Below are 132,178 nucleotides of genomic sequence, written 5' to 3' on the forward strand. Positions count from 1 at the left end.
ACATCTAAATCCTGGATCATTCAACTGCCAGTGTTATCCCTCTTGTAACTAAGTCTCTGCAATAGGCACAATATCATAGTTATATGTACTAATCCAAGCTCTAAATTCACCTGCCTCACCTGTCATACCTTTTAAGTTAAAACAAATACATTTCAGACCACTAGTTGTGCCATGTTCAGTAACTTCTCCATGTTTGTACTTCCTCTTGGCTTTACTAGCTTAGGGTTTAACTCAACCTTGGTCATTTCACTGCTGACCTACTACTCTGATTTCCATACCTCTGCCACACTAATTTAAACACTCCTGAGTGACACTAGCATACTTCCCTGCCAGGATATTGATAGTCCTACAGTTTAGGTGCAACCAGTCATTCTTTACAGGTGCCACCTGCCCCAGAAAACATTCCAGAGATCCACATATCGGAAGCCTTCCCTCCTTTATCAGCTGTTTAGCCGCATATTTAACTATACTATACTCCTATCCCTAGGAGAAAGTGAGGACTGCAGATGCTGGAGATCAGAGCTTAAAACCGTGTTGCTGGAAAAGCGCAGCAGGTTAGGCAGAATCAAAGGAGCAGGAGAATCGACATTTCGGGCATAAGCCCTTCTTCATTCTCCTGCTCCTTTGATGCTGCCTAACCTGCTGCGTTTTTCCAGCAATATATTTTTAAACTATACTCCTATCCCTGCCTCACTGGCATGACATAAGTAGTCATAGGGTCACATAGCATTGAAACAGACCTGATGAAGGACTCCTCCCCGATATGTCGATTTTCCTGCTTCTCGGTTGCTGCCTCACCTGCTGTGCTTTTCCAGCACCACTCTAATCTTGACTCGAATTTCCAGCGTCTGCAGGCCTCACTTTCAACATGTTGAGTAATCCCTTGATTACAATTCTAGAAGTCCTGCTTTTCAAATTACTTCCTAACTCCCTAAACTCAATTTTCAAGATGTCATCATGCTTCCATATTTACTATAGACTAGTGTGGGAGAAATGGGTTTGAATTCATGAACCATTGGCATCATAACTGAGGAAGAAAGGAGATGTTCCAATGGGATGAGCTCCACCTGAATTGTATTGGACCCAGAGTTCTCGGGATTGGGGAGGTGATGTTCAGTTGCATAGAAATTATCAAAAGAGTTAAAGGGGGCAGAGACTCAGCAGAGTCATAGAGATGTACAGCATGGAAACAGACCCTTCGGTCTAACTCGTCCGTGCCGAACAGATATCCCAACCCAATCTAGTCCCACCTGCCAGCACCTGCCCCATATCCCTCCAAACCCTTCCTATTCATATACCCATCCAAATGCCTTTTAAATGTTGCAATCGTACCAACCTCCGCCACTTCCTTCGACAGCTCATTCCATACACGTATACCCTTTGCGTGAAAAAGTTGCCCCTTAGGTCCCTTTTATATCTTTCACCCTAAACCTATGTCCTCTAGTTCTGGACTCCCCAACCTCAGGAAAAAGACTTTGTCTATTTACCCTATCCATGCCCCTCATAATTTTGTAAACCTCTATAAGGTCACCCCTCAGCCTCCGACGCTCCAGGAAATACAACCCCAGCCTGTTGATTCTCTTCCCAGAGCTCAAATCCTCCAACCTTGGCAACATCCTTGTAAATCTTTTCTGAACCCTTTCAAGTTTCACAACATCTCTCCGATAGGAGGGAGACCAGAATTGCACACAATATTCCAAATGTGGCCTAACGAATGCCCTGTACAGCCACAACATGACCTCCCAACTCCTGCACTCAATACACTGAGCAATTAAAAAAAGCATACCAAACGCCTTCTTCACTATCCTATCTACTTGCAACTCCACTTTCAAGGAGCTATGAACCTGCACTCCAAGGTCTCTTTGTTCAGCAACACTCTCTAGGATCTTACCATTAATTGTATAAGTCCTGCTAAAATTTGCTTTCCCAAAATGCAGCACTTCGCATTTATCTGAATTAAAGTCCATCTGCCACTTCTCAGACCATTGGCCCATCTGATCAAGATCCTGTTGTAATCTGAGGTAATCTTCTTCACTGTCCACTACACCTCCAATTTTGATGTCATCTGCAAATGTACTAACTGTACCTCTTATGCTCGCATCCAAATCATTTATATAAATGACAAAAAGTAGAGGACCCAGCGCCGATTCTTGTGGGACTCCACTGGCCACAGGCCTCCAGTCTGAAAAACAACCCTCCACCATCACCCTCTGTCTTCTACCTTTGAGCCAGTTCTGTATCCAAATGGCTAGTTATCCCTTTATTTCGTGGGATCTAACCTTGCTAACCAGTCTCCCATGGGGGACCTTGTCGATCACCTTACTGAAGTTCATATTGACTACATCTACCAGTCTGCCATCATCAATCCTCTTTATTACTTCAAGTTTTCAGAACATGTAAAATGAGAATATGAAAAGGTCCAGAATCTAGCTTCAGGCACAGTAGATAAAGGGACATCTATGATAAAAGAGGCAGTCAACACAGGACTGTGATTCTTGTACTTAAATGCATATAGTAGACAGAACAACTTCTATTATCTGAACTTCAATTACATGAATTTCGGATTATCCGAACAAGATCTCAAGGTCCCGTAAATGCTTCCTTTGTTTACGATCAAATCAATTATCCAAACAATCAGCTATCCGCTAGTTTGTATGTGGCCTTATTCTAACCTGATTTACTGCATCCGTTGTTCCTATATGGTCTCCTCCACATCAGAGAGACTGAGTACAAAGTTGGGGACCAGTTCAGGGAACGTTTATTGTCTGCAAGCTCAGTAAAAACCCACCTCCTGGTTGCCAGCCATTTTAACTCCCCCTCCCACTCCACCAAACACATGTCCATCCTGAGCCTCCTCCACCATCAAAATAAGGTTTTTTCCTAAGGTGGAGGGGTCAATTATTAGAGGACACAGGTTCAAGGTGCAAAGGGGTAAGTTTAAAAGAAATGAGCAAAGCAGGCTTTTCACACAAAGGATAGTAATGAGAAATGTATAAGGTATAAGCAGGTAGGTAAAGAGTTGAGTTTTGTGAAACGAGAGGTTCAGCTGAGCATGACTCAGATCAAATAAGAACTTGCAGTTAACAATGGGTGCTGGAGGCAAGGGTAATGGGTTAACAAGGTAGAAAAACATTCCTTATGTAGAGCCATTTAACAGTATTGGAAGCATTCAGTATGTGAGGTCAGTTTGACAAAGTAAAAAGTATTCATTATGTGAAGCGAATTAAGGTTAAGAACATTCATTGTGTAACAGTAGATGGCTTAATCTTTACTATTGACACTTGCTGAATGTAACGGTCACCAAATCAATATGTATGTTGCCTCATCTGAATGCTCCTCCCTGTAAAATGACTCCTCCCTGTAAAATTAAAAAAACTGCTATTCCAGAGAAGATTGAGAACTCATGCCTGTGTGCACATGGGCGATCACTCTGTCTCCCTCCAGGTACCGGAACAAAGATGAAGGAGATAAAACTATACTGTGTCTCTGAGCATTTTGGTTCGACTGAGGGGAGAAATAGGATGACAATATTGACTTAGTTGGCAGGATCCAAATGAATCGTTATGATCAGAAGGTGTCAGCAATTGCCCAAAACGGGCGAGCCCACAAGATAAGATTTTAAACCTTGGTCGCTTTCGATATTCCTGTGTGCCAGAGATGGTCCCCTCGCTTGTTCACTCTCTATTCTACAGATTCCTCAAACAGAAATTAGTTCAGTCGAGAGACATGTTTTTGCAAGCACACTGGCAGGCAGAGGTTTGAGTTCCTCTGTGCTGCATTGGGGGGGGAGGGGGTGTAACTGAGGTTTGAGTCCTCTGCACAGTACTGAGGTTTGAGTTCCCTGGGGTCAGTTCGGTTGAGGTTCAAGTCCTCTGTGCGGTATTGGGATTCGAGTCTACTGGAGGTTCGAGTCCTCCATGCTGTGCTGGGATTTGAGTTCTCTGTTTTGAAGTGTGATTTGAGTTTTATGTGTTTAATTGGGATTCGAGTTGTCTGTTATCACAAAGCTAGTCCTTTTTTTTAAAAAGTTATTCTTTGACTCAAGGATACACTGTCCTTGATTTTTTTCCAGAGCGTTAATAAACCGGGCCGGGCTCCAAGTAGACTGCTTTGGTACAGAAATTAAAGGGTATTGAGAGGCCTTTTTGTTTATATGCAAACAGATGAGACTTCAGGCCAAAGTGGCCATGCTTTAGAAGTGATCTGTACAGTGGAAGGGGAGTGGTCAGATCTCTAGCTGAGCAATATAGTTCAGTCCAGAGCTCGTTGGTAGTTCAAAAGTGAGCTGTGTGAAAAACAGGCTCTCGCTGTCTTCTTCAGCCCTTCTAACTTTAACCTGTCAGCATCTATTCCATTTATACTGCTCTTCAAGAGGGCTTGCTGATGAGGATTATTGTGTAGATAAGGAATAGCATAATTAAGTCTAGTTTGAATAGACTGAGTTCTGTAGGAGTTCTTTATTCTGTTCTTTGTATTTCATTGTGTAATTTTGTGAATAAATTTCTGTCTGTTTTAAAATCTAGAAGTCAACCTAGCTAGCTTACTCCATCACTGTACACTTATCGAAACAAATTGCAAAGTCATGACCTGGGCAGCCTGCTTAAGAATGTTTTGAGTGTCTGGCCTAGTCCATTACACTGTGTTTAAGTGGGATTTGAGTTTTCTGTGCTTAAGTGGGATTTGAGTTTTCTATGTTTAAGTGGGATTTGAGCCTCCATGAGGAGTAAAGTGAGAAAGGGGTTAAAATCCCCTAACGGCAAAATTTGAGTCTCTGCAAGTCTTTGTTCTGGGGGAAGAGAGTGGCTTGGGTTGTGGCTCCATGTGGTCTGCTGCGAGGGCTTTCTCTTTTTATAAGTGTAATTTCAGAGAGAGAATAAAAAAAACGAGAAATGCTGAAATTAAAGTTGTACTAATACTTGGGTTGAAAAAGAAAAGTTTCAATGCAAATTTTGCCACGCTGAAAATGTTTGATATTTAAATATTTTGTTTTGTTAAAATATTGGTTCAGAAAATACTTTTAAGTATCTGTTTTGCCTTGTTCAAATCAGGATCTCAATTCAACATGTTTTGTGGACTGTGTAATGGGGCAGATTTTGTTTTTACATTGAAATTGTACAACATTGTACAACCTGTAAGCTTAAAACAAATTGATTGATTGCTTTGAACCCCTGATTTGTTTGAAATTCTACAATGTCTGTTTAAAAAAAAAGTTGGGTCAGTAGTCATCTGTCTTTAGCCAGATGAGAATATTGTAATAAAATATCTTTGCTGCTGTGTTTTATTGCAGTGTTCACAAAGAAGAGAGTAAGTTGAGTTTGATGTTTTATTAAGATTTCAGAGAATATTAGAGCTTGAGGCTGAGCTGTTTCAGTTCTGTTAATTATTAAGACTTCATTGCCCCCCTTCATATTGCAAATTCAAAGAATGTTGATCTCTACCAAAGTTGCCACTGTACTTCCGACTGTTTTATTTCAAAAGTTTCATATGGAGAACCGATTTTAAAATATTCAGCATTTGTTTCCCAAGAATATCTGAGATTTCAATCTGAACTGAAACTGCCTTTTCAATCGCTAAAGCACATTTTGTTGTTTTCTTGCAGTTCTAGATTTTTGAAATACTTCTCCTGACAACTTTCACATTAGCCAAGTATCATTTTGTTAAAGGAAAGTAATTTTTGAATAACCTGAATGAGGTACCCGAAGGTTTGATTTTAGGACCATTGATTGTTGTTTATAAATGACTGAATTGTTTAGGCAGTACAATTTAGAAATTTTTGAACTGTATTAAACTTGACAATGTCATAAATAATGAACAGAGTAACAGACTTAAAGGATTCAAAGAATGTTGAAATAGGCAGACACAATTAATGCAGTTAAATGTGTGACTGTCTTCATCCTGATAACCACCTTGGCAAGGAAGGAATGAGAGAGGAAATGCAAAGATTTTTTCAGGAGCTAACATCATCTCCAGAGTTTCTTCATTCACAGGTAAAGCACGCCTTTGGACCATTGCCAACTCCTCCGCAACCTGATCCAAAAGATTCAATCAGCTCCCCAGCCATGAGCATGAAACGTGAAGAAACTAACAACAGTGAAGACTGTACACGTTTTGTCAGTGGATTTCCTATGGACATCAACCATGTGAGTTTTATCTTGTCTTTCAATCATTTAAGGGATGTGAATGTTCACTGATCAAGCAAACATCAAAACAGCCAATTGGCCTTGTTACATTGAACAGCAGAGCGGGAGGAGAAGCAGCAAAGAATGATGCATTCACCTAGCCTGCTGCTGCAGCTGCTGCACTGCACGCTCAGATGCTCTGGTATCCTTCATAGAGTCATAGAGATGTACAGCATGGAAACAGACTCTTTGGTCCAACCCATCCATGCCGACCAGATATCCCAACCCAATCTGGTCCCACCTGCCAGCACCCAGCCCATACCCCTCCAAATCCTTCCTTTTCAAATACCCATCCAAGTATGGCAGTACGGTGGCTCAGTGGTTAGCACTGCTGCCTCACAGTGCCAGGGACCCAGGTTCGATTCCAGCCTTGGGCGACTATCTGTGTGGAATTTGCACATTCTCCCGGTGTCTGTGTGGGTTTCCTCCGGGTGCTCCAGGTTCCTCCCACAGTCCAAAGATGTGCAGGTTAGGTGAATGGGCCATTCTAAATTGCCCATAGTGTTAGGCGCATTAGTCAGAGGGAAGTGGGTCTGGGTGGGTTGCTCTTCGGAGGGTCGTTGTGGATTAATTGGGCTGAAGGGCCTGTTTCCACACTGTAGGGAATCTAATCTAAGTACCTCCTAAATGTTGCAGTTGTACCAGCCTCCACCACTTTCTCTTGCAGCTCATTCCATACATGTACTACCCTCTGTATGAAAAAGTTGCCCCTTAGGTCTCTTTTATATCTTTGCCCTCTCACCCTAAACTTATGCCCTCTAGTTCCCCGACCTCAGGGAAAAGACGTTGCCTATTTACCCTATCCATGCCCTTCATAATTTTGTAAACCTCAGCCTCCAACGCTCAAGGGAAAACAGCCCCAGCCTGTTCAGCCTCTCCCTATTGCTCAAATCCTGCAACCCTGGCAACATTCTTGTAAATCTTTTCTGAACCCTTTCAGATTTCACAACATCTTTCTGATAGATAGGAGACCAGAATTGCACGCAATATTCCAACAGTGGCCTAACCAATGTCCTGTACAGCTGCAACATGACCTCCCAACTCCTGTACTCAATACTCTGACCAATAAAAGAAAGCATACCAAATGCCTTCTTGACTATTCTTTCTACCTGCGACTCCACTTTCAAGGAGCAATGAACCTGCACTCCAAGGTCTCTTTATTCAGTAACACTCCCCAGGACCTTACCATTAAGTGTATAAGTCCTGCTAAGATTTGCTTTCCCAAAATGCAGCACCTTGCATTTATCTGAATTAAACTCCATCTGCCACCTCTTAGGCCATTGGCCCATCTGGTCAAGATATTCTTGTAATCTGAGGTAACCCTCTTCGCTGTCCACTACATCTCCAATTTTGGTATCATCCGCAAACTTACTAATTGTACCTCTTACGCTTGCATCCAAATCATTTATGTAAATGACAAAAAGTAGAGGACCCAGCACCGATCCTTGAGGCACTCCACTGGTCACAGGCCTCCAGTCTGAAAAACACCCTCTGTCTTCTACCTTTGAGCCAGTTCTGTATCCAAATGGCTAGTTCTCCCTGTATTTCATGAGATCTAACCTTGCTAATCAGTCTCTCATGGGGAACCTTGTCGAACGCCTTGTCGAAAGTCCATATAAATCACATCTACCGCTCTGTCCTCATTGATCTTCTTTGTTATTTCCTCAGAAAATTCAATTAAGTTTGTGAGACATGATTTCCCACGCACAAAGTCGTGTTTACTATCCCTAATCAGTCCTTGCCTTTCCAAATACATGTACATCTTGTCCCTCAGGATTCCCTTCAGCTTGCCCACCACCGAGGTCAGGCTCACCAGTCTATAGTTCCCTGGCTCGTCCTTACCACCTTTCTTAAACTGTGGCATTACATTTGCCAATCTCCAGTCTTCTGGCGCCTCACCTGTGACTATCAATGATGCAAATATCTCAGCAAGAGGCCCAGCAATCACTTCTCTAGCTTCTCACAGAGTTCTCGGGTACACCTGATCAGGTCCTGGGGATTTATCCACCTTTACATGTTTCAAGACATCCAGCACTTCCTCCTCTGTAATATGGACATTTTGCAAGGTGTCACCATCTATTTCCCTACAATCCGTATCTTTCATATCCTTTTCCACAGTAAATACTGATGCAAAATACTCATTTAGTATCTCCCCCATTTTCTGTGGCTCCACACAAAGGCCGCCTTGTTGATCTTTGAGGGGTCGTATTCTCTCCCTAGTTACTCTTTTGTCCTTAATGTATTTGTAAAAACTCTTTGGATTCTCCTTAATTCTATTTGCCAAAGCTATCTCATGTCCCCGTTTTGCCCTCCTGATTTCCCTCTTAAGTATACTCCTACTTCTTTTATACTCTAAGGATTCGGTCTATCTATCCTGTCTATACCTAACATATACTTCCTTCTTTTTCTTAACCAAACCTTCAATTTCTTTAGTCATCCAGCATTCCCTATACCTATCTGCCTTTCTTTAGAATGGAAGTCTCATCAGTTTTGTTAAGTAGTTACCTACCCTTATCCAAGAATTCAGATTTCTCCATGAAGTGATGCACAAGGCCAGACTGGATTTTGTTTACAGGTTGGACTTTACTGAAGGAGATTTTGGAGAACTGGCTTGTTTCGATTTGGAGGGGATGGAGTGGTCACTAAAGACAGTGGATTTAAGAACATTACTGGTGAATTTTTTTTCACATGGGAGGATTCTTCAAATTCTATTTACTGTAATGGACTAGTAGTTTTTTTTGTTGTAGTCATTGAACCAACATTGTTTCATTGTAAGTGTAATTATGTCAGTGTATTACATAAGAATTCAGCTTTTTGGCTTTCCACATATAATGACTTGCATGCAACTAATCTTTTCCTCTTTCTTTGGAAGGTAACAGTAGGATAGATAAAGGGGAAGCAGTGAATGTAATGTATTTGGATTTTCAGAAGGCGTTTGATAAGTTATGACACATTACACTATTTAATAAGATATTATTGTATCACGGGAAGGCAGGGTGGCTGAGAGGTTAGCACTGCTGTTTCACAGCTCCAGGACCTAAATTTGATTCCTCAGATTGCACATTCTCCCTGTGTCAGCTTGGGTTTCCTCCAGGTGCTCAGGTATCCTCCCACAGTCCAAAGCTATACAGGTTTATTGGATTAGCCATGGGAAATGCAGGGTTACAAGGATAGGGTAGGGGTTGAGTCTGGTTGGGATGCTCTTCACAGTGTTGGTATGAACTCGATAAGCCAAATGGCCTGCTTCCATACTTGGGATTCTATGAAATTATATTCTATGAAAAGAGCCCATGGTGCTGAAGGATGGATAGAGGATTGCCTAACAATTAGAAAACAGTTGGGATAAGGGTGGAAACCTGTAACTAGTGGTATGCCATAGGGATCAGTGTGTGGCTGCAATTATATGCGATATATATTAATGACTTGGATGAAGAAAGTGAACATACTGCAGCCAAGTTTGTGGATGACACAAAATAGATGGGAAGGGAAGTGGTAAGGACAACAGTGTCTGCAGAAGGATGTAGATGGGCTAAGTGAGTGGGAAAAACACTTGGCGGATGTGGAAATGTGAGGGAGAACACAGGAGCTGAATATTATTTATTTGGAGAAAGACTGCAGAAAGCTGTGGAACAAGAGACTTGGGAGTCCTCATTCATGAATCTCAAAAAGCTAGCATCAGCTGGTAAAAGGAAAGGTAAATAGAATGTGATTATGCCAATCCAAATAAATATCCAAATTCTATGTTGCAGAAAATCCAGGAAATAACAAAGGGAAATACATAGAATGGCTACTTTTCATACTTTCAGAACAACCTAGAATGAGGTGCACATGCAGCATACAGTTGTGCTCCAGGCCCAGTAATAATTTGAAGAATTGTTACAGTACTTGAATGATGCCCATCTTCAGAAGAGTACACATTCAATTTAAAGGTTTTATTAAAAAGAAAACATAATGCAAGTAAGAAATATCTTAATTAACTATCTGAAATTCCAATATAGACATGTAATTTGTCAATTTTACCTTTTAACAATTAAAAAGATCAAGCCTCAAAAACTTAAACATTTTGTTGACATGACTTTGATATTTTTACCAAAACGTAAAGATTATTTTATTTACATTTTGTGCATGTTTATAAACTTACCACTAATTTTCCTATTGCTTAAATGCCAAAACCATACTCACCATTCAGCAGCAATCTGCTTTCACTCTTCTAGTGAACCTATGCTTGTCTTTCCTGAATGACACACAAAACAAAATGCTAGAATTTTGACCGTTGCTGAAAGGGCAGAATTTCCCATCCTTGAGAAGGTGGCTATGAGCCAACTTCTTGAACTGCTTCAGTCCATGTGGTGAAATCACTCCCACAGTTTTAAGATTTTGACTTGACGGCAATTAGTGGTGTTGGTATTCCCAAGTACTTGCTGCCTTTTGGTTTTCTAGAAGTTGTAGGCATGACAGGAGTTGTCAAACAAGTCTTGATGAGTTCCCATGATGCATCTTGTACATGGAACATACTATCGACATGGTACACTGGTTCTGGAGGGATTGAATGTTCTAGTTGGCAGATAGGCTGTTCTGTTCTGGATATTGGGTTTCTTTCATGTGAGAGCTGCATTCATCCAATCAAATGTAGATTATTTCATGGGAAGTCTGTGGTTAGGTTGTTTACCACAGAACTCTTCAGCCTCTGACTTGTTCTTGTAGTTATAATATTTATATGGCTGGTACAGTTAGGTTCTAGTTGTTTGCAAGCTCTAGGATGCTGAAAGATCCCAGGGTGCAGATTCATTTGTGTTAGAGCTGGTCACAGACTGGTACTTGTATGCCATGGGTGACGTTTGCCACTTATTATCTCAAGCCTGAATATTATCTGTAGCTCTCAGGAGCCCAGTGCTCCAAGGTTGAAGCCACTGTTCCTGGGTTGGATAAAGTTTGCCTCCTTGGGTCAGGAGTGATGCTTGGGCTAGTGGCCGGAGGTCTGGCCCGGTGAGGTAACACTGGTGTCTGTGCTATCTAACTACAATATAATCAGATTAGAAAATACATAACACACATCACTGAATTACATCCATAAGTTATGATTATTTACATCTGCATATATTATTGAGTTTTTATATTCTGATATAATTCATTTGAGGATTTCTCTTCTATGACCTTGTTCGCTGATTGATGTTTCTTCTGCTGTACATTCAAAGCATTTTTGTAGATGTTAGCTAGAAATCAAAAATGCAAAAATAATATTATTTTATTTCCAACAAATGTAGATCAGTAATACTAATATACAGGCTATCAATGAGAACATAATTTTCAAATTCGTCTGCCATCTTTAGCTACTTCAATTGGTTTTCCTAAAGTTTCTCGTCAATACAGAGGGTGAGGAAAGGGAGAAAAATTAATATTATAGATATCACAATCGATAGTTAAATACCACTGAATAACAGATACACATTATCATTATAGTTAATAGTGAAAATTTTAGAGGAATTGTACCAGAGATTCCCTGGGTCAAGGGAACGGGAAGATCACCTTTCACTCCCCAGAAAATTGCCAGCTTCAAGAAACATAACCAGATGTGACAAAAAAAAAGCCAATACATATTTATGCATATCATCTGATTGTCTACTGATTAAATAAGAATTTTATCCAGTTTAAAGATAAATGATACAACTTGGCATTTCAATACCGAGGTATGCAAGCAAGGACATGGATTAAATTAATCTAATTGGAGGTCAGTACAATAAAGCACAATAAAGCATAAATTAATCAAGTACCCTGATCTCTGTGGGCAGCACGGTGGCACAGTGGTTAGCACTGCTGCCTCACAGCACCAGGATCCCAGGGTTCGATTCCAGCCTCAGATTACTGTGGAGTTTGCACATTCTCATCGTGTTTGTATGGGTTTCCTCTGGGTGCTCCATTTTCCTCGTGCAGGTCAGCTGAATTGGCCATGCTAAATTTCCCATTGTGCTAGGTGCATCATTCAGAGGGAAATGGGTCTGGGTGGGTTAGTCTTCCGAGGGTCGGTGTGAACTGGTTGGGCCGAAGAGCCTGTTTCCACTCTGTAGAGAATCTAATTTAATCAAACCTCTTAATAGCTTGCACTGCACTCTCTCATCATATGAAATGTTTTGCTAGAAATCCAATATTTTGCAGATACCCAAGCTTTGTGGAAGACACTAACTATATGTTTTGAGTGAACACATATGTTCTTACCTGATTTAGCCTCCATTTTCTGACAAGCCTGGCTTAGTTCTATGTTGTTTACATATAATTGGGAACTGCAACAGACGTTTTACAACAGAGGTTAAATACATTGATTCATTGGTGCTATTTGACAACATACACAAAAATATTCAAACAGCTATTTGTTGACACTGAATTTGTCTGATATTCATGTCCGCTGCTTTTCAATGATATTACATCAACAACCTTGAAGAATAACCATAAATTCTCTTAATGAATATAGAGAAAGTAGGAAGGAGCTTGGAGAGCGAATAGGGGCAATGAAATGTTTCATTTATCCAGCAGGGATAAGGAGAATCACAAGGCATTTTGTGCATATTAGGAGCAAGTGGATAGCTAGGGAATGAGTAGGCCCACCAAAGGATAAAGGATGAAGGCTATATTTGGAACCAGAGGAAATGAATGAGATCCTTCGTGAGTACTTTATATTGGTATTCACCAAAGAGAGGCACAAGAGGGAAACTTACTGGAAAGGTAAATTACCCTCTAAAAAGAGCTAACTCAAGCATCAGTGGCCTTCACTTTCAGCAGCAGCAGGAGCAGTGAAAGCAAGGAGTTGAGTGGAGCAGTCAAATTGCACTCTGGGAAGATGAGTGAACTGATATATTTGGGCAGCAACTGAATCCAAGACACTACACATGTGGTACCTCCCATCCGCCCTTGCCCTCTAACTAAAAAAAAGACACTGTGGTGTGTTGATAAGGTAGAGTTTTTCTATTTCTTTTTTATCTTTTTTTTTCCTTTCTTACTTATCTGTTATTTTATATTACAGTTGGACTAGGTTAAGTTTAAGACTGAAAATGACAGGAGATCTCAGACCCATGTTATGCTTCTCTTGCTCAATGTGGGAGCTCATGGATGCAGCTGATGTCCCTGACTCCTTCATGTGCAGCTGCAGCCCTTGCATAATGGCTCTGAAGCTGCGGATGGACTCACTTCGGAGAATTCACAATGCTGAGGAGGTCGTGGATAGTACGTTTAGTGAGTTGGTCACACTGCAGATTAGGATTGCTGAGGGAGAAAGGGAATGGGATACCAAAAGACAGAGAAAGAGCAGGAAGGCATTGCCGGTGTCCCCTGTGGTCATCTCTCTCCAAAACAAGTATACCATTTTGGATACTGTTGGGAGAGATGGCACATCAGGGGAAGGCAGCAGTAGCCAGGTTGATGGCACCATGGCTGGCTCTACTGTACAGAATAGCGTGAAAAAGATTGGAAGGGCTATAGTCATCAAGGATTCAATTGTAAGGGGAGTAGATAGTGGTTCTCTGGTTGAAAACGAGACTTCCAAATGGTATGTTGCCTCCCAGGTGCACAGGAGGGGACGTCTCAAATCGGCTGCAGAACATTCTGAAGGGAGAGGATGATCAACCAGTTGTCATAGTGCATAAAGGCATTAATAATGTAGGTAAAAAATGGGATGAGGTGCAACAAGCAGAATTTAGGGAGTTAGGAACTAAATTAGAAAGTATGACACCAAGGTAGTAATCTCAGGATTGCTACCAGTGCCATGTGCTATTCAGAGTATAAATGAAAGAATAGGCAGGATGAATGTATGACTTGAGAGATGGTGCAGGAGGGAGGGCTTCAGATTTTTGTGACATTGGGACTGGTTCTGGGAGAATGGGACTATTACAAATTGGATGGTTGACACCTGTACCGGACTGGAACCAATGTCCTTGAGGGTGCTTTTGCGGTTTGAGAGAGTTTAAACTAATGTAGCAGAGGGGTGGGAACCAAATGATGAGGTTAGTGGATAGTAAGGAGGTAGTTACTCAAGCCTGTAAGGAACTAGATCATGAAGTCAGCGTGAATAAGAGTAGGCAGGGAGCAGATGATGAACACAAAGGGACTGGTGGTCTGAGGTGCATTTGTTTTAATGCAAGAAGTGTAGTAGGTGTGACAGATGAACTTAGGGCTTAGATTAGTACCTGGGAGTATGATGTTATTGCTATTACTGAGACTTGGTTGAGGGAAAGGTGTGATTGGCAACTAAATATCCCAGGATATTGATGCTTCAGGCAGGATAGCGACAGAAGTAAAAGGGTTGGAGGAGTTGCATTTCTGGTGAGAGAGGGTATCACAGCTGTGCTGAAGAAGAGCATTACGGAGGTTTTGAGCAGTGAGTCAATATGGGCAGAGCTCAGAAATAGGAAGGGTGTGGTAACAATATTGGGGCTGGACTATAGGCCTCCCAGCAGCAAGCGTGGGATAGGGGTACAAATATGTAAACAGCTTGTGGAAAGATGTAGAACCAACAGGGTGGTGATAAGAGATTTTAATTTTCCCAACTTTGACTAGAACTCAAATACTGTTAGAGGTCTAGATGGAGCAGAATTTGTAAGGAGCATCCATGAGGGATTTCTGGGGCAGGATTAAATAGTCCAACTCTGGAAGGGGCCATATTGGAGCTGGTGTTGGGGCGTGAGCCCGGTTGAAGTTTCAATAGGGGATTACTTTGGGAATAGTGATCACAATTCTGTAAATTTTTAGAATACTCCTGGACAAAAATGCGAGTGGTTCTAAAAGAAGAGTGCCAAATTGGGGGAGGCCAACTATACCAAAATTTGGCAAGAGCTCTGGAATATTTGAAGCTGTTTGAAGGTAAATCCACATTTGATATGTGGGAGGCTTTTAAAGAGATGTTGATTAGAATGCAGGACAGACATGTCTCAGTGAAAATGGGGGATAGAAATGGCAAGATTAGAGAACTATGGTTGACAGGTGAAATTATGAGACTAGTTAAGAGGAAAAAGGAAGCATACATAAGGTCTAGGTGACTGAAGACAGATGAAGCTTTGGAAGAATATCGGGAATGTAGATACAATCTGAAATGAGGAATAAGAAGGCTAAAAGGGGTCATGAAATATCTTTAGCAAACAGGGTTAAGGAAAATCCCAAAGCCTTTTATTCATATGTAAGGAACAAGAGGGTAACTAGAGATAGGGTTGGCCCACTCAAGGACAAAGGAGGAAAGTTATGCGTGGAGTCAGAGAAAATGGGTGAGATTCTTATCGGTTACTTTGCGTCAGTAGTCACCAAGGAGAGGGACGTGACAGATGTTGAGTTTAGGGATAGATGTTTGATTACTCTAGGTCGAGTCAGCATAAGGAGAGAGGAAATGTTGTGTATTCTAAAAGGCATTAAGGTGGTCAAGTCCCCAGGTCTGGATGGGATCTAGCCCAGATTACTGATGGAAGTGAGAGAGAAAATAGCTAGAGCATTAACAGATACCTTTGCAGCATCCTTGAACATGAGTGAGGTGTCAGAGGACTGGAGAATTGCTAATGTTGTCCCTTTCTTTAAGATGTGTAGCCCTAATAATCCAGGTAATTATAGACCAGTGAGCCTGACGTCAATGGTAGGGAAGCTGCTGGAGAAGATAAGACCTATTCCTATTTGGAAGAAAATGGGCTTAATGATAGGGAACTTGTTTTTTTACAGGGAAGATCATGTCTTACCAACTTCACAGAATTCTTTGAAGAAGTGACAAAGTTGATTGAGGAAGGGGCTGTAGATGTCATATACATGGACTTCAGTAAGGCGTTTGATAAAGTTCCCCATCGTAGGCTGATGGAGAAAGTGAAGTCACATAGGGTCCAGGGTGTACTGGCTAGATGGATAAAGAACTGGCTAAGCAACTGGATGCAGAGAGTAGTAGTGGAAGGGAGTTTCTCAAAATGGATAACTGCGACCAGTGATGTTCCACAAGGATCCGTGCTGGGACCACAGTTGTCTATGATATAAATAAATGATCTGGAGGAAGGTATAAGTGATCTGATTAGCAAATTTGTAGATGATACTAAGATTGATGGAGTAGCAGATAGTGAAGGGGACTGTCAGAGAACATAGCAGAATATACATAGATTGGAGAGTTGGGTGGTGAAATAGCAGATGGAGTTCAATCTGGGCAAATGCGAGGTGATGCATTTCGAAGATCCAATTCAAGAGCGAACTATATGGTAAATGGAAAAGCCCTGGGGAAAATTGATGTACAGAGAGATCTGGGTGTTCAGGTCCTAAAGGTGGCAACACAGGTCGACAGATTTGTCAAGAGGCATTTGGCATGCTTTCCTTCATCGGATGGCGTATTGAGTTGGCAGGTCATGTTACAGTTGTTATTGGACTTTGGTTTGGCCAATTTGGAATACTGCATACAGTTCTGGTCGCCACATTACCAAAAGGATGTGAATGCTTTGAAGAGGGTGCAGAATGTTGCCTGGTGTGGAGGGTGCGAGCTATGAAGAGAGGTTGAGTAGATTAGGATTATTTTTATTAGAAAAACAGAGGTTGAGGGGAGACCTGACTGAGGTCTACTACAGCATGAGAGGTTTAAACAGGGTGGCTAGCAAGAAGTTTTTTCCCAGAGTGGGGGACTCAATTACTAGGGATCACGAGTTCAAGGTGAGAGGGGAAAAGTTTAAGGTAGATATGCAAGGAAAGTTCTTTATGCAGAGGGTGGTGGGTGTCTGGAACGCATTGCCAGCAGAGGTGATAGAAGTGGGCATGATAATGTCATATAAGATGTATCTAGACAGATACATGAATGGCAGGGAGCAGAGGGACATAGACCCTTAGAAAATAGGCGACAGGTTTAGATAGAAGATCTGGATCGGCGCAGGGTTAAAGGACCTGTTCCTGTGCTGAAATTATCTTGGTTCTTTGGATGTTGAGGTTAGGGAAAGGTGTAGGTTAACATAATGTAGGTAGTATTGGGTCTTGAAATCCATTAAAGTGGACAAGTCCCTAGGGCCAGATGCAATCTATCCAAGGATACTATGGGAGGCAAGAAGGAAATAACTGAGGTGAGGTTCCAGAGGACTGGGGAATAGTCTATGTTGTTTCCTTGTTGAAGAAGGGAAACAGAGAAAGTCCAAAAAATTACAAGCCATGAGTCTTATCTCACTGGTGAGGAAGCCGTTGGATAAGATACTCAGAGACAGGATTTATTCACATTTGGATGTAAATGGACTTGTTCCTGTGATAGGCAGTATGAATTGTGCAGGGAAGGTCATGTCTCACCAATGGCAATGGATGTTATCTACATGAACTTTAGTAAGGTTTTTGTTAAGGTAACTCATGACAGGCTGGTACAGAAGGTAAAGTCCAGTATCCAGGATAAACTGGTTAGATGGATACAAAACTGGCTTGGTTATAGAAGGCTGAGAGCAATGGTGGAAGGGTGCTTTTCAGAATAGAGATCAGTAATTATTGGTGTTCTGCAGGGATCAGACCTTTGTTTGTAATGTATATAAATGATCTGGAGGAAAATGTAGGTGGCCTGATTACTAAGTGTACAATGACACCAAAATTGGCAGAGGTGCAGACAGTGAGGAGGATTGTCAAAAAATAAAGCGGGACATAGATAGATTGCAGATTTGGTTGGAGAAATGGCAGATGGAGTTTAATCCAGACAAATGCAAGATGATGCATTTTGGAAGATCAAATTCAGATGTAAATTATACAATAAATGGCAGAACCCTTTGGACCATTGACATACAGAAGGATCTGGGCATACATGTCCATAGATCTCTAGAAGTGGCAACATAGTTGGATAAGGTGGTCCAGAAGGCATACAGCACACTTGTTTTCTGACTGGAGCATCGAGCATAAAAGTTGGCTATTCAATACTATAGTTCAGCCATATTTGGAATGTTGATTGCAGTTCTGGTTGCCCACACCACCAAAAGGACATTGGTGCTTTGGACAGGGTGCAGAGAAGGGTTGCCAGGATGTTGCAAAAAAAAATCTGGAGAGTTTTTTTTTCTGAGGAGAGGTTGGATAAACTCAGTATGTTTTCATTGGAAAGATGGGGGCTGAGGGGCAACCTACATAGAACATAACACAAGCCCTTGATTTTGTGACAACCTTTTATCCTAGTCTAAGATCAAACCAACCTACATACCCTTCATTTACTGTAATCCATGTGCCTAACTGAGTTGCTAAAATGTCTTTAATGTATCTGATTCTCCTCCCACACATGGCAGTGCATTCCACGCACCCACCACTCTCTATGTAAAGAACTGACCTCAGACATCTCCCCGAAAGTTTCCTCCAATCACCTTAACATTATGCTCACTTGGAATAGCCATTTCTGCCCTGGGAAAAAATCTCTGACTATTCACTCTGCTCACCCCTTTCATCATCTGGTACATTTCTATCAAGTTGCCTCTCGCCCTTCTTCGCTCCAATGAGAAAAGCCTTGGCTCCCTCAACCTAGGACATGCCCTCCAGCCCAGCATCCTAGTAAGTCTACTCTGCAACCTCTCTAAAGTTTCCACATCCTTCCTATAATGAGACGACAAGAACTGAACACAATATTCTAAGTGTGGTCTAACCAGGGTTCTATAGAGCCGAAGCATAACCTTGCAGCTCTTAAACTCAATCCCCCTGCTAATTAAAGCCAACACTCTGTACGCCATCTTAACCCCATCAACTTGGGTGGCAACTTTGAGGGATCTATGGACGTGGACCCCAAGATCCCTCTGTTCCTTCACACTGCCAAGAATCCTGCCTTTAACCCTGTAACCTGCATTCACGTTCGACCTTCCAAAATGTATCACTGCACACTTTTCCAGGTTGCACTCTGTCTGCCACTTATCAGCCCAATTCTGCATACTGTCAATGGCCTGTTGCAACCTACAACAGCCTTCCACACTGCAGACAAAGGTCAGCTAACAGTCATCCCGAACAGAAGGGACTACATAGAGAAAGCCAATGCACTACTCGCAGACACCAACACCTACCAAAAGGTGGCGCTAGACCCAACCCCACAACTAGGAAACAAAATTACATATCTCCTAAGAAAATTACACAATTCCGGACAATTTAACAAGACGGAATTCCAGAAAATGAAACCCGATGGAACCAACACCCCACGATTCTACGGACTACCAAAAATCCATAAACCAGGAGCCCCCCTCAAACCTATAGTCTCACTACCTGGAACACCAACTTACAGACTGGCCAAAGAACTACACGCAAGACTGAAGTACATAGTAGAACAGTCACAGCACTCCACCCAGGAATTCCTAAAAATCATCAAAAACACCAAAATAGAGGAAGACGAAGCAATGATCTCATTCGATGTAACAGCACTGTTCACCTCCATCAACATCGACCTAGCAAAGGAAACACTCACCACACTTTTAGAACAGACCATCACACACACACCAACCACCATCAATCACATTACCAACGAAAACATCATGAAGCTAGTGGACCTGTGCCTCACCACTTCACCTTCGACAACATAGTCTACAAACAAACCAACAGCACACCCATGGGATCTCCACTATCAGGATTCATATGAGAAGCGGTAATGCAAAGGCTAGAACAAACAGCCCTACCAATCATCAAACCAAAAATCTGGGTTCGCTACATAGATGACACCTTTGTCATCACAAAACGAAACAAGATAGAAGAGACATTTAACATAATCAACAACACTCTCACAGGCATAAAGTTCACCAAGGAGGAAGAAACTGACAACAAACTCACATTTCTGATCGTCACAGTAGAAAGAAAGGACAAGGGAGAATTACAAACCTGCATATACAGAAGACCGACAAACACTGACCAAATACTCAACTACATCAGCAACCATCCCAACACACACAAACGAAGCTGTTTCAGAACACTATTCCAACGAGCCACCACACAATGCAGCACAGACGAACTTCGAAAAACAGAGGAGAATCACCTATATGATATATTCAAGAAGAATGGATACTCAAAAAACACAGTGCGCAGATTCCTTAAGAACAAACCACGACAAGCAGACAACACACAGCCAGAAACCCTAACCACCTTACCATATATCAAAGAAGTTTAGAAATGACAGCCAGACTACTGAGACCCCTCGGAATCCTAGTAGCACACAAACCCACCAACACTCTCAAACAAAAACTAACAAACTTAAAAGACCCAGTACAACCCATGGACAAAACCAACATCATCTATAAAATTCCATGCAAGGACTGCCACAAACATTACGTAGGACAAACAGGAAGAAAGTTAGCCACCAGAATACATGAACACCAGTTAGCCACAAAAAGACACGACCCCCTCTCCCTCATAGCCCTACACACAGATGAGAAAAAACCACCATTCCAACTGGGACAACATATCTATCCTGGGACAGGCTAAGCAAAGACATGCCAGAGAATTCCTAGAGGCCTGGCACTCCAACCACAACGCCTTAAACAAGCACATAGATCTAGATGCCATCTATCAACCCCTCAGAAAACGAAGAGGAAATGACATCACCACAAACCCCAGGAACCCCATCCAGGAGAAAGATATAAATAGAAAACAGGAGACAACAGCTTGTCTTCACTTGGAGGTCGCCACTGATGATGTTACCTAGCCAGGTAATGAAACGTCTGGATATCAAACCTACAGCTCAGTGAGCAAACCTACACCCTAAGCCTTCCACACTATCCACAACTCCACAAACCTTCGTGTCATCAGCAAACTTATGAACCCACCCTTCCACTTCCTCATCCAAGTCATGTATGAAAATCACAGAGCACTGGACACCAAGCTCCAGGCTGAATACTTTCTGACTACCACCCTCTGACTTCAGTGGACCAGCTAAATTTCCCTGAATCCCGTGTCTCCCTACTTTTTGAATGAGCCTATCATGGGGAACCTTATCAACTGCCTTGCTAAAATCCATGTACATCATATCCACTGCTCCACCTTCATCAAAGTGTTTTATCACATTCTCAAAGAATTCAATAAGGCTTGTGAGGCATGACCTGCCCCTCACAAAGCCATGCAATCTCTAACCAAACTATGCTGTCCCAAGTAATCATAAATCCTGTCTCTCAGAATTCTCTCCAATAATTTACACACCACAGATGTTAGGCTGACTGGTCTGTAATTCACAGGATTATCCCAATTCCCTTTTTTGAACAAGGAACAACATTTGCCACCCTTCAATCATCAGGCATTACTCCAGTGGACAGTGAGGACGCAAAGATCATCGCCCAAGACGCAGCAATCTCCCCTCACTTCCTGTAATAACCTTGGGTATATTAGGAAGGCAAATGGAATTTTGTCCTTCACTGCTGAAGGGGTTGAGTTTAAAAGCAGAGAGATAATGTTACAGCTGTACAAGGTGCTGGTGAGGCCACACCTAGTGTACTTTATGCAAATTAGGTCTCCTTACTGAAGAAAGGATATACTGGCACTGGAGGAGGTTCACTAGGTTGATTCCAGAGTTGAGGGGGTTGTCTTATGAGGAGAGAGGCTGAGTAGATTGGGATTATATAGATTAGATTCCCTACAGTGTGGAAACAGGCCCTTCAGCCCAATAAGTCCATACCGACCCTCCGAAAAGTAACCCACCCAGACCCATTTCACTCTGACTAATGCAGCTAGCACTATGGGCAATTTAGCATGGCCAATTCACCTGACCTGCACATCTTTGGTCTGTGGTAGGAAACTGGAGCACCCGGAGGAAACCCACACAGACATGGGGAGAATGTGCAAACTCCACACAGACAAGCTGCCTGAAGCTAGAATCGAACCTGATGCTGTGAGGCAGCAGTGCTAACCACTGAGCCACCATATTCATTGGAGTTCAGAAGAATGAGGGAGATCTTATAGAAACATATCAAATTATGAGGATAATCAATAATATAGAAGTAGATAGAATGTTTGAATTGGTAGGTGAGACTAGGACAAGAGGGCATGGCCTCAAGATTAGAGGAAGCAGTTTAGAACTGAACTGAGAAGGAACTTCTTCACCCAGAGGGTTGTTATTCTATGGAATTCCTTGCCCAGGGAGTTGATGCTACTTCAGTACTCGCTTTTAAAGCTAAAGTAGATACATTTTTGAAAAATGAAGGAATTAAGGGATATGATGAAAACGCAAATAAGTGGAGCTAAGTCCACGAAAAGGTTAGCCATGATCTTATTGAATGGAGGAGCAGGCTCGAAGGGCCGTGCAGCTACTCCTGCTCCTAGTTCTTAGGTTGTAAAAGTCCAACTACAAGAGGGTACAGGTTCAAGGTGAGAGGGGGAAAGTTCTGCGGAGAAGAGCAGGGAAAAGTTTTCACACAGAGTGGGGTGGGTGCCTGTATTGTATAAAATCAGAAAGCAGCCTGTTCTTACCGAAATCTGCTCTGTCATAGATGCAATTTAATCCTTTCAGTTTGCTAAGAGAAAATCCTCATGATATTACTTATCTCTGCAAAGTAAAGCAAGCAACATTCCAAAATTGAGCAATTTTATGGAACACATGTTTTTGGGAATTTGTATCACGATAACGATGACTGAGTATTGCAGGACCTGATATATGTCTTATGTCCCAGCTAATTATGACCGCATAACTTTGGCTATTACTTACCTCACTGTAAAATAGGAACAAAGGTTAGATGGGACACTTAAAGCATTCATCAGAATCTGCAACATTAATTCACCATGGTAGTGACATTATTTGCCAAAAGGTTGCTCCATAACATTACTCAAGGTAGCCCTTAAAAACTGTAACATTGTTCAATTAATTTATCGTTGACCTGAATATCTCTACCTTTGTTCCATCACCTTTCGATACCTTTGGGAAAAGCTTAATTAAAAAAAATTAGCAATTAATTAAATCATTAGCAGAAGTGCAGTCCAAACTTCTACCATATTTTTGACATTCCTAACTTCATGGCACTTTGTCACAGTGGTTAGCACTGCTGCCTCACAGCACCAGGGACCTTGGTTCAATTCCACCATTGAGTGACTGTGTGGAGTTTGCACATTCTCTCTGTGTCTGCGTGGATTTTCTCTAGGTGGTCTGGTTTCCTCCCACAATCCAAAAATGTGCCGATTAGGTGGATTGGAAATGCTAAATTGCCCAACGTGTCTGGGGATGCGCAGGCTACTTTCAGACTGTAGGGATTCTATGAATCTGAACAGGTCAAGCTCTAACTTTTACACAATGCTCTTAATCCTGGGCTCCCAAAACAGCAGAAACAGTTCTGCCAATTTATCTGTAAAACCATAAGACACAAGAGCAAAAGTAGGCTATTCAGTCGTCAGGCTGCTCTGCCATTTAACAATATCATGGCTGATCTGATAATCTTCAATTCCACTTACCTGCCTTTTCCCCATAACTTTTGATTCTCTTACTGATTAAAAATCTGCCAATCTCAACCTTGAATATACTTAGCAATCCAGCCATGTGCTACCCTCTGAGACAAGAAATTCATCCTCATTTGTCTTAATTGGTCACCCCTTACCTTTCGATTATGCCCTCTAGACTCTTCCACAAGAGAACCAACTTTCCTGCATCTACCCATAAAACCTCCTAAGAATCTTGTATGCTTCAGTAAGGTCTCCTCTTATTCCTCTCAACTCCAAAAAGTACAGGCCCAACTCACAACCTCATCTCACAAGGCAGTCCCTCCATTCATAGATCAACCTGCAAACTCTCTCTGGATTGCCTTGAATACCTATATATCTTACTTTTGTTCAGGAGACCAAAACTGCTCACACTATTTCAGGTGTGGTCTAACTAGAGCCTTGTATAGTTTTAGCAGGACATTGCTTTTTGCATATACCATTTCCTTGAAATAAAGATCAACATTCGAATTGCCGCCTCCATTACCTGCTGAACTTGTAAAGCCATGGAGTCATAGAATTATATGGCACAGAAACAGACCCTTGAGTCCAACTCATCCATGCTGACTAGATGTCCATGCTTTCAATATGATCATGCTGATCCAACTCAGTCCCCTGTTCCCGTTTTCTCCACATACCCTTTGATCCCTTTATCCTTAAGAACTATATCTCACTTTTTCTTGAAAGCATTCAATGACTTGGCCTTGAGAGTGTGGTGTTAGATAACACCAGGTCAGGCAGTATCCTGAGGAGCAGGGCCTGCTGTGCTTTTCCAGCACCACGCTCTCAACTTATACAAGTATGTAAGTGAGCTCACTGAGCTAGAAGGTTTGTTTTTAGTCATTTCATCACCATACTAGGTAACATCATCAATGAGAGTCTCTGGTGAAGTGCTGGTGGAATGTCCCGCTTCTCTATTTATAGGTCTTGGTTTCTTAAGGTGGGTGATGTCATTTCTAATTTTTTTTCAACTCTGATCTCCAGCATCTGTAGTCCTCACTTTCTCCAAATGTCTTGGCCTCAACCACTTTCTGTGACAGAGAATTCCACAGGCTTGCCACTCTCTGGCTGAAGAAATTCCTCCTCAGCTGAGTCATAAATGGCTTACTCCATAACTTTAAACTGTGATCCCTGGTCCTTGACTCCCTTGTGATTGGGAACATCCTTCCTGTATTTACCCTGTCTGGTCCTGGTAGAATTTTATCAGTGTCTATGAGAACTCCCCTCATTCTTCTAAACTAGAGCCTAGGTTCTTCTGTATACTGTTGTATCATCCTTACCACTTGTCTTCCCACCTATTGTTATGGGGCCTATAAACCACTCACACAAGTGTTATCTTCTTGTTATTTCTTACTCTACCATACAGATTCTACATCTGCTAATCCACGATCATTTCTTGCCATTGTACATATTCTATTCAGTACTGACAAAGCTATCTTGCTAACGTACTTATTCCATCCAAAACTAACAAAGCTACCCAATCATCTTTTCCTTCTGCCTATCTTTTTAAAAAGTCACATACTCCCTGAATATTTAGTTTTCAGATCTGATCTGTAACAATGGCTTAGTAGTAGCTATAAGATAATATGTATCAACCTGTATTTGTACCATTAATTCATTTATTTTGTTCCAAATATTCAAGTAAAGAGCCATAAATTTTGCATTTTTATATTTCCTCCTTTTGACCCTATTTGCTGCTATTTTTCTAAGATTTTACACTTGGTCTCTTCCTGATCCATTCCAGATATCGTTATCCAAACAGCTGTCCTGAAATGCTGCCATATCCCTTTGCTTCGTGGGCCTACCTTTTCCCAAACCCTGCTTATTCTTATTCGTTTAAAGCCATCTCATAAACCTAGTTATTCAATTCCCTAGAAAATTGATCTCTGCATAGTTCATAGTCCCACTGGAACAACTTGCAACCATCCAGTATTGGTGCCAGTGCCTCATGAACTGAAACCCAATCCACCCATACCAATGTTTGAATCAGACATTTAACTCCTTAACTTTATTTACCCAATGCCAATTTTCCCATGCCTCAAGCATTAATCCTGAGATTATTATCTTGGATGTTCTGTTTTATAATTTAGCTCCTAACTGTTCAGATTCTTTCTAGCAGTTCAAATTCTTCCGTTTCTCTCTGTCCCATCCTCCCAACATCTTGAAAGTTTCAATAAAATTGTGCCTTGACTTTATAAATTCAAGACAATACAAATCTAGTTTGTACTTTAACCGTTGGTATCCAGCTAACTTACTAGTAAATCTATGCCAAACTCTCTCCAAGGCCAATACATCCTACTGCCCAGAACTACTTGCAGTACTGCCGATTTGCTGCTTTTTGCTTCCCTCACTGAAACAATTGCATAGTTAATTACTGCAAATTACCACTTCACACACCAGCTCTCCTCACCTCCAATCTAATAACATTTCTCAGATTATTATAATATGTTGTTAAAGGAAGTTGGGTAATACTTGAAGCACAATGAGGTTGCCGATTGGGGCTGACTGTTTTGTGCATTGGTATTTGAAGCAAAATTCAGCATTCCTCTTAAAATTCTCAGCTGTCTTCTTAAGGTGCTCAGGCACCACCTATAGACTTATAAAATATGAAAGCTACAGGAAAACTATTTTTATGCGAGTAAGTATTTAATGTTTCTTCTCGGTGCCAGGATTAAATAAATAATCAAATAAACTTTGTTGAACTCCATTCAGAAATCAATCATCTAAATTATTTTTTGGTTAATCATTGACCATACTGCTTTACTCAGTCATTGCATTCTGACAATTTCTCCAGCAAAATCTAGTGGAATTGTCTATGAGGACTATAGTGCTCCTAACTTCTATGGAATTTGTTGTCAACACAGCAAATTCAAGTACCCGTATCAACTAAATCAAACTTAATCTCCACAGAATTCATGTTAATCTGTACAGGGGCTGAGTTTGTAAAGGCATAAAAACATAAGGCCTAGGAGCAGGCATTGGGAATTCAAATTCTTGAGCCTGCTCCACCACTTATGACCATGGCTGATCTCAGCTAGGCCTCAACTCTATTTTTCTGTCCACTGGAGGATGCTGCAAGAATGATATTGAGCAAAGAGGTCCCAGTCTTGCATCTCATGTGATTTGCCCTGACTAGAGGTAGAAAACAGCAAGTTTAGCTAATCCTCATTGCCCTCTGACCCATTTTGAAAATAATGCATGAGGCAAGACAGGATCAGCTGCAATGCTGTCTGCCAGCATTCAATGTCTAGGTTCAAAATGACAAGTGAGTCTCAGAGAAATGTTATTACTGGAAATATAGTAAAGTCAACACAAACTACTGAAGCAAGAAAATAGATGACAACGTTGATTTTTTCCTTATGTTAATGGCACTGAGACACTTAGCAGGGACATTATGTAACAAAGTATAATGCTAAGCTATATAAAGAAATATTAGGTCATATAAGGAAGGTTTTAAGGAGTGTCTGAAAGTAAGGAGGTGAGGTAGAGAAACAATCCCAGTGCTTGTACTCCATGCAACTAGAGGCACAATGTAAATACTGGAGGAATTAAAACTAAGAATTGAAAGAAGAACAAGAATAGATGCTACAGGATACTTGAGATTAGGATGGGAGTGCAGGAAAAGAAGCCAGTTGAAATTAATATCTGACTATGATAGATAAAATTGGAACCAGTGGACAGATATTGGAGGAAAATGGTGTGCTCTACCATGTCAAAAATAGAAAAGATCAAAAGAGAAAGATTACCTTTGTCACAATTAAGAAAAGGCAGTGGATTCAGACAGAGTGGAGGCAATTTAGTCAGAGCATTAGTTGTAAAATCAGCTATCGGTGTATAGCAAAGAATTATTCACCTTTTCTCTATCTTCTGCTTAAGAGCTTCTTTCTTTATTATAGAATACCTTTCATTCACAGAACTGGCTGCACAGGAAATATCAAATGATACTAGTATCAATAAACATTAGGCCATGTCATTTGATAAGCTCTTGTAACGTTTACATTCAAATGAAATAGCACAAGAATTGGTGCCTCAAACATATTCCATTAGTGATACTTCAGAAAGTCTTTGATCTGCATTCCTACATGCAGATCTATCTGAAGATTGTGACAAATGGACTTGTACATGAAAAGATTGGCCAAACTATCCTCTGTCCCTGAAGTTTGAATTGGGTCAAGCACAAAAGAATAAAACAAAAATTTTACTTCATTTGGGTTCACAAAGTAAACTTCATTTACTTCACAAAATGCTATGGTATCTTTGACTGGGAGTACCAAATATGACAAAGTTTTGTGCTGCTAATTTAGATAAATCTGGAATTGGATCAATCAACAAATTATATGTGTATTCTTTCCATTACTGGCCTAAACAAATATTGAGAATCATTTAAGTTCCAATCTCACCCTAGTATTTTGAAAACTTGAATCCAGTGCAATGCATTTGTGAATAAAATGTTAATATTAAAAAAAAACAAGCTTTCACAAATCTTTTCATTAAACAGGGATTATGAGGAACTCAAATCCTGTATGGAATTCGAATCTTAAATGTCCTCTGAAGTGGCCTTGTTTTACTTAGTCATATAAATTAGTTAGAGCAAATGGCCAAAAAAGCAATCACCACTTTCTTATTGCATCTATAGTTGAAAATAAATGAGAGCTGTGCCAAAAATACTGACCTCTTTTGAATAAATTAAAGGAAAATGCATTTTTATAGCATTATGAAAATGGGCTTCCGCCTTGTCTTGATTTTATCTGGTTCCAGGGATGAAAGGTTGATATACTAACACTTAGCTATGTATAGTACTATTTCTAAATGGAGGTATAATGGTACCTGTACATTTGTGTTGAGTTGTTGCTTCTTTCATTTGCACAGTACATGTAAGTGTTTCCTGGTTTATGCCTATTTCTACTGGATAATCTGGCTCAAATGAATATTGGAAAGATTGCTCTACATCAGCACTCCAAATTTATGTTATTTGATGTGCTCATGGCAATCCAGACAGGTTAGGTTCAGGCCCAGGAAAATGGTCTTATATGTTCACAGTACTTCAATGTTAGAAAATTATGAATGATCTGATGATAGGCCACATACTTGAAACAATAAAGCTGTGCTTTTCTGTCCCCGGATGCTTCCAGACCTGCAGAATATTTTCAGATATTTTCTATTTTTATCCATAATTTTGCAGTTTTATATTTCAAAAATGTTTTGTCAGTGATGACAGTAGGGTAACCCATACTCAATCGTTAGTGCTGACAGGTCAACATGTCTCAATGCTTGTCCCCACCCCAGATTGATGGCCAGGGTTAGTAACAGGAAGGGAGTGATTTATTCTGATATACAACAAAACAAGAAAAATTAGTTATGGACATCAGGTCAGAAATCATGGACAGAAATGATGCTGGAATGTTACTAAATGATGAAATGAAAGACAAGGTGCTGGCAGCAACAAAATCATTAAAAGAAGCTAGAAATTGTGGACAAAATATGGAACATAGTAATTGTTTTGCATAACAGATTGAGGACCAGTGGAGAAAGAACTATTCTGAGAGCAGATGGTAGTGCCAGGCTAGTGTGAAGAATAGGTGAAAAAAACATTGTTGCAGAGAAGAAAAATTTGGTGAGATCAGTGATGGAGTTGAAGTTGCCTGGAAGAAGGAGAAGAGAGAGGCCCAAGACCGGATGGAAAGATGTAGTAGAAAGAGGCTTTAACGGACTGAAAGAGGCATAGTTGATGGACAGGAGGAGATAACAAGGGTATTTAATGACCACTGTCATGACCCGAAGTAAAATGCAAGTAACCAAAAAAAAATGAGAACAGTCTGGTGACCCACGGCTAATTTTCCAAACACTTCATTGTTTAGAATGAGAAATTAGTTCACTTCTGCCCTGGAAAAAACTGCGGAATGTTCTCAAATTTCATTTCATTTGAAGTGTCCAGTGATCTATGTATGCTGTCTAACACACAATGAATTACTAACTTATATAAAATTGTATAACAGATACATAGAGTAAGTTCTTTGGTAGTTTGAAGTGGTAAATAAATCACCAGCTAGATTTGCATCTTTCACTCATGAAAGATGTACATGATCACCTGTTTTCAATAATCACACAAAATCTAGAGCTATCCAAATTGTGTTATTGCCTTAGTGCCTTCAGTTCTGATGTTACCCCTTGTATTATGGCGAGCTCCATAAAATGTATTGGTGACCTAAAGGTATAGCTGCCTGAGGAAGGAGTGGGGATTCCGAAAGCTTGCTGTTTCAAATAAACCTGTTGGATTGAAACCAGGTGTGCAGCCTGAAGGAAGAAGAAAGTGCTGTTGGGATGCTGTAGGTTCACTGCAGCGGATGTGTACTGCCTGCAGGCACTTGATCTTCTTGTCGGGATGGGTGTCGAGTTGCGAGTCATCAGAGCTAGTGGAGACCATCGCTGGATCGTGATCGGACGTTGGAGGATCGTTTGGTTGTGCTGACCTGCTCTTGGTGGATCTTCATGCTGGCTTTGGCCTAACGGCAATTCAGGTACCAGCCAACCTCAAGAGCTATGGCCTCAGCAGCCGCTCACAGCCCTGGACAGGGGGTTCGAAACACAGTCAGGGTGACTGTGAAGAAGGTAGAGGATCGTACACCAGTCGATTGCATCCTGTTTATTAAGAAAGTGCTGTTGGGATGCTGTGGGTTCACTGCAGTGGACGTGTACTGCCTGCAGGATTTCCCTGCGGCAGGCTACTTCGATGTGACCTTCAGAAGTGTGAAGCAGTGCGAGCAGCTCCTGAAGGTTTTCAAGGAGAAGGAAGGGGAGCCGCTATTCTCCATATTGTTGGCGATCCCATTGTGTGCATCCTGCACAGAGGAGTCGGGTTGTTACAATCCATATGTACAACCCCTATGTTCCAGCAGCTGATGTCCTGACCTTCCAGGGAAGGTACGTCCAAGTTGAGGGAGAAGCCACTGATGTGATCGACCCCTTTGGGATCTGGACCAGTAAGCGGCAGGTCAGGGTAACTCTGAGGGTTGATGAAAATGGGAAAATTCTCCACCCACCCTCGAGCTTCGCAATTGGAGGGAGCAGAGGCTACCTGACATATGCTGGGCAGCCGAAAGTGTGCCGAACCTGCGGGAAGGCAGGACACGTGGTGGCGGATTGTAAGGTGACCATGTGCAGGAATTGCAAACAGGAGGGTCACCTGACTAAGGACTGTCAGGAAGCAAAGAGCTGCAACCTGTGTGGAGAGGCGGGCCACATGTACAAGACCTGCCCAAGACCGGGGGGGGGGGGGGCCACTTACGCACAGATGGCTGGAGGTGGCAATGTGAGCCGTGGATCCCCAAAGACCAGCAAGGTCCACCCAGACAGCAGGGAAACGGAGACTGGTGGCACCCAGAAAGCAGAACAGGCTGGAGTGGAGGAGGCATCAGCTGGCGGAGAGACACAGCAGCTGATCCTAGCTCTAGCTGGTTAGATGGAAGCAATGGAGGAGGAGGTAATCGAGAAGGCAGAGGAGTGGATACCTGTTAAAAACAGGAAGAGAAAATCCTGCCAGGCCCCCAAAACCTCCCAGCAAAGGGGGAAAAGACAGCTGCACGAGGGAGAGACGGCCAGCTCTTTGGATGGGGAAGACAGGCGCAAAGAAGGTCATCACCACGAGAAGAAGAGACAAAGCACCGTAGATAAAGAGGAGGGCATTTCCTCCCAACCAGGAAACAAAGGACCCCCCAAAGTCCACTCTCCAACCAGTGAGAACCAGGGGGTACCCACTGCCCCCCAACTACAGGTAACTGAAAGCTGTGATCCTCTGACAGTTCCATTGTCAGACACAGAACTGGACAGTGCGGACCCTTGCCTTGGCTCAATGACACCAGAGCAGGTAAATGACCCCAGTGAGGAGCTGGATAACTACCTCAGTCCAGTGAAGGTCCAGCAGTTTGTGCTCCCCATGGGGATGCAGACAGCTACCCCAGACACAGGACAGTCAAATGGACAATGGTAACCCCATAAACTAGGGGTTAAAGAAGGTTCCTTTGCTATCGTATAACAGGGCACCCGCTCAGTAGGTGGGTTTCGCTGAAGCCACAGCTAAATAATAAGAGACTGGATGGTTAATAAAGGGAACTGTAAATAGGATAACTGTAAATTCGATTAATTAAATCTGTTCTTTGTAATGTTAAGACATGCAATGTATATATCTATGAACGACATGACAAATTGTACAGGTACCAAAGATTTATTGCAACGTATATATCTATGAACGACATGACAAATTGTACAGGTACCAAAGATTTATTTCTATGAATAAAGTATATTTTGAAATAAAAAAAAGCCTGAAGGAAGAAGATGGCTCAATAACGTCATCTCAGGCTGACATCATGAGGATCAGCAAATCCTTCTATGCCAGTATTTACGACTTGAAGGCAACCGACAGCATGGCTTCCCAGTCGTTCCTGTCCTCTATCATGGAGGTATAGAACATAGAACAATACAGCACAGAACAGGCCCTTCGGCCCACGATGTTGTGCCGAACATTTGTCCTAGCTTAAGCACCTATCCAATTACCGCTTAAAGGCCACCAATGATTCTGACTCTGCCACTCTCCCAGGCAGCGCATTCCATGCCCCCACCACTCTCTGGGTAAAGAACCTACCCCTGACATCCCCCTATACCTTCCACCCTTCACCTTAAATTTATGTCCCCTTGTAACACTCTGTTGTACCTGGGGAAAAAGTGTCTGACTGTCTACTCTATCTATTCCCCTGATCATCTTATACACCTCTATCAAGTCACCCCTTATACTCTCAACCTATCCTCATACGACCTATTCTCCATTCCAGGCAACATCCTGGTAAATCTCCTCTGCACCCTCTCCAAAGCTTCCACATCTTTCCTAAAGTGAGGCGACCAGAACTGCACACAGTACTCCAAATGTGGCCTTACCAAGGTCCTGTACAGCTGCAACATCACCTCACGACTCTTGAATTCAATCCGTCTGCTAATGAATGCTAATACACCAAAGGCCTTCTTACAAGCTCTATCCACCTGAGTGGCAACTTTCAAAGATCTATGAACATAGACCCCAAGATCCCTCTGCTCCTCCACTTTACTAAGAATCCTACCATTAACCCTGTATTCCGCATTCTTATTTGTCCTTCCAAAATGGACAACCTCACACTTGAAGTCTTAGATGACAGAACACAGGAGAGGCTGAACCAGCCGCTATGTCTGGACGAGCTGATCAAGGCCCTCGAGTCCTTCAAAAAGAATAAAACTCCAGAAGTGATGGCTTACCGGTCGAGCTCTATTCTGCTCTGTGGGACTTGATTGGCCAGGATATGCTGGAGGTGTATGTCAGTATGCTTCGGGCAGGTACCATGAATGAATCCATGAGGAAAGGCATCATCACCCTCATCTACAAGCGGAAGGGGGAGGGGGAGGAAATCAGAAATTGGAGACCAATCTCACTATTGAATGCCGATTACAAAACCTTGTCAAAGGTCATCGCCAACTGGGTCAGGTCTGCTCTGGGATCGGTGATCCATCCTGACCAAACCTGTGCTGTACCGGGCAGGAAGATCGCTGAGAGTCTTGCACTCCTGAGGGATACGATCGCCTATGTGTAGGACAGGGGGTTGAACACCTGCCTCATCAGCCTGGACAAGGAGAAAGCCTTTGACAGGATATCACACACGTATATGAGAGCTATTGTCTCCAAAATGGGCTTTGGGGAGGGAATCTGTAATTGGATCAGACTGCCCTACACCAATATTGTCAGTACAGTCTCAATCAATGGGTGGGAATCAGATAGCTTCCCAGTCAGATCTGGAGTCAGGCAGGGCTGCCCTCTCTCTCCTGTCTTGTTTGTGTGCTGCATAGAGCCATTTGCCGAGTCCATCAGGAAGGATGCGAGCCTGAGAGGGGTGACTATTCCTTGCAACGAGGGCCTGCAGGTTAAGGCCTCCCTGTACATGGATGATGTCGCCGTTTTCTGCTCGGATCTGCTGTCCATGCACAGACTCATGTGCATATCTGACCAGTTTGAACAGGCCTCAGGAGGCCAAGGTAAACTGAGGCAAGAGTGAGGCCATGCTCTTCGGGAACTGGGCTGACCAATCCTTCATCCCCTTCTCCGTCAGGACTGACCACCTGAAGGTGCTGGGTATTTGGTTCAGAGGGGCTGGGGCGTGCGCCAAGTCTTGGGAGGAGTGTATCAGCAAAGTGAGGCAGAAACTGGACAGATGGAAGCTACGGTCGCTCTCCACCGCGGGAAAAAACATGGTCATCAGATGTGAGGCACTGTCAGTGTCGTTATATGTGGCACAGGTCTGGCCTATTCCCAGTACCTGTGCCGCTGCAGTCACCAGGCCATCTTCCATTTTATATGGAGATCAAAGATGGACTGGGTCGGAAGGGACTCGATGTATACAGATCTGGGCAACAGGGAAAAAACACACCCAATGCCACCCTCACCCTGATGGCCACCTTTGTGTGTGGCTGCATCAAGCTGTGCCTGGATCCCCGGTACGCAAACACCAAGTGTCACTACGTACTGAGGTTCTACCTGTCCCCGGTGTTGCGAAGGATGGTCCTGGCCTCGCTGCTGCGGAACGCTCCACGTAGTTGGACAGTTCCGTATCACCTGTCCTTCGTGGAGAAGTTTATGAAGAAAAGCACCTTTGACCACAAGTCCACCAGGAAGTGGTCAGGACATAGTGTCCTTGAGACCCTTCGGGAAAAGGAGAGGGCAGATCCTGTCAAGCGATTCCCTGGGCAGACTGTCAAAGTCATTTGGCAGAATACCTCATCACCAGATCTTTCCAACAAGCATCAAGACATGGCTTGGCTGGTGGTGAGAAGGGTTCTGCCTGTGAGATCCTTTATGCATGCCCGGACTCTCTGCCCCACTGCATTCTGCCCTCGAAGCGGCTGTGGGGGGGGATCGAGACTGTTACACAACCACCTTCTGGAATGTGCCTACGCAAAGGAAGTCTGGAGATGAATGCAGTGGTATTTGTTGAGGTTCATCCTGAGCAGCTCTGTGACGCGGGACTCCATGCTCTATGGTCTGTTCCCTGGGATGCACACCGAGATGAACATCAACTGTGCCTGGAGGATCATCAACTCAATGAAGGACGCTTTCTAGTGTGTCCAAAGCCTGTTGATCTTGCAGCTGAAGGAGTTGACTCTGACTGAGTGGTGCAGACTGGCTCATTCCAAGGTCCAGGACTACGTGTTGAGGGACGCGCTGAAGCTTGGGACAGCTGCTGCCAAGGCGCGTGTAAGGTCTGCCTGCCTAAGAAGAACAGGGGGCCCACTCAGTAAGTGGGCTCCACTGACGCCTCAGCAAAAGAGCTGGATGATCAATGTACAGACTTGTACATACGAATGATTAATTCTGATCTCTGTATGTAAAGAAATGGAATGTATACGTATGTATGGCATGACCAATTAAGATATTAAAATAATTTTATGAATAAAGTATATTTTTGAAATTAAACAAAATATTTAACTTAACACCCAGTATTAACAATGGCAGCCTCCACATATAAAAAGTAAGAAGGCAATTGAGGTACAATTCTAGTTCACAAATGGGCAACATGTTCTCTGTAAATAATGCACTTAATCATACCACAAATGTTATTTATCCTTCATACCTTTCCTTCATAGATTCATACGGCATGGAATGAGACCCTTCGGTCCTACTCATCCACCTTTCTCAAACTAAACTAGTCCCATTTGGCTGTGTTCGATCCAAATCTCTCTAAATCTTCCCTATTCATGTATCTGTCCAAATGTCTTTTAAATGTTGTAACTGTACCTGCATATTCACTTCATCTGATAGTTTATTCCACATGTGAACCACCCTTTGTGTAAAAAGATTGTCCCTCAGGTCCTTTTAAATCTTTCTCTTCTGACTTTAATGCTCCCTAGTTTTGAACTTGCCCCCCGCCCAGGAAAAAGGGCTTTGATGACCTTCATGGTTTTATAAACCTCTAGAATGTCACTCCTCAACTTCCTTCGCTCCAGTGAGAAAGGTCCCAGCCTATCCAGCCTCTGCTTATAACGCACCCTCCAGTCCTCTCAACATCCTGGTAAATGTTTTCTGTACCCTCTCCAATTTAATAAAATTCTTTCTTTCCATTTTTGATTTAAATCTACAAATTTATCAGCTCAACTACATTGCTATTTTCTGTGCAGTTCCAATGATATCACATGACAGAAGCAAAAACAAAATCTAAAGCTTTACTTCATTCTGAATGTTGTCATCCAATAATTGTTTTGGATTCCTGCTTCTTTAGTTGTTGGTTTATCATCTTCATATTGACTTTTAATATTCTTTCATGGGATGTGGGTATTACTGGCAAGGCCAGCATTTATTACCCATTCCTTATTGCCCATCAAAGTTGGTAGTGAGCTGACAGATTGCTACCAACTTTGCATGGGCAATAAGGAATGGGTAATAAATGCTGGCCTTACCAGTAACGCCCACATCCCATGAAAGAATATTAAAATTCAATATCAAGATGTTGAACCAACAACTAAAGAAGCATGAATCCAAAGCAATTATTAAATGACAACATTCAGAATTGTTAAAAATGGAGTTTGAGGATATTTATCCAGAGCCAGGGAAGGGATGGTAGTATTTTCCAAGTCAAGATTATGTGTGGTTTGGAGAGGAATTTCAGATGGTCATATTTCCAAGTATCTGCTGCTCTTTTAGTTCAAACTGGTAGAGGTTGCTGATTTGGAATATGTTGTTGAAAGAGCCTCAGTGAATTGTTACAGTGTATTTTGTAAGTGGAACATATTGCTAGCACTGTGCATCAATGGTGGAAGTAGCAAATGTTGAAGATAGTGGATTCAGCCAACAAAGAAAAAACTGCTTTGTCCAGAATGATGTTGAGTTTCTTAAGTGTTGTTCCAAGCAAGTGAGGAGTGCTTCATTATATTCCTGACTTGTACCTTGTCTTAAGTAGTGGACAGGCTTTGGGGAGTCAGGTGGTGAGCTACTCACCGCAGAATTTCTAGACTCTGACCTGCTCTTGTAGCCACAGTATTTATATGGCTAGTCCACTCAGTTTCTTGTGAACAATAAGTTCCTGGATGTTGATGTTGGGAATCCAGTATAAGCAAGTTGATATACATTCTTTTGTGAGACCAGCAGGCATGGTCTTTCAGATCACGCCGCTTCCGTGTCCTGAATTCCCCTAACCACCCATCAGCATTCTGTCCAGAATCCCCTTCCTGACACAGTCACTGGCACAGCTACCCTGAAGCATTTAAGGTTTCCCTGAGTATGATATGCTGCTTGTCCACCATACCCATTCCATTTATTACTCCATTTGGACATTAAGTAGAATAAAACTAATAGCTTCCCACTGGAAACCCTGTAGCTTTTCGTCCTCAACTCCAGCCATTCTAATGGCATGAAGAAAACAGCTTAGGGTATGTTAGCTCATCAACACTTCAACATTAGCAAACCAATTGTCATTGGAGCATGTCCTTCAGATCAAGAGTTTGTAGCCATTTTAGATTCATAAAATTCACGAATATGACCATGAGACATTGTAGCTGAAGTAGCCCATCCAGCCCATATTATCAGTCATGTATAATCTGATAATCCTCAATTCCACTTTCCTGCTTTTTACCCATAACTCTTGAGTTTGTTACTGATTAAAAATCTGTCTGTCTCAGCCTTGAATATATTGAATGATCAAGGCTTGACAGTACTCTGCAATAAAGGATTCCACAAATTGACTATTATCTGAGGGAAAAAAATCCTTCTTATCTCTGTCTTAAATGGATGAGCCCTTACTCTGAAATTATTCCCTCTGGTCCTAGATTCTCACACAAGGGGAAACATCTACTTGCATCTTCCTTGTTAAGTCTTCTAAGAATCTTATGTGTTTAAATAAGGTCTTCTCTCATTCTTCTAAACTCCAATGAATACAAGACCAAACTACTCAAACTCTGATCATAAGAAAATTCCTCCATGTCCAGAATTAAACTCGTGAATGTTCTCTGGACTTCTTTCAATGCCAGTATACCTTAGATAAGGGACCAGTGTTCTAGGTGTGGCCTGACTATTACTTCGTATGGTTTTAGCAAGATATCCCTAGTTTTATGTTTCATTACCTTTGAAATAGAGAGCAACGATCCATTTGTTTTTCCTATTACCCACTGAACTTGGATGCTAGCTTTTTGTGATTCATGCACAAAGTGTCACAATTTATATAATACTCAGTTTCTCTATTCTTCCTGCCAAAGTGCATAACCTCATATTTCTCACATTTTATTTCATATCCAATTTTTGGCCTGCTCACTTCACCTGTTTATATCCCTCTGCACACTATTTATGTGATCCTCACCATGTCTCTTCCCACCTATTAGACCATAAGTCAGTATGGTTTCATCAAGGGGAGGTCATGCTTAACAAATCTGTTAGTATTTTTTGAGGAGGTAACGAGTAGGTTAGACCAAGGAGAACCAATGGATGTTATCTATCTGGACTTCCAGAAGGTCTTTGATAAGGTGCCATACAGGAGGTTGGTGAGTAAGACAAGGGCCCATGGTGTTAGAGACAAGGTACAGGCATGGATGAAAGATTGACTGTTTGGCAGAAGGCAGAGAGTGGGGATAAAAGGGTCTTTCTCAGTATGGAAGCCGGTGACTAATGGTGTTCCACGAAGGTCAGTGTTGAGACCACAACTTTTCACTTTATACATTAACAATCTGGACGAATGAACTGAGGGCATTCTGGCTACGTTTGCAGATGATACAAAGATGGATGAAATCCAAATATATTACATTTAATTGTTTTTCTGCATCGATCCTGTTTGCTACTTCATCAAAGAATTACAATAAATTTATCAGGCATGATTTATCCTTCCTGAAACCATGCTGACTCTGTTTGACTATATTACATATTTTTAAATGCTCCATTTTACATCCTTTGTAATAGAGTTTCCAAATGACAAATGTTAAGCTAACTGCCCAATAGTCTCACTTCCTTTTTGGATTTGGAGATGCCGGTGTTGGACTGGGATGTACAAAGTTAAATGTCACACAACACCAGATTATAGTCCAACAGATTTATTAACAGGTTAAACCTGTTGGACTATAACCTGGTGTTGTGTGATTTTCCCTTTTTGGAATAAGAGTATAACAGTTTTCTAATCCTCTGGCATTTTTCCAGAATTTAAGCATTTTTAGAAGAATACCAATAGGGAATTCACTGTCCCTGTAACTGCTTCCTTTAATATCCTAGTATGCAATCCATCAGGTCCTCAGGACTTGTAAGTTTTTAGCCCATTAATTTCCCTAGTACTTTTTCTCTATTAATAGTAATTGTATGTTTTCTCTCCCCCATTCACTTCCTCTTTAGCCCCTTGATAAGTTAATAGTTTTGAAATGTTATTAATGTATCCTACAGTGAAGACTGATGCAAAGTAATTAGGAGTTGGTTAGCTTAGTTGGCTGGATGGCTGGTTTTCAAAGCAGTATAATGCCAACAATGTGGGTTAAATTTTTGCACTGACTGAAGTTACCATAAAGGACTCTTCTTTTCAACTTGATATGGTGATCTTCAAGTTAAACTGTCTCCCTCTAAGGAGAAAGTAACCTTATGTTCATAGAGTCAGTCTGGTAGACCTATGGTGACTTTACCTTTTTAATCATTCAACTCTTTTGCCATTTCCTGGTTTCCTATGATCATTTCACAAGTGTCAGTCTCTAAGAGGCCTATGTTCACTTTAGCTTCTTTTTTTTTCTTATATATTTAAAGAAGTGTGTAATGTCCATTTTTGTATGACTTGTAATTTACGCTCATAGTTTATTTTTTATTCTTTTGAACTTTACTTTCTAACTCTTTTAATTGGCCATCTATGCTTGCTTTTAGAACTAATGAGAAAAGCTCATAGGAAGTGAATGGAGTCCATCTTAACTTTGGATTCACACAGCTTTCAAGTCTAGACAAACAACAACAGGGCAAAATTCTTGTAGTTGTCACAGGCAATTGTCAAAAAATCTAACTTTTAATGAAGGTCTATATGTCCCATTTATGCTTTGCCACAAGGCAATCTTTTAAGTTATGAATACAGGTTTTCAACAAAAGTAACCAAAGTGATTTATTTGATGGCAAGCCCAATGCTAAGGTTCCATTCACAAGTGGGGCAGCACTGTGGCTCAGTGGTTAGCACTGCTGCCTCGCAGCACTAAGGTCCTGGATTCAATTCCAGCCTTGGGTGACTGTCTGTGTGGAGTTTGTACATTCTCCCCGTGTCTGCATGAGTTTCCTCCGGGTGCTCCGATTTCCTCCCGCAGGTGAATTGGCCTGGCTAAATTGCTCATAGTGTTAAGTGAAGGGGTAAATGTAGGGGAATGGGTCTGGGTGGGTTACTCTTCGGAGAGTTGGTGTGGACTTGTTGGGCCGAAGGGCCCGTTTCCACACTAGGGAATCTAATCTAATCTAATGTCTGGATCATCAACTGAATGTGAAAAATACAATCCATAAAATATTAGCCGCAGTAAATATTCTACTTTTCTTGCCTCCCCTTCTTGCTCGCTTCTTGATTGGTTAGAATTGTTGGAATGCTATTACAATCTTCTACTGTGAAGACATATGCAAAGTAATTAGGTGTCAATTAACTCAATTAGCTGGATGGCTGGTTTTCAGTGCAGCATATTGCCAACAATGTGGGTTAAACTAGCTTCTGGACATTGTTTTAATAGGGAATTAATTGCCTGAGATGAAGCCTGTCAAGTAAGGAAATAAACTTTGAACTGGATCCCCTCAGCTGGAGGCTAGGCCGCAGTTTGATGAGTGGCTGCACTTATTTTTTGCACCACTTTTTATTTGTTTTATTTACAACAATGATATTATCATAAATAAAACATAGAACGTTACAATGCAGTGCAGGCCCTTCGGCCCTCGATGTTGCACCGACCTGTGGCATGAATCTGAAGCCTATCAATCCTACACTATTCCATTTCCTTCTATATGTTTATCCAATGACCATTTAAATGCCTTGAAGGCTAGCAAGCCTACTACTGTTGCAGGCAGGGAATTCCACGCCCCTAATGAATAAAGGAACTACCTCTGACATCTGTCCTATATTCATCACCCCTCAAATTAAAACTTTGTCCCCTTGTGTAAGCCATCACCATTCCAGGAAAAAATATCTCTTTGTCCGCCCTTTCTAACCCTTTGATTATCTTATATGTCTCAATTAATTCATCTCTCAACCTTCTTCACTTTAACAAAAGCAGCCTTAAGTCCCTCTGTTTTTCCTCATAAGATCTTCCCTCCATACCAGGCAGCTTCCAGATAAATTCTTCTGAACCTTTCCCAAAGCTTCCACATCCTTCCTATAATGCGGTGATCAGAACTGTATGCAATACTCCAAATGCGGCCATACCAGAGTTTTGCACAGCTGCAAAATGACCTCATGTCTCCGAAACTCAATCCCTCTGCTAATAAAAGCTAACATAATGTATGTCTTCTTAACAACCCGATCAACTTTGGTATGTACTTGGACACAGAGATATCTCTGCTCATCTACATTACCAAGAGTCTTACCATTAGCCCAATTATTCCTGTTGCTCCTTCCAAAGTGAATGACCTCACACTTTTCCACATTAAACTCCATTTGCCACTCTCAGTCCAGCTCTGCAGCTTATCTGTGTCCCTTCTGTAACTTGCAACATCCTTCAGCATTATCCACAACTCCATCGACCTTAGTGTCATCCACAAATGTACTAACCCATCCTTCTACCCCCTCATCCAGGTCATTTATAAAAATGACAAACAACAGTGGACCCAAAACAGATTCTTGCGGTACACCACTAGTAAGTGAACTCCAGGATGAACATTTCCCACCAACCATACCCTCTGTCTTCTTTCAGCTAGCCAATTTCTGATCCAAACTGCTAAATCACCCTCAATCCCATGTCTCTGTATTGTGTGCAATAGCCTACCATGGGAAACCTTAGCAAATACCTTTCTGAAATCCATATACACCACATTAACCACTTTACCCTCAGCCACCTGTTTGGTTACCTTCTCAAAGAACTTAATAAGGTTTGTGAGACACAAGCTACCCTTCACAAAACCATGTTGACTAACCCTAATCAACTTATTCCTTTCTAAGTGATTATAAAATCCTATCTCTTATCACCTTACCAAAACTTGAACTGCAACTGAAGTAAGGCTCAGTGGTCTATAATTACCAGGGTTGTCTCTACTCCCCTTCTTGAACAAGAGGACAACGTTAGCTATCCTCCAGTCTTCTGGCACTAATCCTGTAGATAATGATGACATAAAGATCAAAGCCAAAGGCTCTGCAATCTCCTCCCTGTCTTCCCAGAGAATCCTGGGATAAATCCCATCCGTCCTAGTGGACTTATCTATTTTCACACTTTCCATAATTGATAACACCTCCTCCTTGTGAACCACAATCCCATCTAGTCTAGTAGTCTGTATTTCAGTATTGTCCTTGACAACATTGTCTTTTTCCACTGTGAATACTGACGAAAAATATTCATTTAGCACTTCTCCTGTCTCCTCGGATTCCATGCACAACTCCCCACTACTATCTTTGATTGGCCCTAATCTTACTCTAGTCATTCTTTTGTTCCTGATATCACCTATAGAAACCTTTAGGGTTTTCCTTGATCCTATCTACCGACAACTTCTCATGTCCCCTCCTGGCACTTCATAGTTCTGTCTTTAGGTCTTTCCTGGCTAACTTGCAACTCTCAAGCACCCTAACTGAGCCTTCATGACTCATCCAAACATAAGCCTTCTTTTTCCTCTTGATAAGAGATTCAACTTCTTTAGTAAACCACAGTTCCCTCACTCGACCATTTCCTCCCTGCCTGACAGGTGCATACTTATCAAGGACACGCAGATGTTTTTAGATTAGATTACTTACAGTGTGGAAACAGGTCCTTCAGACCAACAAGTCCACACCGGCCCGCCAAAGCCACCCAGACCCATTCCCCTGCATTTACCCCTAACACTACGGGTAATTTAGCATGGCAAATTCGCCTAACCTGCACATTTTTGGATTGTGGGAGGAAACCAGAGCACCCGAAGGAAACCCACGCAGACGCAGCCTGAGGCAGGAATTGAACCCAGGTCTCTGTTGCTGTGAGGCAGCAGTGCTAACTACTGTGCCACCATGCCGCCCACAAGTGTTCCTTGAATAAGCTTCACATTTCAATTGTGCCCATCCCCTGCAGTTTCCTTCCCCATCCTATGCATCCTAAATCTTGCCTAATCACATCATAATTGCCTTTCCACCAGCAATGTGCAGATTAGGTGAATTGGCCATGCTAAATTGCCTGTAGTGTTAGGTGAAGGGGTAAATGTAGGGGAATGGGTTTGGGTGGGTTGCTCTTCGGAGGGTCGGTGTGGACTTGTTGGGCCGAAGGGCTGTTTCCACACTGTAAGTAATCTAATCTAATCTAATCTAACCTAATCTATAACTTTCCCTGCAGTATACACCTATCCCTTTCCATTGCTAAAGTGAACATAGCCGAATTGTGGTCACTATCTCCAAAGTGCTCACCTATCTCCAAATCTAACACCCGGTGAAGTTCACTAACCAAGACCAAATCCAATGTGACCTTGCCCCTTTGTTGGCCTGTCTCATACTCTATCAGGAAATCCTCCTGCATACATTGGACAAAAACTGACTCATCTAAAGTACTCGAATGATAGTTTTTCCAGTCAATATTTGGAAAGTTAAAGTCCCCTATAACAACTGCCCTGTTACTCTTGCTCCTATCCAGAGTCATCTCTGCTATCCTTTCTGCAACATCTCTGGAACAATTCAGAGGCTGATAGCAAACTTCCCTGTTTCTAACCTCAGCCCATACTACCTCAGTAGATGGGTCCTCAAACATACTTTTTGCCACCATAATACTGTCCTTGACTAACAATGCCATACCTCCCCCTCGTTTTCCATCTTCTTTGTTCTTACTGAAACATCTAAATCCCGTAACCTGCAATAACCATTTCTGTCCCTATCTCCAAAATGGCCACAACATTGAAGTACCAGGTACCAACCCATGTTGTAAGTTCTCACACCTTATTAGGATGCTCCTGGCATTGAAATAGACACACTTTAAACCACCTTCCTGCTTGCCGGTGCATTCTTGCGACCTTGAAACAATATTTCTGACCTCACTACTCTCAACCTCTTGGACACTGGAACTACAATTTAGGTTCCCATCCTCTTGCTGAATTAATTTAAACCCACTTGAAGAGTATTAGCAAATATCCACCCCAGGATATTGGTACCCTTTTGGTCCAGGTGCAGACCATCCTGCTTGTAGAGGTTCCGTCTACCTCAGAATAAGTCCCAATTATCCAGATATCCGAAACCCTCCCTCCTGCACCATTCCAGTAGCCACGTGTTCAACTCCTCTAGAACATAGAACAATACAGCACAGATCAGGCCCTTTGGCCCACGATGTTGTGCCGAACATTTGTCCTAGCCTAAGCTATCCATGTACCTATCCAATTGCCGCTTAAAAGTCACCAATGATTCTGACTCTGCCACTCTCACAGGCTGCGCATTCCATGTCCCCACCACTCTTTGGGTAAAGAACCTACCCCTGACATCTCCCCTTTACCTTCCACCCTTCACCTTAAATTTATTTCCCCTTGTAACACTCTGTTGTACCCGGGGAAAAAGTGTCTGACTGTCTACTCTATCTATTCCCCTGATCATCTTATAAACCTCTATCAAGTCACCCCTCATCCTTCGCCGTTCCAATGAGAAAAGGCCTAGCACTCTAACCTATCCTCGTACAACCTATTCTCCATTCCAGGCAACATCCTGGTAAATCTCACCTGCACCCTCTCCAAAGTTTCCACATCTTTCCTAAAATGAGGCGACCAGAACTGCACACAGTACTCCAAATGTGGCCTTAACAAGGTCCTGTACAGCTGCAACATCACCTCATGACTCTTGAATTCAATCCCTCTGCTAATGAACGCTAATATACCATAGGCCTTCTTATAAGCTCTATCCACCTGAGTGGCAACTTTCAAAGATCTATGAATATAGACTTTGAAGGGCTCTGGCCCGAAACGTCAAATTTCCTGTTCCTAGGATGCTGCCTAACCTGCTGTGCTTTAACCAGCAACACATTTTCAGCTATGAATATAGACCCCAAGATCCCTCTGCTCCTCCACCTTACTAAGAACCCTACCGTTAACCCTGTATTCTCCATTCTCATTTGTCCTTCCAAAATGGACAACCTCACACTTGACAGGGTTGAACTCCATCTGCCACTCCTCAGCCCCGCTCTGCATCATATCTAAGTCCCTTTGCAGCCGACAACAGCCCTCCTCACTATCCACAACTCCACCAATCTTCGTATCGTCTGCAAATTTACTGACCCACCCTTCGACTCCCTCTTCCAAGTCATTAATAAAAATTACAAACAACAGAGGGCCCAGAACTGAGCCCTGTGGAACTCCACTTGTAACTGGTCTCCAGGCTGAATATTTACCATTTACCATCACTCTCTGACTTTGACCGGTTAGCCAGTTCTCTATCCAACTGGCCAAACCTCCCACTATCCCATGTCTCCTGACTTTCCGCATAAGCCTACCATGGGGAACCTTATCAAATGCCTTACTAAAATCCATGTACACTACATCCACTGCTCTACCCTTATCCACATGCTTGGTCACCTCCTCAAAAAATTCAATAAGACTTGTAAGGCAAGACCTACCCCTCACAAATCCGTGCTGGCTGTCCCTAATCAAGCAGTGTCTTTCCAGATACTCATAAATCCTATCCCTCAGTACCCTTTCCATTACTTTGCCTACCACCGAAGTAAGACTAACTGGCCTGTAATTCCTGGGGTTATCCCTATTCCTTTTTTTGAATGGGGCACAACATTCGCCACTCTCCAGTCCCCTGGCACCACCCCCATTGACAGTGAAGACAAAAAGATCATTGTTAACGGTTCTGCAATTTCCTCTCTTGCTTCCCACATAATCCTAGGATTTATCCCGTCAGGCCCAGGGGACTTGTCTATCCTCAAGTTTTTCAAAATGCCCAACACATCTTCCTTCCTCACAAGTATCTCCTCTAGCTTACCATTCCGTTTCATACTCTCCTCTTCAACAAACGGTCCCTCTCATTTGTAAATACAGAAGAAAAGTACTCATTCAAGACCTCTTCTATCTCTTCCGACTCAATACACAGTCTCCCACTACTGTCCTTGATCGGACCTACCCTCGTTCTCGTCATTCTCATGTTTCTCACATACACGTAAAAGGCCTTGGGTTATCCTTGATCCTATCCGCCAAAGATTTTTCATGCCCTTTCTTAGCTCTCCTAATCCCTTTCTTCAGCTCCCTCCTGGCTATCCTGCATCCCTCCAATGCTCTGTCTGAACCTTGTTTCCTCAACCTTATGTAAGCCGCCTTCTTCCTCCTTACAAGACATTCAACCTCCCTCGTCAACCAAGGTTCCCTCACACGACCACCTCTTTCCTGCCTGACAGGTACATACATATCAAGGACACGTCGTATCTGTTCCTTGAAAAAGTTCAACATTTCAACGACATCCTTCCCTGACAGCCTGTGTTCCCAATTTATGCTCCTCAGATCCTGTCTTGCAGCATCGTATTTACCCTTCTCCCAATTGTAAAACCTGCCCTGTTGCACGCAACTATCTCTCTCCATAACCAAGGTGAAAGTCACAGGATTGTGGTCACCATCACCAAAATGCTCACCCAATAACAAGCCCATCAATTGTCCCGGTTCGTTACCAAGTACCAAATCCAATATGGCCTCCCCTCTGGTCAGACAATCTACATACTGAGTTAGAAAAGCTTCCTGGACACACTGCACAAACACCGCCCCATCCAATCTATTTGATCTAAAGAGCTTCCTATCAATATTTGGGAAGTTGAAATCGCCCATGACTACTACCCTGTGGCTTCTGCACCTTTCCAAAATTTGTTTCCCAATCTGTTTCTCCACATCTCTGCTGCTATTGGGGGGCCTATAGTAAATACCCAACAAGGTGACTGCTCCTTTCCTATTTCTGACTTCAGCCCATACTACCTCCAAAGGCAGATCCCCCTCGAACTGCCTTTCTGCAGCCGTTATACCATTTCTAATTAGCAACGCCACCCCCCCCTCCTTTTTTTACCACCCCCCCAATCTTACTGAAACATCTGTAACCAGGAACCTCTAACAACCATTCCTGTCCCTCTTCTATCCATGTTTCCGTGATGGCCACAACATTGTAGTCCCAAGTACCGATTCACGCCTTAAGTTCACCCACCTTATTTCTGATACTCCTTGCGTTGAAGTGTACACACTTGAGCCCATCTCTGTGTCTGCAAGTATTCCCTGTCAGTGCTACCTTCTCCACAGCCTCCCTACATTCTTGGACATCCTCTCTCTCCTTCTTCTTTGTCTTGCTAGCACTTGGCACCGTTAACAAACCAGAGATAATACCTCTATTTGTTCTATGCTTCCACCCCAGCTCTCTGAATTTCTGCCTTAAATCCCCATCCCTTTTCTTACCTATGTCATTTGTGCCTTTGTGGACCATAACTTGAGGCTGCTCCCCCTTCCCCTCAAGGATCCTGAAAACACGATCTGAGACATCACAAACTCTGGCACTTGGGAGGCAACACACCAACCGTCTCTTGGTTCCCACAGAACCTCCTATCTGTCCCCCTAACTATGGAGTCCCCAGTGACTAATGCTCTGCTCCTCTTCCCCCTTCCCTTCTGAGCAACAGGGACAGACTCCATGCCAGAGCCCTGTACCCCACTGCTTTCCCCAGGTAAGTGGACCCCCTAACAGTTCTAAAACAGTATACTTGTTATTAAGGGGAACGGCCACAGGAGATCCCTGCACTGTCTGCCGGTTCCCTTTCTGTCCCCTGACTGTAACCCATCTGCCTTTTTCTTGTACCTGAGATGTGACTCCCTCCCTGTAACTCCTCTCTCCCAAATTATCCGAAGTTCATCCAGTTCCCTAATGCGGTTTTTGAGAAGCTGGAGTTGGGTACACTTCCCACAGATGAACTCAGCAGTGGCACTACCTCCCACATTCTGCATTTACTTTCCCAGCAGCCCCTTGGTCATCGTTCCTGCTGCGAAATGAAAAGGCCTGACTCTCAAGTTAAGTCCCTTTCAAGTGGGAAACACCTCCTGGCAGTCCCCGCTCCTCTCTCCCTCTCTCCTTGCTATTCCCAAAAAATAGATTGTATGGAAATTGATTCATACTTACCTCCTCCTTAAATTAGATAGGTTTCCTAAATTAACAATAAAAAAATGTTAGTACATTTTTTGATATGTCTTCTTCTGGGAAAGGAAAGAGTGTGAATTTTGCAAACCTTACCATTCTGTCTTCTGTTCTTCACCTTTCTGAAGCAGCAGCATGCAACTACAATCACTATCAGCATTATGGGACTGATTGATGCCAGAAGCCAAATAATCAGATAGTTCTTAACTTGGGATGCTACATTAAAAACAATACACATATTGTTAGGGAACTTTATTCATTCTTGGGAAATGAGCTTCACCAACAACACTGTCTGTTAAAAGTCATTGGTTCCTTTTGATAATATGGTGGTGGCCCTTCTTCTTGAACAAGAACAAAGTTGTATCTACTTTCTCATAAGGTCATAACGTTAAAAACTAAATTATTACACAGAGATATACAAGGAGATACGGTCCAGGTCTTCAGATTGTCAGAAATCAGACATACCCCACAAGACACACATCAGAACCACTTGGAAGTCCCTCCTATGACTGCATAGGAATTACCTAAGAAGTTTTCATTTCTGATGGAAAATTACCCTTCACCAAAAATCTCTGAAAAATTCTTCAGCTCTGCGTTAGAGTCATAGACTTCAGAGGGTTCCTGGATAGTTAGCTGGAAATATTAGACAGATTAAAAAACAAATAGTTGTACCTCCTGGGCAGACTGACACACGTGACACCCTGCCTGACCTCAGATTCCTCTCAACACCTGAGCTCCCAACTCAACCCACAACCCTCTGACTCTCTCCCCTCCCTCCCCAACAATCTCCTTGACCCCCAATTATTCTTTGGACTCAACCTGACTAACTCCCTAGTAACCTGACTCTTGAATAAAACCCATCACTTGACTACCCCCGACTCTCTTTTTACACCTCCACCACTTGACTACCTCACAAACTCAACCAAATAAAGCCTCTAGATCCTCAACTATATCCCTGGCCTGAAATTCACCACTTACCTACTCTGGCCTAATCAACCTTCTAACCCTTCAATATAACATGCTGTAGCGCACAATCACTTCAACTAAATCTAACCCAGTCTCCTGCATCACCTGACCTGACTACCTCGTTGTCATCTGACTATCCTCCCTATTCCAACCTGAGTGAGCCCTGCAACACATCCTACCCACTTTTTCTTACAAACCAGCCACCCTACCTCCTCACTAACCCACCTGTCTTTCTCCCTTACCTGCTTGTCACCCTACCCTTTCACCCACTTACCTTTCGCACTTATCTTCTCTTCATAGCTTGTCAAAGAGGCTGTGGAACATTTAAAGTGTTTGGTTTCTGGAATTGAGCAATTTATGCTGTAAAAGGTGGGTGCAACAGAGATTCTCAGCAAGGATTTCTGAATTCTGCAGAATTTCCCATTAGTAAATGGCCTCAAAAAATCCCTGGTAAGTAACCATGCAATTTTGGGTGGGGGGGGGCGTCAAAAATAGAGATTCTGATGAATATTAGAAGATTTGGACCATCTGGACTGAAATGTAGTCAATGAGGTACATTTAAGATGTGTCTTTAAAGAGGAAAGTGAGGGGGGGGGGGGGGGGGTAGTGGTGAGGAAGGCAAGTATCCCAGAGAATTGAGAATATATTCCAGAGCTTGCAACCAAGGCATAAAAACACAGCCACCAATGATGGAGCAGTTATCACTGGGCTTAAATGAGCACAAATGTCTTGAAGGGTTGTGGGAGTACATTACAGAAAAAGGGAGGGGTAAGGCCATGATAAGTTTTGAAAAAAAAGTTGAGAATTTTAAAATCAAGATTTTGCTTAACCAGGGGGCAATGTAGGTCAGTGAGCACTGGTATGACAGGTAAATGGGATTTGCTGCAAGTTTTGACATGGGCAGCAGAGTTTTACAGAATATGGGAGACTAGCTAGGAGTTCATTAGAATAGTCAATTCTCAAAGCAACTGAGGCATCAGTTAGTGAGAAGTTTAGTAATAGATTAGCTGAGACTGGGCAAAGTCATACAATGTAATCAATGTGGGAATAGTAGGTTTTAGTAACTAAAATAGAAATTGCTGGAAAAGCCCAGTAGAACTGGCAGCATCTGTGGAGAGAAAGTAGAGTTAATATTTTGGTCAAGTGACTCTTCCTCATAACTTGCTCCAGAACACAACTAGCCTTCTGAGGAAGGGTAACATCACCGCTGCAGATGTTAGATCAGTCTTCCTGGGAGTCAACTCAAGGAAGGTAACAGGCCTGGACAGAATCCCTGGCCATGAACTTGGATTCTGGGTGGACCATCTGGCAGAGGTATTCACTGACATCTTCAACCTCTCCCTCCTACTACACAAAGTCTCCGTTTCAAGAAGACCATTATCATCCCAGTACCTAAGAAAGCATATGCAATGTGCCTTAATGACTAATGCCAGTGGGTTTGTCCTCCATAATTATGAAGTACTTCAAGAAGTGGTCATGGTCCACTTCAACTCTAGTCTCCCAGCTTGCCTCAATCCCTTGTAATTTGCCTACTGTCATAATAGGTCCACAGCGGATGCCATTTCCCTAGTCCTGCACTCATGGTTGGAACATCTGGACAACAAGGACACCTCCATCAGACTTTTGCTCATCAACTACAGCTCTGCCTTCCACACCATTAGCCCCTCCAGACTGATCTCTAAACTCCGAACTTAGGCCTGGCTCCATCCTCAGCAACTGGATCCTCAGCTTCCGGACCCATAGACCACAATCAGTGAAGACAGGCAAATGCACCTCCTCCACGAGAACACTCAACACTAAAGCCCTCCAGAAACTTGTCTCCGCCCCCTACACCCATGACTGTGCAGCTAAATTCCAAACAAAAGCTATCTATAAGTTTACTGATGACACTAGCTTGGTAGGATGGATATCAAACAACAATGAGTCAGAGTGCAGAAAGGAGATAGAGGGCTTGGTGTCGCAGTGCAACCTCTCTCTCAATGTCAGCAAAACCAAAGAACTGATCATTGACTTCAGAAAGAAAGGAGGAGAACATGCCCCCATCTGCATCAATGGAGTAGAGGTTGACAGGGTTGAGAGCCTCAAATTCTGAGCAGTGATGAAGACCAGCAATCTGTCCTGGACTTCTCATGTAGATGTGGCAATCAAGAAGGCACAACAATACCTCTTCTTCCTCAGACGGCTCAGGAAATTTGGCATGTTGGCAAGGACCTTCAGCAATTTTTACCATAGAAATTTTCACCTTCACCATTGAAAGCATACTGTCTGCCCAGGACTGTAAGAAACTACAGAAGGTCGGGTGCAAACTCCAGATCATCATGGAAGCCAACCACCCATCTATGGACTCTTGTTGCTGTGGAAAGGCTACTAACACTATCTTTAACCTCCACGATTATGCTCTCCCACAACCTTTCAGTCAGGCAGAAGACACAAATGCTTGAATGCATGCACTAGCAGGATCAAGAACAGCTTCTTCCTTGCCATTATTAGACTAATGAATGGATACTCCAACTTCAAATTATGTTGATCCTGATAATATTGTTCTTGCCTTATGCATCTCCTGTGCGGTGTAAACTGTATGCCACAATCCGTCCAAGTTTTTTTCACCCTATAATCTATATGTCCGTGCTTACTATTATCTGCCTGTCCTACTCCAAGCAAGGCTTTTCATTGTACTGTCATGTGGCCGCATAACACTGTAACTTTTGCTATAAATTCTGTGTCTTATGGTCCTGCTCCACAACCACCTGATGAAGAAGCAATACTTTGAAAGCTACTACCTCCAAATAAACCTGTTGCACCATAACCTGGTGTGTGATTTTTAACCTTACCTAGTGGAATAACAATGGAGTATGCAGTAGGTGAATGATGTGTTAATCTGTGTCAAGGATTGCAGACAGATCGGGAAGAGATGGCTTATCTTTGTCACAGTCACGTAAGACATCATTTCTGATTTTTATGAGAGCTGTTTTGGTACTAATCAGGGACAGAAACCTGAGTGAAGAGATCATTTGTGATTTGTGTTTGTGATGGAGTCTCTACCACATTCATGTTAGATAGGGAGTTCCAGAGCTTTGAGTTTACAGTGATGAAAGAACAGTGACAGACTTCCAAGTCAGGATAGCATGAAAACCAGAGGTGACGGCATTTCTATGCATCTAAAGTTTTTGTCCTACCAGCTCATAGCTTTGGGAGATTGTGATGCAAGTTGCTGCAGTACATTCTGTAGATCGGGCAAGCTGTTGATGGTGGTAGAATGAATAGGTATTTAAGAATATTCTACTATTTGTAGTAAGACATGCATTAATGAAAGTTGATGGTTCATTATCTAGCCTTCAGAATCAGTATCTTTCCAACTGAATTCAGAAATCTTGCACTTTAATTTTACTAAAATGTGGGTGGTACAATGGAAGCTGAATTCACTTCCAGATGGTTACATTTATTAAATCTACATGAAAGAAAACCATCTGAAAATATTCAAGTAGATATAAAGCAAACGATCAAAGAAAACTATCCACCCTCCAAGTAGCAATTTGTCCTTATGATTTTTGTCAATGAGGATTAACTGGCTAAGTAAACGTGGACGTCACCATAGTCAGAATCTGTGTTAAACCAAAGTTCAGCAGCAGAGGGCGCTAGATAGCAACCATCCATGGAACAGGAATGTTCAAAAGGGTAGGCAGTGAATTGAAACTTTCTGAAGCTGGGTAGCTGCATCCTGATAAGATCAGGGCTGCCAGCACACCACAGTTTTATTTGACACAATAAAAAGTGAAAATATCAATAAAAAACTTTCAGCACCAATTAAATTTGATTAATCTATCTTGTACCCAAGTTTTACATTTGCCCAAGGCATTTTTGAAAAGGAAAATCTTCTAATTTTTCTGAAGTCACATATGGGTGGCAGCCACGGTAACGTCCAAACCAAAGGAGTAGCCATGGGCACCCGCATGGGCCCCAGCTATGTCTGCCTCTTCGTCGGATATGTGGAACAGTCCATCTTCCGCAGCTACACTGGCACCTTTTCTTACATCGATGACTGTATCGGCGCTACCTCGTGCTCCCATGAGGAGGTTGAACAGTTCATCCACTTTACTAACACCTTCCACCCCGACCTCAAATTTACCTGGACCATCTCAGACTCTCCCTCCCTTTCCTAGACCTCTCCATTTCTATCTCGGGCGACTGACTCAACACGGACATTTACTATAAACAGACCGACTCCCACAGCTACCTAGACTACACCTCTTCCCACCCTGCCCCCTGTAAAAACGCCATCCCATATTCCCAATTCCTTCGCCTCCGCCGCATCTGCTCCCAGGAGGACCAATTCCAATACCGAACATCCCAGATGGCCTCCTTCTTCAAGTCTGCAATTTCCCCTCAGATGTGGTTGACGATGCTCTCCACTTCATCGCCTCCCCTTCTCGCTTCTCTGCCCTTGAACCCCACCCTTCCAATCGCCACCAGGACAGAACCCCACTGGTCCTCACCTACCACCCCACCAACCTCCAGATACATCGGATCATCCTTTGTCATTTCCGCCACCTTCAAACAGACCCCACCACCAAGGATATATTTCCCTCCCCTCCCCTATCAGCGTTCCAGAAAGACCACTCCCTCCGCGACTCCCTCGTCAAGTCCACACCCCAAACCAACCCAACCTCCACTCCCGGCACGTTCCCCTGCAACCGCAAGAAATGCAAATCTTGTGCCCACACCTCCCCCCTCACCTCCCTACAAGGTCCCAAGGGATCCTTCCAAAACCGTCACAAATTCACCTGCACCTCCACACACATCATTTACTGCATCCGCTGCACCCGATGTGGCCTCCTCTACATTGGGGAGACAGGCCACCTACTTGCGGAACATCTCAGGGAACATCTCTGGGACACCCGCACCAACCAACCCAACCACCCTGTGGCTGAACACTTTAACTCCCCCTCCCACTCCACGAAGGACATGCAGGTCCTTGGCCTCTTCCATCACCAGACCATGGCAACGCGATGCCTGGAGGAAGAGTGCCTCATCTTCCTCTTAGGAACCCTCCAACCACAAGGGATGAATGCAGATTTCTCCAGCTTCCTCATTTCCCCTCCCCCCACCTTATCTCAGTCCCAACCCTCGGACTCAGCACCACCTTCTTGACCTGCAATCTTCTTCCTGACCTCTCCGCCCCCACTTCCTCTCCGGCCTATCACCCTCACCTTAACCTCCTTCCACCTATTGCATTCCCAACGCCCCTCCCCCAAGTCCCTCCTCCCTACCTTTTATCTTAGCCGGCTTGGCACACCTCTCTCATTCCTGAAGAAGGGCTTATGCCCTAAACATCGATTCTCCTGCTCCTTGGATGCTGCCTGACCTGCTGCGCTTTTCCAGCAACACATGGCTGTCAATGCAGGCCAGATTGTGGCTGACCTCCCAATTGTTGCAACAATCAACAATGGTTACATAGTTACCATTCAATTCAGATTTTTGCTGAATTCAAATTCACCAGCTGTCAATGTGATTTGAATCCATGTCTCTAGAACAGTAGCCTGGGATTCTAGATGACTAGTTCAGAGAACAATTTTTGAACATAGGTCAAAACAACCAAGGGATAAATAAGATATTAAAACCAAGGCAGATTTCTAAAAAAAAGGCTTAATTAATAATATGTATCTCCAGTCCAGCACATTCTGACTTTACTAGATCACAATCTTCAACTAACTGGAATCAGCTTTGCATTGGAATTGAGGATGGCAATCAAGACTTACTTGTTGGGAGATATGCAGGTAGAACCCTTGCCTCATTCTGTTTAAATGTAAGATATATATGATATTGGAATGGACCTGAAGGTGTTATGAATCTAACTTACCAAACACTATTAGTAATGTTCCTTCTCCACTAGCTCGACGGATTGGTGCTGGTATCTCCACGAACACTTTGCAGTGGTACAATCCTGAGTCATTTAGAACAGCTTTAGAAATGATCAGCATTGAGAAGTTTTCTTCGATAATGTACTCCCTTCTGTCAAATTTATATTGTCCTTTGGCAGGTTTCGTGAAAATAGTGTCACTGTTCTGTAGCCAATCCACTCTAACACTCTCACTCTGGTTAATAGTCCATGAGCACTTCAGTGTGGCAGTATCTCCCTCTGAAATATTGATTGCTTTGGGTATCTGTCTAATAGTTAGATTTTCCACTCCATCTGTGAAGATAAAAGAGACAATATGCGGAATTTAATCCTAACAATAAGGGTTGTGCCTGCTGGCTGGTTCGGCTTTCAGGCTTTCCCCTGCCCACTACTGCTTGAATGCCAGTTCTGGTAGGATAAGAACCTGAAGTGAGATTTAATTGTCCTTGTCCACAAAGCTTTATGTCCTGGAGTTAAATTGAAGGAAGCAAGAAAGTGATCCCTACCTGCACTCTCCTGATTAAATACATCCTCCCACCTCTGCTTCAAAACTGTTGCCGATATTTGCATTCACCGAGTGACCTGATAAGGAACTGATCAGTGTTATCTCTCTCGAAAACATTAGAGAATGTATGTATTCAAAAATAGAACACTTGTTTAACTATAGTATTTTCACCTCATATATAATACTCTACACTGCATTATACACACTATGGAAAAAATGCCAATGAAACTGATATTCTCCTTTGGTTTAAAGAAAGACCTCATGATGTTATTTTGAAAAGACTGAGGATGACTTGATCCCTCCACAACATCATGAAAGAAGATTATCTGGTCATTACTGTCATTTTCACACAACAAGATCCTACAACTAAAAAGATGGCTGTTGCATTTTCTATCTTACAACAATGACCATCTTTTAAAAAACACTGCATTGGTATATTTAGAATTAGAATCCCTACAGTGTGAAAACAAGCCCTTTGGCCCAACTGACCCTCCGAAGAGTAACCCACCCAAACCCATTTCCCCTAACTAATGCACTTAGCCTACACATTCCCTGAACATTATGGACAAGTTAGCAAGGCCAATTCACCTAACCTCACATCTTTATGATTGTGGAAGGAAACCAGAGCACCCAGAAGAACCCACGCAGAAACGGGGAGAATATGCAAACTCCACACAGACAATTGCCTGAGGCTGGAATCGAACCTAAGCCCCTGGTGCTGTGAGGCAGTTAGCCACCATGCCGCCCCTAGTGTATAGCTCTACACTTTAAGTCCTACTTTCATTGGGCAATGTTCTGTCTAAGAAACCACTATTTGGAAAGCGAGTGAGGACACTTCTGCATAATTGAGAAGCCAGCAAAAGTGCACGAAATGGCAAGTGTGGCAATCAGTCAGGGGAACTTAGCCAGCAGAGATGGAGTTCCTGCAGATAATGTAGAATCATAGAATCCCTACAGTGAAAAAGCAGGCCATTCGGCCCATTGAGTCCCTGACCCTCCAAACAGCATCCCACCCAGATCCACCCTATCCTGCATTTACCATGATTAATTCACCTAATCTACACGTTTGGACTGTGAGAGGAAACCAGAGCACCCAGAGGAAATTGACACAGACACAGGAGAACATGCAGAGTATACAGACAGTTCCCCGAGGATAGAAACAAACCTGGATCCCAGGCTCTGTGAGGCAGCAGTGCTAACTACTGAGCAATCAGGCCATGGTTGGTCTTGTTCTCACTACCTGAAGAATGAAAAATGCAGCAAGATGGTCAGAAAGATATTCACTATTGGTTGGGAGGCAATCCAAAGTGTGTGAGGAAGGAGGACAATAGAAAGATTATGGTCAGAGAGGATTCAACGATGAGTAACATCTTGGTGGACAACTCACTCTGAGCCCGAACTAATGAACCAGAGACATAAGTTTGAATCTCACAAAGGGCAGCTGAAAATTTGAATTTGGTTTATTATTTGTCAAAATTAGGAAAAATGGCTATTATCAATAACAATTATCAGGTAACTGTTATATTTTTGTAAAAATGCAGTTGTTTCATTAATGTCCTTTAAGAGAAGGAAGTGTATTGTCCTTAGCAAGTCTGCCAATAGACCCAAAGCAATCTGATTATCTCTTACCTGTTTTCCGAAATAGCAAGCCATTCAGTTGTCGAGAAGGAGCTTACACGAGCTTCTAATATTTTAAAATGAACAAAGGAAACAAATTTTCATAGACAGCCCCTGAGAGCCAATGTAATGAAAATATTAAAGGAAATTTACTTTAAACATAAACATCATTTTGTGGGTTTCAACGTAACTCAACCTCCACAGTGCCTAACTATTGCAGAAGGCCTGAACTGTACCAGTTAATACTGTATGCTTCCTCCTTAATGACAACAATGAGCAGATGTAACCATGGAAGATGCCATTAATTTCTCAAAGGCAATTATGAATGCATCTCAAATATTGTCTTTACCACCAATGGATGCCCCATGAATAAGTGGAGAAGAATGTGCTCCTTGCCAGTTGCAAGAATGTATCATGAGGAGACCTTTTCTGATCTGTAGCTTTAAATGGCTGAGATGTAGAACTTGCCACATGATTTTTTTAATTTGCAGATGGTAAAGTACAATGATTAGTACAAATGAAGAATACTGTGAAGTTTTCAGCAGAAAATGTTATGCTTATGAATAAACAATTTAAACATGAAATGTAATATTCAAGCGGTCTAAGGAAAAACAGAATGGAGAAAATGATAGGAAAAGAAAAGACGACAGAAGAAAATGAGCAAAATGTGATGAGGAGAACTGCAAGAGGGGAGTCGTGATTTGGAGATGCCGGTGTTGGAAGGAGCAGTGCTCTGAAAGCTAGTGCTTCCGAATAAACCTGTTGGATGATAACATGGTGTTGTGTGATTTTTAACTTGGCAAGAGAGGAGGGAGTGTAGAAGAATACTGTCCCCAGTGATGTCTGCTCAGCAGTTCAGGGGTTGATTAAGTAACTGGAGTGTGCTAGACAGAGAAAAATACAGTGACTGGAACCTGCATTTAACCACAGAAGTTGCAAATTACTTGAGCCATACTTGTCAGGCTACATGTGTCCAGACAAACCACAGCTCAGCCACAGTAAAGGGTGCTTTAGTATAAGCAGATAACTGCCAAAAAGTATAGCTAGAAGCATATTAACACAAATTACAAAAGCTTCACTGATGCAGAGCCACAGTACATGATCAGATTAATATTTTCTGCTTAATGCTTCAGTGCCATTGTAATCATTAGTCCTTACTTTTGCTCAAAATAAATACCAACAGTTGTGATCTAATACTGTCAGGATTAGACATAAACCTTACTGTATTATATTTGCAAGTGCCCGAATTTCCGGCACATAATATTGGTATGACTGAGAAGCCTTACTGCCACCAATCCTTCTTGCGGATATTGTCCTAACTGCTGATACCATTTGACGAAAGATGCTCACACAAAGAGGTCAGTAAACAGTAAAGGTTTATTGCATAAAACTAGCAAAGGAACCAGGAGAGAGAGAGACAGACAGAGAAAATTCAGCCATGTTACAATTCAAAGGAGTAAGGTGAGACTTTAATTAGTATTGACATCTGGATTTGTGATACTGTTGCCATCACAGAGGCATAGTTGAGGGAGAGGCAGGACTCGCAACTCAATATTCCATGGTATGGATCTTTAGGCAAGACGGGGAGGGTGGAAAAGAGGAAGTGGCGTTGTAATATTATTAACGTGTCAGTTACAGCAGGAAGAAGGGACTTCAAATGAAGTTTTGCAGGTAGAGCTCAGGAATAAAAAGGGGGTAGTCACCACTGTTGGGAGTGTATTATAGGCTTCGGAACAGTCAGCGGCAAGAGAGGAGCAAATATGCACTCAATGAACCGAGGAGTGTAATAATAAACTATATTATGGGATTTCAACTTCTGAAACATTTGGAATAGTCATTTGTAATTGAGCGTCAAATTTCTTGAAAATAATTTGGAAAGCTTTTTATGTCAACATGAAGAAGGTCCAACAAGGGGACAGTATAAGCTGGACATAATTCTGGGGAATTAAACTAGATAGATGGTCAACGTGGCAATGGGGGAGCATTTTAATGATAATGACCACAACACAGAATGACTGATGTTTGTTATGGAAAAAGGAAGGGTGGTCTGCAAGAAAGAGTTCTGGATTGAGGAAAACAGCTTTTATTAAAATAAGGCAGGATCTGACCAAGGTCAACTGAGGACAGCTCCCTCTGTATAAATCTACTGGGGGCATTCATACAGCACAGAGATGTACAACATGAAAAAACACCCTTCAATCCAACTCATCCATGCTGACCAGATATCCTAAATTAATCTAATCCCATTTGCCAGCACTTGGCCCAAATCCCAGTAACTCCTTCCTATTCATATACTCATCCAGATGCCTTTTAAATGGTGTAATTGTACCAGCTTCCACCACTTCCTCTGGCAGCTCATTCCATATATGCACCACTCTCTACATGAACGTCCCTTTTAAATCTTTCCTCTCACACCCTAAACCTACACTCTCTAGTTCTGGACTCCCTACCCCAGGGAAAGATCTTGCCTATTGACCTTACCCATGTCTGTCATGATTTTATAAACCTCTGTAAGCTCACTCCTCAGCCTCCAACACTCCAGGGAAAACAGCCCCAGCCTATTCAGCCTCTTCCTATAGGTCACACTCTCTAACTCTGGCAACACCTTTGTAAATCTTTTCTGAACCCTTTCAAGTAAAAGAAATGGGACAAGCACAGACCCAACATGCTTAGGGTGACATGTAAGACCAACAAGTCTGAGAACCATGGATATCGAGAAGTATTCAGAACTGGAAAGGAAGGAGAAGATTGATTTTTAGCAGGTGCAAAGAGAGCGACTCAATGGAGGCCCTAGTGAGTATGGAAAATGTTAGAGGGAACTTAAAAAGAAATCAGCAGAGCTAAGTGGGGAGTGGGGGGCATTGAAAAACCACTGACAGGTAAAATTATATATCTTATAAGTGTATTGGGAGAAGAGGATAACCATGGAAAGAATAGGGCCCATTAGAGACAATCTGTGTGTGGAGCCAGAAGACATTGGTAGGGTGTTAAATGAATGCTTCAGTTCTGTCTTCACGCAGAAGAAAATGGATAAAGGGAAAGAATTTGGGAAGTGGAACAGTGAGATTCTTGAACAGATTGGCTCTGGGAAATAGGAAGTATTAAAGAGTTTGGCAGGCCGAAAATTGAACAAATCCTCAAGTCTGGATGAGTTGTATCTCAGGCTGCTGTGGGAGGTGAAGGAGGAAATTACAAGAGCTATGCCTTAAATGATGCATTCCATTTGGCCATGGGGAGAAACCAGGGAATTGGAAGACAGCTAATGTTGTTCAATTTTTCAAGAAGGATGGGAGGGACACATGAGGAAATCGCAATCTCATATCAGTGCTAGGGAAATTATTGGAAAAGTTCTGAAGGAGTGAATTAATCCCCACTTGGAGAGGCATGGTTTGATCAGAGTCAGTCAGCATGGCTTTGTCAGAAGGAGGTCATGGCACAAAAGAATTTGATTAAATTTTTTGAGAAGGTGATCCAACATGTAGATGAGGGTAGTTTATTTGGATTTCAGCAAAGCTTTTGACAAGACCCCACTTGGGAGATTGATAAAGAAAGTGAAAGCACATCAGATTTAGGTAAATTTGACAAGATGATTAAAAAAACTGGCTTGGTGTTAGGAGAGAGAGGTGGTGACAGAAGACTAGTTTTTTGAGTGGAGGCTGGCATTCAGTAGTGTACTACAGTGATCAGTGTTGGGTCCCTTCCTGTTCGTTATATCAATGATGTGTGAAAATGTGGTGTGGATGATAAATTTTAAGTTAAGTCTTAAAGAAAATAAGAGGAAGAAATATATACAAACACAGAAATTAGAAGCAGGAAGAGGTAACATGCCCCAATTTGACTAATCCAATTGTGAACCTCAAATTGATTACCCTATCTATCCCCAGTACCCTTTGATTGCCCTTGTCAATGAAAAATCAATCTACATCTCTTCTTAAAATATTTTGGGGAAGGTATTATTACCTTTCTGCTTATTAGTTCAGTTACTAGTTGTTATCCTAATAGTACATGCATCTGTGACATAATTTGTCAAGAATGGTTTATTAAGAAAGGCATCCTGTGCTAGCACTGTCTTAGTGTGCCAAAGGGCCTGTTCCTGTGCTGGACCATTCTTTATTCTAAGTCCCAATTGTAGCAATTATGTGGCTGAATAGGTTGGTTTAAAATACCATAGCTGCAAGGAAGACACAATGAAACTTTATAAAACACTAATTCACATCCAGAGTGTTGCATTCTCTTTTGGGCTTCGCCTTTCAGAAAAACGTGACAGGTTTATGTAAGAAAGATACACTAGAGATGAGGGATTATCTGGACACATTGAAGAGGTTGGTGTTGTTCTCGTTGAGAGGAGATGTGATAGGAAAGTTTAAGCTCACATAGAATCTAGACAGAATGGAGAAAAAGAAATAGTCTGAAAAATTCATAAACTCTGATTTAAGGTAAATGGCAAAACAACCAAAGCTGATATGTTTTTACACGTTCTTACACAGTGAATCACAGAATTGTTAGGGTGTAGAAGGAAAGCCATACAGCATATCATGTCAGGGCTGGCTTCCTGAGCATTAACTTAGTGCCAATCCCCTGCCTTTTTCCTCTAACCCTTGCACATCGTTTCTATTTAAATAACCATCAATGTCCTCTTGAATGCTTTAATTAAAGCCACACTTGCAGGCAGTGCATTCCAGACCCTAACTATTCACTGTATGAAAAGTTATTTTTCACATCACGTTTGGTTACTTTCCAAAATACTTTAAAATTATGATGTGTCTCACTTTTTTTATAAATGGAAACAATTTCTCCCCAGCCTTTTCCTCTCCAACTTATCCAATATTTCCATCCTTGAAGTATCATATTCCTGAAACTATACTTGCAAATATTTACCAAATTCTCTCGAATGCATTCATTCACGCCCTTCTATCATGTAGCTCTCAGAATTGTACACTATACCCCAAAAGGAAAAACAATGTAAGAACTTGTGAATGTAGGGAGGCAGGTTCAACTGAGAGAAGGGAGGGAAGGTGGAAGTAAGCAAAGGGGTTGTTTTCAGAAGCCAAGCACTCACCTGGGTCCAGCTTCTCAGTCCTGCACAAATGAGTGCAGGTTAACGAGAACACAAACTGGTTTACTGTTGGGGTAGAAACACCTTTTCTCAACTTGTCTGGCGCTGAAGTAACTGCATCCCAGGCAGGATGAGGTCCTTAAGTGGTTCTTAATTGGCCTTACTGCCCAGCATTAATTTCTGAGGCTGCAGGAAGGAGACAGGGATCTTCCCAGTGCCTCACTGGTACATTCCCTGCTGCTTTTCAGAGGGGAAAATTCTGCCCTAAAGTCTGGATGCACTTATATTCAGCTTTGGTGCAACTATATATAGAGTACTTCATAAAGTTTTGAGTTAAAAAAGGAATGAGCAGAATGGGAGTGTATTCTCTGGAGTTTAGGAGAATGTAAGGTATCTCCTTGAGACATTTTAAGATTTTTAAAGAGCTTAGCGAAGCCTGCTTCCTGTCGTCAGAAAGTGTCGAGTTAGAAGTCATAGTTTTAGAAAAGGGCTTGGCCAAGATGAGATCTTCACTCACAGGTTTATGACTGTTTAGAATTATGTCTCAAGGGAGACATTCAATCAATGAATACATTCAAGACTAAGATCAATACTTTTTTAAACCTCAAGAGGCTTGAAGCAAAAATTATTTGATTTTGTTTCATGTTTCTGTGAAATATATTGTCGATATGATATCGGGGCATTCGGGGCAATTTTTCTAATTTTAGCATGGACAATTATTTCATTTTTATGTACAAGTTATTTTAATAAATGCAAATGTGAAATATTGCATGTTATATTACACTACTATCTACCTTGTCTTTTGTATGTCTAAAATATGAAGGAAAGTGATCACATTTTAACCAATCTATGCATCTCTCTTTGTTCAACTTTTATGTTATTTCTTTTTCACAATTAGTATAAAAATAAAGACAAAAATGAAGGCTATTTGGACTGTCATGCATTTTACCACAGAAAGCTAGTATGGCAAACTTTGTTTTAACTGGCACCTTATCAACTTGATTAAACATTATTCTTGAGAAATTGGCAAAAATTATATACTTCAAATACCACGATCTACCGCGATATGTGAGTGTGCATGCTGTTAGTGGAGTATAACAGTGATGTGTACACCCCTTGCATTGCGTTTCTATTACTTTCTTATGTTTTTACATTGATTTTAAGACGTGTGTTGATGTTTGCACATAGAGTTTTTGAGGGATGTTGATGTCTCAAAGCTTCACTTGGCCAGGATTTACTGCGGTTATATGTACCTCCTGATTATCCAGAATATTTGATCAATCGGCACACTCAAGGTTCCACAGATACCAGTTAATAAAATGCTTGTTGTATTCCAGTCTCAGTTCATAACTATCTCTTGATTATTTCCAGAGTTTTTGCTTTTTCCTATTTTTTTTACTACATCTAAAATGGTAAGCGAACCTGAAATTATGTTCAATAAAAATGTATAATGAGAATATCTTAATTCAATTTATTGTGAGAATTTTCAGGAAAAGGTGGGGCAGACAAAGTCAGAGCTTCTTGAAGACAGAGGAGGAATAAATTGTAAAACAGAAGAAGTGTGCTTATGAAAGATGTCAGATAGAAAATAAATTTGAGACCTAGCTGAATGTAGACAGTTCAAAGGAGAAGTGAAAATACAAATAGGAGAAGGAAAAATGGCATATGAAAAGAGACTGGCAGCCAGACTTGTCAAGATTTAATTGCTTCTGTGCTTTGTGTTTCGGGAATAGGTATGCCTTTTTAACGGCATGTTCAACCTGTCCTGCTCCTTTCAATATGGTGAATCATTAGATCTCGTTTAGGCAGCAAACACGAAAAGGGAATTCCAAAATCCTGTATAGACATAGAAATACTAAGTGGATTAAAAATAAATATAGGGCCAATTAGGGACCAATAGGTGTGTGCAAACAGACACTTTGGTCCAACTAGTTAACATCTTGTCGCCCCACCTGCTTGCGCTTGACCCACATCTCTCCAAATTTTTCCTATTCATGTACTTATCCAAATGTCCTTTAAATGTTGTAACTGTACCTGCATCCACCACTTCCTCTGGCAGTTCATTCCACACACTAACCACCCTCTGTGTCAAAAGTTGCCCCTCAAGTCCTTTTTAAATCCTTCTCCTCTCAACTAAAAAATATGTCTCCTAATTTTGAACTCCCTCACCTTAGGGAATAGACCTTTGCTCTTCACCTTATCTATGTCCCTCATAATTTTATATGTGGACTTCCAAAGGTATTTGATATAGTTTCAAGAAGTGTGGTGCTGGAAAAGCACTGCCAGTCAGGCAGCATCTGAGGAGCAGGAGAGTCGATGTTTTGAGCATAAGCTCCTCATCAGGAATGATCATCTAGAGCCATGCAACAGACTTGTGAGCAAAGTTATAGCTCATGGAATAAAAGGGACACGAATAAAATTGGCTGAGTGAGAGAAAACAGAGAGCAGTGGATGCCTTTTGTACTGACAAAAAGGAGTGAAAGCAGAAATAGGTCTTTTTGCTGGTTGGTAAGCTATAACAAGTAGGCCACAAAGATCAGTATGAGTCTCAACCTTTTACAACTTATATAAATGATTGGATGAAGGGACTGCATATATTGTTTCTCGATCTGCTGTTAGACAAAAATTTAGGTAGAAAAGTAAGTTGTGAAGAGGAAATAAGGAAGCTACAAAGGGATGAGTGAACAAATTTAGGAAAGGTTAAATTGTTTATTTTGGAACAAATCATAGAAATAATGTATATTAATAAACTGGTGAGATATTGCAGAGCTCTAAGGTGCAGAGGGTCTAGTATGTGAATCACAAAAGGCTAAACAACTAATGAGAGAACCTAATAGAAAATGATCATTTATTAGGAACTGAATACAAAAGTATGAGGCTATGTTATTGTTATGCTGAAAATATGTTGCTGGAAAAGCGCAGCAGGTCAGGCAGCATCCAAGGAGCAAGAGAATCGACGTTTCGGGCATGAACCCTTCCTCTTCTTCAGCTCTTCTTCCTGAAGAAGACTCATGCCTGAAATGTCGATTCTCCTGGTCCTTGGATGCTGCCTGACCTGCTGCACTTTTCCAGCAACACATTTTCAGCTTTGATCTCCAGCATCTGCAGTCCTCAATTTCTCCTATGTTATTGTTGTACAGAGCACTGAGGAGATCATTTCTCAAATACTTTGTACAATATTGGTCTCCTTCTTTAAGGAAGGATATAATGTTTTGGAAGCCGTTTAGAGAAGGTTTACTAGACTAATATCCAGAATGGACTGCTTGTGTTATGAGGAGAGATTACACGTGTCAGGCTTGAAGAATAAGACATGACAACTGAAACAAATAAAATCGGTGAGAGAATTACCAATTACCAATGAACTTCAGCGGCACAATCTAGAATTATGGATCACATACTTATTACAAAGATAGCAAAAAGAAATTCTTTCAGAGGCAAGTGATTCTTTCCTGAAAATGTTGTGACAGCAGAGTCTTCAAATACTTTTGACAGCAGAAGTGAGTGGATTCTTGGTAAGCAAAGGGTGAAATGCTGTAGGGATAGGTGAGAATGTGAAGATTCTAATCAGATTACATTATTAAATGGGAGGGCAGGCTTGAGATGCAAAATGACTTACTCCTGCTCCTAACTCATTTCTATGTTTTAGTGGCCCACAGGCTTGGACTCTTGTTTTTCTTAAAATATGTAAACAAGTTGGATATTGATCTCTAGAATACAATTCAAAAGTTTGGGGATGACACAAAACTTAGAAAGACAGTGAACTGTCAGGAGAATAGAATTTCAAAAGGGCATATACAAGTTGGTGGATTGGGCAGACAAGTGGCAGATGAAGTTCAACATGGAAAAAAAAATTGAAGTTGGTAGGAAACATGGAACAAAAATAGAAAATTAAGGTTACAATTTTGAAAAAGGTGTAGAGGACTATTTGGGACTTGGGTGTATATATGCACAAGTCATTAAAAGTGGAAGGACATGTTAATTGCACAGTTAATAAAATATACAGCATCCTCAGCTTTATTCGGGGCATAAACTACAAGACCCAGGATGTTATGTTGAACTTCTATGTTTGGCCTCAGCTGCAATATTGAATCCTATTCTGGTCATAATGCTTTTGAAAGATTTTGAAGGTGTTGGAGAAATTGCAACTATGATTTGCAAGAATAGTTTCAGGATTGAGGAACTTAAGTTTTGGAGATAGAATGGAGACAGTAGGATTGTTTTTCTTGGAGAAAAGAAGGCTGAGAAAAGATATAACAGAGGTATTTAAAATCACGCAGTATCTGGACAGGGTGGGTAGGGAAAAATCGGTCCTGCTCACAAAAGGATTGAGAATGACAGAGCACAAATTTAAAGTAATTGGTAAAAGAGGCAAAAGTGATGAGATAAAAATCTTTTTCACACAATGACTGTTAAAGTCTGGTGTGCACTGCTTGAGAGTATTGTGGAGACAAAGGAAAGGAGTCAAAGCATTTAAAAGATTAAAACTTCACACAACACCAGGTTATAGTCCATCTGGTTTATTTGGAAGCACTAGCTTTTGGAGCGCTGCTCCTTCATCAGGTGAGTGTGGAACATGACCATATGACACAGAATTTATAGCAAAAGGGTTATAGTGTCATGGAGTTGTAATGATATATTAAACAACTTTAGTTAAAAATCACAATGCCAGGATCTTAATAAATTTAGATTAAGTCTTTCATCTTTTAGAATGGGATAGTGGTTTAGATTTTTTAATATATAAATCCCAGAATTACATTCTCAAGGTAGGGTCAGCTGATCTAATAATAGGTGTCATCTCAGCTCAGACAATGCATTAAATGTGTGAAGGTAAAGTCTGCACCAATGTTGAGTAAATACTATTTCTAAAGTGGAGCTTACAGAATCTTACATTAATTTATGCAGTTTTTGAGCAAAATAAAATGTAATTCTGCAAATAAAATTCACCTCATAAACTTATGTGTGTGGCGTGCAGGAGAAGCAGAGTCAGGGTGTGTATGTGAGTGTGGCCGTGTGGGTGTAAGTGCATGTGAAAGAGTGTGCGTATGTGTATGTAAGCTTGGTTAAGTATGTGTATGGGTGTTGCCAGGATGTACACCTGTGAGGATGTGTGTGCATGGCAGTGAATGCGGTGGGTGAATGCGGTGGGTGCATGTGTGTGCGTATGAGAGAGTTTGTTGATGAGAGAGGGTCTGCATGTGTGTGTCTGTGTGTGTGTGTGTGTGTGTGCAGTGGGGTCGCCCAGACTGTGACATGAACTGTAAAAAAGATACAGAGAGTACAGGGTTATGGGGAGAAGGCAAGAGAATGACAGAAAGTGAATTGCTTGTTCTTAGAGTATGGCAAACACAATGGGCTGAATAACCTCTTACTGTATTGTAGCAATTCTAAGGTTCTGTGATCTAGCATTTTAAGATTCAGTTAATAACTTATCCTCTGAAAGGTCTTGTTTCATTATCACCCTTTTAAGGATGAAGAGTACAGGTTTTCCCTCATAGCTTAGCATTCTAACACTAAAGATTAGCCTCTTATCCCTTTCCTGCCCTATTTAACGGGACCAGATTAACCCTCTAAGGCATTGGCTTAAGGTGAGAGGGGAAAGATTTAAAAGGGACCTAAAGGGCAACTTTTTCACACGGCGGGTGGTGCATATATGGACTGAGCTGCCAGAGAAGTGCTGGAGGCTGGTACAATGAGAGGGACATGGACCAATTGCTGGCAAATGGGACTAGATTAATTTAGGATATTTGGTCAACATGGACGAGTTGGACCAAAGAATCTGTTTCCGTGCTGTACATGTCTAACATTCTATGACTATGAACAGTCAAATAAAAGCAAAATACTGTATGTGCTGGAAATCTGAACCAACTGCAGAAAGTACTGGAGAAACTTGCAGATTTGGCAGAATATGTGGAGAGAGAAACAGAGTTAATGTTTTCAGGCTGACATGACTCTTCTTCAGAACTGTTTCGAGGACAATCCATTGTACACACCTCCTGGACATATCCAACTCAAAATGTTAACTCTGTTTCATTCTCTGCAGATGTTGCCAGACCTATTGGGTTTCTTCAGCATTTTCTGTGTTTTAATTGTACCATTACTGTCTCAAATTCACACTCTAATTAAAGCTATAATCTAGCTCAGTATTTTATTTGCATTGTTGGATTTTGCTCCACAATGGCTGAATATTGTAAGTATCGATTCTACTATGGCTCTTAGATTTCCTCCATCTTCCTTCATCTGTCCAGTGACATCAAAGATGCTTTCCCATTTTATCCATAAACTTGTAATGAGTTTAGTTCTCCCTCCTCACTTACAAATTTTATCAAGATTCTCAGTTTCCTTGTTGCTTCATCTGATTAAATTATTTTTCTATATGTATAATTTGCTTATATTTAAATGGAAATCAGAAAGAGCAGCTTTTTTTTATTCATTCATGGGATGTATGTGTGTCTGGCTAGGCCAACAGTTAAGAGTCAATCACATTGCTGTGGGTCTGGAGTCATATGTAGCCAGCCTGGGTAAGGATGGCAGATTTCCTTCTCTGAAGGACATAGTGAACCACATGGTATTTTCTGACAATAGTTTTCATGGTTTATTCAAAGTTTGTGAGAAGATTTGTACTTCGGGTGCTTGTTGTTGTGGTTCTGTTCACCAAGCTGGGAATTTGTGTTTCAGATGTTTCATCCCCTGTCTAGGTAACATCCTCAGTGCTTGGGAGCTTTCTGTGAAGCGCTTCTGTGATCCTTCCTCCGGCATTTATAGTGGTTTGAATCTGCCACTACCGGTTGTCAGTTCCAGCTGTCCGCTGCAGTGGCCGGTATATTGGGTCCAGGTCAATGTGCTTATTGATTGAATCTGTGGATGAGTGCCATGCCTCTAGGAATTCCCTGGCTGTTCTCTGTTTGGCTTGGCCTATAATAGTAGTGTTGTCCCAGTCGAATTCATGTTGCTTGTCATCTGCGTGCGTGGCTACTAAAGATAGCTGGTCGTGTTGTTTCGTGGCTAGTTGGTGTTCATGGATGCGGACCGTTAGCTATCTTCCTGTTTGTCCTATGTAGTGTTTTGTGCAGTCCTTGCATAGGATTTTGCACACTACGTTGGTTTTGCTCATGCTGGGTATCGGGTCCTTCGTCCTGGTGAGTTGTTGTCTGAGAGTGGCTGTTGGTTTGTGCGTTGTTATGAGTCCTAGTGATCGCAGTAGTCTGGCTGTCAGTTGGGAAGTGCTCTTGATGTATGGTAGTGTGGCTAGTCCTTTGGGTTGCGGCATGTCCTCGTTCCATTGTCTTTCCCTAAGGCATCTGTTGATGAAATTGCACGGGTATCTGTTTTTGGCGAATACATTGTATAGGTGTTCTTCTTCCCCTTTTTGCAGTTCTGGTGTACTGCAGAGTGTTGTGGCCCTTTTGAATAGTGTCTTGATGCAACTTATTTTGTGTGTGTTGGAGTGGTTGCTTTTGTAGTTCAGGACTTGGTCTGTGTGTGGCTTTCCTGTATACCTTTGTGGTGAATTCTCTGTTCGGTGTTCTCTGTACCATCACATCTAGGAATGGGAGTTGGTTATCCTTTTCTTCCTCTCTCGTGAATCAGATTCCTGTGAGTGTGGCATTGATGATCCGGTGTGTGTTCTCTATTTCTGTGTTTTTAATGATTACAAAGGTGTCATCCACACATTTGACCCAGAGTTTGGGTTGTATTTGCGGTAAGACTGTTTGTTCTAATCTTTGCATTATCGCTTCTGCTATGAGTCCAGAGATGGGTGAGCCCATGGATGTGCCGTTGATTTGTTCATATATTTGGTTGTTGAATGTGAAGTGTGTTGTGAGGCACAGGTCCAGTAGTTTGAGTATGCCGTCTTTGTTGATAAGTTCAGCGTCCTGTTGTCTGTTCTGTATGTCCAGCAGGTTGGCTATTGTTTCTCTGGTGATTTGTCGATAGAGGTGAACAGTGCCGTTACATCGAATGAGACCATGCCCAAAACGTCGATTTCGCTGCACTTTAGATGCTGCCTGAACTGCTGTGCTCTTCCAGCACCACTAATCCAGAATCTGGTTTCCAGCATCTGCAGTCATTGTTTTTACCTCATGGTTTCTTCCTTGTCTATGTGTATATTTCTGATGATGCCCAAGAATACCTGTGTCGATTGTTTAGAGTATCTGGATCCGCTGATCAGGTGTTTCAGTTTCTGCTGTAGTTCTTTAGCCAGTTTGTGTGATGGTGTCCCTGGTAGTGATACTATGGGTCTGAGTGGGATGTCTGGTTTGTGCACTTTAGGTAGTCCATAGAATCTGGGGGTGTTGTTGCTTTCAGGCTTCATTCTTTGTAGGTCAGACCTGGTTATCTGTCCGTTTTTTTGCAGATTCCTCAGTGTGTTGTTTTTCCTATTGGTGAGCTGTGGGGTGGGGTCAAACTCTCTCTTTTGGTAGGTGTTGGTATCTGCAAGTAGTTGTTGCGCTTTTTGGATGTACTCTGCTTTGTCGAGGATCACCATTATTCTGCCTTTGTCTGCTGGTAGTATGATTATGTTCTTATCGTTTCTTAGTGATTTTAGTGCTTCCCTCTCCTTGGTGTTGAGGTTGTGTTGTCTTTTCCTTGTTATCAGAGGTACGATACTTTGTTTCACTGTTTGTTGTGTCTCTTCTGTCAGTCCATTGTTCCTAGTGCTGCTAGGAAGTCTGCTGTGTTGGCGTCCCTGTGGTTGTAGTTGAATCCTTTGGCCAGTATTGTTCTTTCCATGTCTGTGAACTGTCTGTGGGAGAGGTTTCTAACCCAGGTTTCTATTTTTCTATTTTTCTATTAGGGTCGTTTTTTTGCGGTGCGTGGTCCTGTTCTGTCCTATGGTGACGGCCTGTTCTATGGTCCGGGTCCATTCCTGATTGGTGGTTTATCATTAAACTCTTATTTCCAAATTATTTTTGAAATCAAATTCCACCACTTGTTATATCATAATATAAGGTAGGCCATCACCAATAGGGCAATCTTTTATACACATTTCTTCAGCCTCTACAATACTAACCCAACTGCCACCTGTTGTATTTGTCCTTCAGCCAGTTGTACATCAACCTCCAGATTTAACTAGGATATCCAGACACATTATATCAGTTGGGTTGAACTCAGAGCCATTGGCAAGGCAAAACACACCCCTACTAACTGATGTCAATTCTTTAAAGTATCATTTTCTTTTCTTAATGAGAAAAGACATATATGTTTTAAAACTTTTAAAAGATCAAAACCTTCTTACCTGCAGTAGTTAAAAGAGGCAAAAGGAGAATATGTTGAATAATGAACAAGAGTCTTTTGCAAAGACTGGCACTGGTTACGTCCATATCTGGCAGGTTTAGAAACTTATATGCTCACTGAAAAATGTTGCTCCTTCTGTTTCAAGCTGTAGCTTCAATTTCTCTGAACAGCATCCTGTTTGACTAATGACTTTAATATAGTCAGATAGAAAGACACAGGTTGTCCCAGCCACAAGCTTCCTGCTTACAATTCAGACAAAAGCTTTGATAGTCTGCAAGTAAATGGGTTTGATAGTAAATGGAAAAAAAAAAGCTGGGCTCTGGCAAGTACCAAGAGCATATATGTTGCATCAAAATAACACAGCAATACGGAAAGATGAGCAATAAAAAAAATCTTGTATTTTAAACTCTCTTGTGTACAGACACTAAGATCTAACCAAATAACATTGTTTTAAAAATCAAATACCATTCTGATCCAACCAGCACTGTCCATTTACTGTGAAACAAATGAGAATCCCCTGGTTAATTATATTGGTTTGATTTTGCTGGATTTGGTGTCAGCCTCAATGGTGGCAGTTTTGTTACAAAGTCATGATGTCATGGGTTCAAGTATGGGTGAGATTTGGAGATGAGATTTAGGATAATAAATAAGGCAAATACTGTTTTCTTTCTGCCATCTCATTCTGACCCTTCACTCTCAACTGCTGTACAGTTCCAGATCACTACTGTCTCACTCCTACCTCTCTGAACGTATTCAGAACATTTTTAACAATGTCCTGTCTTCTTGCTAAGTCCACAAAAGATCTAACTACCCTTCATCATCCAAGTAATATTCCTGAATATCATAAACAGCAAGCAACTGCTTCCACATAAATGCTGATGAAGCCCAATTGTATGTCATCATTAATTCTCTCGAATCTATAATTTGACCAATATTAACTCATGATCTGCCAGCTAAATAACCAATGCCTCCTCTATAGACCAAGTTAAATTTGACATGATCTTAATAGTCTTTGTTAAACTATACCTATTTTAAAATATGGCTTCATAAGTGGATACAGTATGGTGAATCTAAATTGATGTGTACACTGTATCTTCATAGTCCCAGCTGAGTCCGTTTTTATACATTTGAGCTCCAAATAGGTGCAGCCTTCTTCTGGTGAATCAGATTAAATCTAAAACAGGGCAAAAGTGAGGTGCAAATGCTGGAGATTAGAGTTAAAATTAGAGTGGTGCTGTAAAATCACAGCAAGTCAGGCAGCATCGTGGAGCAGGAAAATTAATGTTTCGGGCAGGAGCCCTTCATCAAGAATGAGGCTGGAAGCCTTTTGGGTGTAGAGATAAATGGGAGGGAGTGGGGCTGGGGAGAAGGAAGTTGAGAGTGCATTAGGTGGTTGGAGGAAGGGGTAAAGGTGATAGGTTGGAAAGAAGAGTGGAGCGCATAGGTGGGAAGGAAGATTGACAGGTGGGACAGGTCATGAGGATAGTGCTGAGTTGAAAGTTTGGAATGAGGAAACTGGTGAAGTCCACATTGATGCCCTGGGTTGAAGGGTTTCGAGGTGGAAGATGAGGCGTTCTTCCTCCAGGCATCGGGTGGTGAGGAATAGCAGTGGAGGAGGCCCAGGACCTGCTAAATCTAAAACACTTCTGCACTTCAACATTAAATAGTGTATACTAAAAGGGATTTTCTCTAGGGTTTTATGGCAACTTGTCACACAGTACAAATTCAGTCAAGTAAAATAAGTCAATGAATAAAAATTGTTTCAAATTATCCTTTTAAATATGTTACATAAAACAATCCTGGACACCTTTCCTTTATCTGAGTTCAATTAAAAATCAGTGACTAAAATGGTCAAGAACATCTATTGAACAAGATAAGTTGCCAAGGTCAGGTAGACAGAGAACTGGCAATGTTTCTAGTCAGTACAATTTTTCTTCAAAACACACTTAATGGAGCTGGACTAATCAGTATGATGCTTGACTTTCTAGCTGATGTTGTTTTGCACCATTGAAACTCATTCCAGTTTTGCCTTTTCTTGAATGTCGATGTTGCAGTTATGAGGAGAAGTGGTGCTAGGTTGGGAATCTAGATCTAGTGGTTCCCGTAAAAATCAAAGGTTCCTGTAAAACAGAGAATAAGTTTTTTTTCCTCTCTCAGAAAAACTTACATCCTGAAAATGCAGTGGAAGCCGAGACTTTGAATATTTTTAAGGGAGTTACATAGTTTATTGTTAGGCAAGGTGGTGAAAAGTTAAAATGTGCAGTTGGAAATATGGATTTGAGGTTATAGTCAGATAGGCCATGATCTTATTGAATTGCAGAGCAGGCTCAAGGAAATCTTTTGTTAAATCTACTTTTCTGTGACTCATGCATTCGAACACTGAGATACATCTGCACTTCTGGGGAAGTTTACTCCTCAGTTCTGAGGAAGGGTCACTCGACTCGAAATGTTAACACTGATTTCTCTCCACAGATGCCGCCAGACCTGCTCAGCATTTCCAGCAATTTCTTGTTTTTTGCCTCCATACCTGGTATCTGGGTAGATGCTGGAGATCAGAGTCAAAAAGTGTGGTGCTGGAAAAGCACAGCTGGTCAGGCAGCATCCGAGGTGCAGGAGAGTCGACGTTTCAAGCATAAGCCCTTCATCAGTAATGGGGATCGTTCCTGATGAAGAGTTTATGCTCGAGATGTCAACTCTCCTGTTCTTCATATGCTGCCTGACCGGCTGTGCTTTTCCAACCCCACACTTTCATACCTGGGATCTGCCTAGTAAATGTTCTCTGGGCTGCCTACAATGTCAGTTTATCGTTTCTTAGATAAGGAGCACAAAACAGTGCACAGTATTCCATCTGTATCCTGACTAGTTCTTTGTGTGGCTTGAGTAAAACCTCCCTACTTTTATATTCCCATTAAAGAAAAGGTGAATAGTCCAATTACCTCTTGAACTTGGATGCTTTTTATTTGTGATTCATAACCAAGGACTGTCAGATTCTTCTGTTCCATAACTCTCTGCATTCTTTCTCCATTTAAATAATATTCAATGTTAAACAATAATTTGCGGAGGAGGTGGTATTTTTGTTCAATTATTAATCCAGAGATCTAGATCAGGGGCGGCACGGTGGCACAGTGGTTAGCACTGCTGCCTCACAGCACCAGGGACCTGGGTTCAATTCCCACCTCAGGCGACTGACTGTGTGGAGTTTGCACATTCTCCCCGTGTCTGCGTGGGTTTCCTCCGGGTGCTCCGGTTTCCTCCCACAGTCCAAAAGATGTGCGGGTCAGGTGAATTGGCCATGCTAAAATTGCCCATAGTGTTAGGTAAGGGGTATCTGATGGGGTATGGGTGGGTTGCGCTTCGGCGGGTCGGTGTGGACTTGTTGGGCCGAAGGGTCTGTTTCCACACTGTAAGTAATCTAATAATGTTCTTGGGACCAGAGTTCAAATCCTGCCATGGAAAATTGTGGAATTTGAAGTCAATAAAAAATCTGGAATTAAGGTCTAATGATGTCCATGAAACCATTGTCAATTGTCAAAAAAAATCTATCTGGTCCTTTAATATCCTTTAGGGAAAGAAATTGCCATCCTTATCCATCTGGCCTACATGTGACCCCAGATCCACAGGTTGACTCTGAATGCTTTCTAGACAATTAGGGATGGACAATAAATGCTGATCAGGCCCGTGATGCTCACATCCCATGAATGAATAAATAAAACTTCCTATATTTTTGCTGCCACAGTGCATAACCTCTTATTACCCCACATTATATTCCATTGCCCAAGTTTTTGCCCACTCGCTTAATATGTCTATATTAATCTGGAGACTCTTTATGTCATCGTCATCACTTGAATCTTCATCTATCTTTGTGCCCTCCCTACTGGTTTTGTGGCTCACTGGTGTAATTTGCAGTGATTAAAACTTGAAAGAACGGTCACTCAAATCAAATCAAGTATCATGGCTTCATGCAAGATATTCAGTTTATTCATTTGTATTTGTATTTGCATAGGGTATTGTGAAATATATAAACAAGAAAGTTGTCAGACCTGAAAATTCGATAAAATTAAAGCATCCTGAAGCACATCAGGTCCAGCAGCTTCTGATCAAATGAGGATGCTTCATCAGACTAATTTACAGAATTGATCAAAAACATGCAAGCAAAGCAAATGTGGCACTCTTCCATTTAAACTCCAAACTGTTAATTGACATTGGTCTGGATTTGCCCCTCCCTCGTGTGGAATGATTAATTGTAAAGAAGGTTAGAAATACCATGTGATTCTCAACATCAAGAAATATTTTCGTGATTTTCCCCTCCAGTCTTAAATGTCGAGTACAGAATCTCACTGTTGAACTGTGACAACCTTATTTCCATATACTTACATCACATTAAAACTCCACCTTGGCCCACTCGTATGTCACCTCCAATTTTGTTCTCCTTGACCGAGAGGCTAAACACCACTAAACACCACAAATTCTCCCTGCAGTGAGACAGAGAGAGTGACTGAGTATCATGGAAGTGGATGGCTAACCATTTGTAGTGATGCATGACTAGGATAGATCTTATAGTCATAAAGATCTGCAGCGTTCAGCCTCAACGCTTCCATGCCAGTCAAAAACAGACACCTAACTATACTAATTCCATTTTCTAACACATGGCCCATAGCAAGTGCACATCTGAATACTTCTTGAATATTATAAGAGTTTCTGCCTATACCACACTTCCAGGAAGCGAATTCCAGATTCCCACTATTCCTTAGGTGAAGGGCTGGGGCCCTAATGAGTAAGATTAGACTTACAGTGTGGAAACAGGCCCTTCGGCCCAACAAGTCCACACCGACCCGCCGAAGCGAAACCCACCCATACCCCTACATTACCCCTTACCTAACACTACGGGCAATTTAGCATGGCCAATTCACCTGACCTGCACATCTTTGGACTGTGGGAGGAAACCGGAGCACCCGGAGGAAACCCACGCAGACACGGGGAGAACGTGCAAACTCCACACAGTCAGTCGCCTGAGTCAGGAATTGAACCCGGGTCTTCAGGCTAACCACTGTGCCACCGTGCCGCCAGTAGTAAGTAGGAAGCAAAGATGGCAGAAGGGGTGAATAATTTGAGAGGATGCGAGTGTAGTATGGACATGATCCATGTAATTTATAGAGCTGTAATTCATGAGCTTTGGTAAGATGCATGTACAATGTCATAGTTAGAGTGAGTGGTGGCCTTTTCAGTGTGAGGTAGCATAGGAACGATGGTGGGACTTGTAGAACATAGAAGATTTGGCTGTATCTGGTCTTGTATTAATTGGCCACTAAAATGACTCTCCTCCTCTTCACCACTCCATCTCCAAGTTATCCAGGTGCCCGTCTACAAAGCAGTGAATGAGATATATTTTCCTCTGGGCCATATCCTTCATGTAGAAGATCAAGCAATACAGTGTGAGGACTAGATCCTGGCTTGCAACATCTGAAGTGGTGTGCAGCTGTGCTTTAAATATGGCCCTGAGATATGAATCCTGGAAGATCTTGACTGTGGCAAGCCCTTCCTCCTCTCCAGCTAGACAGATACCCAAGAGCCTGTTTGCACGTAATGCTATGGTGAGTGGAACATTGCATGAGAAGAATCGCTGATACCCATATCAGAGTGCATGCCATGAATCTCACTTGACAAAACACTTTAACTGAAAGTGGAAATATTTCTGCTCATTGTGTAGAATCCCTACAGTGCAGAAGCAGGGCATTCAAAGAGCATCCCATCCAGACCCCACCCTGCACCTGTAACCCTGCATTCCCAGTGGCTAATTCACCTGGCCCACACATTATGGCCATAATTATGCACATAATTTAGCATGGCCAATCCACCTAACCTGCACATCTTTGGACTGTGATAAAATAACCAGAGCACCAGGCAGAAACCCACACAGATATCAAGAGAATGTGCAAACTCTACACAGTCATCTGAGGCTGGAATTGAACCCAGGTCTCTGGAGTTGTGAGGCAGCAGTTCTAACCACTGAGCTACCATGCTGACCTATACCACACTATGTATAAAAAAAATTGCCCCTCACAGCTTCTTTGAAATTTACTCCTCTCACTTTAAATGCATGCTCCATAGTATTAGACATTTCAAATCTGCAAAAAAGATTCTGATGTTCAATGGAACAGTACATTCTTTAGTTACTCTAATCAAGCCTCATGATACAACACCAATGTATTTTATCAGAAAAACAGGGTGACTTGGCCTCGTAAAAGCGATGGAAGATATGTCTTATCAGAATACACATTGACTTAAGTGGTTAACGTTCTGAAACCCCACTATCTTTCACACGAGTCTTGCAGTCATAAATCTTGTCACCACAATTAGGTTTTACGTATTGTGGCTGAACAACTGAAGCTGTGATGTTTCCAGTAATTTTGCTTCAAAATGTCATGCTGGACAGCAGAAAGCATTTATTAAACCAATAGAATGTACAGCACTACTTATGCACATTTAACCAAAATAATGTCTGCTTATAATCAGGCGCGTAATATAATTGAAGGTGACTCTAAGGTGTGATTCCTGTCATCAAGTAGAATCAGAGCTCATACATAATGCCTTGGGAACTGAAATAACTCCTAGGAGACAAGTATCCTGTCACTAAGTCACCCTTTATTTACACATGCACAGTACACGGTTCTGACCAGCCAGCTCTGAGCCATTCCACAGAATCAGAAGACTCTGAATCTCCTGTTTACATCTGTCGGCCCAGGTTAACAGCCCCAATCAAGGATCTCTTAGTCAAAGAGATCCACCTGGCCCTAGTTCCAATCATTACAGGAACGTGTCAAGAACATGGAACTATTAGAAGGCCTATAAAGCCATCTTGTAAACAAGTTTGTCACTCATGCATTTGTCAGAGCTTGATTTAGAAATGTTCAGGATAATTCACCTTTGGCTTCAGGACTTAACAGACAGATGGAAATAACTGGATATACCCATTTAAATGACTCCCTGACAAGAGCTACCACAATAGAGGGATTGAAGACCAAACTGTATTCACAGTTAAATATTAAAACGGTGATCTAGACCATCCCAGACTGTTAAGGCTAAGCGATATAGTTTTGGAGTGCTTTTGATTACTAGACTGGTAAATCAGAGGCCTAAAATAACAATCAATCTAACTATTTAAGTCTTACCTTGGCAGTATGAGAATTTGAATGCAGCTTATCAAAAATCTCTGAACAAAAACCTGTTATCAGTCACATCTGTTGTTAAACTCTAGCCAGTTGACTAACAAAAGAAAACTTGAAATCTGGTCTCTGTGTTTCCTCCAGTCTCACAACACTGGTTGACTCTTAGGTGCTCTCTGAAGTGACCAGCAAGTAATTCAGCTGTAATAAACCTCAGGTAACTCTAGCGTGTGATTCCTGCCAGCAAGCACTACGTTAGCCAACCTCCAGTCTTCCAGCACTTCACTTGTGACTACCAATTATGCAAATATCTTAACAAGACGCCCAGTAATCACATTCCTAGCTTTCCACAGAGTTCTATGGTACACCTGATCAGGTCCCAGGGATTTATGCGTCTTAACAATCCAGCACCATCTCTTCTGCAATATGGACATTTTTCAAGATGTCACCATCTATTTCCCCACATTGGGCTGAGAGGTGGCAAATGGAGTTCAATGCAGCTAAATGTGAGGTGACGTACTTTGGGAAGAATAACAGGAAGGCAAAGTACTGAGTCAATGGAAAGATTCTTGGTAGTATAGATGTGCAGAGGGATCTTGGAGTCCATGTTCCTAGATCCCTGAAAGTTGCCACCCAGGTTGATAGTGCTATTAAGAAGGCATACGGTGTGTTAGGTTTCATTGGGAGAGGGATTGAGTTCCGGAGTCGCAATACCATGCTGCAATTATACAAAATGCTAGTGCGGCCACATTTAGAATATTTTGTACAGTTCTGGTCGCCATATTTCGGGAAGGATGTGGAAGTATTGGAAAAGGTGCAGAGGAGATTAACCAGAATGTTGCCTGGTCTGGAGGGAAGGTCTTATGAGGAAAGGCTGAGAGACTTGAGTATGTTCTCATTGGAAAGAAGAAGGCTCAGAGGGGATTTAATAGAGACATACAAGCTTATCAGAGGATTAGATAGGGTAGACAGTGAAAGTCTTTTTCCAAGGATGATGACGTCAGCTTGTACGAAAGGGCATAACTTCAAATTGAGGGGTGATAGATTTAAAACAGATGTCAGAGGTAGGTTCTTTACTCAGAGAATGGTAAGGGTGTGAAATGCCCAACCTGCCAACGTAGTTAAAAATGTGTTGCTGGAAAAGCACAGCAGGTCAGGCAGCATCCAAGGAACAGGAAATTCGACGTTTCGGGCATAAGCCTGACCTGCTGCGCTTTTATAGCAACACATTTTCAGCTCTGATCTCCAGCATCTGCTGACCTCACTTTCTCCTGCCAATGTAGTTAACTCAGCCACATTAGGGAGATTTAAACAATCCTTGGATAAGCACATGGATGATGATGGGATAGTGTAGGGGGACGAGCTGAGAATAGTTCACAGGTCGGTGCAACATCGAGGGCCGAAGGGCCTGTTCTGTGCTGTATTGTTCTATGTTCTATTATATATCTTTCATGCGGAGCAGGGACAGCCAGTGAGCTGGAAGCTCGAATGGATCAGGGATGGCCAGTGGGCTGGAAGCTCGAATGGATCAGGGAACGGTCAGTGGGCTGGAAGCTGGAGTGGATCAGGGAACGGTCAGTGGGCTGGAAGCTGGAGTGGATCAGGGACGGCCAGTGGGCTGGAAGCTGGAGTGGATCAGGGAACAGATAGTGGGCTGGAAGCTCGAGTGGATCAGGGACGGCCAGTGGGCTGGAAGCTGGAGTGGATCAGGGACGGCCAGTGGGCTGGAAGCTGGAGTGGATCAGGGAACAGATAGTGGGCTAGAAGCTCGAGTGGATCAGGGAACGGCCGGTGGGCTGGAAGCTGGAGTGGATCAGGGAATGGCCAGTGGGCTGGAAGATCAAGTGGATCAGGAAACGGCCAGTGGGCTGGAAGCTGGAGTGGATCAGGGAATGGCCAGTGGGCTGGAAGCTGGAGTGGATCAGGGAACGGTCTGTGGGCTGGAAGCTGGAGTGGATCAGGGAACGGTCAGTGGGCTGGAAGAATGAGTGAAGCGGGTTGGCCAGCATGCCATGAGAAGCGGGGACAACCAGCATGCCCCAAGTGGAGTGAGTATGGCCAGCATGCTGGAGGCCTGAGCAGAATGGAGATCGTTTTGAACTAGGTGCTAGTATGGGCTGTCAGCAACATGTGAGCACAGTCATACCATCTACGGAAGCCCTCTGTGTTGATCTACAGGACTGCAGGTCCTTTATGGAAGACTAATGTTTATCTTTTTAGCTCAGATGGTGTCAGAGAGTCATTGAGTCCTACAGCATGGAAACAGGCCATTTAGCCCAAACTAGTCCATGCCAACCAAAACGTCCATCCGCTCTAACCCCATTTCCCTGCACCTGGCCAAGATCCTTCTAATCCTTTCCTATCCATATGTGAACCTGAACTCCAAGGTCCCTCTAATTCCACCACACTCCTTCAGGTCCTACCATTCACCATGAAACTCCTGCCTTGACTTGACTTTCCAAACTGCAAGATCTCAAACTTATATATATTAAATTCCATTTACCATTTCTTTGCCCACTTCCCCAGCTGATCAAGGTCCTGCTGTGATTTCTGATAACTGTCCTCACTGATTATGGTACTGCCTTTCCTTACCACCTTTCTTAAATAGAGGCACCACATTAATCAACTTCCATTCTTCAGGCACCTCACCTGCGGCTATTGATGATACAAATATCTCAGCAAGGAGGCCAGCAGTCTCTTCCTTAGCTCCCCACCAAGTTCTAGATAATACCTGATCAGGTCCCAGGGATTTATCCACCTTTGTGTGCTTTAAGCCATCTGGCACCGCCATCTCCATAATACAGTTATTTTTCAAGATGTCGCTATTTATTTCCCCACCATGCCTATCTTCCATTTCTTTTTCCAGAGTAAACGCTGATGCCGAATACTCGTTTAGTATCTCCCCTATCTCGGGCGGTTCCACATGTAGGAGGCCTTGCTGAGGGACCCTCTTCTCTCCCTAGTTACTCTTTTATTTTTAATGTATTTGTAGAATCCCTTTGGATACTCCTTAATCCTATTTGCTGAAGCTATTTCATGTCCCCATTTTGCCTTCCTGATTTCTCTTTTAAGTACATTCATACTATTTTGATACTCTTCTAGGGAATCACTTGATTTCTGCTTCCATACCTAATACATGTTTCCTTCTTATTCTTGACCAAAATCTCCATTTCTCTAGTCATCCAGCATTCCATCTCAGCCTTGCCCTTCACTCTAACAGGAACAGACTGTCTCTAGAATCTTGTTCTCTCATTTGTGAATGCTTTCCATTTTCCAGCTGTCTCTCTACCTGCAAACATATGCCCCAATCAACTTTTGAATTTTTTTTTGCATAAATACTGTCGGATTGGCCTTTCACCAATTTAGAACTTTAAATTTTAGATCCAGTTTAAAGCTTGAAGTGCTCAATGTCCGCAGCTTACTCCTTGGAAGACTAATGGAAGACTTCCCACCTTCCTTCTCAACATACTCAAAGGGCCAGATAGCCTACTCCTGCTCCTAATTCTTATGTTCTTATGTATATCTATTCTTTTCATCACTATTTTAAAACTAATGGAATTATGGCCACTGGCATGAAAGTGCTCCCCCACTTACACCTTAGTCAACTGCCCTGCCTTATTTCCCAAAAGTAGGTCAGGTTTTGCACCTTCTTTAGTGGATATATCCTCATACTGAATTAGAATTTCTTTTCTACACACTTAACAAATTCCTCTCCATCCAAGTCCTTAACACTATGGCAGTCTCAGTCTATGTTTGGAAAGTTAAAATCCTCTACCATAACCATTCCACCGTTCTTATAAATCTCCTTACAAATTTGTTTCTGCTGACCTTTGAGGGGTCTATATCCCAATAAGGTGATCATCCCTTTCTTATTTCTCAGATCCACCCAAATAACTTCTTTGGACATATCCCCAAAAATATCCTCCTTACATACAGCTGTAATCAAAAACACCACTCCCCCTCCTCTCTTGCACCCACCCCCTTCCTGCCTTTGATCCTTCCTATAACTTTGGTGAGTTTCATGGAAAGTTTCTCTCTGTGAGCTTTAGCAAGATTTCCCACACTATTCTTTGAAATTTTCCTCATTAGCCACAGTGTCCTACATTTCCTACCTTTCTGCTCACCAGAGGTAAAGGTACTCACCACTGTCAGTACTTCCCAGGATTCCTGGGACTGGTACCAGCTTTGAAGTCAAGCTGTGCATTCAGACAAGTGCTGCCAGCTAGGAGTCACCTTTCACCATTCACAAAGCAAGAGAGATGCCAAAAACAAACGCTTCTCAAGGCATATAAGTTGCTTATCTGACACTTCATTGCAAATATATTTATAAATCTATTGCCACTTAAGAATCTAGCATCACAGGTTACCCGTCCTTAGCCTCATCCCATCCAAGAACACTGCTTCCCATTTCCTCATTCCCAATGTAACCCAAATTCTTTTCTCATTGTTCAAAGTGGGACCATCACATTCTGGAATTCCTTCAAACAGATGAAAACACTCATATATTCAGCAAAAACAGGTAATAAACAAGCAAACAAACAGAAACTGAATTTGTCTCTGGGAATAGACAAGCATTGTTTGCCTTTCAAACACCAACAAATTTGATCACTGCACCCAGCTCATGTCTACTGGAACCAGATGTCAACCCCAGTCCAGTCTGCTGAGCTTGATTCTGCAGCACTGAAAATGTGTTGCTGGAAAAACGCAGCAGGTCAGGCAGCATCCAAGGAACAGGAGATTCGACGTTTCGGGCATAAGCCCTTCTTCAGGAATGAGGAAAGTGTGACCTGCTGCGCTTTTCCAACAAGCCTGATCTGCTGCGCTTTTCCAGCAACACATTTTCAGCTCTGATCTCCAGCATCTGCGCACCTCACTTTCTCCTCGTTGATTCTGCAGTACCCTATCATCGTGAAAGTGATGCTCCCCCTGCTCAATGTCCCCATCTTACTCCTTGGAAGACTGTGCCCCTCTTTCAGCTCTTCAAAATCCATCACATCCCCTCGTTGTTTGCTCCAGTCGTGCAGAGCACAGCAATGTTAAGATTATATATCATGCTATGCCTGAACCATATTACAAGGCCCTCCCACACCAGACCAATCAATATATTGGAACCTTATCTTCAGGAGACGTAACATATGTTCCATGATACCCCTAATTTAAGAAGGCATTACATTGTAACTATGGTCAGCCTCAATCAATGGTTTCATAATGGAGCCTTTAGCCATGCCTCCAGTTGATAGTCTTGCCTCCAAGTAACCAGCCTTGTAAGACATCCACCCCTTGAAATAAAGCAGAAATATAACAGCTCTCACTGGGATATAGGCATCACGGTAGTTCACATGATATCTGGCACAGAATTCTAAGATATAATACCATTGAAAGTTTTTTTCTTAATGAAGTCAGCTGTGTTCTAATATGGTGCTTTCAATGTTATGTGATTTTAGTCTTTAGTGTCCTGGACCTGAGGGAAGCCAACTATGTTGACAAAGCCTATAGAACAAAATTCAGAAGTGACCTTGTCATGGAAAAACAAGATGAAATGGTGTGAGGTGGTACAAATTGCATTGGTAACAGCCTTGATATATATCTGTGTCAAAGCTCCGAGATTGCTCACATGTTTGCAGTAAATCCTTGCAAGTAGCCAGTCGCATAATGGTTTAGTGCAGCTGTGACCTTGATTGCCACCAGGAAAGAATGGCTACCCTTTCCACAGCAAGCCATGCTCCAGAAGCTGGAATTGTTCTGTTACAGTAACCTGGATATCCTCTGTCTGGGGCGAAACAGAAATATTCTTTATTATTTAACCATGGTGCATCAGCTCACAATATCACAGATTAGAGAAACAGGCTTCATCCTCTAGTTTATCAGGTTTCTAAGTATATCGAGTAAAAAATGAGGTCTGCAGATGCTGGAGATCACAGCTGAAAATGTGTTGCTGGTCAAAGCACAGCAGGCCAGGCAGCATCTCAGGAATAGAGAATTCGACGTTTCGAGCATAAGCCCTTCATCAGGAAGTTGTTGTTGTCAAATTCGATTTCTTCAGAATACACTCATGAAACATAAATAGTTTCCTGATGAAGGGCTTATGCTCGAAACGTCAAATTCTCTATTCCTGAGATGCTGCCTGGCCTGCTGTGCTTTGACCAGCAACACATTTTCAGCTTTTCTAAGTATATCACCTAGTTTCTGTCCATAAGACACCAAAAGGGGCTGGCAAAGATGAAATGGGGGGGGGCGTTGGGGATATGAAGTATCTTGCAGAAAGTTTATGTACACCTTCTGGGGTTGTTTCTGAGCCCAAATAATTTCCTCTTGATTGTGCACATAGAATAGTGACAGAATTGGCAGATGGAGTTTAATCCGGGTAAATGTGCACTTTGGGAGATCAAATGTTAAGGAAAAATATTTAGTTCATGGCAGAACAGCATTGATGTACAAAGGGAACTTGGGGTTCCATAGCTCCCTGAAATTGGCCAAGCAAGTAGTTAGGATGGTAAAGAGGCACATGGCATGCTTGTCTTCATTGGTCGGGGAATTGTCATAATGGAACATATTGGACCTCGCTTGATTGGTTGAGAATATACAGTGGGATTCAATTTGTGCATAACAGATTAATTTTAAATTCCTTTATTTTGCTTTTCTTATAAAACGTTTATACAGTGCAACTTTATACAGTGTCATGTTGCAGCTTTATAAGACTTTGGTTAGGTTGCAGTTAGAGAATTACATTCAGTTCTGGTCAACCACATTACAAAACGAATGTGGAAGCTTTTGAGAGGATGCTGAAGATAACTTGTGTCATGTTTAGCACAACATCATGGGCTGGAGGGCCTGTTCCTTTGCTATATTGTTCTATGTTCCATGTTTTATATAAGAACATACATGTCATATACCTTCACCTTGGAAATTGAAGTTGTCTAATTCTATAACTCTAATGTTTAGTAAAAGATATTTTTCTTCAAAATTTGCCACAATAAAGATTGTTGTTGTCAAATTCGATTTCTTCAGAATACACTCATGAAACATAAATAGTTTGTTTCCATCCATGTCTGATAACCTCATTGAGTCATACAGATGGACAGAACGGAAACAGAGGCTTACGCTTTGGTTCAATGCGTCCATGCTGATCAGATATTCTAAATTAATCTGGTCCCGTTTGCCAGCACTGGGCCCATATCCCTCTAAACCCTTCCTATTCATTTACCCATGCAGATGCCTTTTAAATTTTGTAATTGTACCACTTCCTCCAGCAGCTCATTCCATACAAGCACCACTCTGTGTGTGAAAAAGTTGCTGCTTAGGTCTCTTTTAAATCTTTCCCCTCTCACTCTAAACCTAAGCCCTCTAGTTCTGTACTTCCCTACCCCAGGAAAAAGACCTTGTCTATTAACCTTATCTATGCCCCTCAATGATTTTATAAACCTCTATAAGGTCACTCCTCTGACGCTCCAGGCAAACAGCCCCAGACTATTCAGCTTCTCTCTTACCCTCCAACCCTGGCAACATCCTCATGATCAAATTTGGTAGACAGCTTCTGAGTAAGTGCTAATGCATTAAACTGTCAATAAAATGCAGAGTATATATTTTTTAATGATTTTAAAGCATTTCTGACTGCAATTCACAATGCTGTAATGATTGACAGTAATGGCTGATTTCAATACATTAAAACTGACACAACAGTGAGAAAGGTAATTGGAGAGCTCACTCCAGTCCAATGGTGCTTGATTAGACCAAATATCTTACAATGATAGTCTGATATCCAATTAAAACATGTGATAATAGGTACTGGCTTAGTCAGTGATACCCTCATCCCATGAATGGGATCGGATAGGGTTTTCTGATTGAGTCCAGAGAGTGTGACTGTCAGTGAACCAGGTAAAGGAATCCAGAGGCAGAAGCATAGGAGCTTTACCAGTTTTACAACAGGTTTGAGGCTCTTCCAGCTTAAGAGTAATGGCCACAGGATTGATCAGCTAACTAGCCATGGCACCATGGTAAAGGAAGTCATTCAACATGGTGTAGCACAAAGGAATGTAATGATAGTACAGGACAGGAAGTGATAGCGATTTACACTGTCCTCTGAAGCAAAGAACTTGAGTCGAGACAGTTGTATAGTCTGCTTCGTGCTGGGACTGAGGATATCTGATCTGGTGTGAGGCAGAGAAGAACATGCAATGGGAAGGGAAGGATCAAGTGGTCATGGTACATATGTGAGTACTGATGACATAGGTAGATCTAGGAACGAGGTTCAGCTGAGGAAATGTGATAAATTAATTGCTAAATTCTGAAGCAGAATCTCAAAGGTTTGTACAAAGAACAAGAGTGCATAGATTTAAAGTGACGTGCAAAAGAAGTAAAGGTGATGTGAGCAAGGCGTTTTCATACAGTGAATATTGAGGGTATGAAATGCACTGCCTGGAAATGTGGTGGAGCCAGGTTCAATTGAGGTTTTCAAGAGGAAATTGGATGATTATTTGGAAAGAAATAATGTGCAAGGGTATGGGGAGTGAGCAACAGAATCACTGAGTAATGATGCTGTTTGAAGATCCAGTGAAGTGTCAATGGTCTGAATAGTCTTCTTCGGTGTGGTGACAATTTTGAGATTCTGTGTTTCATTCTGAATTATCTGGATTACTGTGTCAGCCATGTTTAAAAGAATAAAATTTCATATTAAACTGCCTGAAAGACAGGTGTGGGAGAAATGGATGCTGATTTGTGGGTACTGGCACACATATTGGGGAAAGTGAGATCTGTATTGTTGGGATTACCTACACCTGAACCATGCCGGGACTGGTGATCATCCATATTACACAACCAGGGAAGTAGAGATATTGTGAATAGCCAAGATCTTTTCCCTAGGTAGGTGAATCCGAAACTACAGGGTATAGGTTTAAGGTGAGAGGGGAATGATTTAAAAGGGACCTGAGGGGCAACATGTTCACGCAGAAGGTGGTGCATATATGGAACAAATTGCCATAGAAATTGGTAGAGACAAGAACAGTTACAACATTTAAAGACGTTTGGACAGGTGCATGAATAGGAAAGGTTTCGAAGGATGTAGACTTGATGCAGGCAAATGGGGAACATAGTTTAGTTTGGGAAACATAGTTGGCATCAACGAATTGGACCAAAGGGTCTCCTTCCATGCTATATGACTCTTTAAAGACTGCCTGTTACTCATCTGGAGGAAATGGTACTTAAGACGATAGGCTCTGGGCTTCCTGTACATCTTGCAGATCCCGACACCACCTTCAGCTAACACTTCTTCATGTGGGCGCTGTTTAGTATCTGCTGGAAGTTGCTGTTGGTCCTGGGCTTGCTGATGCTCCTGCTGATCCTCAGTTGTGTCTTTGTTGCAACATAGCAACGTGACGATTATCCCTACTCTAGGTGGATACGTTCACCACTCTTCCAATATCATATTAGGAATATAAGAAACGGAACAGCTTTTTATTAATGTAAGCAGCCACTCATAAATGATAACAGAGCTAATCCTCCATACAGTGGGACAGTGGAGTGCAATAAAATGCCCCTACATAGACCTATAATGATATCCAAATGAATACAGTAGGTATGATGACTAATAATGTTCTCCCATCCCCACATCACTCAAAAAACACAACATTGCAAATAAGAGCATGTTTGTGAATACCTATAATTCGAAATGTGTCCAGATTATAAGGAGAAAGTGCTGGATGTCTTGAAACAGGTAAAGGTCGATAAATCCCCAGTACCCGAGAACTCTGTGGGAAGCTAGAGGCGTGATTGCTGGGACTCTTGCTGAGATATTTGTATCATCGATAGTCACAAGCGAGGTGCCGGAAGACTGGAGGTTGGCAAACATGGTGCCACTGTTTAAGAAGGGCGGTAAGGACAAGCCAGGGAACTATAGACCAGTGAGCCTGACCTCAGTGGTGGGCAAGTTGTTGGAGCGAATCCTGAGTGACAGGATGTACATGTATTTGGAAAGGCAAGGACTGATTAGGGATAGTCAACACGACTTTGTGCATGGGAAATCATGTCTCACAAACTTGATTGAGTTTTTTGAAGAAATAACAGAAGATTAATGAGGGCAGAGCAGTAGATATGATCTATACGGACTTCAGTAAGGCGTTCAACAAGGTTCCCCATGGGAGACTGATTAGCAAGGTTAGATTTCATGGAATACAGAGAGAACTAGCCATTTGCATACAGAACTGGCTCAAAGGTAGAAGTCAGAGGGTGGAGGTGGAGGGTTGTTTTTCAGTCTGGAGGCCTGTGAACAGTGGAGTGCCACAAGGATCGTTGCTGGGCCCTCTACTTTTTGTCATTTACATAAATGATTTGGATGCGAGCATAAGAGGTACAGTTAGTAAGTTTGCAGATGACACCAAAATTGGAGGTATAGTGGACAGCGAAGAGGGTTACCTCAGATTACAATGAGATCTTGACCAGATGGGCCAATGGGCTGAGAAGTGGCAGATGGAGTTTAATTCAGAAAAATGCGAGGTGCTGCATTTTGGGAAAGCAAATCTTAGCAGGATTTATACACTTAATGGTAAGGTCCTGGGGAGTGTTGCTGAACAAAGAGACCTTGGAGTGCAGGTTCATAGCTCCTTGAAAGTGGAGTCACAGGTAGAGAGGATAGTGAAGGCAGCATTTGGTATGCTTTGATATTGGTCAGAGTATTGAGTACAGGAGTTGGGAGATCATGTTGCAGCTGTGTAGGACATTGGTTAGGATGTTGTGGAACTTGAAAGGATTCAGAAAAGATTTACAAGTATGTTGCCAGGGTTGGAGGATTTGAGCTATAAGGAGAGGCTGAAAAGGCTGGGGCTGTTTTCCCTGGAGCGTCAGAGGCTGAGGGGTGACCTTATAGAGATTTACAAAATTATGAGGGACATGGATAGGGTAAATAGGCAAAGTTTTTTCCCTGGGGTTCGGGAGTCCAGAACTAGAGGGCATAAGTTTAGGGTGAGAGGGAAAAGATATAAAAGAGACCTAAGGGGCAACTTCTTTACACAGAGAGTGGTATGTGTATGGAATGAGCTGTCAGAGGATGTGGTGGAGCCTGGTACAATTGCAACATTTAAGAGGCATTTGGATGGGTATATGAATAGGAAGGGTTTGGAGGGATATGGGCTGGGTGCTGTCAGGTGGGACTAGATTGGGTGGGGATATCTGGTTGGCATGGATGGGTTGGACCGAAGGGTCTGTTTCCATGCTCTACATCTCTATGACTCTATGACAGGAAATTAGTTCCATTAGTGTTGTGTAGCCTATGGATTGTTTTTGTGAATTGTGGCCCTAAGGCAAGACCTTTAAGGTTGTCCTATGTTTATTTCTATTACACAAAGATGACTATCTTCAATCCGTGATGGTCATGATTGCTGGTAAACCAGGATTTGTATCCTAAAACAGTTGGATACTGCACCAATTTTACAGATTTGACATGCAGAATTGTATTGTAAGTGAATTGGAGATTGGCTTGAGAGTGCAGCGAGGTAAGTCCATTGCCAACATCCGTGGATGGGAAGTGCAGTTGGCTACTGAGATTGCGCCATGACATGGTAGTGACTACCAACCAAAATGAATGGCTAATGGAATGAGCAGTGAGTTGGAGTTGTACAATAACTGGTCTGACTTCCATACCAAGAATTGTCACTGTCTAGTTTCTATCCAGCCGTTGGCAGAATGTGTAACTGCATATCAGTTAATTTATAATGATATGTTAATTCATGCAAATGAAGGCAAATAGAATCTTGCTTGTAAGTGGCGAGATGCCTATCTTGCTGTTCAATACTTGGGTTGGAGAATGAAACATTTGATTTGCAATGTTGAGAATCTCAATACTGCCAACCTCGCCCAATTTTCCCAACTGACTCACAAATGGTTAGGAGAATTCCACCCTTCACCATACCATTGATGTTGCCTAAATGTTTTCAGCACTTATGTTTGTTTTTATTTCAGTGTTCTATGATTTGCTATACTTTCTTGGCCAAAATCAATCTGCCCTTGCCTACAAAATCCATTCATATACATACCAATCTTAATGTAATGGCTGAGTGCATGGATACTTACGTTGACAGAAGTCTGCATGTTGTGAACTAGTCACTGTTCTATGGTATTCATGCAGTACTTCCTGAGTTCACTATCTAGGGTGGATTAAAGAGTACTGGAGAAAGTACAAAATAAAAACGCCCACACACACACACAGACCATCTAATCAAAGACATACCTTCAATTGTTTGAATTGCAGCTTTGACATATACATGAAAGTAGTGGAAATATTTGGGAGGTACTTACTACACATTTTATGGTTATTTTTGTCACAGAAAAATTATATTGCATGTCAATCCAATTTCAACAGTCAAGAAAATAACAAGTTTGTAAACATCACACTGCAAATAAATCATACATTAAGGGTGGATTTTCTCATTTGAACTGGGACTTGAGTGTCTGGGCATTTCCCTTCTGAAATTCAGCCTATTTATGAGGAATTTCCACCTTCCAAAGATGTGTAGGTTAGGTGAATTGGCCATGGTAAATTGCCATTGTGTTCAGAGGTGTGTAGGTTAGGTGCATTAGTCAGGGGTAAATATAGGATAGTAGAGGAATAGTTCTGGATGAGTCACTCGTTGGAGGGTCGATGTGGACTTCTTGGGCCGAAGGGCCTGTTTCCACACTGTAGGGATTTTATTCTATTCTGTTCTAGGTTTGCGTCAGGCTCAGTCAAAATGAACACTTGCCAGTACAATTTCAAGGTAGGAACAGAGGCAAGCAGGTGCTGCGGTTGGCATATTAGAAGGCTCACCTCCATTCACTGGGACATGAGCCTATATCTACATGATTGCTAGGCCCTCTAGCACTCACCTCTCTCACTCCCCCTATCCCTTATTCCTCCTCAGTGCCCCTTGCATGCCACTTGCATATCCTCATGCATCCTTCATACCTACTCGTTCAGTATCATCATATAACTGAACACAAGTTATATGATGACATGGAGAAGGTTTGGAAAACCAAATTTTTTTAAACCAGTCAAACTCCCATTGAAACTAAAAAGACCCTCTGAGAAACTCTACTTAGAAATTATCAACCAAACAATTATTGAAACTTCCTTTGAAAAAATTATTTCATTTCAAGCGCTCATTAATCTGTCAAAAGAAACAAATTGCCAATCTAAAACCTCTTCAACTGATTTGTTTCTATTGCTGTGCATAAAACTGATAATCAAAGAAAGCACAGACTTCTGGTCACAGCTGTGTCAACAACCACTGCTGAACTAGATTGATTATTAAAGCCTGGAAATCATACAAGCATTCATAAAGTGATTACACTGCACAGTTGAGTAAATAAATCCTAAAAAGCTTTATGTATTAGGGCCTTTGAAGTTGCCTGGCTAAAAGACCAGTCATATTTTTGTTTTTTTAAGAAGGCTTAAAGGAATTTCAATCAAAGAAGCTTCATTTTTTTCAGATCTGTGGACTTGGAATCAATATAAAACTCAAGCCAGCGTCTAAATGACTTATTTAAAATAGGATATTGAAATGCTTGAAAGAATAAAAGGAGTTTATTTATTTAGTGAAATACTCTAGAGCGCATGATTACATACACAATACCAATGAATTCAATGCCTCACTTCCCTTTTCAGAAGAGCCTGATAATCAATCAAAGTATTCAAAATATATTTAAATTATTATGGTAATGGTAAACCGGACTCTCAATATTCAATTTTCAGACCTCAATTAACTGCTGTGATCACCTGACCACAGATTGAGGCAAGTCTTGAGACTCCTTTTTTTGCTATTAATTCATGGAATCTAGATACTGATGACTGGCCAACATTTCTTGCCCCTTTCTAGATTGAAGGCACAAGAATGTGCCTTCTTAAACTGCTGCAAATCACATGCTGTTGGTTGGTCCACAATGCCCTGAGGGAGGGCATTCAGAAGTTTTGACCCAATGACATTAAAGGAACAACTATATATTTCCAAGTCAGGAATGTGAGTGGCTTGGAGGGGAACTGCAGGTGGTCATGTTCCCAAAAATGGGCTGCCCTTGTCTTTTTAGATGAAAGTGATCACGTGTTTGGATCTTTGGTGAATTTCTGCAGTGCATTTTGTAGATAATACACACTGCTGTTACTGATTGTCAGTGGTGGAAGGAATGGATGCTTGTGGATCTGGTGCCAATCAAGTAGGCTGCTTTATCCTGCATGGTGTCAAGCATCTTGTGTTTTGTTGGAACTATCCTCATCCAGACCAGTGGGGGTATTCCATCACTCTTGACTTGTGTTTTATAGATGATTAACAGGCTTTGGGGAGTTAGGAAGTGAGTTACTCACTACCTCTAACCTGCTCTTATAGCTAGTGTTTATATGGTGAGCCCAGTTGAGTTTCTGGTCAATACTCCAAGGTATTTGCTACACTATTGATTCAAAATGTGTGGTGCTGGAAAAGCACAGGCAGTCAGGCAGCATCTGAGGAGCAGGAATGTTGACGTTTCAAACATAAGCTCTTCAGCAGGAATGCTCTTGTTGACTCTGATCTCCAGCATCTGCAGTCCTCACTTTCTCCCAGTTAAACCATTGAATGTCAAGGGGTGGTGGTTATGTTGTCTCTTATTGGAGATGGTCATAGCCCAGCATTGTGTGGTGTATATGTTACTTGCTACTTCAAATTGAAGATTAATACAAAGGATAAGTTTAAAGCATGTGTTGGACTTATTACATCAGTAGCCCAACTGTCAAAGGCCACAGCATTTTCAGCACCAATCGTAGTTGCCTGTTTTTGTTCAGTTTTTAAAATCCTGACTGAAGGTCCTCGGTAATATTGCTGAACAAAGAGATCTTGGAGTACAGGTTCATAGTTCCGTAGAAGTGGAGTCACAGTTGATTTATGGGACCGTGCATCGAGTATACATTTGGAACGTCATGGAATACTGCGTGCAATTCTGATCTTCCTGCTATTAGAAGAATGTTGTGAAACTTGAAAGGGTTCAGAAAAGATTTACAAGGATGTTGCCAGGGTTGGAAGGTTTGAGCTTTCGGGAGAGACTGAAGAAACTAGGGCTATTTTCCCTGTCGCGTCATAGGCTGAGGGGTGACCTTATAGAGTTTATAAATTCATGAACGACATGGATAGGGTGAATATACAAGGTCTTTTCCCCAGGTGGAAGAGTCTTAAACTAGAGGGCATAGGTTTAAGGTGAGAAGGAAAGATTTAAAACGGACATCAGGGCAACCTTTTCACAGAGAGGGTGGTGCGTGTATGGAATAAGCTTTCAGAGAAAGTTGCAGAGGCTGGTACAATTACAACATTTCAAAGACATCTGGATGGGTATATGAATAGGAAGGGTTTAAAGGGATATAGGCCAAAAGCTGACAAATAGGATACTCCCCAGGACCTTACCTTTAAGTGTAGAAATCCTGCCCTGAGTTGCCTTTCCAAAATGCAGACTCTCCTACTTATCTAAATTAAACTCTACCTGGCACTTATTGGCCCATTGGCCCATCTGATCAAGATCCTATTGTACTCTGACATAACATTGCTGTCCACAACACCTCCAATTTTGGTGTCACCTGCAAAGTTACTAACCCTAACTATGTTCATGTCCAAATCAATTATATAAATTCATGATCAATGCCCTGGACTTGGGTGTACAGGATAATTTCAAAATTTCATATGATGAAATGTATGGACAGATGAAAGATGAAACTTGAGAAAAAGATGATATATTACCTTTCCTTTTTTTAACCAATAAAAAGAAGATACAATTCTAAAGGAGGTGCAGAAGCAGTAGGACCTGTGAATATACATGGACAAATCATTGAGGGTTGGTGGTACTAGTTGAAAAAATACATAAAAGAGGGCCTCCATGACGGATAGTTTTATAAAAGGCAGTGAATACAAAACTGAGGAGGCTATGGTGAACCAATACAAAACACTGCCTTCGTGTCAACTGGAGCATTATGCCCAATTTTGTACATTGCTTAAGGAAGAACATGAAGGCAATATGAAACCACAGAAAAGATTAACAAGAATTGTTCTGAGAATGAACGAGGACAGATTGGTGAAGCTCCTTTTGAAAAGATTGCTTGGGATGTTCAAAGTAAGGGGTCGGAATGGAATAGTTTTTAAAAAAAAGCTGTTCCCACTGGCAGAAGGGCTGAGGATCACTGTACAATGATACAAGGTGACATGAGCAAAAACATTTTTCCCCAGCAAGTGGTTAGGATCCAGAATACACTGCCTTAGAACATGGTGGAGATAGATTTGATCATTACAGGGGTGTCAGCATTGATTTTTATGCTTAAGCACTCGAGTGGGAGCTCTCCAGAACCTTATGATTCAGGAGCAAGAGTGCTACTCACTGAGCTATAGCTGACACCAGAATGAATAACATCTGAATGTTTTCAGTGGTACAACATTAACTCTTCGTGACATCATAACAAATGGCGTTTGAATTCATGTTTTGGAAAGTGAAAGTTGGCATTGGTTAGTCCGTGGTAAATTGAATAAGAAATACATCAACAGATTTAAAAATCACAACACCAGGTTATAGTCCAACAGGTTTAATTGGAAGCACTAGCTTTCGGAGCGCCGCTCCTTCATCAGGTGGTTATGGAGGACACAATTGAAAGACACAGAATTTATAGCAAAAGTTTACAGTGTGATGTAACTGAAATTATACATTGAAAAATACCTTGATTGTTTGTTAAGTCTCTCAGCTGTTAGGTATCAAGGTCTTTTTCAATGTATAATTTCAGTTACATCACACTGTAAACTTTTGGTATAAATTCTGTGTCTTACAATTGTGTCCTCCACAACCACCTGATGAAGGAGCAGCGCTCCAAATGCTAATGCTTCCAATTATACCTGGTGGACTATAACCTGGTGTTGTGTGATTTTTAAACTTTGTACACCCCAGTCCAACACCGACATCTCCAAATCAACGCACTCAGATACTTATGTAGATATTTCAGAAACCTGTCCCTCATGCCACCTAGTGGTAGATCCACAGCTATATCATATTGTGAGCACTGAAACCTCTTACTACCAACAACCATTTTGGGGTACAGACAGTATATATGGCATGAACATCCAGGACAGAATATTTTATTATGTACTATTGTCCATATACCAAAACAGAAAAATATACCTTATAGCTTCAAAAATACAATTTCATCTTAAAATCAGGTCATTCAAAGTTAAGAACCATTTCAATTTTCTTCAAAATATTTTTTATCTTCTGAACATGATGCTGTTCCAAAGATACCTACAGCCTACTGTAAATTTCTCAGTTTGAAATATATGTGGAACTATAGAATAGTTAAGGGAGAATGGGAAGGGAGCATGCCAATTAGTGTGGACTTATGCAGGGATCACTTCATCGTGTCAATCCTTTCTATCGCTCCTGTAATTGCAAGAGCCCTGGGATAATTTTAACACTGCCACACAGGGTAAAGTAACCTAGTTTAAATTAGTAATGAAGAGTAAGCTCCTGGAAAAATTGCAAAAGGATCTCTAACCTTCCAAATTAGGTGTGGTTGTCTTTTAGAATTTTGCTTAAAGTATTGCCAAATGGAATTGGCATAATGGACTTTACAGCGGAGTATTTCAGAGCTTCAACAGGAAGACCCCATTTGGACAATAAAGCTTATCCTACCATTCAAGAAGACCATGACAGAGCTGTGAAATAACTCCAGATACTTAACTTTGCCACTTAATAATTTTGACTTAAAAAAAACAAGTTTAGATTTAAAATTAACAGTTAACCTACAAATTGCTATTTGCTGAAAGAATTCAAAACTTCCATCTTTAATGTGTAGAAGCATTTGTCAATTTCAAACCTGAAAGGTATGACTAACCCTTAGACTGCCTTTAGTCCTAGACTCCTGGTTGAGCAAATCAGGGCAATGTAACATTTTTCTTCAAAATTATTTCAGAAGAATATGCACTGAATCTCTTCCAGATTGTTTACATTTAAGTTTGACATTATGTATAACCTTCATTGTTAAAGTCAAAATGAACAAATAACTCCCCTTGCATTTCTGAACAATTGTGGAGAATAGACTGCTACGGTTCAAGGCAAAGGCTGTCATCATCACCTTTACAGTGAGAAACCCTGCACTGGCAGCATCATTTGCACCAGTATTTTAAAAAATGCAACTAAGAACCAGAATTGGCAAAATTCTGAATGAGTTACAGGCAATCTTTAAAACCAGCGTCCATATGGAGTACAAAATGGGAAAATAAACAATGGAAAAATCAGCCAGCTGCAGAAAAAGGTTTATAAAGGAGATATGCAATTAACATTGTGAAATAGAAAGGATTCACTGAGTTTGAAAATACTCAGATTTTGTATCTAGCAAGGATGACACAATGCTATCCAAAACTATAATACTATATACGCAGTGATTGTATAGGAAAGATTTGAAGTTGGAAATAAAATACTGAGAATCCATAATGTAAAATGAAAAGAATTGAGAGGAAAGCCTTGAAATTTAAGTGTTTCAAACCATTCAGTTAATGAATTTGAGTCAACTCATGACAATCCAGAAATACGGTCATTGTAGTGTTCTGAAGATTTAAGTTTCAAGCAACTCTGAACTGATGTTCCTGTTGCAAAAGTCTTCAGTTCTCGAAGAAGCAATCCCAAGTTGACAAGTTTCATTTTGAGTAGACACAGGGGAATAAGAAAAAAGGGAAAATAATTTCTCTCACTGGAAGTACTCATCACTGAATGATGTAGGGTTTTAAAGTAAAATGAACACTTCAAGGGCAATTGTTGTGGCCTGAAGACATTTAGTTTAGTTTCCATAACAAAACAAAGTTGAGGGCTACAGCTTGGAAGAGGTCAGAAATGAAATCTTGACATGAGATGGACAACTGGGATATTAGATGAAGAATAATGTCCATTTTCATTTCATTCACGTTAGCATACAATAGAGATGTCAAGGATGCAAAACTTTGACCGACAGGTAGGGCAGGGCACCCGATTGGATAGCCATGTTTCTGGATGCTGCTGATCTTGGCGGCTGGCAAACCATTTTCCCATACACGTTAGGCACCACATGGGACGACAATAACACTGCTGACACTCGCCCTCATTTGGCTCTTGGCAGTCTTTGATGAGTTTAATGTTAGCAGCTGTCTGCATGCAGCCAATGCACGGCTCCAGTTCCTGTTTGAAAGCAACATTTTACAATTAAAAAACATCAATCTCAATGGCACAGGAGTGAAGGATTTAATGGGACTGTGCAGTTTTAAAGTTTCAATTGTATACAAAAAAATCCCTACTTTTCTCTTGATTAGAAGTGTGATTTTGGTAAGCATCTACTTGGGTCAATCATTGCCATCACCTACCCTCGGGCTAATAAAAAAAATGACATGTAAAAGAAAGAAAAGATTTTCATGATCTCTGGAGTCTCAAAGAGCTTCATAACCAATGAATAAATGTTTGATGTGCAGTCACTATTGTAATTAATATGAGAGAAATATTTCAGTCAATTTGTTTATAACAAAGCTTCAGAAACAGCGAGTTATTAGATAAACTGCTATCACGTGTTCTCAAAGACAAGTATTAAGCTAGCACCAGGTAGAATTCTACTCTATACCAAATAGTTACATGAGTTTTTTTTCTTTTATATTCACCTAAGAAGCTTAACATCTCATCTGAAAAATTGATGGTAGTTTCAACAATTGCTCCTTAAGATTCAGATTTCTTTTCCTACTGCTCTATGGTTTGTTTCTTTAAGGGGTACAATCCATTTAAATGCAGATTTTTGAAGTCAGAAACAAAGTCAGAAATTGCTGGGAAAACTCAACAGGTCTGGCAGCATATATGGAGAGAAAGTTAATGTTTCAATACCAGTGACCCTTCTTCAAAACTGACTGTAACTGGGAAAAGATTGATATTTATGTAGAAGATGGGGTGGGGGGAGTGTAAACAATATATGGAGATGCAGCCAGAGAGAAAAGCAGGTAGGCAGACAAAGCAATGTGTAAAGGTCAGCCTGGGAAAATGGGAACCTTTTGAGAAAGCTTGTAGTCTCACATGTGACACATTTGTGACATGTGATGCAGGAAAGTGCTTGGCCACCAGTGAGGAGATGGGGCATTTGTTCTGAACAATTGGTGTCATCTGTTATGTCAATGGATCGGTGTTAATAAGATGATAACACTTGTTCACTTGTGGAATGTGTGGCAGTACTTCCTTCTCACGCCAGACAGCTGGAGGATTGCATATATTTCACAATTACATGTCTGATAGCTAAATTTCTGTTTATATTGAAGACTCTTAACAAAACTCATACTCAACAGGAAAATAATTTGTCATTTAATAACCTGAGTGGAATATGCACATAATAGCACAATCCTGATACATTTTCATGAATACCACACTGATTTGAATTTATGAAGCTCAGCTCCCTCATCTTGACTGTTCTGGAATGTGAATGTCTCATTATCCTTACAGGCTAGGAAAACAGGAAGGTGGAACCTGGCATAATAAGAAAGTCGCAAGATGTTCATGTGTGAGTGAGAGAGAGAAAATATTCTTCTGTAATTCACTGACTGAAGGATTCAAGAGACACAGAGACAGACAGGTCAGAAGCTGGTAGAAAGTTTAACTCTTTGTGGTCTGATTTGAGTGAACACTAGCTTGTCATTGATTGAATGTTCCCTGGAGCTCGCGACCCAGGAGTGTTATGAACTTAATTTGCATTCTGGGAATCTTAGATGATTTTAAAAGAAAAAGCCATTTGGTAGGACAATGATCCTAGGCATGTTAGCTGAGCGAGGCTCCGTCATGACCTTTCCACATAGTTTAGACTTGTCCGTCATTATGGTTGGTAAAAACAAGGACTGCAGATGCTGGAAACCAGAGTCAAGATCAGAGTGCTGCTGAAAAAGTACCACAGGTCAGGCAGCATCCGAGGAGCAGGAAAATTGACGTTTCGGGCAAAAGCCCTTCATCAGGAATACAGGCAGAATGCCTGAAGGGTGGAGAGATAAGTGAGAGGAGGGTGGGGGTGGGGAGAAAGTAGCATAGAGTACAATAGATGAATGGGGGTGGGGATGGAGGTGATAGGTCGGGGGCAGGGGGAGGATGAAGTGGATAGGTAGAAAAGAATATAGGCAGATAGGACAAGTCATGGGGACAGTGCTGAGCTGGAGGGTTGGAGCTGGGTAAGGTGGGGGGAGGGGAAATAAGGAAACTGGCGAAATCCACATTGATGCCATGGGGTTGAAGTGTTCCGAGGCGGAAGATGAGGCGTTCTTCCTCCAGGAGTCAGGTGCTGAGGGAGCACCGGTAAAGGATGCCCAGGACCTCCATGTTCTCGGCAGAGTGAGCGGGGGAGTTGAAATGCTGGGCCACAGGATGGTGGGGTTGATTGGTGCAGGTGTCCCAGAGATGTTCGCTAAAGCGCTCTGCTAGGAGGCGTCCAGTCTCCCCAATGTAGAGGAGACCACATCGGGAGCAACGGATACAATAAATGATATTGGTAGATGTGCAGGTAAAACTTTGATGGATATGGAAGGCTCCTTTAGGGCCTTGGATGGAGGTGAGGGAGGAGGTGTGGGCACAGGTTTTGCAATTTCTGCGGTGGCAGGGGAGGTTGCCGGAACGGGAGGATGGATTGTTGTGGGGTGTGGACTTGACCAGGTAGTCATGGAGGGAACAGTCTTTGCGGAAGGCGGAAAGGGGTGGGAGGGAAATATATCCCTGGTGGTGGGGTCTGTTTGGAGGTGGTGGAAATGTCGGCGGATGATGTGGTGTCTGCGTAGGTTGGTAGGGTAGAAGGTGAGCACAAGGGGCGTTCTGTCCTTGTTATGGTTGGACCGGTGGGGTTTGAGGGCGGAGGGGCGGGATGTTGACAAGATGCGTTGGAGGGCATCTTCCCACCACGTGGGAAGGGAAATTGCGGTCTCTAAAGGAGGAGGCCATCTGGTGTGTTCTGTGGTGGAACTGGTCCTTCTGGGAGCAGATACAGCGGAGGCGGAGGAATTGGGAATACGGGATGGTATTTCTGCAGGATGTAGGGTGGGTAGAGGTGTAATCCAGGTAGCTGTGGGAGTCAGTAGGTTTGTAAAAAAATGTCAGTGTCAAGTCGGTCATCATTAATTGGAGATGGAGAGGTCCAGGAAGGGGAGGGAGGTAACAGAGATGATCCAGGTAAATTTAAGGTCAGGGTGGAATGTGTTGAAGTTGATGAACTGCTCAACCTCCTTGCGGGAGCACAAGGTGGCGCCAATGCAGTCATCAATGTAGTGGAGGAAGAGATGGGGAGTGGTGCCGGTGTAACTATGGAAGATGGATTGTTCTACGTAGCCGACAAAGAGACAGGCATAGCTGGGCCCATACAGGAGCCCATGGCTACCTCTTTAGTCTGGAGGAAGTGGGAGGATTCGAAGGAGAAATTGTTAAGGGCGAGGACCAGTTCAGCCAAACGAATGAGAGAGTTGGTGGAAGGGTACTGTTGGGGACGTTGGGAAAGGAAGACATGGAGGACTTGGAGGCCCTGGTCATGGCTGATGGAGGTGTAGAGGGATTGGATATCCATGGTGAAGATGAATCGTTGGGGGCCGGGGAAACGGAAATCTTGGAGGAGGTGGAGGACATGGATTATTAGAGTGGTGCTGGAAAAGCACAGCAGGTCAGGCAGCATCCGAGGAGCAGGAAAATCGATGGGCATGTAGCGTTTTTGTAATTTTAATCCCAAATTCTGTATAAAGACAGCTTGTTTGCAGCAATAAGGAGGGTTAGCCTGAGAGCTCTCTTCGGGGTAAAAGCTGGCACCAATATTCTAAAAGTTTTAGAACGTTAGCTCAACCCAGGCTTGTAGATATCTATGTTATAGTGTAACATTGATGCCATTGGTAAATAAAGGTAATAATTTAGACTAAACCGTCTGTAAGAGTTATATATTCCAGACTACCACAGAGTACAATCTCCAGGATGAACCAAGAGAGGTTTACAGGTTGAGTCCATTAGGGATTCCCTGAGCCGTCTCGAAAAGGGACTTGAACACTTTGGTGGCTGACAATGGGTTGGTTCTGGTTGCAGCCGACATGACGACAAGGGATTGGGATAATACAATGGGAAAAAATGCATCAAGCCCAAAAATTGTTGAACTTGATAATGAGTCCTGAAGAATACGAGTGGAGTGAGGCGCTAGTCTTCTAGCTTGCAATGAGCTTTGTTGGAGCATTCTGATTTGGCCAGGGAATGCAATGATGTGTTGAAGCTGGCAACCAGTAGCTCAGGCTTAGATTACCTTGTGGTCTAAACTTTGCTATGCTAAAACGATTTATTGTTAACAAATTGTTAATAGAGTCATACAGCATGGAAACAGACCTTTGGTCCAACCAGTCCACAACAGTCATGTTTGTAAACTAAACTAGTCCCATCTGCCTGCGCTTGGCCTGTGTCCCTCCAAACCTTTCCTATTCATGCACTTATCCGAGTGTCTTTTAAACTTTGGAACTGTCCTTGCATCCACCATTTCCTTGGCAGTTCATTCCACACATGATGCACTGTGTTAAAAAAAAAGCTTTCCCCTCATGTCCTTTTTCAAGCTTTCTCCTATCTTAAAAATGTCCCCTAGTTTTGAACTCCCCCCTCCTGAGGGAATAGACCTATATCTAAGCCACTTATGATTTTAAAAACCTCAACAAGTTTATTCAACTTCCTAAACTCCAGTGAAAAAGTCCCAGTCTTTCCAGTCTGTTTTTATATCTCAAACCTCCATTTCTGGCAACATCCTGATAAATATTTTCTGAACCCTCTCCAGTTTAATAACATCCTTCCTATAAGTGTGACCTGAACTACACACAGTAGTCCAGAATCTTTTGTTGAGTTATAAACTTGGTGCCTGACATGGATTGTTCGCAAAGTCTGTAACGATTATTGAAAAAGTCTGGTTGGGAACTACTGTGGTCAGATTTGAGGATTTTTGAAGGTTTTACCTTTACTGTGCTGTGAATAGAGATAGAGAGGCTGATTTAATTTGGGATATCTCCATGTTCTAACATCAAGGAAGAACATTGAAAACATCTAGCAATCAATGACAATTCATAATTTATAAGGTATCCATTCCTTGCTACAAACTGCTATACAGTAATTGTGTTGTGCATTAAATTTACGTATTTTTTTAGCAAGTTCTGTCTCACAAATGTAGATCATTTCAAGTTAATCTGCTGTTACAGAACAAAAAAAACATGCGCACAAACTAGATCAAGACAAGTTCAGCACTAATGGTAGGAAGTTGTGGATTTAAATTGTAAAACAGTCTTTCTCTGCAGAAATACACTCACACCATAGAAATTGGTGCAAAACTAGGCCATTCAATGCATCTTTACTCAGATGATTAGTAGAGGTGTGGAACGCCCTGCCTGCAGCCGTAGTAGACTCGCAAACTTTAAGGGTTTTTAAATGGTCATTGGATTAACATATGGATGTAAATGGAATAGATGGGTTTCAGATTGGTTCCACAGGTCGGCACAAAATCGAGGGCTGAAGGGCCTGTACTACGCTATAATGCTCTATGTTCTAAGAGTGATCTGCTCAATGAGATTGTGATTGATAATAGTCCTCAACTCCACTTTCCTTAACTCTTGATTCCCTTACTGATTTAAAATCTCAGCTCTGACTTGTGTATCTGCTGGATAGGATCACATGGAGTGAGACTAATTTAAAACAAAATAATTAGCTTCACTCATCTATGGTTATCTTTAAGACTTACTATTACTCAGCTTCTGATTTTAAAGATTATTTAAAACACGGTCTGTATATGGGTTTGTAGCTCGGGTGCCAATTGTTGTTGTTGTACATATGTTCGCTGAGCTGGAAAGTTGATTTGCAGATGTTTCGTCCCCTGTCTAGGTGGTATCTTCAGTGCTGTGGAAGTGCTGCGGAAGTGCTGCTGTACTCTCTCTTCTAGAATTTATTTGGTGTTGTTTCTGCTGCTTTCTATTGCTAGTTCCAGTTGTTCATTGTAGTAGCCGGTATACTAGGTCTAGGTCTATATGCCTGTTGATGGAGTCTATAGCCAAGTGCCATGCTTCTAGAAATTCTCTGGCTGTCCTCTGTTTAGCTCGTCCTGTGATCATTGTGTTGTCCCAGTCGAATCTGTAGTCCTTGTCATTTGTGTGTATGGCTACTAGGGACAGCTAGTTGTGGTATTTTGTGGCTAATTGGTGTTAGCGAATGCTAGTTGTTGCTTGCCTTATATAGTATTTTGTGCAGTTTTTTACATGGAATCCTGTAAATTACATTAGTCTTGCACATGATGAGTATCGGGTCTGTTGTCATGATAAGTTGTTGGCTGGGCATAGCTGTCTGTTTATGGGCTTTCGTGAATCCCAGTGGTCAGAGAAGTCTGGCTGTCAGTTCAGAGACTTTTTAAATGTAAGGTAGCGTGACTGGTGAGTTAGGTCGGCATGTCCTTGTCGCATTGTCTGACTGTTAGGCATTTATGGATGAAATTGCAGGGGTATTCGTTCTTAGTGAATACTCTGTAGAGGTGTTGTTCTTCATCCCTTTGTAGGTCGGGAGTGCTACAGTGTGCTGTTGCCCTTTTGAATTTGATCCTAATGCAGCTTCTCATGTATTTGGATGGTTGCTATTGTAATTCAGGATCTGGTGAGTGTGTGTGGCTTTCCGGTACACTTTTGTAGGGTGCATTCATGGTCCTTGTTATCTCTGTGTATGGCTACAAGGGACAATACCCTAAGATTTTATAGATTACACAAAGTAGACATACCACTTAGACCCACTGTGATATTCCTGGGAATGCCATCGCATAAATTGGCAAAAGAACTTCAACAAAAACTAAAACATCTTGGCAGCGGAATTCAAACACTCCATACAATTGTCACAAGAATTCCTGAAAAACATCAAGAATATAAAATTAGATAAGCATGAAGTAATGGTCTCATTTGATGTAATGGCACTGTTCACTTCAATTGACAAAACTGTAGCCAGAGAGACAATAGCCAACTTCCTGGAAAAACGGAACATTCTGTGTTCTTTGTACCATCACATCCAGGAATGGGAATTAATCATTGGTTTCCTCCTCTTTCATAAATCTGATTCCTGTGATTATGGTGTTGATAATCATGTATATGGTCTCTATTTCTGTTTTCTTAATGATAACAAATGTGTCGTCTACATATCAGATCCAGAGTTTGGGTTGGATTTGTGAGAGGGCTGTTTGTTCCAATCTTTGCATCACTGCTTCTGCTATAAGCCCAGAGATGGATGAGCCCAGAGGTGTTCCACTGATCTGTTTATACATTTGGTTGTTGAATGTGAATTGTGTTGTCAAGCACAGGTCTAGTAGTGTGAGCATGCAGTCCTTGTTGATAGGTTCCCCATTGTGTTGTCTGTTCCGTTTTTCAAGGAAGTTGGCTATTGTCTCTCTGGCTACAGTTTTGTCAATTGAAGTGAACAGTGCCATTACATCATATGAGACCATTACTTCATGCTTATCTAATTTTATATTCTTGATGTTCTCTAGGAATTCTTGTGACAATTGTATGCAGTGTTTGAATCCGCTGCTAAGATGTTTTAGTTTTTGTTAAAGTTCTTTTGCCAATTTATGCGATGGAATTCCCAGGAATATCACAGTGAGTCTAAGTGGTATGTCTACTTTGTGTAATCCATAAAATCTTAGGGTGTTGTCCCTTGTAGCCATACACAGATATAACAAGGACCATAAATTTGAATGAGACATTGCAATGATCATAGGACAAGCTAAATGTAGGACAGCCAGAAGCATGGCACTCAGCTACAGACTCCATCAAGAAGCACATAGATCTAGATCCAATATACCAGCTACTACAACAAACTGGAACCAGCAACCAGAAGCAGCAAAAACTAAACCAAATAAATTCCAGTCGACACTTCACAGGAGGCTCCAAAGCACTGAAGATGTCGCCTAGACAGGGGACGAAATGTCTACAAATCAACTACCAGCTTGGCAAACATACCCAAACCAAGACGTTATATAAAACATTTACAATTTGGCTTTGGACGTCCTCATCTAAGTTAATTACATACCTCAATTTTCCTCAATTGCTCTCAACTTGAATCTCAGCATCATATTACTTCAAACTAGGCTTTTAACTTCCCATCCTGTACATCACAAAGACTGGAGCAAATTTACAAATATCTGACTCCTGATAAATTTATGGCTCCAAGTTTATTTTGGAAAAGCATGCTTACTTCCCTCAAATTAATTTAAACAACAAAAAATATGACATGCTCTCGAAACTTTCCCATAATTAATGGCACACTACAGCTTGTGTTTCACTTGTCAGTCAAAGCACAATACCTAATGGAATACTGTTTTAAGGCAAGTATAATCTCCCTCTGAAAACTGTGCAAATTTCTTAATCTCAGCTTTACTTTTAGCTGAAGGTACAGAGCAAAGGTTGGTGGCAGGGAAGGTTAAAAAGGAAAGCAGATTTTAGTTTGCAAAAGTTTAGCCCCACAACGAATATAACAAGCTGATCCATCCCTCTTCCTTTTGTGCTTTTATTAAGAATTATATTCATATTGAATTTGTAGCTCGGTGCAAGAGATTTCCTTATATCAACGTACCTAAAAAGGCTCCTTTCTCCAGTTGCCAAACACTCAACAATCAAAGGAACCTAAAGCCACTATTGTGTTGTGAACGATAAACTCAATACAGGAAACTTTATTTTAATTGGCACTTAATTAACCAGCACACATGATAAATGAGAAAAAAACCTACACTCATCTCTCGAGCATCTGAACAACAAGAACACCTACATCGGACTCGTGCTCATCAAATACAGCTCCACCGTCAACACCATTATCTCCTCTAGACTGATCTCAAATCTCTGTGACCTTGGTCTCGGCTCCGCCCTCTGCAACTAGATCCTCAGCTTTCTGACCCACAGACTGCAATCAGTGAAGATAGATAACTGCACCTCCTCTAGAATACCACAATATTGAAGATTCCCAGGAAGCAGCCTCAGCCCCGTACCTAACAATGACAAGACAAAATACAGAAGGGAGATAGAGGGCTTGGTGATGTGGTGCAATGAGAATAACTTCTCTCTCTCTCTCTCTCTCTCTCTCTCTCTCTCTCAGCTTCAGCAAAACTAAAGAACTGATCATTGATTTCAGAAAGAAAGGAGGAGAACATGGCCCCATCTACAATAATAGAACTGAGGTTGAGAGGGTGGAGAGCGTCAAGTTCCTTGAGTGATGATAACCAATAATCTATTCTGGATTCCCACATAGATGTGATGGTCAACATGGAACAACGACGCCTCTTCTTCCTTAGGCAGCTCAGGAAATTCAACATGTCCATAAGGACCCTCACCAATGCATCAGTGAAAGCATACTGTCTGGGTGCATAATGGCCTCTAATGGCAACCACTGTGCCCATAAAAACTACAGAAGGTGGTGTGTACAGTCCAGACGATCACAGAAGTCAACCTTCCATCCATGGACTCCATACACAGCTCGCTGCATCTAAAGGCTGTCATCATCAAGGACCCATCGCACCCCGGTAATGATCTCCTACAATCACTTCTGTCAGGCAGAAGACACAGAAGCCTGAACACATGCACCAGCAAGTTCAGGAACAGCTTCTTCTCTGTGCAATTTCACCTCTACGCTTCTAACTTAAGTCTTTCTGATCTGAACATCCTTGCTTACTATGATCTGCCTGTACTGCTCATATACAAAGCTTTTTACTGTACTTCGGTCCGTAATAATAAATAATCAAATTAAAAACTATATACCTAAAATATCACAAGTTTACTGTGTTATTGCGATCTCCACGATGTCTCGAGGAGTCAGTTGAGGGTGAGAGTGAAAAGACTCTTGACCGTTAAATAATAATTTAAACTTAAATGATTTATGCTGTAAATAAAGTATAACAGCGATGTGTATACCCCTGCATTACATTTCTATTCCTTAATGTGTGGTTTTACATTGATTACATGGACCTCTTGATTTATCAGAATATTTGATTAACCAGTATACTCCTAGTCCTCTAGGTGCCCAGTTAACAAAGTGTGTGCTTTACCCATCAACCAGCAAACTGTTGATGCTAAGTGTGTGCAGGGCCTACCTCTCTTGCAACTGGCAATGAGGATCAAAAATAAACATGGTTGATGACATGTGGAGGTGAAGTGATGCAATACATATTTTTACTGATTCTGAAAATTAAAATATGATTAACTTGTGGTGCCTTTGTGGTCAAAAGACTAGGAAGCACGAGGATGGTAACGAGAGTCACAATGCTTTTCATCCATCGCAAGTTCCATATGGCGAGCACCTCAAATAGCCTCTCCTAAGTCAAGGCTTTATGTGCCGAGCCTTGATTAGAACTGTGGGCAGAGTTGTGAAGGTATGTGTTGAAGAATGCTCAACCAGACAGCTCAGTGTAGGTTGGAGTGGTCAGCATTAATTGGCAGACTACCTAGGAGAAGGCAACTTTGATTCCAAACCCCGGCTATTGGTTAATCATGGCTAACAACATGGAAGATCACAAACAACATCAATGGACTAGGATGGTGATATTAAGGGTAGATGAAGCTCTCTAGCAGGCACAACTACTCATCCAAAAGAAACTCTAAGAATCAAAAATCAAACCTTATATCCTTTCAGTGCTATATTTGTAGCAAACATTGCACCAAAGTAGTGTTAATAGCCTTGGACGCGGGAGTGGGAGAGGTTCTGCACAAACTACAAATCACTTAAATATACTCAATGTGGAGGTTATTCAGTAAAGCACCAATCAAAACATCATTGATTTTTTTTTCAAAAAGATGAACATTCATCTGTAAAAACAATGGGTGAATACATCATCTCAATTTCAACTTAAGTGTTTTCGAAAATTAACTAAAGTTTTTATTGAACTGTATAAAAAGATATTTAATTTTTTTTGTGAAGATTTGTAGCTTGGAGCTGGTTGGATCCACTGTTGGTCTGTTCACTGAGCTGGTAGGTTTGTTACAAATAAAAAGATATTTGCGCAGATGACCATAAGCTCAAAGACACAGCTTTTAAAAAGCATCTTGCAGGAAGGGAAGAGAAGTGGAGAGATTTAGGGAGGGATCTCCAGAGTTTGAGGCCTAACTACGTTAAAGTCACAACTATCATTATTTGAATGAAGACAATCAGGATACTTAAAAGCTCAGAATCGGAATGGCATATATTTCAGAAGGATATAGGATGGAAGGAGATTACAAAGACTAGCTTGGGGTGTGAGGACAGTGATTTGAAAATGAGACACAGTATTTTAAACTGAAGGCATTAATGCACCTGGAGCAATACACATCAGGGAGCACTCGGGTAATGGAACATGACTACAATTAGGCAACAATATTTGGATGTGCTAAGGTTTAAGGATGTATTACTAAATGATTAAATGAGAATGATTTTTGAGAAGATTTGTTGCTCAGGTTGATGATAAGTATATACGTTAGTTTGCTGAGCTTGAAGGTTTGTTTTCAGACGTTTCGTCAGCGAACTAGGTAACATCAGTGAGTGTCTTAGGTGAAGCGCTGGTGGTATGTCCCGCCTCTCTATTTATACGTCTTGGTTTCTTCAGGTGGGTGATGTTGTTTCCAGTCTTCTTTTCTTTTCAAGGGAAGGTATGTAGAATCTAAAACTGTGTGTTTATTGATGGAATTCTGGTTAGAATGAGTGTCTTTGTTTTGTCTGTCCCAGGATGTGTGTATTGTCCCAGTCAACAAGATACCATGCAAGAACTGTAAAAAAACCACATCGAACAAACTAGCAGAAAACTTGCCAGCAGGATACATGAACACCAACTGGCCACCAAAACACGAGCCATGATCACTACTTTCTATACATACAAAGGACAGCACTTTGACTGGGGCAACACATACATCCGAGGACAGGTGAAACAAAGACATGCACGAGAATTCTTAGAGGCAACCTTTGAAAAATATTGGGAAATGACTACACCCACCTTAAGAAACCAAAATTCCTAAATAGAGGGGCAGGACATACACCAGCGCTTCACCAGAGGACTCTCATTGATGTTACTACTATGGTGACAAAACATCTGACAACAAACCTTCCGGCTCAGTGAGCTAACTTAGTTACTTATTAAATAACACAGGGAAATCTTGATTATCCAAACATGGTGGGTGGGCACTATTTCGTTCGGATAATTGATTATTCAGTTAATCGAGTAAATGCTTTTCCTCTGGGACTTGGAGTTTTTAAAGTCTGCTCCCTGCTCAGGAGACTAGCAGCAGCACACAGCGCATGAAGCCCCCGTCCCCAAACCCGTGCCACACTAACTCCCCACTCCAAACCCCTTGCCTCCCCACCCCTATCCCGTGCCACCCCACGCCCCGTGCCACACCGCCCCCGTCCCCAACCCCGTGCCACACCGCCCCCGTCCCCAATCCCGTGCCACACCGCCCCCGTCCCCAATCCCGTGCCACACCGCCCCCGTCCCCAACCCCGTGCCACACCGCCCCCGTCCCCAACCCCGTGCCACACCGCCCCCGTCCCCAATCCCGTGCCACACCGCCCCCGTCCCCAATCCCGTGCCACACCGCCCCCGTCCCCAACCCCGTGCCACACCGCTCCCGTCCCCAACCCCGTGCCACACCGCCCCCGTCCCCAACCCCGTGCCACACCGCTCCCGTCCCCAACCCCGTGCCACACCGCTCCCGTCCCCAACCCCGTGCCACACCGCCCCCGTCCCCAACCCCGTGCCACACTAACTCCCCACTCCAAACCCCTTGCCACCCCGTCCCCAACCCCGTGCCACACTAACTCCCCACTCCAAACCCCTTGCCACACCGCCCCCGTCCCCAATCCCGTGCCACACCGCCCCCGTCCCCAATCCCGTGCCACACCGCCCCCGTCCCCAACCCCGTGCCACACCGCTCCCGTCCCCAACCCCGTGCCACACCGCCCCCGTCCCCAACCCCGTGCCACACCGCCCCCGTCCCCAATCCCGTGCCACACTAACTCCCCACTCCAAACCCCTTGCCACCCCGTCCCCAACCCCGTGCCACACCAACCCCCCCACTCCGACCCCTGTGCAAAACCACCTCCCGCCCCCAACACCATCCCCACCCCCATACACCCCCGCCCCCTCTCCGGGGCAACTGGACTGGACACCAACAAGACAGCTGCAGTTGCCTTTGTGGAGTAAGTCTCCAAATAGCACACGTGCACACACACAGACAGGTGCGCGCAGCCACAGCCACACACACACAAGTTATTACTGCAACTTTTTGACAGGTTTCACCATTGTCATGTACAAGACAATGTTGGAGAGATTATCTGCGGAAGTGGGGTTTAGGGTACACTCACGTAGAACTCCAGGGAAAGTGTAGGGGAGAGAGAGGGCGGGAGGTGAGTCATTTGGAGACAGTGCCTGTGTAATCACTGTAAACAAAAGACTCGATCACTGTTGGAAACATGTCTTTGATATAAGGTTTCCATCAGGACTTGGAGATCTCCTTCCAATAATCCGATTTTTGGATAATTGGTGCTTGGATAATCGAGGTTCCTCTGTAATGGCCTGAGTGACAGATTCAGAGGATACACTTCTCGACTCATTTTCAGGCAAAGCATATGGGCCAACCGAGAACTCCATGTGGCTGAGCTGTTTTTCAATGTTATAAGAGGTAAAAAGAAAATTTGATTTTAAATACAAATACCTGATTACTAGGTAGATGAAACCGTTGGTTCAATTCCACCTGGATCTTGAATGTGTCAAGAAACATGTCACTTAGAGACTGATGGATAACCACATTATGAGCATTTCGAACTGTTGTGTGCAGTTTCTCACGTAGTTCACCATACTCAGTTGAATTCAGTCTATAAATAAATAAAGACAATACAGACTGTACTTCAGTTCTTGATGTATATACAACTTTACTTAGTTTCTTTCTGCATCCACCACCCACTCTTGAAAATAATCTCCTTTTCACTTGTTGCAATTTAGTTAAAGGCAATGGGGGAAAGTGTAGAGGACAAAGTGCTTGTGTTAAGTGGGGGGAATCAGCAAACAGGCCCATAAGCCAAAGTGATGTGGTCTCAAGTCTTAATCAGGATAACTAAATCCAGTTGTGATTGGACGCCATTACCCACCTAATGTCGAATGGCTTGATGTTCGGATTGATGCTGCACACTTGAATTGTGAGGAATTGTACAGGAGCATTCACGTCAGGACACAGCTCATGCTGTCTCGATTCAGTCAATGTGAGGTGAATGTCCTGCTGCTGTGCTATATGAACATGGTAAGTAGTCACCTTCATCACCCAGGTATCAGTGACAATAACACGGGCTCCTGCTGCTCCAGAAGCGAATTTATCAATCCTTCGGAACTCAGTATTAACAGAAGATGCCACTGCTCTCCAACCAGACTGTGGAAGGGCATAATGTGCAAGGCCTCTGGCTATTGGATGGTTGCCCCACTTATTTAAGGACCAATACAACACCATGAGGCTAGTAAAAGCCGGGATGAGCACAGCAGTCACTAAATAAATCAACCAACCCTCGCTTACTAGAAAGTAGAACTGCTTTTCACCAGAAGATGCAACACACATTCCTGCATAATAACCTGTAAGAAACAAGTAATAAGTGAGAAAAACATGCAATACATTTCAGTAAAGGGTTATTTAATACCTACTCACATACTTGCAACAAATCATGAAAGTTACCCTCAATCATTTTACCCCAACTACAGCTTGATCTGATAAAAGCTTTATATTCATATAACATCTCACCCTTTTGTTTTTGAAGTGCATTGCAAATTTGTTACCAAATATGACAACCTTTTGTGCATAAAATGAATAAACCAGTCAACTTTCAGGCAAGATTGGCTGAGGGGTAAACATTACTTATATCAGGAGAAACAACTACTGTAAGTGGACGTGATCACATCTATGTGTGCTACTAAAATAGACAGCACTATGGCTTAACGGTTCAAGGGAGAGTGTGGACATTGTGTGAAGTAATGAAACACTCCTTAAATACTGCACAAATCAAAGGAGTGACTCAACTTGGATTAAAATGCCACGACTTAAACTTTACTTTCTGATTCTCTTTGAATTGCAAAAATAATCTTAACAGAAACACAAAGCAAATACTACTAATTGGAATCTGAAGAATTAATCAAAGATGTACCTAAATAGTTAGGTAAAATTTGCAATCAGAATGATACTAAATTTTAAGTCAGCACCTTCAAGATATTGTCCAGAAGGAAGAACAATTTATTCAATGAGTGCTGGAGGACTGCATAGAAGACTGAAAACTACACAATACTTAAAAGCCATGTCATCACAACGCGTAACAATGCAATCAAATAGAGTTGTATTACCAAATAAAATGAAAATTTTTCAGAAGCTAAGATTAAGGTCAAGCAACTTCAGTGGCAGAGAAAGTGAACTGTTCAGATCAACTATCTTTTAATTTAATTCTTAATTAAGCACGAGCCTGTGGTCTTTATACTGAAGGAAGTAGTGTAGTTTTGGGTTAGGTCACGCCTCAGCTAATGTGTTCAGTTCTGTTAACAAGGCACATAGGAAAATTCCCCACACTCTGGACACAATTACGTGAAGGAGTATTGTCACAAGAAAAGAGTAAGAAAAGGCCTGAAACATTGAGACTACTAGGTTTATAGGGAGGCAAATTACGTTTTAAAAAGCCTAAAATTTACAACTAAAAGGTGATCAGGTGAAGAGAAAATTAATTTGGAATACTAGTTCAGACTAAATTCCATACTATAAAAAGCAGTATAAATCAGATCATCTACTGAAAATCAATCCTTAAGAGTTAACAATGTGAGGCAGGACACTGGTGACAAAATGTTATGAATGCTGTGCCATCTTGCCCCCTTAATATTTCCTGCGCATTTAAACCTACCACTACCACCGAGGCAAGGAAGGATTAGCTAAATTAACACAAACATACTGTAAGCCAGGTAGAGTATAAATCCGATAAAAATATTCAGCTCCAGTAAATTCATTTGAAATTTATAAAACCCTGCTCGCTGGATTACCAGCGCTCCTACAACCCATTACCATCCTGGAAACTGCTGCCAAAGAAGAGAGGGAGTTTAGACACGGCCTGAAGTTCAGGAAGTTGATGTTGACAGCATTCCCAATAATTGGGAACATTCGCCAGTGGCGAAATCCGACCCAACTTCCCAGGCTCACAATACACAAACAAATGAGAGGGAGCGTCGCTCACTCCCCACATAAAGCCGGGGCCGCTCTGTCCCCCTGTGCTCTGTGCCCTGTGCCCTGACCTAGCGGTAACAGCGAATGCACAGTGACAGTGGCGGCCGTCCTGCGGATGTGGTAGTGAATGAAGGCCAGATCCTCACTGCCCAGCTGCTCAGACAGCAGGTCCTGCACCGTCACCCCCGCCGAACGGAACTCGGTCGGAGTGAAGACAAAACAGAAGGAAAGGACAATGTAAAAGAGACTGAACGCTGCTTCAGGGCTGTCCATTCTCGGCTCGGCCAAACCGTCGCCGCTGGACACACGGATATCCGGTTCAAACCTCGCCACAAGCCCCGCCCCCAGCTCAGACCCGCCTCCATCACCGGCCCCGCCCCCAACACCATCACGCCCCATCACCGGCCCCGCCCCCAACTCCGACCCGCCCCATCACCGGCCCCCACAGGCTCCGCCCTCAACTCCGACCCCCCATCATCGGCCACGCCCCCTCCCCACACATGCCCCGCCCCCGCATCAGCCTATTGTTCAGGAATGGGACAATGTATCTATTGGAGCAATTCTATAAAAGGTTTTGTGATTTACACATGAAAGAAATGAAACTACCACTGTATTCCAACAGATGAAAGGCTGAACAGACAATCAGTTTTTCAATGTATAATTTCAGTTACATCACACTGCAAATGTTTGCTATAAATTCTGTGTTACGATCGAGCCCTCCACAATTACCTGATGAAGGAGCGTCGCTCCGAAAGCTAGTGCTTCCAATTAAACCTGTTGGACTATAACCTGGTGTGGTGTGATTTTTAACTCCATTGGTGAGGATGTACCGGTTGTGCTTCAGTTTGTGAGAACAGAACCATACAAGGACAGGAACTTGAAAACAAAATGATGGGTAAACTAAACCTCGAGCTTATCTCTCCACGCTTCAGGCTCACTGCCTTTATTCCTGATGAAGAGCTTTTGCCCGAATGTCGATTTTGCTGCTCCTTGGATGCTGCCTGAACTGCTGTGCTCTTCCAGCGCCACTATAATCTAGACTCTGGTTTCCAGCATCTGCAGTCATTGTTTTTACTTAAACCTCACTGAAGTCGAGAGTGTGGTGCTGAAAAAGTACAGCAGGTCAGGCAACATTCGAGGAGCAGGAGAGTCGATGTTTCGGGCAAAAGCCCTTCATCAGGAATTAATCCCTGAAGAAGGGCTCATGCCCGAAACGTCGATTCTCCTGCTCCTCGAATGCTGACCTGCTGCACTTTTCCAGCAACACATTTTTCAGCTCTGATCTGCAGCATCTGCAGTCCTCACTTTCTCTTTATAGTAACGTAGCCTTATGGAGGCTCCTTTAAATTGGAAAAGATTGATTCCTGGAAGACAAACATTGAGGGTGGATTAGTGGTGCTAAAAAAGCACAGCAGGTCAGGCAGCATCCAAGGATAAGTAAAATCGACGTTTCGGGCAAAAGCGCTTCATCAAGAATACAGGCAGAGTGCCTGAAGGGTGGAGAGATAAATGAGGGGAGGGTGGTGGTGGGGAGAAAGTAGCATAGAGTACAATAGGTGAGTGGGGGAGGGGATGAAGGTGATAAGTCAGGGAGGAGGGTGGAGTGGATAGGTGGAAAAGGAGCTAGACAAGTAGGACAAGTCATGGGGACAATGCTGAGCTGGAAGTTTGGAACTAGGGTGAGGTGGGGGAAGGGGAAATGAGGAAACTGTTGAAGTCCACATTGATGCCCTGGGGTTGAAGTGTTCCGAGGCAGAAGATGAGGTGTTCTTCCTCCAGGCGTCTGGTGGTGAGGGAGCAGCTTTGAAGGAGGTCCAGGACCTCCATGTCATCGGCAGAGTGGGAGGGGGAGTTGAAATTTTGTGCCACCGGGCAGTGTGGTTGTTTGGTGCGGGTGTCTCAGAGATGTTCCCTAAAGTGCTCTGCTAGGAGGCGTCCAGTCTCCCCAATGTAGAGGAGACCGCTCGGGAGCAACGGATACAATAAATGATATTGAATGTGCAGGTAAAGCTTTGATGGATGTGAAAGGCTCCTTTAGGGCCTTGGATAGAGATGAGGGAGGTGGAGTGGGTGGTTGTTTTGCAATTCCTGCGGTGGCAGGGGAAGGTGCCAGGATGGGAGGGTGGGTCGTGGGGGGGGGCGTGGACCTGACCAGGTAGTCACGGAGGGAACGGTCTTTGCGGAAGGCGGAAAGGGGTGGGGAGGGAAATATATCCCTGGTGGTGGGGTCCATTTGGAGATGGCAGAACTGTCGGCGGATGATTTGGTTTATGCGAAGGTTGGTAGGGTGGAAGGTGAGCATCAGGAGGGTTCTGTCCTTGTTACGGTTGGAGGGGTAGTGTCTGAGGGCAGAGGTGCGGGATATGGACGAGATGCGTTCTTTACTCATGTGGGAAGGGAAATTGCGGTCTCTAAAGAAGGAGGCCATCTGGAGTATTCTGTGGTGGAACTGGTCCTCCTGGCAGCAGATACGGCGGAGGCAGAGGAATTAGGAATATGGGATGGCAATTTTGCAGGAGGTAGGGTGGGAAGAAGTGAAATCCAGGTAGCTGTGGGAGTCGGTGGGTTTGTAAAAAATGTCAGTGTCAAGTCGGTCGTCATTAATGGAGATGGAGAGGTCCAGGAAGGGGAGGGAGGTGTCAGAGATGGTCCAGGTAAATTTAAGGTCAGGGTGGAATGTGTTGGTGAAGTTGATGAATTGCTCAACCTCCTCGTTGGAGCACAAGGTGGCGCCAATTCAGTCATCAATGTAGTGGAGGAAGAGGTGGGGGAATGGTGCCAGTGTAATTACGGAAAATGGACTGGTCTACGTAGCTGACAAAGAGACAGGCATAGCTGGGGGCCAAACGTGTGGCCATGGCTACCCCTTTGGTTTGGAGGAAGTGGGAGGATTCGAAGGAGAAATTGTTAAGGGTGAGGACCAGTTCGGCCAAATGAATGAGAGTGTCATTGGAAGGCTACTGTTGGGGACGTCGGGAGACGAAGAAACGGAGGGCGTGGAGGCCTTGGTCATGGGGGATGGAGGTGTAGAGGGATTGGATATCCATGGCAAAGATGAGGCATTGGGGGCCGGGGAAAAGGAAGTCTTGGAGGAGGCGGAGGGCATGGTTGGTGTCTCGAACGTATGTGGGGAATTTCTGGACTAGGGGAGATAGGACAGTGTGGAGGTAGGTAGAGATGAGTTCAGTGGGGCAGGAGCATGCTGAGACAATGGGTCGGCCAGGGTGGTCAGGCTTGTGGATCTTGGGAAGGAGGTAGAACCGGGCAGTGCGGGGTTCCCGGACTGTGAAGTTGGAAGCTGTGGGTGGGAGATCTCCTCAGGTGATGACGTTCTGTATGGTCTGGGAGATGATGGTTTGGTGATGGGGGTGGGGTCATGGTCGAGGGGGCGGTAGGCAGAGGTGTCCTCAAGTTGGCATCTGGCTTCAGCGGTGAAGAGGTCAGTGCGCCAGACTACTACTGCGTCCCCTTAACTGCCCCTTTTTTTACCTAAACATTGAGGGTAAGTATGGTGACCCCTCTTAGGATACAGATTACATGTTCTGGTGTTTAGATAAATTTAAACAAGTCTTGGAAGGCCATCAGCCCCCTAAAAATAAAGATCGCCGTCAAACTGCCCGACAACCTTTTGTCTTCTGGGCCACCACTTTATACTCCATAGTACCCAAAGGTCCACCTCCCCAGTCCGAACCCAGACCCTCTTATGGACAAAATTGTTGCTTTTGTTGCTACTTATCCTCTAGCTCATCCTGCCCAACCCCTGACAATCTCCCCATCAACAAACAATAAGGGGCTTCAGTGAGGCGAGTCTGCTGTACAGAACTAGGAGGCAGCCGACTCCACTGTCACCTCCATGTCTTTCACCAAGAATGACACCCGCTTGCAGGTGAAGAAGCATTCCACCGATCAGTTTCCCCAGGGTAATGATCAGCAACACACCTCTCAATAAGCCTTGGACCCACACTGAGCTCTGCAGCATGCTCCAGGACACCCCGATATGCTCAAACACCCGATGCCATTTTATAATTGGCTGGTGCACATTTGCAGTAGCTACAATTGTTTGCCCCAGGATGTGGACACTTTGATGCATCTGGCTTATGGAACCCATTGGACAGCTATTAAAGCCTGCAGATGTCCAGGCAGTGTGGCTTGAGGCTACTGTTACAGCATATTACAGCAGCATGACAACGGACAGACTTTGGCAAGATTACACACTGTCTGCAAAACACTAATGAGCCTTGATTTCCTTGCTCACTTTAAGTAAGTTTGGAAGTCATCTGCTGGCATCCCTCTCTCTCATGCAATGATCATTTAGCGGACCAGATCCTTATCAACTGTATGCAGCCCCACCACACCCAGACCTTCAAATCCCATAACCTCAACTGGCAATCCATGGGTTTCACTCTCCACTTCCCTTACCAATATGGACTGACCGGGTCTTTTCGATTATAAGAAGGAAAAAAGAGGCATATCTCAATCAATACAGGCATGGAATGAGGGACAAAGCCCTGGAAAGGGACAGCAATGCAGGGATAAAACCAGAGACAGGTGCAGAACATGTGGGAAAATAGGCCGCTGGGCGCGAGAATGCAGGTTCAGCTCCCCTCAATAGTTGTCACAGCAGCAACACCAACCTCTCCCACAGCAAGAGCCTCAGCAGGCCACGTTCACTCTTCACGACACCTTTCACCACACCCCCAATGTCTAGGGGGTGCCACAAGGTTTTGTAGGCCACCTCTATCTGACTCTCCCATCCCCCTTCAGAAAACCCCTCAATGGACGTTGAGATGGGGGTTGCATTGTCTTGGTTTTGTTGGATCCCAGAGCCACCCAATCATCTGCACCTCCCTCAGCGGCCCTTCCTCTCAGTTCCGACACAGTTTCCATTGCGGGTGTATCTAGAGTGCCCATAGTTGAACCTCTCTCTACCCCTGTGCCTATTGTTACGACATGGGGTAAACTCCCTCTATTAATTTTAAACCAGCAACGCAGAAAAGATTTATCCCATGCAGTAATCTGTGAAAATTCGAGAGGCCAGCAACTATTTAAAGTAAAAATTAAGAACTTTATTTCTTAAAGTATAACAGAGAATAATTAACAAACAACTATTTACAACTCCTTCCTCTAACGTATCCTTTACTTTCTCTTCTATAATACTAGTCCGATAAAAGCCCCGATTAGAATTTACCAAAAATTCAAATTTCAAAACCAGGCAGCTATCGAATCTTCCCTTTGTACCTTCCTCTGTAGATTTACTCTCCAGGTCGGTGTTGATGTTTTTTTCTCTGTGCAAACTCCTTCTCTAGACAGGTACCTCTCAGAGAGTTTTGACTAATAGTCTACATCTGTTGGTCTTTTGGCAGTTCGCTCTCAACTGTTCGCATTTTCCCAGTTTTATGCCCCTAAAACATCAGATTGTGACATTGGTTTTTAATATTGTCAGTATAGTAAATTCAAACTTGATTGGAGTTTGGTATATTTCAGGGTATAATTTAAACTGATTGGCCTAATTTGAATTTGTTTTTGTCTCTAGGCAACCAGTTACACTAGCTGCTGGACCAAAAGGTTACATTGTATCTTGTTAAGAACACTTGGTATTGTCAAGCAGTTCTGTTAACTTTTAACTTCCTTAAATGTACAGTACACTTCTATACCTTCATATCACTATTATCATCGGTGGTCCCTGACATTGTTATAATCTCCCCTTCCTGTCCAGTTGCCCTTCTCGGCTGCCAGACTCTCCGGTAATGTAATGCCTCGATTCACTGCTCTCCCAGGGCCTCACCTTGGAGCTCCCTGACTCCAATTACCCCTTTTACGGGCTGCCATGACTACTCTTCTGCCTCTGTCCTCTCCTATTCCTTCCCTTTACGCATACGCATGGACCTTCCCGGGCAACCTTTCCTGCTGCTGTCTTACCTCTTCCCTCCCTTCAGTTTCCCCCCCCTCCCCCCACCACTTTCCTTTGCTGGATCGTTCAGAGAGGCCGCTTTCTGTGCAAACTTCACTGCCATGCTGTCTAAATTATTGACCCTGATCCATCTTATTCTGCTGTTGCAAACTCCTACCTTAATCTGCTTTCTAAACTGACATTGACTGGGTTATGTTACGCTGGGAATGAAGGATTAGCTGCTGAAGTTCTGCTCAATGCCGAACAAAGACCACTTTTCCGAAATAACTCCACCTCATTTCCTCATGTTTCAATCATTGTTAAAGCCCCTTGGCACCCAAAGGATTTGTGGCCCATGGTACACAGACTCCACAGTCTTCTGAAGAAATTTAAATCCATTGACCCTGCAGATCCCAACTCCATGCAGATTTCCCACTTAGGGCTGGAGGAGTTTTGCTTGCGTTATTTTCGATCATTTGAAGAAACCTTACAGAGCCCACCTCCCTCCCCCTCTGATGATAGCCCCTTAGTACTCAATAATGTGCCACCATTATTATTGGCATGGCACACCAATACAGGTTAAAAACAATGACTGCAGATGCTGGAAACCAGATTCTGGATCAGTGGTGCTGGAAGAACACAGCAGTTCAGGCAGCATCTGAGGAGCAGTAAAATCGATGTTTCGGGCAAAAGCCCTTCATCAGGAATAAAGGCAGAGAGCCTGAAGGGTAGAGAGATAAGCTAGAGGAGGGTGGGGGTGGGGAGAAAGTAGCATAGAGTACAATAGGTGAATGGGGGTGGGGATGAAGGTGATAGGTCGGGGGGGAGGGGGGAGGGGGGAGTGGATGGGTGGAAAAGAAGATAGGCAGGTAGGACAAGTCATGGGGACAGTGCTGAGCTGGAAGTTTGGACTTGGGTGAGGTGGGGGAAGGGGAAATGAGGAAACTATTGAAGTCCACATTGATGCCCTGGGGTTGAAGTGTTCCGAGGCGGAAGATGGGGCATTCTTCCTCCAGGTGTCTGGTGGTGAGGGAGTGGCGATGAAGGAGGCGCAGGACCTCCATGTCCTCGGCAGAGTGGGAGGGGGGGGTTGAAATGTTGGGCCACAGGGCTGTGTAGTTGATTGGTGCGGGTGTCCCGGAGATGATACAGACCCAGCCATATCGGCTCTGCCTCATATGGTCACTGTGAAACATGGGGCCATCCTACTGGCTATTAGACAGTACAATTTTTCACCAACTGCCCAAGAAGGTATAAAACCAGTTATTGATTCCCTCCTACTGCAAGGGATCTTGGTGCCTCCCTCTATCCCCTGCAACACTCCTATCCTCCCTATTCCTAAGGAAAACCGGTACAGTGGAGATTGGTGTAGGACTTGAGGGCAATCAATGCCATTGTTGTCCTCTGCTCCCCAGTGGTGCCTGACACCAATGCCATCCTTACTAACCTCCCAGCTACTGCCACAAATGCCATCCTTACTAACCTCCCAGCTACTGCCACTTGTTTTTCTGTCATAGACCTCTGCTCTGCCATTTTCTTCATTAAATTGTCACTGGACCGCCAGTACCTTTTCACTTTTACTTACAGCAGCCGCCAATATACGTGGACATGGCTTCCCTAAGAGTACACGAGAGCCCCACTGTATATGCCTCTGTGGTACACAGGACCCTGAAAGACTCCACCCGCCATGTAAAAGCAATTTGGTTCAATATGCTCATGATTCATTAGTGACCTCCTATTCACCTGATGCCTGCATGTATGATACTGTTGCATTGCTCCACTGTCTGGCTCAGGATGGACATAAGGTCTGTGTTGAAAAAATACAGCTCTGCCAAAAGACAGTACAATATTTGGGCTACAATCTTTCACACAGACTCAGAGCACTGTCTCAGGATCGCATTGCAGCCATCATTAACCTCTCTTCTCCCACTACACGAACTGAGCTTTTGTCCTTTTTGGGCATGGTGAATTACTGCCGACATTGGATAACAGACTATTGAGTTTTTGTTGCATCTTCCTGCCAGGCATCCCCTCGCTAAATCAGCCGACCCAGGTGAACTGGACAGCTGAAATGGCAGAAACCTGGAAAGAACTTAAATGTTGCTTAACCTCAGCGCCTGCTCCGGGCATCCCTGATTATACGCAACAATTTCAGCTTTATGTTAATGAAAAGGAGGGATATGTGCCAGTGTTCAAACACAAATGCATAGGGATCTCTGTACTGTTCCCACCTGTTCTAAGGGGTATGCGGCCTCTCTATGAGCTGTCTCGGCTGTCGCTGTAATGGTTCACCCCTACTGTACTTGATTATTCTTGTACAATTTTGTTCCTCATTCGGTCTCCCTGCTGCTTAATTCAGCAGTGACTCAGCACTTTACGGTATCAAAGAGAACTGGCTGTGAGTTGCCCTACTTTCTCGCACTAATCTTACGCGCACCCCTGCTTTAAACCTTACCACCCTTCACCCTGTTATACAGGATTCCCCGGCAGAGGACCATGATTGGCTGCATGTAGTGCAAGAGGTTATCATCCTGTGCCCTGAGCTCTATGAGACTCCATTAGACAATCCAGACATGATTCTTTTCACAGACGCCTCCTCTTTTTGGCCCTCAGATCACCAAATGCTAGCTGGCTACGTGATATGCACACCTTTTGAAACCCTTGAATTTGCTGTGCTGTTGGAAGGGACTTCTGCGCAGGCAGCCTAACTGTTTGCCCTTACCAGAACCTGTATCCTTGTTTGACAAAAAGTCTGTTAACATTTACACCGACTCCAGATATGCCTTTGGAGTGGTACATGATTTTGCAACCCTATGGGAACATAGAGGATTTATTACCTCTTCTGGAAGGCCCCTGCAGCATGCCCTGCTCAACAACCTTTTACAGGCTATCATGTTCCCCTCCACCGTAGCTGTGATAAAGTGCATCGCTCATTCTGCCGCTGATGACCCCATCGCTTGTCTTGCACTGACCAAGCTGCTAGACAAGCAGCATTAGCTCCCACTGTGTAGGTACTACAAGCTCCAAAGGCAGGGGAAGCAACAAAGGTTTTAGATCTAGTAGAGGGAACATGTGCTGCACAGTAATACGCTCCACAAGCCAAGAAAGACAGCTGGACGTGCATAGGAGCTAAGGATTCCCCCTTAGGGCTAATGGTGGAAGGTTCATTTGCCCTAAAGCATACTTGGATGTTCTTGCACTGGCCATCCATAGGGTTGGCCATGCAGGAAAAGGAGGGGAGATACATGCAGTACGACAAGCTTGGTACAGACCGGGCTTTGCAGCAGTGGCAGCACAAGCACTAGTATCAAAATATCTAATATGTCCAATAAATAATAATGCTAAATCTTTAGCCAAGTATGATCATCTGCCAGTCCCAGACGGACCCTTTAATCATTTACAGATTGATTTTGTGCACATGCCAGCTAAACAGGGTTTTCAGGAATTGTCGACATGTTTTCTAACTGGACAGAGGCCTTCCCCACAAGGAAAGACGATGCTAGAACAGTGGTCAAATGCCTCACGAAGGATGTGATCCCTAGGTTTGGAATTCCAGGGAGCATTAACAGTGACAGAGGCACTCACTTTATCGCAGCAATCACAGACAATGTTAGTAAAGCACGAGGCATCACATGGAAATATCATATTTCCTATCAGCCCCAGTCCTCCGGTATGGTGGAATGGATGAATAAAACAACTCTGACAAAGATCAAACAGGACATGGGTCAGCCTTGGCCAGAAGCTCTACCCTGAGCCCTATATACCTTCAGAAACCAGGTCAACAGAATTATAGGACTGACCCCATCTGAGGCTGTGATGGGAAGACCAATGCCCTTCGGGGAAAGACCTAAATTTCCTGTGAATACCGCATTACTCTTGACACAGGATGCTCTTCTGGATCATGACAAAGCACTCTGTAAGCTGATTACCTGTAACCTTGATCTGGTAAAGAAGGCCATTCCTGCACATAGTGAGACCCAATGCATCCCTTCCAACCTGGGGACTATGTCATGATAAAATCATTAGAAAAGAATTCTCTCTCTCCTAGGTGGAAAGGCCCGTACCTCGTCCTCTTGGTTACCTGGATGGCTGTCAATGTCAAGGGAAGACCTAAGTAGATGCACAGAACCCACTACAAGAGAGTGCCATCCCTAGAGAGACAAGAGCAGAAAATGTCAGAGGCATCAGCTTGCTTACCAGCTGCAATATGCGGAGACTGATCGCCATTTCAATCTCTGTGCTCCTCATTGCTTTGATAATATTGATTGGGCATGAGAGGAACGGGGAAGATGAACTCTGTCACAAGGGAGTTGCATGTCAACACTTTTCTCTACATGACGTACATTTACACACAGGTTAACTGTTCTAGCTGCTGGGTATGCGCCCATATCCACGTTCACTCTAAGGGAGGAATCCTCCTAAGACCCATTCCATTTAATAAGTCCAAAACAGCCAAATGCAGGAGATCCTGAGCTGTTGCTTTGATCTTATGATCAAAAAGGAGAGATTGTGAAGCTGTTTTTGCTGGCCTGCTTTTCTGCAGCAATTTAGCTAGTCATGATATTGCTCTCCCCTAGTTTAAAACCCCTTGCCCTGGGTGGCCTCTAGTATGCTAGAACATTCTGCTTTTCTCACATAATCTTTGCTTTTCCCACATAATGCATGACTTGTTTATCTGCAGCCACCTGTTAAGCAAAACTGCAACCGAGCCAGATGTTGTCAATGGGCGGATACAGTATTTGGAGTGTGGATTGATTCAAGGTCTGAGAACAATAGTTTGTTATAAACACAAGTGATGTGTGAAACACAAACAAAAGAGAATACAATACAGAATAACTTAACCTATCTGAAAACCCAACAGACTATCCCAACTTAGTGATGCCGTTCCAAATACTTGCAACAATCCCCATAAACAGCCCTTGGCACAAAAGGTAAAATCAAACACTGAGTCTTACAGGACAAATGTCAGAGAGAGAGAGATAGAGATGGCAGCATGGAATGTCCTCTTCCATGTAGCTGTTTCATTAACTAGCAGCCTCAATCTGCCTGACTGCTTCAGTGAATAGCCAGACTGCCAAAAACCAAAGCAACCAAAGAAAAGCTGAACTGGGAAAACTGGCCACTCCCTTTTCATTGTACATGTGTTTGCTTTAAACTCGAAAGTCTTTTGCCTAAGGCAGTATCTGTTAGCTATAAACAAAATATCCCTAAAATCCATAGACTTTTCAGAATCACTGCTTTTACGACCTCCCTTAAAAAAAAAGCCAGGGACAGCATAACCTTGTTAAAGGAGCACCATCATTACACATCAATCTCCATGGAGGAAGACACCAGTAGCATACCAGAACTTCAAGAGAGTCAGAGGCAGAGGTGAGTAGAGTTGCCATGGGATTTCTGATTTGCGATCAGTAAATTTTAGTTGGTTGAAATCACACCCAGATCCTCGGTTCTGACACTGGATTTATTATAGAGTCTTAGAGATTGTCAGCAGTGAAACAGACCCTCCAGTCCAACTCATCCAGCTGACCAAATATCCTAAACTAATCTAGTCACATTTGCCTACACTTAGCCCATATCCCCATTCACATGCATTTTAAATGTTGTAATTGTACGAGCTTGCTCATTCCATACACGCACCACCCTCTGCATGAAAAATTTGCCCCTTAGGTCCCTTTTAGGTTCACACCATATTCCAACAGTGGCTTAACCAATTACCTGTACAGCCGCAACATGACCTCCCAACTCCTGTACTCAATGCTCTGACCAATAAAGGAAAGCATACCAAACGCAGCCTTCACTATCTAGCTGCAATTCCACTTTCAAGGAACTATGAACCTGCACTGCAAAGTCTTTGTTTAGCTACCCTCCCCAGGACGTTCCCATTAGGATAAGTCTGCTCTGATTTGTCTTTTCAAAATGCAGCACCTCACATTTATCTAAATTAAACTCTATCTGCCACTTTAGGGATGTGAAATGAAGAAGGCAGTTAGCAGGTGTTTCAGGGCAAAGGAATCTCTGCATTTATTTTAACTATAATGACATAAATATAATACAAGAAATAAAAAAGGCAAATGCGATAAAACAATGAAATTGACACAATTATACAAAGGTCAGTAATTAGATATCAATTAAACATTAGCTAAAGCACTATTCGAAGCTAAACAGAAGTTTTAATCACAGACACTTTCTTCAGGCTTCCTGCCCTTGGGGTCCCTGTACTATCACCGGCCACCTTCCACTCCCTGCTAGCTAGGTTGGAAACTTTGGGGTCTCTGAAGTTTCAGCTCACCTCTGGGGAAATTACAGTTTTAAAGTGCATCCAGTTGCTGAGGTTCTTGCCATCTGTACTCTTGGCTTGGAACAGGCCTGCATCTGGAAGCTCTTGTTTGGATAGCATTTGGTTGGCATTCCTCCATCTTGGATGTCCTTTGTTGCAATGATGCTCTAAGTGTGGCTATTCGATTCAGCTTCTTGATTCGGCCTATGTGGTGCTTGGTTCCCAATCTGCTTGGCTTGGGTTAGAAGCCTCTGGGGAAACTGTTTCTGCGGGAGCTTGATGTTGGGAAACATCTCTCTCTTTCCCAGATCAAGGCTAGCGATACAGACTGTGTGCCCTGTTAACTCCTCTCAAATCTATATTGCCATTGTATTTAGAATTCCTACAGAATCCCTGCAGTGTGAAAACAAGCCCTTTGGCCTAATAACTCCACACTAATCCTCCGAAGTGTACCCCACTCAAACCCATTCCCCTATCATATTACTCTACATTTTACTGCACTAATGCACCTAACCTACACATCCTGAACACTATGGGCAATTTAGCACAGCCAATTCACCTAACCTACACATCTTTGGATTGTGGGAGGAAACTGAAGCACCCAGAGGAAACCCATGCAGACATTGGTAGAATTTGCAAACTCCACACAGTCGCCTGAGGCTTGAATTGAGCCTGTGTCCCTGCCGCTGTGAGGCAGCAGTGCTAACCACTGAGCCATATGTAGCCCCTGGTTCTGAACAATGGTTACAAGCGGCTAGTTTTCAGACTGTGTCATTTTTCCCAGAACCTAGCCCAGTTGCCTATCTTTTCTTTTTTACCTTTAAAAGTTATAAGTCTAGGATTTTGGTTCCGTATTTCAGAATATGGGGATTTTTGTTCAATCCTACATGGTCATCACTAAGGAGAAGGTGCTGGGGAAACTTAAAAGTCCAAAGGTAGATAAATCATCAAATATACTACACCCCAGGATTCTAAGTAGAGAGCGGAGGAAATTGTTTGGTAATTGATGGTGATCTTTCAGGTATCACTGGAGTCAGGGAGGGTCCCAGTGGACTGGAGAATGGCAAATGGAGGGGGGCAGTAGATGGGAAATTGTAGGTTGGTTAACATGAGCTCAGTAATTGGTAAGATTTTTGAATCCAGTATTAGAATGAGATTGTGGAGTACTTTGAAATGCATGGCTTCATCAAGGGGAGGTCATGCCTGACAAATCCATTAGAATTCTTTGAGGAGGTAAAGAGCAAGTTAGACAAAGGAGAGCCAGTGGATGTGATCTATTTGAATATCTCGAATGCCTTTGACAAGACGCCACACAAGATACTGGTGTGGATAGAGGCTGACTGTCAGAAGGCAGAGAGTGGGATGAAGGGGTCTTTTTCAGGAACAGCAAATGAATGGTGGAGTTCCGCAGAGGTCTGTGTTGGGACTTGCAACCATTCGCGCTGTTTTGGTTGAAGGAACTCAGGGCTTTGATGCTAAGCTTGTAAATGATAGAAAGATTGGTGGAGGGGTGAGTAGTATTGAGGAGTGCAGAGGCTGCAGAAGGATTTGGACAGGCTAGGAGAGTAGCTAAAGAAGCTGCTGAAGGAAAAAATGGGAAATGCACTTTGGTAGAAAAATAATTATCAAAATGGGGAAAGCCTTTGGAAAACTTTTTGTCATTTACATAAATGATTAGGATGCGAGCATATGTTAGTAAGTTTGCAGATGACACCAAAATTGGAGGTGTAGTGAACAGCAAAGAGGGTTACTTCAGATTACAACAGGATCTGGACCAGATGGGCCAATGGGCTGAGAAGTGGCAGATGGAGTTCAATTCAGATAAATGCGAGATGCTGCATTTTGGGAAAGCAAATCTTAGCAGGACTTATACACTTAATGGTAAGGTCCTAGGGACTGTTGCTGAACAAAGAGACCTTGGACTGCAGGTTCATAGATCCTGGAAAGTGGAGTCGCAGGTAGGTAGGATAGTGAAGAAGGATTATCGGAACAAGGTTCCAAGTCCCACAAAACGTTATCTGAACAAAATACACCTCCCCCCTGCCCCCATCACAACCATCTTGTTCAGATAATCAAGGTTGTTCTATGTGTGTGTATATATAAAAATACAGAGGCCCAACACTGATCCCTGTGGAACACCACGGTCACAATCATCCAGTCAGAAAAAACATCTCTCCACAACTACCCTCTGTCTTCAACGATCAAGCCAGTTTTGCATCCAACTTGACAACTCACCCATGGAGAAAATGAGCACGACAGATGCTGGAGATCAGAGTCAAAAAGTGTGTCACTGGAAAAGCACAGCAGGTCAAGCAATATCCGAGGAGCAGAAGAATCAACATTTTTGGCCTAAGCCCTTCATCAGGAAATTGGGGGTGTGAAAGAGGGCTGACAGATAAATAGGAAGGTGTGGCTGGGGCTGGGAAGGCCACAGGTACATGAGGGGAGGTGATGGTGATGGTTGGAGGGGATGGTGGAGCAGATATGTGGGAAGGAAGATGCACAGACAGGACAGTTCAAGAGGGTGTGTCAAGTTGGAGGGTTAGATTTGGGAAGAGGTGGGGGGAGGGGAGATGCGGAAACTGGTGAAATCGACTTTGATGCTGTGTGGTTGGAGGGGTCCCTACATTGGGAGACAGGATGCCAACTTGCTGAATGTTTCAGGGAACACCTCTGGGAAACATGCACCAAACAATCTGACCGCCCTGTGGCTGACCATTTCAACATTCCCCCCAACTCCGCCAAGGACTTGCAAGTCCTGGGACTCTTCCACCGCCAAATCCTAGCCACCCAACACCAAGAGGAAGAACGCCTCATCTGCCACCTTGGGACCCTCCAACCACACAGCATCATCAACTTCACCAATTCCCTCACCTCCCCTCCCCCCCAGCTCATCCCAAATCTCATCATCCCACACTTTTCAAACTCACCCATGTGGCTTAATATTCTGGACAGCCTACCAGGAGGGATCTTGATAGATGCTCTAAGTAAAGTCCATCTGGACAACATGCACTGCCCTAACCTCATTTATCTCTTACTTCCTCAAAAAAAACTCAATCAAGTTTGTGAGACAAGACATCCCCCACATAAAACCATGCTGACTATCCCTAATAATTCCATTTTTCTCCACATGCGAGGAAGTCCTGTCCCTAAGAATCTTCTCCAATAATTTCTGTACCAGTGATGTAAATCTTACCAACCCATAATTTACTGGTTTATTCCTGCTGCCTTTTTAAAACAATGGAAAATCACAGGCTATTCTTCAGTCTTTTGGGACCTTACCTGTGGGTAAAGAGGATACACACATTTCTCAAAGTCCCAGCAATCTCCTCCATTGCTTTCTTCAATACCCTTGGATAGATCCTATTATATACACTGCATATGTTTGTGTGTGAATCTCTATGTCAGTTTCAACTTCCTGAGAACCTTTCAAATTTGGTGTATGTGCAGGGATGCAAGAAGCTAATCCCATCTTTATAGTCTAATCTATCATAAATACTTAATGCTTAAACATAAACTGTTTCATAACAAAGGACTTAAAATAAGTAGTGTACATGAGTTCATCAAGCAAACAGGAAACATTTGTTGAAAGAGAAAGGCAGCGTAGTATTTTTGGTCAATCCATTTGTTTACTTAGAACTTCCCAAGTTCCTGGACAAATAGTATCATTGTGCGTATCCCTGTTTTTAATGAATGCATTTTTGATAGTTGTCTTGACAGTTGCTTGAAATATTTTTACGTTTTTGCTACTGGATTTTTAAAACACAAGACCAAGCATGAAATTAGGTCAGTTTTGGAATTAAACCAATTTCTATTGAACTTAACCACGTAAAGAACGTTTTCTGTTACGCAATCTCAAAATAAATTTCCATGCAACACAATCTCCCTCAAAATGAACAATTTTAATGATCCTTGTACAGACCAAATAATTTTAGAGGGGAACTTTCCAAAAAACCTTTGGAAATAACTGAAGGATAAGATTTTACATTTTAGGAAAATGATTGTAACAAACAATTGAGAGAGATCAAACATATAATGAACAGGCAACTAACAGACTAAAGAAATGGTACTATTACATTAACTAACTAATGGCAACTAAATACATCATACAACTGCTTTAACTTTGCTCATCACTTCTAATTGAGATTATGCTGAACCTGTATAAGGCCTTAGTTAGAATTCAACTGGAATATAGTGTTGTTGTTGTGTCACCATTGTCTTACCAGACCATAGGGGCTGCTCTCACTTTGATAGAAGCGACTGGTCTCACCAGACCTCAGGTGAGGGAAGAGGTTGAGAAGGAAACTCCTTCATGGGAACCTCAAACGAGTGATGGGAATTGAATCCACGCTGTTGGTGTCACACTGCTCTACGAATCAACAATCTAGCCAACTGAGCTAAACCAATTCCCAGTATACAATTCTGCTAACACACTATAGCAAGAATCTGAATGAATTGTGGAGTACAGAAGAGGATAACTGATTGGTTCCAGGATTGAGAACCACTTTTGAGTCCATGCTACACTCGCAGTTCACAATACTTTACACTTCATCTGAACATTCTGAAAATTATGCCTTGGCCAGTCCAGCTTCCCAGACTTAGAATTGCCCAGCTAGGATTTGAACACATGTCTCCAGCTGAAGCAGCCAGGCCTTTGGGTCTAAATTCCCCCAGCAACAGACCCTATAATGTAGCAGTATTGCAGAAGCACGACAATCAGTGTGCGTGCATAGCTTACAAAGAAATTTATGATGGGCTGAGACTGATATCGACTGTTAGATATTCTGTGATCAATCAGTCGATGCCATCTCCTTGTAGAGATCACAGCCCTGGCAAAGACTATACTGCTGCTTGGAATTTTGTACTGCAGAATGAAAATAAGGAAAACGGGTATGACTGAACATGATGTGGCGAACTCACCAGAACACTATTACTCAAGAACTGTTAAGTTTTTAATCGATCTCACTGCCAAAAAAGGATGGTAGAGGCGGGAACCCTCAAGGGATTTAAGGAGTATTTAGATGAGCACTTAAAATGCTACAGCATAGAAGCTAGAATAGATAGATACTTGATGACCAGCATGAATGTGAGGGGCTGAAGGGTCTCTTCCTATGCAATACAAACTCTTTTCTCTGGAGCTACACCCAATTTTGATTGCCTTTGTGCTATAAGCTCAGATTGTGTTGGCTGTGATCACATTGTAAGTAAATGCTTTTAAAAAAAAATTTCTAACATCAATGTATTTTAATTTGGCTTCTCTTGATATGGAGCTCAGTGGCAGGCAAATTGTCTTACGAATGGGCTCCCTCAAAGGATTACTAAACACAAATTTGCTTGTGCCCCCCCCACCCCGTAAATCAACTCATCACAATTTTACAGTATGTTAGAATGCAGACTCATAGAGTCATAGAGATGTACAGCATGGAAACAGACCCTTCGGTCCAACCCCTCTATGCCGACCAGATATCCCAACCCAATCTAGTCCCACCTGCCAGCACCCGGCCCATATCCCTCCAAACCCTTCCTATTCACATACCCATCCAAATGCCTCTTAAATGTTGCAATTGTACCAGCCTCCACCACATCCTCTGGCAGTTCATTCCATACACGTACCACCCTCTGCGTGAAAAAGTTTTTTATATCTTTCCCCTCTCACCCTAAACCTATACCCTCTAGACTCCCCAACCCCAGGGAAAAGACTTTGTCTATTTATCCTATCCATACCCCTCTATAATTTTGTTAACCTCAGCCTCTGACACTCCAGGGAAAACAGCCCCAGCCTGTTCAGCCTCTCCCTGTTGCTCAGATCCTTCAACCCTGGCAACATCCTTGTCAATCTCTTCTGAACCCTTTCAAGTTTCACAACATCTTTCTGATAAGAAGACCAGAATTGCACGCAATATTCCAACAGTGGCCTAACCAATGTCCTGTACAGCCGCGACGTGACCTCCCAACTCCTGTACTCAATACTCTGCCCAGTAAAGGAAAGCATACCAAACGCCGCCTCCACTATCCAATCTACCTGTGACTCCACTTTCAAGGAGCTATGAACCTGCACTCCAAGGTCTCTTCTAAATGCTTCCTACATTTTGTTAAAAAAAATTATCCTAAGTTGGAGAAGGTGAGATGTGGGCTGGAGATAGGTCATGCGATGGAACCTACAGAACAAATCCCAGCAGAGCTGCTGATCAGACCTGCTTCTGTGTCAAAGTTACTTTGTGGTAGGACTTGGTTCAATACAATTTGAATTGGCAAGTCGCAACGACAGTTGAGTCAATCCGAACCTTGTGTTCAGAAGAAGGGTCACTGGATCAGAAACTCAGTTAATTCAGCTTTTTCTTCACAGATGCTGCCAGAGTTGCAGAGGTTTTCCAGCAATTTCAGCTTGTGAATCTGTCTTGATCATATTGAATGGGGTAGCAGGCTCGAGGGGCCAAACGGCCTACCCTTGGTCTTATGAGCAATGTGACTCCTGCTCTTCGTAGATATTTTTAATCAAACTGTTCTGGAAGCTAGATTAGCTGAATGGAGAAGCCTAATAACC

At 42.5% G+C, this 132,178-nt stretch overlaps 2 protein-coding genes across 3 annotated transcripts; both read right to left on the reverse strand.

The window, feature by feature from the left end:
- Nucleotides 1–10,329: 10,329 nt before the first annotated feature.
- LOC132805451 (uncharacterized) lies at nucleotides 10,330–71,183 on the reverse strand. The gene is made up of 6 exons (XM_060822543.1): nucleotides 71,099–71,183; nucleotides 54,644–54,976; nucleotides 47,917–48,036; nucleotides 47,806–47,830; nucleotides 12,393–12,457; nucleotides 10,330–11,392 (listed from the first exon to the last, which is right to left on the reverse strand). The coding sequence occupies exons 1-6, from the start codon at nucleotides 71,181–71,183 to the stop codon at nucleotides 11,280–11,282; spliced, it is 741 nt and encodes a 246-aa protein (XP_060678526.1). The 3' UTR covers nucleotides 10,330–11,279.
- A 24,157-nt stretch (nucleotides 71,184–95,340) lies between these two features.
- tmem129 (transmembrane protein 129, E3 ubiquitin protein ligase) lies at nucleotides 95,341–113,790 on the reverse strand. Of its 2 annotated transcripts, XR_009646123.1 has the most exons (5): nucleotides 113,536–113,790; nucleotides 111,375–111,846; nucleotides 110,942–111,101; nucleotides 104,008–104,130; nucleotides 97,344–97,424 (listed from the first exon to the last, which is right to left on the reverse strand). XR_009646123.1 is itself a non-coding variant. In XM_060845511.1 (4 exons), the coding sequence occupies exons 1-4, from the start codon at nucleotides 113,738–113,740 to the stop codon at nucleotides 97,176–97,178; spliced, it is 1,086 nt and encodes a 361-aa protein (XP_060701494.1). In that variant the 5' UTR covers nucleotides 113,741–113,790; the 3' UTR covers nucleotides 95,341–97,175. The 2 variants fall into 2 exon arrangements, 1 of the variants encoding a protein (XP_060701494.1); XM_060845511.1 differs by lacking the exon at nucleotides 104,008–104,130 and having other exon boundaries at nucleotides 95,341–97,424.
- Nucleotides 113,791–132,178: the final 18,388 nt, after the last annotated feature.

The sequence above is a fragment of the Hemiscyllium ocellatum genome, chromosome 1 (assembly GCF_020745735.1).
Source record: "Hemiscyllium ocellatum isolate sHemOce1 chromosome 1, sHemOce1.pat.X.cur, whole genome shotgun sequence".
NCBI classification, from domain to species: domain Eukaryota; kingdom Metazoa; phylum Chordata; class Chondrichthyes; order Orectolobiformes; family Hemiscylliidae; genus Hemiscyllium; species Hemiscyllium ocellatum.

What these genes read in the sequence shown, in the direction of transcription:
- LOC132805451 (XM_060822543.1), bottom strand. Translation starts at nt 71,183, where the DNA reads ATGGACGTAACCAGTGCCAGTCTTTGCAAAAGACTCTTGTTCATTATT. An exon ending in AACATTACTAATAGTGTTTG is followed by an intron (nt 48,037 to 54,643) that starts GTAAGTTAGATT and finishes TTTTTAATGTAG; the next exon opens with CATCCCAAGTTAAGAACTAT. An exon ending in GAAGAACAGAAGACAGAATG is followed by an intron (nt 47,831 to 47,916) that starts GTAAGGTTTGCA and finishes TTGTTAATTTAG; the next exon opens with GAAACCTATCTAATTTAAGG.
- tmem129 (XM_060845511.1), bottom strand. Translation starts at nt 113,740, where the DNA reads ATGGACAGCCCTGAAGCAGCGTTCAGTCTCTTTTACATTGTCCTTTCC. An exon ending in ATCAAGCCATTCGACATTAG is followed by an intron (nt 111,102 to 111,374) that starts GTGGGTAATGGC and finishes ATTTATTTATAG; the next exon opens with ACTGAATTCAACTGAGTATG. An exon ending in TTCATCTACCTAGTAATCAG is followed by an intron (nt 97,425 to 110,941) that starts GTATTTGTATTT and finishes GCTTTCAAACAG; the next exon opens with GAACTGGAGCCGTGCATTGG.